Source organism: Canis lupus, chromosome 10 (assembly GCF_048164855.1).
Source record: "Canis lupus baileyi chromosome 10, mCanLup2.hap1, whole genome shotgun sequence".
Taxonomy (NCBI): Eukaryota; Metazoa; Chordata; class Mammalia; order Carnivora; family Canidae; genus Canis; species Canis lupus.
In genome coordinates, this window is record NC_132847.1 from 54,540,070 (window position 1) to 54,684,248 (window position 144,179).

At 39.9% G+C, this 144,179-nt stretch overlaps 1 protein-coding gene across 10 annotated transcripts; it reads right to left on the reverse strand.

Annotated features, from left to right (window-relative positions):
- Positions 1-19,053: 19,053 nt before the first annotated feature.
- RNF38 (ring finger protein 38) lies at positions 19,054-85,539 on the reverse strand. Of its 10 annotated transcripts, none has more exons than XM_072841941.1 (12): positions 85,345-85,539; positions 63,568-63,717; positions 53,073-53,266; positions 46,633-46,846; positions 37,632-37,799; positions 36,275-36,445; positions 33,853-34,014; positions 32,988-33,094; positions 31,179-31,263; positions 26,988-27,109; positions 24,555-24,654; positions 19,054-22,502 (listed from the first exon to the last, which is right to left on the reverse strand). In XM_072841941.1, the coding sequence occupies exons 1-12, from the start codon at positions 85,345-85,347 to the stop codon at positions 22,440-22,442; spliced, it is 1,539 nt and encodes a 512-aa protein (XP_072698042.1). In that variant the 5' UTR covers positions 85,348-85,539; the 3' UTR covers positions 19,054-22,439. The 10 variants fall into 10 exon arrangements, with proteins under 10 accessions (XP_072698042.1, XP_072698046.1, XP_072698048.1 ...); XM_072841945.1 differs by having other exon boundaries at positions 85,454-85,535; XM_072841947.1 differs by lacking the exon at positions 85,345-85,539 and adding an exon at positions 73,088-73,200.
- Between the last annotated feature and the right edge of the window lie 58,640 nt (positions 85,540-144,179).

Genomic DNA, 144,179 nt, shown 5'->3' on the forward strand with positions numbered 1-144,179 from the left:
GCTGTGTCTGACTGTCAGATGTTGTTACACCACGAGGCACCACACGCTGCTCCAACTAGTACAGACTCCCACCTCCGTCTGATTCTCCAAGGCTCCTCCTTCCCTAGGAGTGACTGGGTTCGTTCAATCCTCTCCTTCGTCTTCCACCTCTTCGTCTACTCCTTTCTCTACGGGCCTTCCTCTCTGTGTACCAACACATTTCTCTAGGGCAAAGCCAAACACAATCGACCCACGCCAGTTCTCGCTACTGTACACCGTTTGCATGTTGGGACTGTCTCTTCCCCTCGTGACACAATATTGTGAGAATAGGTTACACAGGCCTTCCAGTTGCCAGCCACCCACTCATCCTTAACTTGTCCAGTCTGTCTTCAGGCCCCACTACTCTCCTGAAACGGCCACTCAAAGTCGGCCCCGGGACTTCTCACTTCCCTCATCCACCCCAGCAGTCGATAGTGTTGACCTTCCCTCGGCTCTGGCACCAGGTGGCCTTGTGCGCTCCTTTTCAAGGCTTTTACTGACTCACCCCCCCCCATTCCCCCCCAGGATGAGGGCAGCCAGAGGCTGTTTCCTGGCCTTCTCTCCTCTCTCCCTCCCTTGGCCTCTCTCAGAGCAACTGCTCTGCACCATCTTTTGCTCTTCAACACAGGTCACCTCTATTCTTTGTGAGACAGGAGACCTGCAGCCTGTTCCATCTCATGCCCCTTCAGAGCCCAGAACTAAAAATAGGAGCATTGAAAGCCACATGACAAGGCCTCTGAAAGGTCATTAGGAAAAACCCAGGGTTTCAGAGAGGAAGCATGATCCCGGGGAGTCAGGTGGTTCAGAAGAACAAGGAGGCTCATAAGGAGTGAAACATCGCAGCCCAGCTGCTTGCTTTCTATTGACAGGAAGCAAACCCGTCAGCTGCTTGGGCCACTGTGCAGACAGGGGCACCTGGTTGCAGATCAGGCGTCAATCAAAGCTTGTTGTGACAGACTTACGCCCCCCCCCCCCCCCCCCCGGGGAGGCCTGGGGGTCAGGCGAGAGTGAAGGAAGATTGTTTACCATAAAGACGTCTGGGCAGAATTTAGGGAGAAGGGAGGGCTCCTGAGGCACCATGGCCGGGTCGGGCCCCCTCAGTAATGGCAGGAAAATGAAGGCCTGACAAGGGCTCCAGAGACAGGCAGTGGGTGGTGGGTGACCCGGCCCCTGCTATTTCGGGCTCCCCCAGCACACATGGGGCTCCCGGCCTGGCGCTCTCCGCCCGGGGCCCTTCCAGGTGCTGCTTTTCATCCAGCAGCGGCGCAAACCTCTCCGAACCATCCGGAGGTTCCCTGCCAGAGGAAGCTGGCGCCCCGGGAGGGTGCCGCGGGCTCCTCCTGGGGCCACCCTCACGTATCGTTGGTACGTGAGGCCCAGATCCCCCAAACGACTTGGGCAGACCTGCCAGCCTGCGATGAGGGAGCAGAAGCGCGGCCACCCAGTCTCCCCGGTTACAGCAGGAGCTCCCAGAGGCGGAGCAGACGTGCCAGCGCCAGGCCCAAGGAGGCAGGAACCCCCTGGCCCCGATGTATTATCAACAGATACGTGTTTCGAGGCTGCAGAACCTGGAGCACAGCGGCCTGGGTCGTGCGTGCACGTGTGCTATGCGCGTGTGTGTTGTGTGTGTTTGATGCGGGAATAAAATGCGCGAACGCGGAGAGGAGGGGCAGGAGATTCAGAGGAAGGGCTGAGAACAGAGAAGGGCTGCGACGCGCTCACCGGCTGAGCCAGCAGATCTGCGCGGAGGACCTCCCCGCCGCTCCCGCACTGTCCAAGGGACCGTGTCCAAGCAGAGCCGCACCTGTCGGGCGGAGGCTAGAGAGGGCGCTGCCCAGGGAGGCGGACGCCGACCCCAGAGCCCGGCCGGCTCCCGAGGGGGCTGAGAACACCCGGCCCGTCCAGGCCTCCCTCGGCCTTCTCCTCTCTCTGTTGTTCGAGGGTGGGCCAAAGTCAAAACGAACAATTTAGGGCAGCCCGCCTGGCTCCAAGTCTTACCGCCGCCTTCGGCCTCGGGCGTGATCCTGGAGTCCCAGGATCGGGGACCGAGTCCCACGTCGGGCTCCCTGCATGGAGCCTGCTTCTCCCTCTGCCTGGGTCTCCGCCTCTCTCTGTGTGTCTCTCATGAATGAATAAATAAAATCTTTTTTTCTTAAATAAAAATTTAAACTTTTTTCCCACCAGTTTTTTTTTTTTTCTCTCTTAACAAAAACCTTTTTTTTTTTTTTTTTTTTTTAATGAAATACAGAGGCAAGAGCAGAGACCAGTGTAACTACCGGCTCTTAAATTTTAGCCTGATGCCATTTTGCAATAAAGCTGGTGGTGAGATTAATATCACAGATACAGCGGAGGGTCTACCCTTCCTGTTTCCCAGAGGTGACCCCATTGCCTTCAGCTCCCCGTCGGCGGCACTGCCTCCCACAGTATGCATCGGAAGGCAGGCACTGCAGCCTGTGCTCAATTCACTCTTGCTCAGGAGGGGAGGCGGAGAGCAGAAGGCCAATGCGTGGGAAGGTCGCCTGTTAACTGAGGTCTAAACCAGCAGGCTACCCAGAGGAGCCCTCGGGTCCCACCCATGCAACTGAGAGCGCAGCATTAGCACCAGTTTTAGGGATTCATGACTTTGAGCGTGCTGGTATCCTCACTCAGCCGTCTGTTGCATGTCACACCCTTACTTATGGTGTGTCCTTTTAACCCCTTGGGGTTCATGAACCACTGCTATAATTTTCCACTTACCTGACTTGATCTGCAGATGGGTGTTACCGAACTTATTCAAATATTTCCTGCTTATTCACCTGCAAAATTAGGACAATGATACCTATTTCAGAGATTTCCTGAGGATTAAGTGAGATAATAATACGTAAATCACCTAGCATGGTAATTGGCAATATACGCAGTAAATGTTTTTCCCTTTCTTTTCTAATTTCTCATAAAGCATCTGTTTAAAACTCCATTTAGAATTCTCAAAGTGGGGGTGCCTGGGTGGCTCACAGTTAGGCATCTGCCTTTGGCTCAGGTGTGATCTCCAGGTTCTGAGATCGAGCCCCACGTCAGCAGGGAGTCTGCTTTTCCCTCTCCTTCTGCCCCTCCCCCTGCTCATGTGTGCACTCTCTCTCTCTCTCATATTTTCTCTCTCAACAAAATAAATAAAATCTTTGGAAAAAAAAAAACTCTCAAAGTGTTGCCAACAAGCTCCACAGTTAGAATTGTTGGGAGCGGGTATCCCTGGGTGGCTCAGAGGTTTAGCACCTGCCTTGGGCCCAGGGCGTGATGCTGGAGCCCCAGGATCGAGCCCCAGGATCGAGTCCCATATCGGGCTTCCTGCATGGAGCCTGCTTCTCCCTCTGCCTGTGTCTCTGCCTCTCTCTCTCTCTGTGTGTGTCTCTCATGAACAAATAAATAAAATCTTAAAAAAAAAATAGGAAAATGTAGGATATGAAGAAGATAGAGTAAAAAAAAGAGAATTGTTGGGAGCTACTACTGGTTGATAAATGGAAATTGTGGCATTTCTTTCTTCTGATTAACCTAGATGCTGGAGAACCTGTAGGAATTAACAGTGTTAAAGTGTGATTTTTCAAAAAATATGACTTTCAGGCAAATATAAAATGAACACGGGTCAAAATTTTAATCAAGCCCATTAATTCATAAGGTCACCAGTAAAATGTTAAGACTGTTTCAAAGGAGAATGTGAGGAACAGAGAGGCAACAAGGGAAGATAAAATGGTTTTGCTAATACACGTAAAACTAATTAATATCCTAATGCACAAGAATGTAATTTTGGGGCCATCTTTTCTACAGAGGAGAAATCACTCGTATCTTTACCAGACAAAAATCATTTTTGTATTGCTATTGGTAAGAACCACTTGCATGACTAACAATTTTCTTTACTTCAATTCCTACAGCTTTGGAAAAATAGCCTAATCAATAAGAAATCAGTCAAATTGCACTAATCTATAGAATCAGACAATGACAGAGATTCTAAGAAACAGTGATAAACATTGCACCAAAAGAAAACCTTGTATGGAACCACTTTTGCCCATTTCCATATCTTGGACAGTTTTTCCTGATGAAACCTGTACCTTTAGGACGTGGCCTGGGAGGGAGGCTTTGGAATTCCTCACTCTGAGTTGTGAGGCCAACACAGCCCAGGACAGTCCAGATCCAGACAGCCAGGGCCTTATCAGAGTCCGCTCCTCACTCCCAGTCTCTGAGGCAGGGATTCTGTTCTTCCTGGGGCCTGATGGGGGACTAGGGACAGGGTGCTTGGGCAGCCAGTTCCAAAACAGACCATCTTGTTCTACACCTGGTAGTGGCGGGGCTAGCTGGACGTGTAGCACCATTACTTAAGGCCTCCATCCACACGCTGCCCCAACAGGCTTCGCAGAGCCCTCCCCTACCTTGCCCTTGCAAACTCTCAACCCAAGCCAAAGAGAGAATTAATATACCCTGAAATTTGCAAAACCGTGCGGTTCATCAAACGATTCCTCATGGGTTAACTTGGAACACCTCTTGTAGCAAATCCTCTAACTTGTCTACAGTTTTGAAAAGTATTATTTCTTGTGTCTTCAATTCAGTTGTATTTCTTTGGTAGCTGACACTATTCCCCTCTCCCATCACCTGAAGCGGGTGTTAAAGAAATACTTAAACAGGCATTTAATTCGATGTTAGGTAAATATTGGTTGAAAGGATGGATAGGAAGTGTGAGAATAGATCCCTTCCCTGCCCAGAAAGGTCCCCAGTGCCTTCGGAATAATGTGCAAACAACTGGCAGGGAAGGGAGCTCACGCCCCACGCCCCCCGTGTTGTCCACCTACGCCTTCCACGCCAGGTGCTTACCCCAGTACAACATCTGTTCTTTTTATCTCTGCATCTACTCTCCTAACCCAGAATGCTCTTTTCCTTCACCCTTAGGGATTAACTCAAATGCCAGCTCTTCTGTGAAGCCTTCCCTATCCTTCTGGTTAGAAGTTACCTGATTATTTGCCTTGTCCTCTGCAGAGAAGTGAGACGCTGGAAGACGCAGGCCCCAGAGCCAGACTGCCCAAACCCACTCACTAGTTTTGCGGTCTGTGGCGAGTTACAAAATCATTCTGTGCCTGAGTTTTCTAATACAAACCCTGGACGAGTACTGCTACTCCCCCCCATTGAGTTTTTGTAAAGAGTTAAAATAAATTCCTACCTGTAGAGCCCTTAGAAGATGCCCACCACGCAGCACCGGCTACTGAGAATTAGTTCTTAATCCTTATGTATGGTCTCATAATTCTTTCCCGGTGCTTCTTTCAGTGAAGTCATTGTCTTACACAGATTTTACTTACTTTTTACATTTCTGTCCCCATCACTAAAGTCAGTTCCATCAGGGAGACTTAGGGGACATTTGCTAAATGAATAAACAAAGAAATGATGAGTTATGTGGGGCCCCGGCTCTCCATAAGTGAACCATATTCAGGGACCAGACTTTTTGCTCATGGTATGTGGGAGGTTTTTGTTGTTGTTGTTGTTCTTAAAACCACCAAAACTCTTGAGCTTCTACTTTGCAGTTTCAGGCATCTGTGGGATCTGAGGTGTAGCGTTTAGGAAGCCCTGACACCCCCTGCACCACGAGGATCTTCACCACATAACTCTTCTTGGACATGTTTGTTTTCTGGGCATAAACTGGAGTAGTAAGTTCATGGTTAATTTTGTCTTGCCTTCTAAAAGTCACACATATAATTAGTTTTTTCCTAATGAAAGCCCTGGGTTGGAAGGAAGGAATATTATCTACGAACAAGTTATATGATCTTGAGCAACTCATTTTTACAACCCGGATTTCTATTTTCTAATTTTTTTAAAGATTTTTATTTATCCATTCACAGAGACAGAGAGAGAGAGAGAGGGGCAGAGGCACAGGCAGAGGGAGAAGCAGGCTCCATGCAGGGAGCCTGACATGGGACTCGATCCAGGGTCCCCAGGATCAAACCCCAGGCTGCAGGCGGCGCCAAACCGCTGCGCCACCGGGGCTGCCCTATTTTCTAATTTTTAAAAAAGAGTTTATTTATGTATTTATTCATGAGAGACACAGAGAGAGGTAGAGACACAGGCAGAGGGAGAAGCAGGCTCCATGCAGGGAGCCCGATGTGGGACTCGATCCCGGGTCTCCAGGATCACGCCCTGGGCCGAAGGCAGGTGTTCAACTGCTGAGCCACCCTGGCGTCCCTGAAAATGTTTCTAGAAGAAATAGCAACATAAGAACACAGCTTTACATCCATTTTAAAAGGAATCTAATCCAATGAACATGAGCTTAGTGAGACTGACTTCATCTACATGAAGATACTAGATACTGAACAAATGATGGGTAGTGAATGGGTAAATGAATGAATGAAATACACAAAGCCGTCTTGATTCCATCAAGGGAATGAAGCCAGGCGACAGAGCGTGAGTGGGGGGCACAGCTGAGCCATTCAGAAAGAGGTCTGGCTGGTAGACAGCTTTTATAATCCTATGCAAAGTAAGTGGAAGCAGACACCTGCTTTTTGTGGGTCAACCTTTGTTCGGCCTCGGAGCAATGTGTACAGGACATTGTGTGACCTTTATTTCCCCTGTATCCGGCCAAAGATGCTTTTTGATTAATGTCTGTAGGACACCGAGACCATAAACACAGACAAGTGTCTGGCTGTGGCAAGGAGGCAGGAAGAGGCTTTCTGTTGGACCCTTTCCCCAGTTTGAATAGGGCCTGTGATGGGGGAAGGTATTATAAAACCTTTACCAGGGGCCCCTGGGTGGCTCTGTGGGTTGAGCATTTACCTTTGGCTTCAGTCATGATCCCGGGGTCCTGGGATTGAGTCCCGCATCAGGTTCCCCGTGGGGAGCCTGCTTCTCCCTCTGCCTGCGTCTCTGCCTCTGTGTGTCTCTCATGAATAAATTTTTTTAAAAATCTTTTAAAAAATCTTTACTGGGACACCTGGGTGGCTCAGGGGTTAGGCGTCTGGCTTGGGTTCAGGCCATGGTTCTGGAGTCCTGGGATCGAGTCCTGCATTGAGCTCCCTGCGGGGAGCCTGCTTCTCCCTCTGCCTATGTCTCTGCCTCTCTCTGTGTGTCTCTCATGAATAAATAAATAAAATCTTTAAAAAAAAAACTTTACCACACAACATTTTGGAACCCCTTCATGCTGGGGTGCAGCAGGCTAGTACCCTGGAAGAGCAGGCGGGCAAAGCCAGATGAGCCCTACTGCAGGTCCCTTTTGTTTTGATGAACTGCCCCCGAGTTAGGGGAGGGCAGAGGCAACCCTTGCTCTTCGGGGGGAAGTACTCCTGGGTGACGGGGACCTAGCGGGAAGAACATTATTTTGGGCACCAACAGACCTCGTTCTGGAGGTTGACATTACCAGTCTACCAGCAGGTGTACTCGGGGAGCTCCGTACAACCCCGGCCTCTTGCCCAGCAGATCTCAATTTGAGAATGTTAGCCCCTAGCCCCGAGGAAAGGGTGCCAAGGAGAGGCTCAAGGAGGGGGGCCAGGGATGGGAATGAAGGTGGGAGTCCGGCTGCAAGACCCAATCTGGAACTAGCGGGCAAAGAGCCTGTTGCCGGCCAAAGCCTTGACTTAGGGGCGCTCAGTCAGAGGCCCACAGATAGAACTGAGAGGGTCTGTAAAATAAGGAAGCAAAAGAGTACACCCTGATTTTCTAACTATAATGTAAATTTTCCTTCAGTTAAAGAAGGTGGGTAACAAACCACAGTGACTTCGTCACTGCTAGAATCACATGTTTTCATATCACAGGTCGATTGTCGTGGAGACCTTGAAATATCACTTACATTCATCCCCTCTCCAAAGGCATGGTCATCATTAGACCTACCGCTACACTGTGTCCTTGAATGTGTGAGTAAAGCAGCGGCTATTTTCCCTACGCAGACTTGTTTATACGTTGGTAGCTGTATTTCGATCTGATCAGTTCCCTTTGCACTTATTTTAGGCGTTAGAACAGCATTCCGAGAAGCAGTCCACAGGCTGGGCCGCCCGTCCAGGGGGTGAGCTCACGGCACACAGAACAGCAGCCAGCACAGGGGAGGTTCTGAAAACACAGGCATGGTCACTTCCGTCTCAACATCCTTGTCAGCAGACACAAAGTCCTTTGTTGCTCATGTCTGTTGCCCTAGAAAGTTGATCAAGGGCCAACAGAGAACAGGATGGAGACGTGGGAGAAAATGGGTGGAGGGTCCCTGGAGACAGAAGGGAAAAGAAAGTCACTGCTGACGCTCCCCACCCACCGTCCCCCAACACACTGTACAGGAGAGTCTAAGTTAGAGCTGAACCGAGCAGAGGCTCGGGGACCCCGGCTCCTTAGGGTCTCTCACTCTGCAGCATCAGCTGGCTCCTTACAGACTCAGCAGCTGTCTGCTGAAAACTCCCAGCCGGCTCCTAACACCTGCCGGCCAGCTGCCCGGCCCATTGGAGACCCAACCCCAGGACCTCAAACATCTTTCCAGAAGGTCGAATGAGAACTTTATGGTCTTTGTTTGAGGACTCTACTGTTATCTGATCGCTGAGTGTATGAGTCAAAGGTCAGTGCTAAACACCCACCTGAACTTTGCAGTTTCCCTGTTTCATTCAGGAGGCTATTGTGGAGTCTGGCCCTGCGTCAAGGACACATTAATTCTGGGGACAGCCTGTTTCTCCGGGTCAGTCCCGGAGGGATGGAAGGGTGTGGCCAGGAGCCAATAGGAAGGGGCTGCGAAGAGAGGAGAGAGGCTCTGCAGGAACTGCCACGGAGCTTAAGAGCCCACCTCTGGGGATAGCATTTTTCTAGGCTGTAGAGCTCTATCATCCGATTTCCTGCTCCAGAAATAATATTTCCCCAGTAACCCGCAGCTAGTGTAGGTAAGGAGAGGTGGCGAGTGTGGGAAGATACTTGCACTAATGATTGTTACAGAGCCTCCAGGTTTCTTAGCCAGTCAAGCTGAGGTTTCTATAGGGTCACAGTAAAGTGTGCTCTCTTCATTTTTCCTAGGGATCCAGGGCTGTAGAAAACAAACAAAAAAAACCCTCCAAAGGCAAACTATAAACCTCGCCCATCTCATTTACTTGCCAAAGTGCAAACAGGTGAGTTGCCAAGTTGCTGGTTGGAGGAGGGTGGAGGAGGAAAAGTCCCCTTGTTGGCCACCACCCACAGGAACACCGCTCACGGAAAGGACATGATGCTAGCTAGTTACTAGGACACCTGGGTCCCGGGCCTGCCCTGCCTCTCTCTCTAACCCCCTGCTTGACTTACTTCTCCCAGTGGGCCGCCTCCGTTTCCCCACTGGAAAGCTAACCACCTCTGCTCCGGTCTGCAGTTCTGGCTGGATGCCTGCGCCCCCAGTGTGGGCAGTCCGAGAAAAGGAGAGTTCTACCGGCAGCACCCCCCCCCCCCCCCCCCCCCGCACCTTGACCCTCCCTCCCTCCACGGGGGAGCTGCAGTCCCACCCAGCAAGTATTTTCCCAGCACTGCCTCCTAGAGGAAATGATTTACTGTTGTTTCTTGTATGTACTTTTAAAAATTCCTTTATCTTCCTTTTCTTTCTGTCTTTCCTTCTTCCTTCCTTCCTTTTTTTTTTTTGTGAACATGTTTTATTTGAGCAATATAGAAATACTTTGATTAAAAATCAGAGAGTTCCTCTCTACTCCTTTCAACCCCCAATTCCACTCCCTTCTCCAGACAGTCACCGTGAATATTCTGGTTTTGACCCTCCTAGGGACGCCGGGATGGCTCAGCAGTGAGCGTCTGCCTTTGGCTCAGGCCGTGATCCCGGGGTCCTGGGATGGAGTCCTGCATCGGGCTCCCTGTAGGATGCCTGCTTCTCCCTCTGCCTCTGCCTCTCTCTCATGAATTTAAAAAAAAAAAAAAAGAGTTGGTTTTGACCCTCCTAGACATTTGAGGGCAGGTGGCTCCCTATCTGAATGCTTGCCATCCAGCACTGGCCCCGTGGGGTCCCTGGGGCCCCTGCAGCGCTGCTCAGCCTCTGCCTCTCCACTTCCCAGGTAGGTGGCAGACACCGTGCCTTCTGTCCCCCAAAGTCCAGGGCCCAGCTAAGTCCTCCAGTCCTGTCCTGAGTGGCTCTCTCACACAGCTCCTCCCCACGGCGGGTGATGGAGGGTGGAGGGGAGGCTTTGGTGCCCCAAGAACTCCTCCGCCTGCTGTCCTTTTATAGGCTGGGTGGGGGCGAGCAGTGATGCCCGCAAATCTGGTTTCAGGACATCTCAGCATGTCCCACCGGTGTGGTCCAGCCCTTCCCTCGGGATGTAGGGGAACCAAGCACGCGCAGGCGTTTAAATTAAATTGGCTGCTGATTCTTATAAACACTTGTCATTTTGGCCTCCCCAGACCATCTGACCCCTGCCCTGCCTCTCCAGCTGGGAGAAGCTTACCACTGGACATGCCCAATGTACTCCATGGGGGCTTTGACAGCATCATATTTGCTGAAAAGTTTTAGTGCAAAAAGGATGTAGCATAATTAGTACTTAATACAAGAGATAAGTCAGGAGATGTCAAGAACATTTCTCCTTCGAGATGAGCTGTTCAGGACTCTGGTGCCAGACCTCCAGGAGATGCACAGATGTTCTCCTCTGCCCCTAAGGGCATCTTTCAATGCACTGCTCTGGTAGCCAGCCTCCACGGTGACCCCAGCGATCTGGGCCTCCCAGCATCCACACACCCTGCAGTAGCCCCTTCCCATGTGGTGCCAGGGTTGGTCTGCACGACCAAGAGAACATGGCAAAAGGGATGGCATGTTACTTCCAACATTAAGTTATAAGGCTATCAGGTTTTAGAAGACTTGGACTCTCTTTTTTTCTTGGACATTGTTTTGGGGGAAGCAAGCTGCTTTGTTAAACAGCCCGAAGGAGAGGTCCGTAGAGGAACTAAGGGCTGTCAACAACACATGAGTGAGCTTGGAAACAAATGCTTCAGCCCCGGTCAAGTCTGCAGCAGCTGCAGCCCTAGCTAACAGCTTGATCATATCCTCATTAGAGATCCTGAGTCAGAACTGCCCAGTTAAACCTCTCCTGGATTCCTGACCCTCAAAAATTGTGACATAATACATATTTATTATTTTCATCTGCTAAGTTCAGTTTGGTTTGAAACAGCATTAAGTATATGCTATATGCTGGGTCTTGGTGATTCAAAGATGAATAGCATCCTTGACCTTCAGGAACCAGCTTATAATCAGTAATGGATAAAACATATAATGAGATAGAAGCATTATTACATAGAAAGTGTCATGTTGGAGATTCAAGTGGAGAGTCCTCTGGGAGAAATGACCCCTGGACTGAGTCTCAGTGGATAAGGAGAAGTCTTCCAGACAAGAAGTGGGAAGGATAGTCCAGGGAGAAGGGAATATGTGAGAGGAAAAAAAAAAAAAAAAACCCGCAACAAAAAACCATCAGAATATGAATCAGATGTATTGTGTGTAGAGGAATCACAAATAGTTTCCATTTCTAGAGTGTAAAATGCAGAGCTGAGAGTAGCAAGAACCAAGGCTAGAAAGGCTAGGAGGCCCAGGAAGGTCCTTGGGAACCAAGTTAAGGATCTCGGACCACATCTAGGTGATGGGGAGCCATGTATGGGACTCAAGAAAAGGAACGACGCATCAAGATTCGGCATATGGAAAGTGGATTTGAAGGGAAAAACAGACTATCAAGGATTTTCACAGCCCAGAATGGAACAATCTAAATGTTCAATAATAGAAGAATAATTAAATACATTTTGAAGCCCATACAATGGACTATTATTACACCACTATCAAAAAATCACTCCTGCAAAGACTATTTCATGATGGGTAGGGATGTGCATGTTATATACTGTTTTGTCCCGTCCCTTTCCACTTAGTGTGCTGGGTGGGTATGCTGCAAGATCCCAAATTTCTCTTAAAAAAAAAAAATCCATCAGAAAAAGCAGTAAGTATGATTCAACAGATTAGTAATTGGGAGCGAAAGGAAGACAGCCTAAAATGAGGGTGATGAAAAATGAAGAGACCAAGGTGCAGAACAGAGAGGCCAAAGTACAACTTAGTCCCCCATAGTGGGGAGCTGGGGGCATTGGGGACAGTTGGGCTTGTTGGACTTGGAAGGCAGATCTGAAAGCACCAGAGCCTGAGAGGTTTGGGCAGGAAGATGAGTACAGGTCTAGACATGTTGACTTCTGAGGTGCCAGACAGTTTCAGAAGAGAGACAAATCTGGTAAATATTGGAGAATAGCCAAATCTAGATGATTGACAGAGTCATCTTGGGTTAGGTCCTTCATCCAGAGTCATGTGGAACCTGGAAGAAGGTAGAGTTAGTTCCCCAGCCAGCCCTGAGAAGACTTCCTTCTGAGGCCTCCTAAAGTCAGCCTTGTCTTAGCCGACACGATTAAATGTTTGTTAAGATTTTTATTTATTTGTTTGTTTATTTATTCATTTATGAGAAAGACAGAGAGAGGCAGAGACACAGGCAGAGGGAGAAGCAGGCTCCCTGCAGGGAGCCTGATGCAGGCCTCAATCCCAGGACCCCAGGATCACGACCTGAGCCAAAGGCAGACGCTCACTGCTGAGCCACCCGGCATCCCCGATTAAACATTTCTAACATGCAGCTGCCCAAGCTTCTCTCTGGACCTCTGGACCTCGATATGGGATATCTGCCTGTGTGTTCACCTGACAGGGTGTCTAAAAGCCAGGTCCTCATCTTTGACACACACTCTCCTCTCCCATCCTCATTTTTGTCAAAATCTGCTCCTCCCTCAGGATGCATTCTTTGGGTGACTGTTCCTGCCAGCTGCCTAACCATTCAAGCTGAGTCATTCCCCATTCCTCCACTCAAGAAACCTTTCTGGAGTCACTACCCAGTGCCAGACTCTGTGTTAGGCCCTAAAGATAAAGACATGCACTAGTGCAGGCTCAAGATGCTCACAGGTCAGCAGGGAACCCACCAGAACAAGTGTTGATCACACATTGGGTTGTTCCAGAAGAAAGGTGGAGCGTCATAGGGATCAAGGAAGATTTCCTGGAAGAGGTGATACCTGCATTGAGTCATGAGAAAAGAGAGGAGGGGAGGAAGTGGCCTTCCAGGCAGAGGAGCCTGCAGGAAAAAATATATAAAGAAAGAGCACAGTGTGCCTGGGGAACCAATAGTAGATTGGCGCTGCCAGAGGATGAAATACAGTGGGAAAGGGGCCTTGAGCATTAAGACTGGAACCATGACTAGGAACAGACTTAGGAGGACTTTTTGTTGGAGAGTAAGATTGGACTTTGTTCTGTAGGCAACAGAGACATTTCAGGGTCTAGGACTTAAGGTAGGGGTGGGTGGTGAGGGAGCCAGATTTCAAATGACTCACTTGGGAAGCTGCGGAGAGATCAGAGTAAGAGGGTGGGTGGGAGGGATGCAAGCCTGGAAGCAAGATCTTGAAAAGGCAGGGGATGGAAACTGAGCCATGGTTGTGGAGGAAGGGGAGACAAAGGGGCAACTGATTAATTTGCCGTAAATGGGAGATGAATGGGTCAAGATGACTTCCTTGGTTCTGGCTGGAGTATTTGGGTGGCTGGTGGGGCCAGCAATGGAAATAGAGGAAGGAGGAGAAACAAGCTTGGGGGAAATGTGAGTTTATGTGGATACACAGATTGAATGCCAATGGGATGTTGGGGAGGAGATGTTTGGGAGGAAGTGGGAACACAGGCAGTAGCTCTGGGGAAGGAGCTGGGACTGGAGGCAGGACTGTGTGAGTCATGAGAACGGAGAACCGGTGAATCAGTAGGAGATTGCAGTCCCTCCAGTGAGAGAGTATGCAGAATAGGAAAACCAGAGGGAAAAGACACATCTTAGGGAGCCCTGGGAGGAAAGGGACAGGCCAAAGAGAAGAAACTCAGAGAGGAAAAAAAAAAAAAAGAAAAGAAAAGAAACTCAGAGAGGTGGAAGAGAGGAAACGCAGAGAAAATGAGGAGTGAGGACAGCATCTCGAAAGCCAAAGACTCTAAGAAACAAGTGGTGTCACCCCCTGGAGAGAAGTCTGGCAAGACTCAGACTGAGAAGTCTTCATTCAACTTGACAGTGAAGAAGCCACGGGTAAACGTGGGACTGGTGGGGGGCAGGTCTCGGCAGAGACAGTAGCTCCTGTCTGAGCTGCGTGAATGGTGAGAGCACCGGGGTCGAGTTCCTGTGTTCCACTGGATCTTGATCAATATAAAGGGAGCCCGATTTTAAACAAAATTGCACATTAGAATATAACCCAAACCAACCAACCAGTTGTAAGTGAAACATTAAAAAAACATTTAAACTGTTAGACACCCTACTTGGTAGGGAACAAACACAATGTTACTTAGAAAGGAATGAATCTCTGAGCTGTCCTGGTCCTGTGCTATTCTGAGAAAACCGACTTCCTATGTATACTTTCTGTAAACAAAAGCAACAGTAAGGCACATTTTGGGCATTTATAACCACATCAATCTTGACCTGTACAACTTGGTTGTGTACAATAGTGCCCTCTGCTGTGGATGTTATGCATAAAAACCTATCTTTTATTAGCATGAAGGTGATATTCTCTAATTATTTCTGCTCTCACATATGGTGGGGGGAGCGGTTGTCTGATTTAGGTTTTATGGGATGCAACAAGCAACATCAGTGTATGTACCCAGGGTGGCTTCTTTAGGACGGTTAAAATTTTCATTTGCCCATTTTTTTTGTGTGTAGTTGTACTTCTATCAAAAGGGTTAGAGTGGGACCTACCATTTATTAAATTATAATGAGTTGAACAAATCATAAAGCACAATGAATTTCTCAAACTGAAGTACCTGTGTAATCAAGCACATAGATCAACAAACATTACTGACAGCCTCGATGTACCCTGCCCTTCCCAACACGCCCTCTAAACCTTTTAGTCACTATAACTTCTAAATGCCAAAGGGAACTACTCATATACTTTTTCATAGCATAGACCCACTTTGCTTTTGAACTTTCTATGTCACTCCCAGCCTCTCATCCCCTCAGCCATAGTCAACCAGTAATCTGTTGCTATAGATTTGCTTTTGACATTTCACATAAATGAATCACGTAATATGTGGCCTCTGTCTGGCTTCTTTTATTTTAAAGATTTTACTTACTTATTAATGACAGGCACACAGAGAGAGAGGCAGAGACACAGGCAGAGGGAGAAGCAGGCTCCATGCAGGGAGCCCGATATGGGACTCGATTCCGGGTCTCCAGGATCAGGACCTGGGCTGAAGGTGGCACTAAACCGCTGAGCCACCCGGGCTGCCCTGGCTTCTTTTACTTACCACGTTTTGAAGACTCATTGGATTTTGATTCAGCAAAGAAACCATCATGGATGAAACTACACATGGGACGGGACATAGGCTTCAGGCTTGTTCTGATTTATTCATTCCTCTTTAAAAATATTGCTAATTGCTCACTCGATGATATATTTATAGTTAACTTTCATAGTTCATGTATTTTCATGGATGTACTAGGAAGCCTCATTACTCTGAATCAATTTGCAAGAGCAACTGGTTTATCTTTGACTGTCAAGGATAAAGTAACAAACCCCTCTAACATTTTCTGGCTCAAAATTATTTTGGTCATGTTTTACGATAAATTCTGGAGTTTTGAGTTCATCTGTTGGAACAGATTCGAGTAATTTCCTGAGATGGGCAAATCTGGCTTTTTCTAAGGTACCATATAGCTGACCTCTATGTAGAGGCATGGGGCCTTCCATTCAGTTGAAAACACAGAGAAACACAAGGGAGATGTGAAGACCCATGTCCAGAGAGACAGAGATTGTGGAGTTACCTATCTACAAGCCAAAGAACTCCAAGGAGAGAGACACAGATTGCTCCTTGGAGCCTCCAGAGAAAACCAACCCTGCCAACACCTTGATTTTAGACTTCTGGCCTCCAGAAGAGTGAGAAAATTTATTCTAAGCCACCAAATTTGTGGTCATTTGTTGCAGCAGCCCTAGAAAACCTAACACACTAGATACCTGAACTCCCGATTCTGAAGCTGCCTGGCATAAACTGGTGCTCCATGGAAGCTTGTGGAGCATAGCCTTGCAGGCTGTGAACACACCTTAGGGAAGACCTGAATCTCTCATTTTGTAAGGAAAAGAAATTGAACTATTTTCCTTTAAGTAAGCTCTATGCTCAACACAGGGCTTGAACTTACGACCATACTCTACCTACTGAGCCAGACAGGTACTTTATCACTTTTTCCTTTCTGACTAGTTTCTAAAGTCAAGTGGCTTGTATTAGAAAGATGGCCCAAACTTCTTTTAGAAATTCTAGAATTAAAGAGTAAATGCAATCTATTTTCCTCCTGATAGCAAAACCAGGGCAGTCTGAGCTGAATCGCCAGGAAGCATTAAATTTCTTCTTGGGAAGGCTGGCCTTATTTTGGTACAAGGGTCAAGGTTATATTTTCCTCTGATTCAGCTTAAATCCAGTATTAACATGTCCAAAAACAAAAGGGGAGAAAAAGAACGAACTAGAACCTATGGATACCATATGCCTATATAGTCAACAGAAATGTCAATCTTTACTAGGATTAAGTTTACCTAGTCAGAAGAGATCTTAACATGTTTTGTGAACCCTTCTTTATTAGAAGTGATAACTACCAATAAGATTGGATAATACAAAAATTATTCTTATCCAAACATGAAAGGACCAAAGTAATGCGGAGAGGCCATCATATTCCAAATCTCTAAGGTTACTATTAAGGAGGGGCTGTGGGGGAGTCTAACACCTGAGAGGGAGGTTAAGAAAGCAGCTTGTGAACATGTTTACTGGACACACTGAGGAGTACTGGCAGATGCTGGGTGTTGGCTAGAAGTCCTTTTATTTATTAGCCACTATATTTTGTTTCCATGTATAGACTAAGAATCAGAGGTGTAAAGGGAAAGTGCAGTCCCTTTTTACTCAACAATTCATTTCATTTCCTCTATAGTGGGAAAATATCCATGCTGATTCTACAGCATTTTTGGACTTCAGACTGCAAAGTGACCTTTAATATCCCTGGCTGTCACTGTTTCTTTTTTCTTTCATTCTTTTTCTTTCTCTTTTTCTCTCTTGATTTTATTCATGAGAGACACAGAGAGAGGCAGAGACACAGGCAGAGGGAGAAGCAGGCTCCCTGCAGGGAGCCGGATGTCGGACTTGATCCCAGAACTCCGGGATCAGGCCCTGAGCTGAAGGTAGACATTCAACCGCTGAGCCACCCAGGCGGCCCTGTTTTTCTTTAGTTTTTCTTATTCCTACATTTCTTGCTGACAATTTTGGGAGGCAGAGAGAGTCACATGAAAGATGTTAAGAGCATATGCACTGTAGAGCATCTACCCCATCATCTCAATGTGAATTGGGTTTCCTACTCCCAATCCTTCAGAATGACCAATTCTCTGGCAAATGATCTTTCAAATTGCCACGAGTACTGAAAGTGCTTGGCAAATGTCTTTTTTTGGGGGGGGGGGGGCGCAAATGTCTGATTAGGGAATGAACGGACATCCCAATCCAGACTTGTCCTGTCCAACATTATGACCATCATCCATAACTACTTGAGCATTTGAGATGTAGACAGTCCCAATGGAGACATACTGTAGATATGTACATTGGATTTCAAAGACTTGGGATGAGAAAACAAACATCTCATTGATCTTTATACTAATCACATACTGAAATATTTTGAGTAAGTTAGATAGACCATATTAAAAATACTTCAACTGTTTCCTTTTACTTTTTAACGTGGCTACTAAAAAAAATCTTTAATTACAACGATGGCTCATTACACTTCTGACAGCAGTCTATTCAGCAATCTGAAACATACGAGAGATCTGAAACACTTGTGGCAGTGTCATCAAAATATTCCCAAGAAGAAAAAAAAATATTCACAAGATTTTTTTTTTCCTTTGGTATAGATCAGGTCTTGTGATCTATTAAGAAATAACGGTAGCCGGTGAGCTTTAATTGGCACATTTGATACACCTGAGGCTTAGTATTATCAAAGCATAGTTAAGAGTTTAAGATGCAACTGCTGATACCAGAGGCTTTCTATAACAGCTCTTTTCCAGGTTGTGACTCAGTACCCACCATAGGGCTGCCATCACCATGGCAGAGGAAAAGAGAGAGCTGGCTTTTACGTGCTCCTACACAGCCTGTGCTTATAGGCTTTTGAATTAATGCAAAAATTACTGATATATTTTATTTTCTCATATCAGGTCTTTGAAACTCAGTGTACAAATTTCCAGTACATCTCAGTTTGGACTGTCCACAGTTCAAATGCTAAATAGCTGCATGAGAGTCCCTGCCTTACTGTTGAGAGTCATGTGATAGTGCACAGGTATGTACGGAGTAATAAAAGCCTCTCCTGTAGGACAGCACAAGTTTTGGGGCATTCAAAATCCAACACAAACATTCTTTCCAATATACTGGAGACGTGAAACAATCAAAACATGGTCACTTTATGGAATTCTTCCATCAGTTAAGTACTGGAGCCAGTCAGAGGGCATCACCTTCCCTCAGGCCAAACAATGACTGCTTCCTGAGCGAAGAGAAGTGCAATCTATTCTTCATCCTCAACTTTTTGTATTTTGTTTCTACTTTCCTTCTCCAATAACATATTTTATTTCTTTTTGGTCATAGGAATTACACAACTTGTTATATAAAATGACAAACAGGCTTCTCTTTTCCTATTATGTGGACAAATTTGCCCATTTATCTCCTGTAATCTTATTTCCGGCATCTTATGGTTAACATATATAGAAAGAAACTAGTTACCTACGATATAGCCCTACTGTTCAATAAGCTATGCCACATGTGTGGCTACATTCAGCTATCTTCTTGGCTTTCTAAATGATAGAATTCTGTTCCATTTGTTATAATGGTTGTTTTCATGTTTCTAAGATACTTACACAAATGAAGAAAAAATTCTGAATTATACTCTAAAAACTTAAATCCAGCCACAGGTAGCTCAACAGCTCCATCTTCCTGCTGGAATCCCCCCCCTTCAACCCTCCTTCCAAGTACATACAACCCTACCCCTTCCCTAACATAGTAACATGAAACACAACAAAATGTTTTAAGTGTACATCATACATTTATTACCAACAACCCTCTCAACTCCAAAATTGGGCACAGGGATTAAAAATAAAAATTCATTGCACTACTTAGTAAAGCATTACTAGTAACTTTCATAAAAAATGTACAAACTTTGTTAAAAATTTATCAAGCCTTCAAATGATTTGGTTACAGATATTTATAATACGTACATTTAAAACTATATGTTAACTGATACAATGGAATATGATTTGAGGAAATGACTCAGCAAATGATTCCAAAAAACACCCCTGTAAGCTTTCATAATCTGAAACAAACAGCAAAAATGAGGTAACCAAATGTACCAACAGGGGGGAAAATAGCTTTCTAATGAAGGCCTAAAGATATCTGTGAAAAATATTCTCTTTGAGTTGGTAGATCTCATTCAAAATACTATAAGAGGCCCAAATTTAAGAATCTTAATAAATCACATTTCAGAGAGTGTATAAAATCTAAATATGCTTTCACATTTTCCAGATTTTGCTCAAAAAAATTCAGGAGAGAAAATCCTAATGAGATCTTGATACCTGGAGGCCTTATTGTTTGTTTTGTTCTATTGGGGGAAGGGGAGTGCGGCTAAAAAAAAATTCAAAGATGAAAATTCATGCAAAACAACACAAAATGAAACCCCACAGCAGAGTTAAGATGGTAAAGCCAATATTGTTTTAGGAGAAAAGAGGAAGAAGGCAACAAACCAACATCTGCCTGCTATCTGATGCATCGCTCAAGGTGACAACAGCTGGGCACAAATCAACTGTTCTCTTTTGCTAGCCATGAAGTTGTTCACCGTGGCTAGTCTGAGTTGGTTCAGAACACATGCATGTATGCTCCTAATACGCGCTAACCATTTAAAAAGCAAGTCTGTACACATCTCTAAGGGCCCCATGCAAAGAAAGACATTCCCAAAGAGAGATCAGTCACAAGAGTGCAACAATTACTTCAGGATTTTACCAAAATAGACCCTGCTGCCTCCTAATTTGCCAACTGCCTCTCAAAAATTTGCTGGAAAAGGGATATTATGACAAGAATTCATCGTCAGAGGGAAGATAGAGCTACTTTTCCTAGTCATTAGTACAATGTGCCTTGTTAATTAGGTATCTATATAAATTAGAAAAGTGCTTTACTTGCATGCTTCAATAAAATGAATACTGAGTGTAGTAGTGTTATGTTAGATCTGTACAGATATAAATTTTTTGCAGCTATATAAAAGAGTCTATGTATAACATGGGCTTTTTGCCATTTTAAACATGATTTTTTATAATTAAAAAAAATAAAGATCAAACTATACGTGATTCGTAATGTAGCTGATTATTATGCCAATAATTTTGGTCTTCAACGCGCTTTTTATTCATCAGGAACAGGTGGGGAAGGTCCTAATGATTGAAAAGTAACATGTGCACTTTAGCACTGTTGAGATGTATTTCTGATGCACTGACAAATACAGGGGCAAACAGAAAGTGTGCAAAATCCTATTTGTATGACTAGATAGAGGCAACAGTGTCTGGAAAAGGGCAAAATTGTGCTTCTGTGAGAATTGACTTTACTGAACTCTAAGCTGGGATGAGCTTATAGAGACTTCAAGGGAAGGCAAGTAGCATGGCAGTAACAAGTAGTTAACACTGTCTGAGTAGAAAACTGACACAGAGCCAACTGAAAGCTGAGTGAGGCTGGCAGCAAGTCATCACAGTCCTGACTGGGATTATGCAGTTTGTGCTACTGCAAACAAAGCAATGACCTCAACTGCAGGAAGAGGCAGACGATGCTGAAGACAATAAAAGAACGAGGGACGAATCAAAACACTGCTGGAAAAATGACTTTAAACAATCTAAATGATCCTCAATGGACCTATTAAAAAAACAAACCCACATAGCTATGTATTATTTCAGATCAACTAAATGAAGGTCAATTCCTGTTTTACAGCATTATTTTTTATACAAAAATCAAATCTTCATTTATACTGCAAGTATTCTGGACCTGTTATATTAAATTTTTCTCAAACAAAAACATTTTAAAAAAGCAATAGAACATCAAAGCACATCAGGTCTAAGAATTTGAGCTGTCACAGCACTTGATCCATCCTGGAAATGAGGGTTTCCATGAGAAGCACATTTACTGAGGGAAGAACTAGACAACTTTCAGAATTGGAGGTTGGCAGGTGAATCGATACAAACAAAAAATACAGTTCCTTAAAACAATTTAGTTGCCTATGAGAGCTTAACAAAGAACATAACAGAAGTCAAGCTGAATTAGTTAACAGATTTTGTTCTGGTGGAAGTAGAGAAGTGAGACTTCATGGGACCAGCAGTATACTGAGAAATATATTACTCAAATATCTTCAGAATAGACTACAAATCTAAACATCAAAAAAAAAAAAAATCACAGGTACTTCCTGTAAGAAGCTTACTGGAAATGTAAAGGAAAAAACAAGAGAGTATCAACATTCAAATCACTGATTGAAATGCTAATATTGCTAACTGATGATGTATGATATTGCACCTTCTTTTTGGAAACAGCAAGTTGGAGATTAAAAAATTTTTCACAACAGAATCAAAAAATCAGGTTCATGGAGTGAGAAATCTGTTACACTTTTTTTTCTTAAGTGACCCACCTGGGACCACCAACGAAGAGAAGGTGACAGCTGCCTGAAGCAAAGGAAGAAGGCTTTTCTCATTCCATTCATTGGGAAGAAAGGGTATGGAGTATTCAATGCTTATCATTGATGCACCCTTAGCAATCAGTGTGCAACAGCAAACACAAGGGAAAAAACCAGTGTACAGTACTAGTGCTGTTTAAATAACACACCAGATTATACATTGCAGCATAATTAAAACTACACACACATTCTTGGTACATGCTGGTATATAGGATCTCATACACACATTTAGCTACCATGCCCTCACACAAGTAGTTGCGCGCACACTCTCACACACAGATACATTTATCACCAACAGTCATACGCTGCATTCATTTCCACTCACAGTTTCTGAAGGCTCTATATAAGGTAGATTGCTATATCATCTGGAGCTACCACTTTTTATAAAAGCACATGCTAAAAGATCACGTCCACTGTAATCTTGCAGCAACACTCGGAATGATCACACAAAAACCAGGGAATGTTAGTGCACACACAAAATTAAGCTAAAGAAAAAGTCTTTGGAGTTCCAATCACACGGTTAGTATAACAATCCCATAATTGTGAAGACTAATTGTAAGCTTTTATAGTTGATTAAGTCACACAGTGCAAAGAAAGGTCCATTGACCCTTTTGGTAAAGGGAGGGCTGGAAGCCACACAGATTAAGTTCAATGAAGAGTCCGTATATACATGTGATGAGGAACACCCAAACTAAATTTGTGCTCTTAGGTTGGTCATTCTGAATCCCGATGCACTTCGGAAGCATCAGCTCGGCAGATTGGGCAAGTACGATTTGCCTAAAAGACAAGAGAGAAAATTTGTCTGCATTGTGACTAATACAATGTAACATGTTAAAAGCAATGAGATATTTTTATTTCCCAAATAGATAGTATTTACATTCTTTATTCCTTTATAAAAAGTACAAAGTAATCATTTTATCTCTTATTTATTTTTTGAAAGATCGATCCTTCCTTCCTTCCTTCCTTCCTTCCTTCCTTCCTTCCTTCCTTCCTTCCTTCCTTCCTTCCTTCCTTCCTTCCTTCCTTCCTTCATGAGAGACATGGAGAAAGAGGCAGATACACAAGCAAGCTCCCCACAGGAGCCTGATGTGGGTCGCAATCCCAGATCTCCGGGATCACGCCCTGAGCCAAAGGCAGATGCCCAACTGCTGAGCCACCCAGGCATCCCTAATCTCTTTTAAAAAATACACCACAGGGCGCCTGGATGGCTCAGCAGTTGAGCGTCTGCCTTTGGCTCAGGTTGTGATCCTGGGGTCCTGGGATTGAGTCCCACACCAGGCTCCCCACATGAAGCCTGCGTCTCCCTCTGCCTATGTCTCTGCCTCTCTCTGTCTCTCATGAATAAATTAAAAAAAAAAATCTTAAAAAAAATAAAAAATATACCACAGGGTATCTGGGTGGCTCAGTTGGTTAAGCATCTGCCTTCAGCTCAGTTCATGATCCCAGGGTCCTGGGACAGAGCCTTGCATCAGGCTCCCTGCTCAGTAGGGGAGTCTGCTTCTCCCTCTGCCTCTGCTTGTGCTCTCTCTCAAATAAATAAAATCTTAAAAAAAAAAAAAATTGACCACAAACTCAAAGACTTAGCAGCCAAAGATTGATTTAATATGTCTGTTTCAACATATAAACAAGATTAGCTATCACCAGATCAGACAGATTGAATAATCAGCTTAAAACCCCCTCTCAACAAATGGCACCACCATTTTCTGAGTTGCCAAAGCCACAAAGCATCTAAGCATCAAGTAGCTGCCTTGACTCACCTGCACCTTTACTTTCTAAGACCCATTATTCGTCAAAAACTCCCATTTGTACATTATGGTAGCTCTCCAATCAGTCCTCTTCTTCTTATCCAACTGCCAGTATTTGTTCTCTGTTTAGCCCAGATCATCATCATTCCATCTCAAAGTCTCTTAGAAATATCTTTCCTTTTCCATTCTCCAAACAGAGATCAGTCATCTTCCTGAACACAATCTCAGCCATAGCCTTCCACATCGCTTCGGGAATCAAGTCCACAATCCCTCATATTCATCACGACCTCACAAAAGCTGGTCACTGGCCATATCTTTAAACGTCTCTTCTCCTGCCACCCTCTCCATCAGCCACATGGAATCTGCTCTTTACTGATCTCTGCTCCCACATGGCAGGGCCGTGCATGTATAATACATTCTACTTCTAAAAAATTAGGATTCTTTGCCTTCAGGATTCAGTTTGAGCTAAACAGGGCCCCCTTACTCTGTGCTCACACAGAGGACTGATTCTATTTGAACTCATCTGTCTTCTTCACCAAACTGTGACCTTATATAATCGAGTGGGGGTATTATTTTCTAATCAGAATACTCTTAAAATAATAAAGTTGACTATTTTCAATTATTTTGCTGCATCCTATTTTTATTCAACAACTATAAAATACAAAATTTATATCCTTGTTTTTTTTGTATTTACAAAAGAAAAAAACCAGAATTAAATAAAAGCACTACTGGTTCATTTCCCATGTAAATTTCTAACAAAAGAGCTCCAGTGAAGTCCCCTCCAAAACTCTTAAGGGAAACTGGCTCTGCAAGTTTCGGCCTTGTCCCTACACACCACTAGAAAGAATATACTGTGATCAAGGACAGATAACTGATTTTCAATCACTCCAACTTTCTACAATCACTCCCATTTTGATAACTCTAGTTAATTTTTACTGGCCTTTTTCTCTTCATTTGCAGAAATCAGTGGAAGTTTTGTCTCCTTACCCACCCTCCACCAAACAATGGACTTATTCTACATTAAACTATGGGCAATAAAAAAGAAAATTCAACGTTATTCTCTTCATAGACACCATCACTTTACCTTAAGCCATTTGTCGACACACTTGGCATGGAACTCGTGGTTACAGGGTAAAACTCTAAGTAGCTGCCTTGACTCAAAATCACACATGCATACTACACACCTAAAAAAAACCAAAAAGATCGTTTAACCATAAATCCATGTGGTTTTCTATTTTGTTATGACTACCGAAGCCTAGAAAACCATTTACCATTTCAGTTTTCAAACGGTCATTTAAATTTTAAGAAAAACAATCAATACCCTGAAAAAAATCAGGATATTAAAACATTTAGAATGTTCTGCTTTACTAAGAGATCACCAAGAAAACTTCTGGTTAAACATCCAAGCTTCAGCATACTGAAGACACTATAATATTTGACCGATGGTGTTGGAACAATTGGACATCCATATACAAAAGAATGAAGTTGGACCCCTAACCTTACACGATATAGAAAAATTAACAGAAAAATTGGGGGGGGGGGGGCAAAAGCCTAAATTAAGAGCTAAAAACTACTAAACTCTTAAAAGAGGTAAATCTTCATGACCTTGAAATAAGCAGTGTTTTAACACAGGTGACACCAAAAGCACAAAAAACAACAGAAAGTAGTTAAATTGAACATTAAAACAAAAAACTTGTGCTTCAAAAGACATCATTAAGAAAGTGAAAGACAACTTACAAAATGGGAGACACTTTTGAAAATTGTAACTTGTAAGGGAATGACATGTATGTATAAATAACTTCTACAATTCAATAACAGACAACCCAATTTTTAAAAATAGCAAAGGATAGAGAAATTTCTCCAAAGAAGATATATAGGTGGCAAATAAGTACAGTAAAAGAACTCAACATCATTAGCCACCTGGGAAATGGAGATAAAACCTTAGTAAGAGGGATGCCTGGTTGGCTCAGCAGTTGAGCGTCTCCCTTTGGTTCAGGGTATGATCAAGCCCCAGACTGGGCTCCCTATGAGGAGCCTGCCTCTCCCTCTGCCTATGTCTCTGACCCTCTCTGTGTATCTCTCATGAATAAATAAATAAAATCTTTAAACAAAACAAACAAAACCTTAGTAAGATACCACCACTTCACTCCCACGAGGACAGCTAGAACCAAAAGACAGATAATAATAAGCACTGGAGAGGATGTGGAGAAACTTTACATATATTTGCTGGTGGGAATGTAAAATGGTATATCCACTGTGGAAAAAACTGGAAGCTCTCAAAAGGTTAAACAAAGTTAGAAAAAAAAAGTTGGGGTGCTTGGCTGGCTTAGTCAGAAGAACATGTGACTCGATCTCAGGGTTCTAAGTTTGAACCCCATGAATAAATTCATAAATGAATAAGAAACTTTTTAAAAAGGTTAGGGGCAGCCTGGGTGGCTCAGTGGTTTAGCACTACCTTCAGCCCAGGGCGTGATCCTGGAGACCCGGGATTGAGACCCATGTCAGGCTCTTGGCATGGAGCCTGCTTCTCCCTCTGCCTATGTCTCTGCCTCTCTCTCTCTGTGTCACTCATGAATAAATAAATAAAATCTTAAAAAAAAAGAGAGATTAAACAAAGTCATATGATCCATCAGATATTTCAGAGAAATGAAAATATACATCCACAGGAAAATTCCGTACACAAACGTTCACAGTAGTATTATTACTAGTCAAAACACAGTAATAACCCAAATGTCTATCAATTGAGGAAGGGATAAACAGTATTTGGTGAAATATTATTTGGCCACAAAAGGGACAGAAGTAGTACTGATACAAGCAACATGATGGACCTTGAAAACTTTAAGTGAAAGAAGCCATACATAAAAGAGCACATATTGTATGATCTCATTTATGTGAAATGTCCAGGACAGGCAAATCAATAGAGATTTTTAAAAAGTAAATTTCTTGGGAGCTATGCTAGACAGGGTTGGGGGAAAATGCAAAGTGGCTGCTAATAGGTGAGAGGTTTCTTTATGGGGTGAAGAAACAGTGTATATTCAAATCTGAAGATGGCTGCAAAACTCTATGAATATAGGAAAAAAACAAATTGTACACTTTACATGTGAATTTTATCTCTGTAAAGTGATTATTAAAGATACTATAATAAGCACAATGTTTAGGTAAAAACATCAACCTTTACATGTAGGAGACCCTTCAATCTTATAAAGTTTGAAGTAGAAAACACAAAATTTGTAGGCAACCTGAAAATCCAGAACAGGACTGTCGAAAAGAACTTTCTGAGACAGAAATATTCTACGTCTTCTAACACGGCATCATTAGTTAGTGCAATAAAGAAACTTAACTTCTTATTTAATCTAAACAGCCCTACATGACTGTGGCTACCTTATCAGATAGCACAACAGGCCTGGAGTATGCAACAGAGACTACTTATTTTTATCAAGTTATCTCTGACTCTCAAGCTTTCTTTTATAAAGGCAGAAAAGGAAATTTCAGAGTGATGTTGGAAAATTGTACTTACAAAGTCTGTTCTGACTGGTGGTTGTTAGGATTGAACCGATAAGAAGGAAGCTGTTCAATATCTGCTTTAGTCAGTCCTCGGGGTTTAGCCTCTCCCAGTCGCTCTGCCAGGTTTAACAGGGCCTAGAGAAGGAAAAAGGAGACATAACTTTTATCTCTAAGTTTTCTATTTCAAAAATCAAAAAACCCAAGAAACAAACAAAAGAAAAATCAACCCTATCTTTATTATAGAAAATTTTAAATATGTACAATACTAGAAAAAAGTATATGAATTTTCACATGCCTATTACCCAGCCTCAACAATAATTTCATGAAGCACTGTCCACTCTAAACTCCAGATTATTTTGAAACAAAACTAAAACATTTATTTCACTGGTAAAATAGTTCTGTGTATATCTTTAAAACAATCTGCCCACCTCAGCGCTTCTGACATTTTGGGCCAGACAAAATTTTATTGAGGGGAGCCGTCCTTGTACATTGTAGAATGTTTAGCAGCATCACTTGCCTCTAAGCTGCTGGATGCCAATAACGCCATACCCCTAGTTGTAACAACCAACAATGTCTCCAGATGTTGTTAAATACCTACCATTTGGGAAGTAAAACTGTCCCTAAGTTGAGAACCACCCTACTAAAAAATAAAAGATGTTTTAAAAGAACAGAACCACAGTATCATCACACTTAAAAAATTAACAATTCCTTTAAATGCCAATTGCCTGTTTCAATTATTTTCTTTTTTTTTGGGGGGGGTTGTTTCAATTATTTTCAAAAACACTAAATACAGTTTGTTCGAATCAGGATCCAAAAAAATCTATACATTACTGCTGCTTGGTATGTGTCTAATATCTTTTTTATTCTTCTTTTATCTGTTGAACAAACAAGGTCAATGGCTTGTACAAATCCCCACACTCTGAATTTTGCTCACTGAACCTACTTGTATTTTCTTTCCCCTGTACTTGCTATAAATTGGTAGCTTTGACTATTTCCATCATAAGACTCAACATGCCTACCTGCTATGTTAGCAACCACTGATGTAACACTGCCTAGGTCCACAAATCCATTAAAGATGGCAAAATGGTAACATTCTATCACTTTCTTAATTTATTAGGTGTGATATTATTATAATAAGGCACTGTTCTATATCAAACTGTACTCAACATAATTTAAATAGAAAAGGTAAAATAAGGGGCAGCCCAGGTGCCTCAGCGGTTTAACACTGCCTTCAGCCCAGGGTATGATCCTGGAGACCCAGGATCGAGTCCCACATTGGGCTCCCTGCACAGAGCCTGCTTCTCCCTCTACCTGTGTCTCTGCCTCTCTCATGAATGAATAAATAAAAATCGTTAAGATAAAGAAAAGGTAAAAAAAGAGCAGTGAGTTTTTTATTTTTTGAAGTTATCACTAAGAAATCATGATTTTAAGACAGTTATGCTTCAGTACATGGCTGCTGTTATGCTTATTTATTTTACACCAGTGCCTCCTTTCTCCCAGTTTTCAATGTCTCTAATTAATCATTTGCTTTATCCTACAATCTGGCAGCCTTTTGTAGGCTGCTTTCCCCTCTTTTTTAGGCTGCCAAAGGGTTAAAAGAATGGCTAAAAATGAAATGACGATGGACAATGAAAGAAACAGAATTTCCCAAAATCTCAATAATTAATGCTATGATACTTATGCCTTAATATGGGACAGCTTATTTGGAGAATTGGGTCGTCTAAATAAAGTGGTCTCCCTTCACCATGCATGCCCCTAAGTCCTTCTAAAATGCTAGACAGTAAATTTGTAAATTTAATTGATGCCAATTACAATTAGCAGATAAAACTTAGGATACAGCTGATATAAATCTTTTATACCTCTAATGTTTATACTATAGGACACTTAGGTCAATTAAAACAACTTATAACAATTATATTCAATAAAGTGTGTTCATTAAAAACCCTTACTAAATGAGGCTATGATAAGCAAGCCTTCAATGAATTTATATGATCTAGCAAGCAAGAGAACCGAAGCTAAGACATGATTAGTATGGATGTTTTTATAAGAACTTTAAGAACAAAAAGGAGGGAGGGACTCATTTAGATCTGGGAATGTAGGGCAGCCCGGGTGGCTCAGCGTTTAGCGCCACCTTCAGCCCAGGGCCTGATCCTGGAGACCCGGGATCGAGTCCCATGTTGGGCTCCCTGCATGGAGCCTGCTTCTCCCTCTGCCTATGTCTCTGCCTCTCTGTCTCGAACAAATAAATAAAATCTTAAAAAAAAAAAAAAAAAAGATCTGGGAATGGACTAGAAATGCCTTTCACAGAGGCAGTACTTTTAGCTAGGTCTTAAAAAAGTTATGTTTCAAAATGTGGAGGAGAGGGAAGTTCTTAGGCAGAAGGATAGGGGAATAAAGGCACTTAGGCAAGAACGTAGCAGGTAGATTCAAAACCAGAAAAGCAAGAGTCTGGACCAAGTATGACTACAGAAGATCAAACATATTTAACCCAAAGTATAGTTTAGAAAGGTACTCCAATGCCAAATAAAAAGTATTTTTCTTATGTTGGGATGGTATCACTGCTTTTTTCCATTGATGGGTACACATGATCTATTTAACAAAGAGCTGTCCTTTTCAGCAGCATGACTTAGGACTTCATTTTAGTACAGAATGCCTAAATGATAACCAACTCCTTTGTACAAAACTAACATCATCAGTGTAGAAATAAACCAGGAAAATTATTACAGCCCCTTTCTCTCTCTAAAAATCTGGAACTGGAATCCAAAGGACAGTGCAGTGTGATTACATATGTAGAAGGAAAATGACACAATACATTTTGAAAACTATAAAGGAGGGGATGCCCGGGTGGCTCAGTGGTTGAGCAACTGCCTTCAGCCCAGGCCATGATCCCAGAGTCTTGGGATCGAGTCCCACGTCGGGCTCCCTGCATGGAGCTTGCTTCTCCCTCTGCCTGTGTCTCTGCCTCTCTGTGTGTGTGTGTCTCTCATGAATAAATAAAATCTTAAAAAAAAACAAAAACACTAGTTTTTTGGTAGAAGAATATATAGTATTTGGCCTGATCTCTTCCACATGTTAAAAAAATAAACAAACAAAAACAAAGGTGCTTTAAGATTATGTGTGTATGGTTTTGTCCCTTCTCCATCCCTAGGTTCTAGTCACATTGTATAAATAGAGACTGAGTGAGGCTGGGGTGAGAAAGAGAAGTACCAGTATAAAAAAGTCACATTGTCACATTCAACAATACAAAGTTCCCTTCCAACCCCTAAACTGCATGCCTATTCCTAATCTCAAATAATATAATAACGTCCACATCATCTACTTGACCTGTCATCTTTCATTCTGCATTCTTCAACTACTGCAATCCTTTTTGCAGAGCATCTTCTTTTGCAAGCCCCCTACACACACCCGACACTACCACAAATCATTCAGTGATCAATTCCTGTTGAGTCTCTCAAATTAAATTATATTTAAGAATTTTAAGAATAAAAAAGAAAAAAGTCTTTTAAGATAAGACTCTTATACATTTGGAGTTCCCATGGTTAATTGCATAGTTTTATAATTTGCCCAATCTATTAGGTTACTCTTCCTTCCACTGATGTCTGACCATTCCCATCTATTCCTTCATGCTACCAGCAGAGTTTGGACTCATAAAGGTAGACGTTTGATGCCATAAGCACCAAAGATACTTAGCAGCTCCTTCCTCTCACAACAGTCAAAATTTTGTCTCTAAGCAGGGCATACATATATTCAAGAACAGCCAGTTGAACTTTTCAAACAAATCTCCATTTTCTCCCTTTCATTTTAGCCACCAATCATATGCCGTGCCATAAGAATATCCAGCACTTCTCTACCTCAATCTCATGCATGAAGCAGCCTTTCCATCCTTTAGGAACCAGCTCCAACACCTGTCCTTCCACAAAATCTTTTCAGAACATTCAATCATAATTCACTGTTTCCTCATTTACAGTCTCTTAAAGGAATTTTATGTAATTCTAATGCATCACCAAAGCCTATTTCATTATCATAGCTGTGTGGTACATGTAGAAATATCCTAAGGATGCTGACCACTTTTTTTTTTTATACATTCGCATTGTGAAATGTATAGGGGAATTATCAAATGCGTGTTTAATTACATGAATGAGTGAATGAGTAGAACAATACTTCTTATGCATACAACACTCCCCAAATAAATTTACCGACTAACCTCATAATTTTCTACTTCTCCATCTTCCACATCCAATTCAAAGCTGAAAGTCGGGCCCACTGCAGGTGGCACTGGAAGCATTGATCTGCAGTGAAAACATTAGCATTCATACATTGGTACATTACATAAATGAACAGGATAGGAAGAACAAGGTTAATGCTACAGGGAAAAAGAATGGTCAGTGTTAATCAGTGGCAACCCTTTTAAAGAAAGGGACTTGACTGGCAATATATAAAAACTGACATTAATGGGCAGCCTGGGTGGCTCAGTGGTTTAACGCCGCCTTCAGCCCAGGGCCTGATCCTGGGGTCCTGGGATTGGGTCCCGCATCCGGCTCCCTGCTTGGAGCCTGCTTCTCTCCCTCTGCCTGTATCTCTGCCTCTCTCTGTGTTTGTGTCTCTCATCAATAAATAAAATATTTTTTAAATGAAATATTAGGGATTAATTTAACCAAACATGTACAAGACCTACATAATTAAAAACTAAAAATACTGCAGGAAATTTTGTTTAAATTAACAAATAGAGAAATATACTGTTAAGCAGACAAGAAGATATCAATTCTCCTCCAAAACTGATCTATAAATTTCATGCAGCCCCTACAAAAAACCCAGCAAGCTGTATTTTGGTAGAAACTGATTTGATTTTAAACTTTATATGGATCATGTAAGACTTTAAAATAATTTTAAGAACCAAGTTGTGACACTATCTGATTTTAAGACTTATAATAAAGCTACAATTATCAAACTAGTGTAGTACAAGCACATGGCTCTCTGTATAAAAAATTTCCTAGTCTTCTTAGAAGGTAATTATAGACATCAGACTGAATTCTAGCCAGCCGGATGTAGGTAGAAGTAACACATGCAACTAAGTATCCTTGAGAGGAGGCAAGTAAGCAGAGAGATCCGTTTTCATTTTTGATAGCTGGAATGTGGATAAAATGGCTAGAACTTGGGAGCCATCTTCAATCATGTAGAGGAAGTCATAAAATTTTAAGTTTGGTAGAACCATTTCTTATTTATGAGGCTAACAAGTGGTCCCTGAATTGACTACTTCTGAACTTCATTACAAGAGAGAAATATGGGACGCCTGGGTGTCTCAGTGGTTGAGCGTCTGCCTTCGGCTCAGGGCGTAATCCTGGAGACCCGGGACTGAGTCCCACGTTGGGCTCCCTGTATGGAGCCTGCTTCTCCCTCTGCCTGTATCTATCTCGCAATCTGTGTCTCTCATGAGTAAATAAATAAATAAATAATCTTAAAACAAAAAAAAAGGGGGGGGAGAAACAAAGAAATATGACCCATAACCCTTGGGCGCTTGTTACACACTTAATTCTAACAGTATTTCTAAGGCATTGACATAACTTCTCTGTTCCCTCTTTCCTTGAGAAAAGCAGCAATATCAAAAGCTGTATATTCAGGGTACCTGGGTGACTCAGCAGGCTAAGTGTCTGCCTTCAGCTCAGATCATGATCGGGGGCGGGGGTCCCCTGCTCAGCAGAAAGTCTGCTTGTCTCTTTCCCTCTGTCCCTTTCCCCTAACTCATGCTCTCTCTCTCTCTCTCTCTCAAATAAATAAAAATCTTAAAAAAAACCTACTTTCTGGCTCACAAATTCCTTCCTCTCCCACTTCTCTCTTGTTCTTGGCTCTTCTCTTTATTTCACCCTTACATTTGTTCCCCACCCCAAACCCCTTAATTTCTAAACAAATCTCTCATACACCCTAAATCATGTATCAGAGAAGGTATTCATAAAAGAGAGAGTTGTCAAGGGTATAAAAATTCAGAATTCACTAAAATGAGAAAAACAGAACTTACAACACATATGGTAGTAAGCTGGGATGATAAGGGAGAGGTGGTATTGGCTGCTGGGATCGATATCTACTACGTCCTGTGAGCCTCCGAGGCATAAATGGAGGATAAGGCTGTAGGGGAAAATGTTAAAAACAATTTAAGATCATTCTACCACCTTTATTCTGTCGAATAGTCTTTCTTCTTAAAAAAAAAACAAAAAACAAAAAACAAAAAACCTTACAAAATTCCTTACTATTTAAATAACATTTGGTATTTATTAAAGTGTTAACATAGATACAACTAGTTTAAAACATACACTTAAGGCGTTTTTTTAATGGTTGGGGTGCCTAGGTGGCTCATTCGGTTGAGAGTCTGACTCTTCATCTTAGCTCAGGTCATGATTTCAGGTATTGGGATCGTGTCCCGCCTTGGGCTTCGTACTTAGCATGGAGTCTGCTTGTCCCTCTCCCTCTGCACCTCCCCCCTGCTTTCTTTTTCTCTTTAAAAATAAGTATTTTTAAAAAGAAAATACAGAGTGCTTGGATGGTAAGCCAGTGTCTGCCTTCAGCTCAGGTCATAATCCCAGGGTCCTGGGATTGAGTCCCACATCGGGCTACCTGCTCAGCAGAGAGTATGCTTCTTCCTTTGATCCTCCCCCCCCTGCTTGTCCTCGCAGCTATCTCTCAAATAAATATTTTTCTTAAAAAAATAAATAAAAAGAAAAAAAGAAAAAAAACTTAGGTATATATTTAAATACAATTTTCCAACCAAACCCTTTCAAGAATACATTTAAAATTCTAAACATGTAGAGTTGTATACAAACAGAACTCAAAACAAATAAGTTATCAGAGCAAGTAATAGATTAAAAAAACAATGAATGAAAACTTACTACTCCAAAGGACACCTCCTGATGCAAAGGATCATGGGTTAGGAACTGCAAAGGAGCTGACGGAGGTAATGTTGGGGGATGAGCCGACGGAGGGTACGTAAAACCTCCTACTGGAAGATGTTCTCCTAAGAGTTCTACTTCATTTTCTATCCTTTGCAGAGGCTGAAGGAGGAAAAATGCAAACTAATATATTAATATACTTCCAGTGTTTAGACAGATGTTTTATAATAATAAAAATTAACTCTCCCCAAAACACCTTTAAGGTCATGTATTTCTTGCTGTTTGGACCAATCAAGTTTATACACGTGGACATAGAGATTACAGTAAAATCTTCCTATCTTTAATTGGATTTCAATAAGAAAATCTCTGAAACATGTCATTTAAACATTTCTACTATCCATTCAAAGATACATTTCTTTTTACTATTTGAAACTTCTCTTAAAAAAGGAGAAAGTGATAAGTCAATTATGTGAAAGTTAAAATTCTTTTTTAGTCATGATACACTGACCTAATCACAAAATTGTCAGACACTTAATCTCCAACATGAAACTGAGCATGAACCAGGGCTAAACGGGCTAACTTCAATATTATCTATAGAACTGACAGATTCATAGCCTACTTCAAAAGCATGCTAAGAACACTGAAACAACGTACAAAAGCAAAGCACACAGCATGTGTTGTCTTCACAACAGCTTTACTGAAATAATTCACATACTATAAAAATCACCTTGCTAAGGGGTACAATTCAATAGATTTTAGTAGATTCACAGGAGTTGTGCAACCATCACCCCTGTCTAATTCCAGAGCATGTTCAACCCTTCACCCCACAAACCTGCCATTAGCAGTTCACTACCTACTTTTTCCAGTCCCTCCCAAATCCTGCACAATTGTCAATCTACCTTCCGTTTCTACAAATTTGCCTATTCTGGACATTTCATATATATGTGTCATTTGCATCTGACTTCTGTCACTATTATTTTCAAGGCTCATCCATCTTGTACTTTGTGTTATCAGTACTTCATTCCTTTTTATAATTGAAAAAATAATTCACTGCATCATTTGAACTCTTTCCATTTTTTGGCTCTTAGGAATAACGCTGCCATGAACATTTATATACGTATTTTTGTGTATCTGATTCTCTTAGGAACATGTATTCTTAAAGATTAGTCTGACTTCCTTCTGCAGTTAGACAACACATTATTCACTATTCAAACACAGTTTGGGAGCTATATATGCTTGAAAGAAATCCCAACTGCTGACACTATGACAACATAAGTGAACCTAAGTTCTGATTTGGCTATGTGACTAGATCTTTTAAAGGATTCCAAACTCAAATATAAGTAATGGCTAAATTTTGTTTTAACCTTGAATTCTCAGTATTGGAAGCTAAGGAAAATCCTGGCATCAATCTTGCCCTGATTCTAATAAAGGATTTTCTTATAGGAGTAGTTGTAACTTTTTGGATTAGCTGAACTTCTGTCCCAATTGGCTTCTATAGTTTTCAGGAGAGCAGCCAGGTTAAGTTCACCTCTACCTGAGACCCAGTATGGTACATAAATCCTTGGTAAAGGATGGTTAGATTCTGCTAGAATACATGGTCAGGTTCCTTTCACAGGACTGAAATCTTCTCCCCTAACCATTTCATATGGTTCATAACCAGTTCTCTTTCCTATTCTCCCTCAATACCTGGTGGTTCAGATGTTTAAATTGGCCTGTCCAAAAAACATCTGGGCCTCCTTCCTGTGCTCCCTTTTCTACTTCTACAGTGCTTATATCTCTTCCAACAACTCCACCCCCCAAATAATATATCTCAGTTATATTCCGGTCCCAAGAGAGAATCAATTATGTTAATAGATGTCTCATTTTTTTCATCAGAATATAGTAGAAAAACAGGACTTTAAAAAAAACAACAAAAAAAACATTTGAGGCTTAGAAATTTACTTGACTAAACAAATGTGATTATTGTAGCAATTATAAACAATTTTATAATACTTTCATTTTCCATTTCAGAAATACATAAAAGGATAAAACAGAACTGAATTTTCCTTCAGATTTACCTTCCTGGATTGCAGATATGAGGGAACAAATTTAAATTATATATGAGACATATAAAATAACTAGAAAAATTTAAGAAAAATAAAGAAAAAAGAAAGAAAGAAAGAAAGAAAGAAAGAAAGAAAGAAAGAAAGAAGAAAGAAAGAAAGAAAGAAAGAAAAAGAAAGAAAGATAGATTTAAGAAACCAAGATAATTTTAGGTAAAGATGTCTATATTAATTTGTATGTCTGTGAATTCCCTAATTCTTTTAAGAACGAGAAGAATGGCTAAATTATAGTTTTTAAATGGTAACAAATTATATCTATTAATCTGCCTCTTAGGTCTACACATTCTCTGAAAATTAAAGACATAAGAGTAGATACCTACCGATCGTGATTGCTGTGTTTGGAAAGGGACAAACTGGCCTGGTGGTGGCAAATGAGGAGGATGATGGGGAGAAAGGTGAGGAGGATGTAAAAGAAATGGGTCACTAGAAATAAGGGGTGGGAACGCAGCATATGGTACTGGTAAGTGCTGAACTGAACATGCTTGAAGCATCTGTAAAAGAAATTGTTATTTGTTGTTTAATGTATCAGAATATATAACTAGTAATAATAATTTTTTAAAATCTATACACTGAGATGGAAATGTCATTGCCATATCCCTCAATCATACCAAAATGTTTTAATAACCTCTATTAACAATTAAATAGAAGTATATTTTTGCAGCTATCAGTAAAATATTGGTAACTAGTAATTGTTCTGTATTTTATATAGTTCTGACACATCAGTCAAAAGCATCTAACTTCCTCAGTTTTTTGACACCTATGAAATGGGGTGAAAAGTGTTGCAGAGAAGAGGAAGGTTGTTCTACTTAACTCAAGACGTAGTGGATATTATTGCTTTCCTTTCTAAGAAACTCCCTTTTCAATATTATAAAAAATAATTAATTTCTAAAATTTATTAAGAGCCCAACTCACAGCTAAATATCTTTGTTCCTCAATATTTTAGTCTGCTAATTTAGCACACTGATTCCATAATCCATCACTGAGAAACCAAGCTTGGGATAAATTAACCAATTAAACTAGTGTTGCTATTTGTGTGTTCCTTTTAATCTCAAATTTAAATGAGGATATTAGGATTATATTTAGTTTTAGCAAAGTAGATTACTTTGAAGACCTTAGACAAGTCATTTAAGTTCTCTGGATTTCAGCAACCTCATTTGTGAAATTCACAGAGGTGTGAATCTCTGCTCTTTCATACTGTCTTTATGACATTAAGCAAGTTATTTTCAATTTCATCATCTAGGAAATGAGGATATCACTTTCACCATGGGCTTCCTATAGTGAGACAGAAGACCAAGCACTCAAAGTGCCTGTTAAAATCCAGTAGGTGCTGAGACTATTACTGTTGGTCACTAAAGCCTCTGAAGCTAACTTATTAACTAGTTCAATGTCCTATGTTAGTACTCTAAAACCAACCTTTATCAAGGTTGAATTATAAAGTGTTGATACATAAGCTTTGTCTTCAGGATATTCAAATATGTGTAATGTCATTTGAAAATATACCAAATTTTAAGCTAATTTTATTAAACTGTTATTATAATTATGCTTTGAGATTTCTGTTGTAATACAATTGCCTATTTTACTTGAGAGATAAAAGCTTTTCACAAAGGGCAGTCTCTTCAATTGTTTGCTTATGTGACCCACTCACAGCTGTTGTAGAGAGAGGGGCTGCGGACTTACTGGAGGAGGCACACTGCAGACGGGGAGGTGCTGCCCACTGAAAACCACAGAGCATCCTGGGACCTGCTGTGTACTGCAAGCAGGGATGTGCTGGCCTGTGCAGAGTGGGATCCCATGTGGTGCCACTGTTGTTACCGTGTAAGAAACAGGGACAGTGCCCTGATGCAGCTATTAGGAAAGAAAAACAGAACCTTAGAGCTTTGGCTGTTTGGATAAAAAAAAAAAATCAACTATTAAAATTTGAAAACTGGGTCTTTACTGATTCCTCCCTCAGATGCAAAGATTTTCACAATGTACTTCTCTAATAGTTTCAACCAGAATATTCTTGGTCATTGTACAGGACAGCTGACTGATTCAAGAATAGTATATGAAACCCACAGACCTGAGATGCAACATGACCCTCAAAAAGACTTGAAAAGTCCAGGACAATAATGAACTGCTGTTATAAATTCTTCTAGTCTCCTTTATAGAGAAAACTTTTCTCAAGAGGAAACTTACAAACATGAAAGCTGTATCTTGTTAATACCTAGCCACATCCAAAAGGAAAAACTTTTAAAATTAAATCCAACTAGTAAAAACAATGTAAAGTAGAATAAAAAAGTTAAATAATTTCCTTTTCTAGCAACCCTGTCGGGACCCCTCTCACTTCTTTTTTTTTTTTTTTTTTAAAGATTTTATTTATTTATTCATGAAAAACAAAGAGAGAGAGGCAGAGACACAGGCAGAGGGAGAAGCAGGCTCCATGAAGGGAGCCCGATGTGGGACTTGATCCCGGGACTCCAGGATCACAACCTGGGCTGAAGGCAGGCGCTCAACCTCTGAGCCACCTAGGTGTCCCAAGGGACGGGATCCTCTTACTTCTGAGAGCTTTCTCTGTATCCTCACTTCTATCCCTTTACTCACTCCCCCTTCAAATTCTTTTTCTCTTGGCCAGTCTTACCACTATCCTACCTGAGGCAAACAGTGTTAGTAACATATAATCTTTCAACATCTTTCTCCATAAGCATATATATATGTATAGATGATTACTCACAAACTGTTGTCATATTTTTGGCTTTTTTTTCTTTTTTTTCTTTTTTTTAAATTTTTTTTTTTTTTAAATTTATTTATGATAGGCACACAGTGAGAGAGAGAGAGGCAGAGACACAGGCAGAGGGAGAAGCAGGCTCCATGCACCGGGAGCCCGACGTGGGATTCGATCCCGGGTCTCCAGGATCGCGCCCTGGGCCAAAGGCAGGCGCCAAACCGCTGCGCCACCCAGGGATCCCTTGGCTTTTTTTTCCTTAACAAAAAATGAGCTATTACCCTGCAACTTGCTTTTTTTCAATTAGTATTGTAGACCTCTCTTCAAGAGTTAAAGTCAATTCATTCTTTGTAGAGTATATCAGCTCTCAAAATTTCAGGTATCTGAAATATCAGCCAGATATTTCAGGTACACTCCAATTAACACAGTTCTATCACTAATACACTAATGGGATATGCAAGTTGCTTTCACTCTTTTGCCAATGCAAATAGAACTGTAAAAAAACAAGTCATCACTGAACATATCCTCACATATGAGTAGTTTCATTTATTTCAGAGGGATTTCTGGAATATAGGGTGAATTTTATATTTTCCCAAAAGGCTGAGTAAGCCACAATCCTAAGAGTAAGAGGGCCTGTTTCCTAGCACCTCCACTCAAAGTAGATGTACCTGTATCACAGAGGTGTGCTTACCTACCTGAAGACTAGGGGTGGGGGACTGGGGGTGGTGTTAACAAGCTTGCTTTAAATTTGCATTTCTCTAATTAGAGCAACTATCTTGTAATAGGTTTATTAATCACTTAGATTTAGGGTTTCTAAAAAAAAAAAAAAAAAAAAAAAAAAGATTTAGGGTTTCTTTTCTGTAAACTATCCTTTGCTCGCTGCTCATTTTTATCAGGTTTTCTGTCATAGTCATTTATAGCTTATTTTTAATTAAGGATACAAATCTATTGCTTGTCATGTCTAACAAAACTATTTTTCCAGTCTATGTTTTATCTTTTGATTAATCATTTAATGGTAAATTTCATCTTTCATGAATTTCTATTTCTCGAATATAAATTTGTAACTCCCTTTATTGATGAGGTTATACATGTATGTTCCTAAACTTTCTAATACTTTTTGTGTCAAATTCATGCTGCTTTAGCTATAGTATCTTACTAGAAATTAGTATCTAGGAAGACATATTCTTCTAATTGCTATACTTTAATTTTATTTCTTGGCCATTTTCACGTATTTATTCTTCTGTAATTATTTTTTAAAGATTTTTTTCCTTAAAATTCATGAGAGACGGGGGGGGGGGGAGGGGGGCAGTGATGTAGGCAGAGGGGGAAGCAGGCTCCTTGTGGAGAGCCTGTTGTGGAACTCGATCCCAGGACCCCAGGATCACGACCTGAGCCAAAGGCAGATGCTCAAACACTGAGCCACCGAGGTGGCCCAATAAACTCAAATTTTATCCACTTTCAAAATCCATTGGTGTTTTGATTTTTATTAATCTAACTGTAGGTGTGCCTGAGTAGCTCAGTTGGTTGAGCGTCTGCCTTTGGCTCAGGTAGTGATCCTGGGGTCCTGGGATTGAGCTCCAAGTCTGGCTCCCTGCTCAGCGGAGAGTCTGCTTCTCCCTCTCCGCCTCTCCCCATGCTTGTGCTCTCTCTCAATAAATAAATAAAATCTTTAATAAAAAAAAATCTAATTGTATTAAAGGTTGTTATTTTTACAAAGGACACATAATTTTATATTAAGGCTTTTCATTAAATTATGCCACATGTTCCATTATTATAGTACTGTTTTTCTAGAAATGACTTTCTTTCATAAAGATATATTCTTCTTTTTTTTAACTTTTAATTTTAATTACAGTACAGTTAACATACAGTGTTATAGTAGTTTCTGGTTTACAATATAGTGGATCAACAGTTCTATACATTACTCTGTGCTCATCATGATAAGTACTCTTTTATTTACCCTCAATTCAGTACAGTTTTTTTCCAATAAAGATATATTCTTTATAAAACATATATTATAAAATTTATTTCTTGAAGTTCTTTTGTTAGTTTCTAGATTTTGCTATCAATAGGTTATTTTTCTCTATTTCCATTATCAAACTGGTTAGCACTAGGAGGAAAGTTAGATTTTTATCTGTCTTAAATCTAACAATCTTATCCAACTTAATTCTAGATTTTTAAAAACTCTTTTCTTATGTGCATATACAACTCTAAGATATAACACAATTATTTACTTTTCTTATCTTCTTGCTTTAGTGATAAAGAACCTTCGAAACTGATGTGCACAGGCACTTATATCTGATTTTGATGGAAATGTTTACTGAATTTCTTTTTATGTTCCCAGTCTTTACCCTGAAAGAATACTGCTAATATTTTCTTGCAGACAGTGGCTTGCTTTTTCGCTTTTAAAACACTGTCTCTGAATGAGCGGAAATTTTTTATCTTAATGAAATTTACTATATGCTGGTGTTTTATTAAATGGTTAAGAAATCTTTGCCAACCTTATGAAGACAATCTCTTTTACCTATTTACTTTTTACATTTAGATCTAGAACCCAACTTTATTTTGTGTATGATATCAAATAGGAGCCAAGGTTCCAGTTTATCTGCATGGATATCCAGTTGTCATCGTACTATTACTTAAAAGACCGTCGTTTCCCTCCTTGAATTCCTTTAAGCACCTCTGCCAAAAATTAAGTGACAATTATATATTTACATCTATTTCTGACAATGAACACAAGTTTAATTTATCGGCAATTCTATGTGTAGGTATAGTTAGTGCTCTTCCAATGTTTTACTTAAGAAAGCCTTCCCTACTTTAAAGTCATGAAGAGGAACACCTGGGTGGCTCAGCAGTTGAGTATCTGCCTTTGGCTCAGGGTGTGATCCCGGAGTCCCGGGATTGAGTCCCACATCGGGCTCCCTGTAAGGAGCTTGCTTCTCCCTCTGCCTATGTCTCTGCCTCTTTCTTTCTGTGGCTTTTGTGAATAAATAAATAAAATCTTTAAAAATAAATAAAGTCATGAAGCTATTGCTACTTACTTTCTTTAAAGCTTGTAATTTTGCCATTAACATACCTGGAACAGATTTTTGTGAATGGTATGAGATAAAGGATCCAGTTTCATGTTTTCATTTGGATATCCAACTGGCCCAGAATCATTAATTAAAAATTCTGTCTTGGGATCCCTGGGTGGCGCAGCGGTTTGGCGCCTGCCTTTGGCCCAGGGCGCGATCCTGGAGACCCGGGATCGAATCCCACGTCAGGCTCCCGGTGCATGGAGCCTGCTTCTCCCTCTGCCTGTGTCTCTGCCTCATTCTCTCTCTCTCTCTCTCTGTGACTATCACAAATAAATAAAAAAAAAAAATTCTGTCTTCTTTCAACTCCTCTGAAGCCATATATTATTAAAGTATTCATAAGTGTATGGGTTTATTTCTGGGCTGTATAATTCTATTTCATTAGCCTATTTAATTATTCTAGCATTAGAATCACCAGCATTATAACAGGTTGCTGGGTCTCACACCCAGAGTTTCTGATTCAGTAAGTCTAGTATATAGTCGGAGAATCTGCATTTCTAACAACTACGTAGGTGATGCTACTGCTGCTGGCCAGGTGATCGAGGATATACTTTGAGAACCACTTGGTCTCAATGACTAGACCAGAGCACCAGTTAGCCAACTATTTCTTTTTCTAAAAATTTTATTTATTTATGAAAGACGGAGAGAGGCAGAGACACAGGCAGAGGGAGAAGCAGGCTCCATGCAGGGAGCCTGACATGGGACTCCATCCTGGGTCTCCAGGATCAGGCCCTGGGCTGAAGGTGGTGCTAAACCGCTGAGCTACCCTGGTTGCCCCAGCCAACTATTTCTTAAAGAGCCAGAAAGTATTTTAGGCTTTGGGTACTTTTTTTTTTTTTTTTTTTTTAAATGAATTCTTCAGAATTCTTTTTTTTTGTTTGTTTTTTTTTTTTTTTTGTTTTTTGTTTTTTTTTTTATGATAGTCACAGAGAGAGAGAGAGGCAGAGACACAGGCAGAGGGAGAAGCAGGCTCCATGCACCGGGAGCCTGATGTGGGATTCGATCCTGGGTCTCCAGGATCGCGCCCTGGGCCAAAGGCAGGCGCTAAACCGCTGTGCCACCCAGGGATCCCGCTTTGGGTACTTTGATCTCTGTACAAAGCATCCATAGGTGATAAACAAGCATAGCTGTATTCCAATAAAACTCTATAGAAAGAGCCAGCAGCAGCCTGCTTTCCCTCACTCTTAAGATAATTCTAAGTCCTTTAAAAAAAATGCCATAGAAATTATAGAATCAGCTTTTCAAGTTACACCAAAAACTTACTGGAAATCTACTTGAGTTAATGTTATTTCTATATATTCCATAGGTCAGTTTTGACAACGGGCAGTTTAAACAAAAAGGTTTATAAGCCAAACCTTCAGTATTTATATAGGTTTCCTTTAAACTGCCTCAACAAAGTCTTATAATCTACATAGAAGAAATCTTGACCATCATCTTAAAAGATTGCTTCATAACTTATTATTTTGATTTTTCAATGATACTTTATTTGAATATAGTATCAAACACAAATAGTAGTATAATGACCCCCCATATGTATCACTTAGCCTCCGAAACCATTAAAACCATAGCCAATCCATTTCCATCAACTTCTCCCTTTCCTGTATTTTATTGAAGCAAATCCCAGGAACCCATCCTTTAATAAATATTTTAATATGTATTTCTTATAGACACACTTAACCACAATAGCATTATCAACCTCCCTTAAGAAAAAGATCCTTAAAAATATTCTGTTCAAAATTCCAATTGCATTATCAAATTTTCAATCAGAATCTAAAAATGCTTTACGTATTGCGATTAATTAGAAGCTCTCTAAGTTTATAACTGCCACTTGCATCTCTCCTCCTCCCCTTTATCACCACCACAGCTCATACACTGAAAAACTCTCGGTTGTTTAGTGGTAATCTATCTTTTAAAAAAGAAATTTATTATCTTTGATTCTGGCATAGAAAAATACAACTGATTGTTGATAGGTGTTTTTGTAACTGATCCACCTGTTGATCCACTGTTAGAATTCCTAATTCTAATAGTTTAAGATGCTTTGGGCTTTTTCATGCATATGATCATTTCATCTGTAAATACTGGTGTTATTTGTTCTTTTCTTATTCTTACACTCTTTTTCTTGTCTTCTGTCCTGGCTTATACTCCATAACAATATTCATTTCCATTTCTATGGATTTACCTATTCTAGACAGTTCATATAAATGTGGCCTTTGTGACTGTCTTCTTTAGCAGGAATTCTTATTTTTTTTAAAGACTGTATTTTATTTATTCATGAGAGAGAGTGAGAAGCAGAGTCCCTCCCACAAACAGAGGGAGAAGCAGGCTCCATGCAGGGAGCCCGATGCGCCACTCTGGCCACTCTCGATCCCCAGGATTCCAGGATCACACCCTGGGTGGAAGGCAAACTGTTGAGACACCCAGCCCCACTACTTTAGTAGGAATTAGTACTTCACTACACTCTTGAATGTGTATTTCATTGTACAGATATACCATATTGTATTCATTCGTCAAATGATGTGAGTTACCAATGTCAATACATTTAATCTGTATTTGAGCACTGTATCAAATTCTTTTAAACTAGAATTTGTGTTTTCTTCTACAATTATATAATGAGGAGGAGAAAAATACAATTATTCTGTTCAATGTTTTATACCCACAACTACATTATCTTACTCCATTTGGTAGAACTTCTAATATAACATTAAATAACATCTCTAGTTACTGATTAACCCCCAGCCAATTAGAATACTTGCTGTAAATTTTACTTATTATATTTAAGTATTAGAGTTTTTATTAAATTTTAACTGACTTTAACATTTTGATAAAATCATTATTTTCTATTATTTGTTGATGTAATATGAATATTTTCATATTAAGCTATCTTCTCAACTGGAATAAATCTTATTTATTCATAGGTTATTCTTTTTGATACACTGCTACACTATTTCTAAACATTTAGAAACTAATCTTGCTTTGTATTTGAGAGGTTTTTTTCTATTGTTCTTTGGGGATTCTTATATTTACTTTTGATATTAAAATCACACGGGCTTCAAAAAATATTTAGAAAATTGGTCTTAAGAAAAGCCTGGAATCGTTTGTATATTATTACATGAGTGCTCCTTACAGACTGGAAAAATCATCTGTGAAGCCATCTGTTGATCACTGTGCCTCTTTAATAGTACATCTCTAAGTAGCTCTTGCACTTATGTAATTCAAATTTTTCTATTATTGTTGGGTCAATTTTGGGAACTTCACATTTTCTTTCTGTACCCCCCAGAGTTAGATGTAGAATTGCATTATAATAGCTAATAACAAAATAATAATTGAGTGCTTACCACTTGTACTATTTTAAGTGCTCAAAATGAATTATTAATGCTCCCACATCCCTTACAAAACAGGTGCTTGCATTTTACAATTGAAGAAAATTCTCTGAATGTTTCCTATGTGTGTGGATATAGGTCTTTTTCATCATTCCTATTTTCTTTTCACCTTAACCAAGCTCACAAGGTGATTATTCCTATCAATTTTTCAAAGCACCATGATTGGGTTTTGTGCTACTACTTTTTTAAAAAAAGATTTCCATATTATTAATTTTAATTGTATTTCCTGGTAATTTATTCTTCTCAATTCCTTTTGGTTTACTCTATTTTTTTCAGTTTGAGTAATTACTCAAGCAATTTTCAATTTTTTTTTTTTTAAATTTTATTTATTTATGATAGAGAGAGAGAGAGGCAGAGACACAGGCAGAGGGAGAAGCAGGCTCCATGCACCGGGAGCCCGATGTGGGATTCGATCCTGGGTCTCCAGGATCGCGCCCTAGGCCAAAGGCAGGCGCCAAACCGCTGCGCCACCCAGGGATCCCCGCAATTTTCAATTTTTAAAATAAATAAGGAAGGTTTATAAAATTTTCTCTGAAAACAGTTTTAGGCATTACTCACTGACTTGAATGGTATTTTCCTGAATTATAATCTTGCTTCAAATATTTCAGTGTCAAAAAAAATATTTGTGTCATTTTTTAAATCATTTTTAAACTTATGATTTATAGTTTTATCAGATTACAATCACAAAGAATGTGGCCTAGAAAAATTTTTCTTTTTGAACTTCTTATTCCATGATCAATTTTTTGAAGTGTTTCATTAACATACGGTAGAAGATGTCTGACAGAAGATGGTGCCTGGGAGAGTTATTTTCTACCAGTTATTTTCTATCAATTGTACAGTCTGTTCATTGTTTCCCATTATTTAATGAGGTGAAAAAAAACGGATACTGGTCTCAGTCTCTTTCCTTTGTTAATTTCTCCTGTCTATAAACTTGAAAGATTTTCAGCAACTTTATTAGGTGTATCTAGATTTGTGATGTTTTTGACTTCAGAAACTCTACAGAAATCCAAGCAATTCCGGTCTTTATTCTCAGGCTCTGAAGACTGACAAACCCTCTCCTTGACTAGTCCCCCTCAGTTCCTGGCAGGTACAAAGAGAAATGAAGTCTTCTACCTGTTGTTTCTTTGGAGACCCATGGAAACCTATCAGCAAGGATGCACCCCTATGGTCTTGCCTACTGAATTATTCTAGAAGAAATCGGAAGGGAGAGGGGAAATAGAAATGCATATTCAAAACACCAGCTGTTATCTCCAATTAATATTGTTATCAGAGATTTCCAACCAACTAATACATGAAGCCATTCTGAGCTTTCATAACCTTGCTCCTAATTTTCTAAAGTTCAACTTTCTTCTAAGCTGTATAGAATTTAAATTAAGAAGAATGAACTTATCTAAAACAGCTTCAGTTTAGGGAAAGTTATTTCCTTTTAGGTAAAATTGAAGAAATTTACAACAAAAAACAAATCACCTCAATAAACGGCCACCAATTTTTAGCATCTGTATTTCCTGAACATTCTTTTACTGTACCTGATCATGTATGTCAACCATTACTGCATTTTGCTGGGGTGGATGAGCAGCAGGGTGTAACAGACGGGGAGATACATTCGGAGGGTGGAAGGCTCGAGGTTCCTCTATTGCTTGCTGCTGTGCATAAGGGAGATGGTGATAGTTTTCATCTTGACTAATGGAATTATGTCGAGACAGACGATCCCTTCTTCCTCTCTGGCGCCTGACAGGAGGACTGTAATATAGCAAATGTCAAAAAAGTCACTGTAATATTTACTGTTGTGATCCATAAGGATTCTGTATTGTCTCTCTTTGCAATGCATCAATAGTTTATACTAAGGCAAAAGCTTGAGTATTAAATAATTGCTGTGGTACCCCATCAGCTCTAAAAACTTAAAATTTAAACAATGTTTTCTTTTAAAGAAAAGAGCAAAATGCTATTCAGCTCTGCAAATATGAGAAATCAACAGCTCACTACTGGTCACTTTTTGAGGGGTTTAAATGTATGAAACTGCCCTTTGTATAGAAAAAAGTAGTCAAACTACCAGCAATTTCACATGGTTTATCCCATTGTTTTGCTCCCTTTATCCTATAAACACATAAATTTTAATCTGCATGTTTCTTGCCAGTATTCCATATATGCCTAATGAGCACTTCATGTTTGTCTATCTGGCTAAGATATACAGAAAGACATAGTTCCTCGAACTGGTAGTTGCCAGAGGGGAGCGGGGTAGGGGGAGCAAAGTGAGTGAAGGGGGAGTGAGAGGTACAGGCTTTCAGTTATGGAATGAGTAAGTCATGAGTATGAAAGGTACAACATAAGGAATATAGTCAACGGTATTATACTGTATGGTGACAGATGTGATGTATGGCTACACTTGTGATGAGCATAGCATAATATACAAACTTGTCAAATCACGTTGTATACCTGAAAGTGTGTCAACTATACTTCAATAAAAAAAAAAAAAAATCAAGGTGAAAAAAAGTTCCTACATACTCAAAATGAGAATCTTTTAAAATGCAAGTAGAAAATATATAAAGTAACTAAAAAACATTAAATTTGTTGACAAATGCAAATATAACAGTAACTCAGTAAATGCTACAAATGGAAATGATTGGAGATAGTGTCAGCATAAATATTCCTATAATATTCAGAATTTTTAAAAACTGCTTATGAAAGAAACCACTTTTACTCCCCCTACAGCAATCACAGTCATCTATACAGTTTAATACAAATTTTGTCAAGTTGTTATTGTAAATAGATTTCCGTTTTCTACTTTTCTACAATTCCAAAATTCATCTCCACTGCTTTCTACAATGGCTCAGTACCAGTGCAATTCAAAAAAGCAGCCTCATTAAAATGTACTCTACAGGGGCACCTGGGTGGCTCAGTTAGTTAAGCACCTGCCTTTGGCTCAGGTCATGATCCCAGGGTCCTGGGATTAAGCCCCACATCGGGGTCCCTGCTCCACAGGTACCCTGCTTTTTCCTCTCCACTGCTTGTGCTCTCTCTTGCACTCTCTCAATAAAACAAAAACAAAAAACAAAAAAACCCACAAATCTTTAAAAATAAAACAAATAAATAAATGTACTCTACGTTGTGCAAAAGAGGCCAAAACAGCCCCTTTCCAGACACAGCTGCATATGGTCACCTTAGCAATCTTTACTGAGATCAGGTCACTTCTCTACCTCTTTTATTTCTTTCTTCTCACTCCCAACTGCCCAATCTTAAAGAGAACAGTGACACGTCTTTGCAACATGAACTCTTCAATAGTGCTCTTGATACCATTCTCCGGGTTCTTGTTCCATTAACTGCTTCCTCTAGCTTTATTTTTAGTTATGTCTCTTTTTGCAAAATCTACATATTTTTGTTTCAAAATCTACATACTGTATTTCATTGAATTTAAGATGCCATCTGCCCTAAAACTTATTTTTTAAATGTTTTGAAGTAATTTTAGTATGGTTTTTTGCATACCCTTTGCCCAGCTTTCCTTCATGCTAATATATTCCATAAGCATAGAACAATTACTAAAATTAATAAACCTTGGTATTGTACTACTAACAGAGCATATTTCAGATTTCACTAGTTTTTCCACCAATGTCTCCTCACTGTTGAGAATCCAATACAGGATATCCCATTATATAGTTGTCATATCTTTTAATTTTTTTTTTTTTGAGAAGGAGGCAGAGGGGAGGTGGGGAGGAGCAGAGGGAGGAAGAGAGAGTATCTTCAGCAGGGTCCACTGCCTGGCACAGAGCCCAGCACGAGGCTCAATCTTATCACCCTGAGTTCATGACCTGAGCCAAAACCAAGAGTCAGATGCTCAACCAATTGAACCACCCCAGGTGCCCGTTTCTGTAAAAATATTTTAAAGGACTGTTTTATTAAGGTACCTGGTTAGCTTAGTTGATGGAGCGTGCAACTCTTGATATCAGGGTCGTGAGTTTGGATTGGGTGTGGAGATTACTTAAAAATAAATCTTAAAAATATAAAGGACTGTTTTATGTATCACTAAAAGGAAAAGTTGTCAAACTATGATATTCCATCAATTCTAAGTCCTTACTAGATGTTAAGGTGTGAAAAATATGTATCTTAAATAAAATACATGTGCTCAGATCATTCATTTCCTGAAAATCTATTCGACCCATACATAAACTTTAAGGGCCCCCTGTATTGTTTTTATTATTATTATTTTTTTAAGATTTTATTTATTCATGAGACACAGAGAGAGAGGCACAGACATAGGCAGAGGGAGAAGCAGTCTCCCTACAGGGAGCCTGACGTGGGACTCAATCCCGGGACTCCAGGATCACACCCTGGGCTAAGGCAGCGCTAAACTGCTAAGCCACCCGGGCTGCCCTTATTTGTTTTATTATATTGCTGCCACTTATCCTCACTTTGCCACTCAAAAACCATTCCAACAGCAAACTAAAAAACAAATTAAGATCCAAGCCCCTGTGCTGGCATTCAAGTCTCTTTGTGATTTGTTTCCTTTGTCTTTACTATATGACCTCTCACTAAATGTTATTTTTGCCTTTGTGACAACCTTTAGGAAGCAGAATAATTGAAAAATCTAGAAATGAGAAATAATGATAAAATATGGATATATATTTTTCAGTTGACCTTGTCATATTTTGTCATATTACTTTATTATCTGTAAATACCACAAAGCTGTTCTGTCCTCTTACCTGCCTTTTATTGATTGAGTTTTCTATATACGTTATTATCTGTTTTTTTTTTGTGTGTGTAAAAGTTATACATTCTGTATTTCTATTCACCTAGGGATTTCCCTGAATTTTGAAATATATACTTCCACTTTTCTAAAAATATCTACATTTACTCAGCATTCCCAGCAGATAGAAATTAAACTTATTACACTCTTCTCTCCACCCTGTCCCCATCTTGTGTGCAGATCTTTTCTGCAGCTCTCTTTCTAAAACAAAAGACCTTTATTCAAACTTAATAGTATGTCTTTTTCATTTCCTTTGCTAACCAATGGTCTTGAATCATAGTTCTTGAATTCCTTCTTCTGCTTCCTGGAGAGAGTACAACTTTTAATTCTTTCAGAGAGGATTTCTTGCTGGTCAATTCTGTCTCTGAATATTTGAAATGTGTTTGTGTTTTCTCTTTATACTAGTGATACATCAGCTGGCAGAACTCAAAGTTTCTGTCTTGGAATATTTGTGAATTTTTATTATTCTTGGCATGTGTTCTGCAAGTTCACCAAAATCTTGTTCAACACGGTCTTTCTTAAATTCTGAGAAATGGTTTTGCATTATTTCCTTTAAAAGGTCCCTTGAATTGTGTCCATCTGAAAATATTTTAGACATACTTAAAACTGATGGCTCTGTCTCTATATTTAAACTTTTTTTTAATCCACACTTTTCCTTTTACCTTTTACACTACATCTGGGAAAATTTCTCCACTTGATCTTCCAGAAACTAGGACACCTTTTCTGCACATTTACTGAGTTCTAAATTTTTCCCAAGCAAGGTTTCTAGTTGACTTTTATGACTATAAAATCCTCTTGTCTCTCTCTGTTACACTTATTCAAAAATTCTGTCTATTCTATTTGACTGTTATTTGTTTTATTGAGTTGAATGCCCTTCTTCCACTTTGTGTGCTCATGTTTGTATCTGTAATTATGTTAGACTGCCGTTGAATACTGTATCTGCTTGCACAGCCTCCTTCTGGAAGAAAATCTGGCAGCTAAGCTCACAGCTAGCCTAAAGTACTAAATTGAGAATGGAGTAAGGAATAACACACAGTGCTGAGCAGAATAAGCCTGTAAATTAGTTTTCTGGAGCTCCTGTCTTCCTCCTGTGTTTCCATGAGCTTAGAGCATGACACTTCTCTTCAATTTAAACAACCTATAGCTTGTTATTACTACCATCTGGAAATAGACACTTTCGACATTCCCTTTCTGGTCCAGAGCCTTTCCTATGACCCAGCAGTTGTACTCCCAGGAAATGTGTACATAAAAGATTCCTAATAACTCTTTTTAACAGTAAGAAATTGAGCATCACCATTACCCAATAGTAGATGGATACATAAATAATGGTATATCAATATAAGATTATACCAAGTAAAAATAAATGAACTACTGGCATCCACATTAAAAATAGAATGTTTGATAAACAAAATCAAAGAATACATTTAAATGAAAGTAAAACTGGCAAAACCGAAAAATATATTGTTTTACAATACATTCCAGTGTTAAAAAGTATTAACAAGGGAAGGATGTCAAATCACAGAACAGGGTTAATCCTTTAGGAAGGATGAACAGGGGCTTTTGAAGTTATTAACAATGTTCTATTTTAATCTGGGTGTTGGTACACTTGTCTACTATCCTTTTAAGTGTATGCTTGTTTTACATGTTCTCCTGAAAGTATGATACATTTCACCAAAGAAGAAGAGATTACAGTAGGTGCTCAGGCTGTAACCTTGAAACAACCAGCCATATTGTCTCATGCTATTTATTTAACAGCTATAAAATATTTTACCTGGTTTGACATACATTATCTTAACTTAAACATTCCCATAAAATTGGGGGACAATGCACCAGGTAGTGTAAAAGTCTTAGTGTCCAAACAGAAAACTCAAAAGATTTTTGTCTCATTTGAAAACAAGGAATGGTAGTTTTATGATCCTTCAATATTAGTTTCCTAGGGCTGCCATAACAAAATGCCACCTACTAGGTGGCTTAAACAACAAAAATGAATTTTCTTATAGCTCTGGAGACTATAAGTCTAAGATCAAGGTGTCAGCATGATTGGTCTCTGTTGAGAGCACTCTTCCTGGTTTGCAGATGACCACCTTTTCACTGTGTCCTCACTTGCCAGAGACAGTAAGCTCTCTGTGGTGTTTCTTCTTTTTTTTTTTAAAGATAGATTTATTTACTTATTTATTTGTTCATTCATTCATTCATTCAGAGAGAGACAGAGAAAGAGAGAGAGAGAGAGGCAGAGACACAGGCAGAGGGAGAAGCAGGCTCCATGGAGGAAGCCTGACATAGGACTCGATCCTGGGTCTCCAGGATCACACCCCGCGCTGCAGGCGGCGCTAAACTGCTGTGCCACTGGGGCTGCCCTCTGGTGTCTCTTCTTATAAGGATACCAATCCTTTTTGGACTGACTCCCCACAGCCACCCTTATGACTTCATTCAATATTAATTATTTCCTTACAGACCTCATCTCCAAATATAGCCACACTCGGAATTAGGGCTTCAACATACGAATTTTGAAGATACACAACCATTTGTCTGTAACACCTTAAGATTTTCAAAATTTCTTAATTATTAACATCCGAGACATGCAAACAGTTGTCTTACTCCAAAGATACACAATTTCCCTGAAGAAAAAAATGTATGACATCAGGACATAAAGAGGAAGCAGCTCAGAAGAAAGATTCCTCTGGGAAGGAAAAGTAGGGGACATGTCCCATGACAGAGGACTGAGCGCTGACGTAAATCTCAGTCTGTCTTTCATACCACAGGCTCCACAGTTTTTTAAAGAAACCTAATTAAGTTCCCAATTGCCTTAAGGATACAGAAGAAACGGAAATGGAATGGAAAAGAGGTAGTTCATTTCAAGGGTCTCCATACTTCCTTACAGTTGTAAACTATAAAATGCATTTTTCTGTAATCAGGATTGCAGGCTAGCCCACAGAAAGCCTGAAACCATAAAGCAGCTGAATTCTTATATAATGGCATAGACTGATTATAGGTAAATCAGCCTAGCCTCTTTGAATTTCATCTGTTAACCACAAACTAAATTAACTTCCATGCTCTGTGGTGGGAGTCTCAACAATGTGTCATGTTGTTTTTCGAGTGTATGAGTACATATGTGTGTTGATCTGTTTATAAAAAGCCCATAGAAATGATGCTTTCTCATGTTAAAAAAAAAAAAAAACTCATAAATCCACCAAAGAAAGAAAATTTAAGACATTGTAATCAACTAACCTTCTTCTGTTGCGTGCAGGTGTGTTGCATCGTTCCCCTGAGAAGTGATGTTGGCTTGATCGAACTGAAGGGGGCTGCCTATTTGATGTCATCTCCCATGGTCGCATTGGTGGTGAGGGAGCTGGTGATGCTGATGTATAATCAAAGACTGAATGAGAGAGGCGCTGTCTCTTGGGACTTGGACTATCTTCACTCTGACAATGCAACAAAATCAATCAACTTAATAAGACCTTTCAAGGATTTTCCATTACTATATATGCATAGGTGTTTAAACATATTTACCTTATAAAGTAAAGGGGAGGTGGAATATGCTATCAAGCCAAATTAATTATCTTTAAAGAAAATAGATGCTGGACAGGGGAAGGGAGATGCAAAGTAAATATTAAATGAAAAATAAAATCTGTTTCTTAAAAATCATCATAAAACTCATTAACATATAAAGACACACAATAAGGTGATAAACAATTGTATGGAACTTAACCACCTTTTTCTTAAATATTTATTTATTTATTCTAGAGAGTAAGGCAGAGCATGCATGCTAGGGAGAGAAGAAAGAGAGAACCTCAAGAGAGAACCACCCACAAGTGTGGAACATGACAGAGGCTCAATCCATGACCTGAGCCAAAAATTAAGAGTCAGACACCGACTAAGACACCCAGGCATTCCTTGACCATTTCTTTAAAACTCCAACCCAACTGAGAAATTCCACTATGCTACTCCATCAGTTAAGTGACCTTTTTAGTGATCAATTCTCATCTAAGAGATCAACTGAGGAAGGGGTGTAATTTAGGTAGGCCCTTAACTTGATTCTTTTTTTTTTTTTTAAGATTTTATTTATTTATTCATAAAAGACACAGAAAGATAGGCAGAGACACAGGCAAAGGGAGAAGCTTATGAGAAAATTTAGATGTGTGCATTTTTTTTTTTAAGATTTTATTCATTTATTTATGAGAGACAGAGACAGAGAGAGAGGCAGAGACACAAGCAGAGGGAGAAGCAAGCTCCATGCAAGAAGCCCGACATGGGACTCGATCCTGGAACTCCAGGATCACACCCTGGGCCAAAGGCAGGTGCCAAACCGCTGAGACACCCAGGGATCCTCTAGATGTATACTTTTTAAAAATTGATTTTGAGTATATATATTTAAAAGAGTTTGAATATTACTGAATGGAGAAGAGTAATTGTTTTTTAAAGATTTTATTTATTTATGAGAGGATAGAGAGAGAGACAGAGAGAGAGACAGAGACAGGCAGAGGGAGAGGAAGAGGGAGAGGGAGAAGCAGGCTCCCCGCAAGGATCCCAATGTGGGACTCAATCCGGGGACCCTGGGATCACTACCTGAGCCAAAGGCAGATGTTCAACTACTGAGCCACCCAGGTGCCCCCCTTGACTTGATTCTAAATAACACTCTTTTGCTCCTTTATTCTTATGATTTAAGTCCATTACATTAGTTTTCTCTAATAAAGGTTATAGGGATAAGATAACATTTATCTAAAACAGATAAAGAAACAGTCAACTGATCTAGATCATCAGTTTTTTTTTTTTCTTCTAAGATTTTATTTGAGAGTGAGTGAGAATCTGAGGTCGACTGTGAACTGAGCACAGAGCCCAATGTGGAGCTCCATCTCATGACCACAAGACACACTACCTCAGCTGAAATCAAGAGTTGGATGCTTAATGGACTAAGCCATCCAGTTGTCTCCTCACCTAGACTGTCAGTTCGTAACTAGAACATTACAGCATTTTGAGGAAGACATGGGGTTAGTTTCAAGTAAATCATAGGAGTAGTGGAGAATTCAAAACCAGTACTTGTTACATGTTGAGTTTTCAAGGGTCACAGCATTGTTTACTAGCTATAAATTTGGTATGGCTTTCTTAGTTGAATTAGTAACTGTCGAGGATTCCCCACACAACTCAATTTTCCAATCCAATCTCACAAAAACTATCAAAATTACAAACTAACCAAATGTCTGGGTGAGGGCTATGTGTTTTCTAAGAGAGCCTTTATTATCTCAAATCTATTCCTTCAAGTTCTAATTACTTGAGCATTAGAGCACTTTTGGTTGCAAAGTAATTGGTGCCTGCGGCCAGTACCAAAAAAGTCAGATTATCTCCAGTATACAGGGCTACAATATAACATTAGATTTTAAGAGATAAACATATAAAACAGAACAGATTAAACTGGCAGGAATAAAGTAAACTGCTAAATAGTTACTTTTGAACATTCCAAGTTATTTAGCAGAGGTATTCCAAAAACATCATTTTCCTTCTATATTTAAAATAACTCAAATCTGTCATTTTAATTAAAATATAAAATAGTTTTCAGAACCACAAAGAAACACCTTATTTTCTCCCTAGATTTAATGCTATTAAAAATGCTTGTTTTTACCCTTTGATTTCAGTAAGAAAATCAATTATGCTCTATAATATTAAAACTCAATAAATAACCAATGAGGGGCATCTCTGGCTCAGGTCGTGATCCCGGCCAGGGTCCTGGGCTCGAGTACTGCCATCAGGCTTCCCGCAGAGAGCCCGCTTTTCCCTCTGCTGGTCTCTGCCTCTGTGTCTCTCATGAATAAGTAAAAATCTTTAAAAAAGAAAAAGACTTCTGATTTTGACAAAATCATGGGCCAAATACGAAAATCTGGATAGAAACATCTAAAAATAATGCATTAAAAAAAAAGTTTTTAATTGCAACAATGAACTCAGAAAAAAGGAAAATTACCAAGGACCAAAAACAAAGAGGAAAACTGAGAACCCAGCTGTTGGTTTTATTTTGAGGCGGGACACCAAATATATGGCCTTATCACTCACTGAGAGCCCTGCATAGAGTCAAAATTTCCAAAGTACTATACTTGCAAAAAAAAAGAAGGCTAGAGGGGCACCTGGCTCATCCAGGTGAACATGTGACTCTTGACCTCAAGGTCGTGAATTCAAGCCCACAGTAGGCATGGACCCTACTTAAAATTTTAATAAAGAAGGGCAGACTAGAAAATGTTCACTGGCATAGAGAATCAATAAGAAAACACATCTACTCTGTCTGGACTGGGAAGTGGAGAAGAGATTTCTCTTCTGAGAATTCAGGTTAGTTTCTCACACCAGATTTAGGGTTCAATTTTTTCATTACCCACAGAGGTTGCCTATGAACCTCTAAGTTCAGAAATACAGAAACTGGTTAAGAATTATGCTACCAAAAGGACTTGTGACAGGTATATGCACAGCAGAATCTGAAGGAAGGGGATCCCTCGGTGGCTCAGGGGTTTAGAGCTTGCCTTTGGCCCAGGGCATGATCCTGGAGTCCCGGGATCGAGCCCCACATCGGGTTCCCTGCATGGAATCTGCTTCTCTTTCTGCCTGTGACTCTGCCTCTGTGTCTCTTGTGACTAAATAAATAAAATCTTAAAAAAAAATAAAAAAAAAATAAAAAAAAAAAGCTGTAGGGATACTCCCATTAACTTGACCAGTGCTTCTTACACTTCTGCATGTGTCAGAAACATCAGTTTGTTGGGCCCATTCCCCAGTTTCTGATTGAAAAATTTTGGATTGGGTCCAAGAAATTTTTTTTTTAAGATTTTATTTATTTATTCATGAGAGACATGGGGGTGGGGGGGGGTAGCAGAGCACAGGCAGAGGGAGAAGCCAGCTCCCTGCAGGGAGCCCGATGTGGGACTCGATCCCCAGTCTCCAAGATCATGCCCTGGGCTGAAGTCGGTGCTAAACTGCTAGCCACCTGGGCTGCCTGAATTTTCATTTCTAAATTGATCTTGGGTGATGCTTGCTACTGCTGGTCTGGGACTATACTTTCAGAACCACCAAGCCAAGTTAAGGGACTCTCTTAGGAAAAGTCCCTAAAGATAAACTTGCCATAAAAGAGAAATCCATTTTTTCGGGGTGCCTGTGTGGCTTAGTCAGTTAAGCATCTGTCTGGGTGGCTCAGTCAGTTAAGTATGTTACTCTTTTTTTTTTTTTTTTTAAGATTTATTTGTTTATTCATGGAGAGAGAGAGAGAGAGAGAGAGAGAGAGAGAGGCAGGCGCAGAGACACAGGCAGAGGGAGAAACAGGCTCCATGATGGGAGCCCAACATGGGACTTGATCCCGGGTCTCCAGGATCATGCCCTGGACCGAAGGCGGCGCTAAACCGCTGAGCCACCCGAGCTGCCCCCCCACCTTTTTTTTTTCCTAAAGAGGGAGAGACAGAGGAAGGGGGTGGGCAGAGGGAGAGATAGAATTTTAAGCAAGCTCCACATCCAGCATGGAGCCGGACTCAGGATCTCACAACCTTGAGATCATGAACTGAGCCAAAACCATGAGCTAGACACTTTAACCAACTGAGCCATACAGGTGCCCCAATGTCTGACTCTTGATTTCAGCTCAGGTCATGATCTCAGAGTCGTGAGATCAAGCTCTCTGTTGGACTCTGTGCTGGACCTGGAGCCTGCTTAAGATTCTCTCCTTCTTCCTCCCCACTGCTCACTCTCTCTCTTAAACACCCCCCCCCCAAACAAACCCAATCACAACTTTTAAAAAGTTAAAAAAATAAACTCAGACCTTCTCTACCTGCCTTATCTTTGACAAATAATAAAATTTCTCATTTCACAATTAAACATATGTTAAGTTTAAATGACCCAGAGAGAGAAAACACTTACCAAAGTTCCATTCATTCTAAATACATGTGAAAGTACTTAAAAAACCAAAACATTCGATATAAAGCAAGTTGATAATAGAGAATAACCATTGAGACAGACCTTGATTTTTTTGTTGTTGTTTGTTTTGCAAAGGAAGAATATAAGCAGGAGAAAAGCATGACATCAACAATCTCATATTTGAATCACACAGTATGGTTTACGAAATGATCTCTATACATTCTCTCATTTAATTTCCCACAATCTGGTCTTTGTTTAAACTACATCCAGATTAATGTGTTCCTATTAGTCAAGATGAACCAAAGACGAATGATTATACTGTCCTTTTTTTTTTTTAAGATTTTATTTATTTATTCATGAGAGATACAGAGAGAGAGAGGCAGAGAGACACAGGCAGATAGAAGCAAGCTCCTTGGGAGCCCGACACAGGACTCGATCCCAGGACCAGGATCACGTCCTAAGCCAAAGGCAGACGCTCAACTGCTAAGCCACCCAGGCGTCCCTACACTGTCCTTAAACAACACAATGCATAGTCCTGTTCCACATAATTTACAATGGGCTTCAATTTTCTAATGTATAGATCTCATATTCCTCAGCTCAGAAGATTTCAGAGTAAAACTGAAACTCATAACCAGACTAGCAATACATTTTCCTGGGATATTATCTTATTTATATCTGTAGAGGGGAAGGAGACTTTAAATGTTATATATTCAAAAGTATGCATTAAAAAAAGACAAAAAACGAAGCTTTGTTTTTTGATATGATCCAAGTTTGTTTTTTCATGAAAGGCCAAAGAAAGAAATAGGTTTTATGTGCAGTGAGGACTTAGGGGATTCTAGTGGGATAGCAGTCCAGTTCCATCATAATGAACAGAATCCAATAGGAAGAAAATATGATGTTACCATCATTGGCCACAACTGGTAGTCCAACTTCTTCTGGGCCTCCCTGAGTTTTGGGAGGCCTACATGGCTAATATTTTTTTCTTTTTCTTTTTTTTTACATGGCTAATTTTTGAATAACCTATAGATGCCTTATTTTTGGTTTAAAAAATTTTTTTAAATAGACTCCATGTCCAGTGTGAAGCCCAATGCATGGCCTGAACTCATGACACTGAGATCAACAAGACCTGAGCTGAGATCAAGAGTTGGATGTTTAACTGACTGAGCCACTCAAGCATCCCTTTCTTAATTTTTAATCACAAATACATCACTGGTTCATAAAAACTGATTTACCTTGATGCTATAATTTGTTTTCTAATAGTATGTTAGTTCCATCAAAGCACTAGATTTTATCATGAATCTGTAACTATAATAATTTTAAGCTGTAAACACAAATCAATGGTTAAAATTAAAAAAAAACTGATGCATAAACATGAAACCAGTGAAAACAGAGAAGATATGAATAAAGAACAACTTGAAATTAAGAGATCCTTTTGAGATAGCCACAAGGAGTGGCTATCTCAAAGCTCAGAGACCAGAAATTTTAGTTTTGGGCATACAGATAAATGGTAGGTTAATGAAGCTATAGGTATGGACAAAATTTTCCCCAATTAATTTATACAAAGAAAAGGAAGCCCAATACTAAACTCTAAGAAATTTAAAAAAAAATTTTTTTTTTAATTTTTTTTTTTTTTAATGATAGTCACACAGAGAGAGAGAGAGGCAGAGACATAGGCAGAGGGAGAAGCAGGCTCCATGCACCGGGAGCCGGACGTGGGATTCGATCCTGGGTCTCCAGGATCGCGCCCTGGGCCAAAGGCAGGCGCTAAACCGCTGCGCCACCCAGGGATCCCTCTAAGAAATATTTTATGCCAAGTAGTTGATGAGAAGAAAGTGGAGTGTGTTGATAGAAGCCAGTGAAATGGAGTTTCAAGGACTCAACTGAGAGGTGACAAAGGATGGGGACTGAACAACAGCCACTGTGTTTAACAACAAAGAGCTCAGGGAGAGGGGGAGGGTAACTGGGTGACAGACACTAAGAAGGGTACACAATAAGATGAGCACTGGGGGTTATATGTTGGCAAATTAAATTTAAATCAAATATATTAAAAAAAAAGAAAAAACAACAACAAAGAGCTCACTGACACGGAGCTATTTCTTTGTAATATGACTTAGTATCATTTATGGAGTAACACCCCTTACAACAACTTTCAAAAAAGTTTTTCTCCCCTGTCTTTTCTTTGAAAATCTTTCTTATGAATTTAGGATAACTCTGTAAGGTTTCTAAAATCATGAAACTCTGACTTTGGCTGAAATTTTTATTAAGTCTGTAACTTTGCTGCAGATTTTTTTTAAACAATAATTAGTCCTCTCCTTCAGAAACCTAGACTATTTCTGCATATAAATCATGAAAATTTCAATCACCTAATTAATGTTCATAAATTTACAAAATGAAGTATCACACAACTATCATTAGAATACATACATACACGCACACACACACACAACCCTGAAATCGAGGGTTGTACTAGACCCAAAATCTAACTTCTCCACAATGTACCTGCTTTATGAAAGCATACTATCTTCAGTCACAATCAATAAATTGGTTGAGTGCACCTGGGTGGCTCCATGGTTGAGTGTCTGCCTTTGGCTCAGGGTGTGATCCTAGGGTCCCAGGATGGAGTCCTGCATCAGGCTCCCCTCAGGGAGCCTGCTTGTCTCTCTGCCTCGGTCTCTGCCTCTCTCTGTGTCTCTCATGAATAAATAAATAAAATTAAAAAATAAAATAAAATAAATTGGTTGATGGTACAGGAACTGCTAATTTTAAAACTCTAAGAGGTTAATAGCAGAGACAAGAGGGAATTTTTGGGGAAAGATGAAATTGTTCTACTATCTTGATTGTGGCAGTGGTTCCACATCTGCATGCATTGGTCAAGTCAGAGACCTGTACACAACAAGGGTGAATTTTACTGTATGTAAATTGTATCTTAACTTTAAATTTCTGAAATAATTATAAGAGGTACTTTGATTGTAAGTAAATATACTTATTTTTATAGATGCCAATATGCCAACACCTATTATCTCTTCTGTAAGAAAACCCAGAGTGATAAATACACAAAGCAATCACTTGTATAGAAATTAAAATATCAATTAAGTGTACACCAGGAAACGCATACAAAAATATTCATGGCAACACTGCTTGCAGTAATAGTAAAAAACTGGAAACTACTGGAAATGTCCATCAAAAAGAGGGAATAAACTGCAATTTATTCATACAACATGAAATACTAAAAGGAAAATGAATCAACTACATGTCCACATGCATCAATATGGATGAACCTCAAGAAGACAAAAATACATAGTATGAGATCATTTTTATTGAGTTCAGGAACTAAATAGTATAGTATTGAGGGATACTGCCATGTGGTAAAACCACAAAGAGAAGCAAGGGGGTATGAAACACTAAATTCAGAGTTTTTAACCAAGGCACAAGTATGGAGCAGCAGGTAGATAGAATATAGAAGGTCATATGAAGACTTCTAAGGTACTGGTAATGGTTGACTTAAGATGGATGGCATTTCTTAAATTATACATGTGTCTACTTTATAACTTTCATATATAAAATATTTCATAATTTTTTTAAAAACAGTATGCAAAATTTGAAAGATTTTGACTAAGTAATATAAAACAAGCAAGTAAATAAGGAGCAAAGTACAAGGTCTTTAATAAACAACAGTGACAAAATTGATAGAGGGGAAATGAATGACAAATATAGCTCAAAAACAGGAGATTCTTGTTCAAAGATGACCGGTAATTGGAAACAAGGATTCAGAAGAGTATCAAACACTTTCCTTCTCCTCTATGACCATCCCACTTATTAGACACATAATCAATTTCCATGCTGGGGGGGTGGGGGGGGCAACAATTTTTTTACTCCTACACAAGATTACAAGGAAAATGATATCCTCTGAAAAGAGACTAGTTTCAGTCAAGATAAGGGAATAAAGAGGATGCTTTAAGAAAAAAAATGCAAGAGGTAGTTGAGTCTGTTTAAAATGGAGTATTCCAAAGGGAAGGAAAAGTAAAGAAGGCTGAGAGGGAAGGAACTTGGGGGGAAAAACCCCAAAATGAAAACAACACATTAAAAGATTTCTCCCTTTCACGTGGCAACTAAGTTTTCTAAAGATGAGAAAAGCATAATCAGAACAAGAAATCACACCCAATTTTATTATCAGAATTAGCTGAAGGTATGTGACAGCATCTCAAAGGGGATGTAAGGATTTACTTTGCTTCATGTTGAACAATGGTAAGCCAGGAAGTGGGCGGAGAAAAATCTCCAGTCTTCCCTGGAAGCCAAGTACACTGAGGGCCTTGTTTTTAAAGTTAGAAAAAAGATTTAAGTTTAACTAGGGCTATAAATAAAAATTTAACAATACCACCTTCCACCTTTCTGCAACACTAAATGGAATTGGCTCTTTGTTTTCAAAACGTGTTTAAATTTGCCAGCAACTCTTTGAGTTTAAAGTTAATAATTGAGTTAATGCTTAAAGACTCAAAGTATGAAAAACAAAGAAAGCAACAAATAACTGTTTAGTGGTGGCAGCAGTGAAGATAGTCAATTTCTTCCTTAGCTATACTGGTTTACTAAATATTGAGCTATTATAGACCAATGCTGTATCAAAAACGGTAGTCAATACTCCATTTGATTCAATACAGTAACTATCTCTTAACATATACTACACTGTTTACAGAAATATCTGTTATCTAAAGATGATATGCTATAGTAGATAAGAAATCACAAAAGGTGCTCTGCCAATAACTACCTGTTTAACCGGACCTCTCAGAAAGCTTTCCTGAGCCTATTTCTTCATCTATAAAACCATCCGTGACTGGTTTATTATTAGAAAAGTACAAAAAAAAAAAAAAAAAAAGAAAAAGAAAAAGAAAGAAAGAAAGAGAGAGAGAGAATACATGCAAAAGGGGAAAACCTGGCACAAATTCCAACAAGAAGTATCATATTGAAGAGCCCTGCCTGGATCACCTACACAATTATTCTCAGAAATTTCATATATCCAATTTAATGTACCACAAGCATTTCTCTTTCAGAACTAGTCCCAAGCCCCAAACTACCACTCAGACACAAAGAGAAAATGAGTTGGCTTTGATTAGCAACTCTCACTTCCTTAGATTTATATACATATATATAAATACATGCCTTGGCCCACAACTCTAAAATCCAGAAGCCACTGTATAACTAGTTTCCTTTTGGTAATATTAATACTGACTTCCATTACTAAACCATGCTTCTCTAGGAGTAATGGACTGGAAACTGAGTTGCCAGTAATTCATGTGAGCACATCCTAGCAATTTTGTCAATAAACTAATGATAATACCTGCCTTAATTTATTTTCATTTCATATACAGCAAAAATTTTAATCACATTTTACCCACAGGTATCAAAAGTGATAGAAAGCAAGTCACCATGTTTTCTTTTTGAAATATACATCACTATCAAACTCTGGGCACTAAGCTAGTAAGTAGTGACAGCTTTAAAAATATCTTGCATGCTTCCATTTTTCCATTCCTACACAATTTCATCCATCTGTAATATCTTCTACTTTCCTATAGAACTTGGCCTATTAAGACAAGTGATTAAGACCACAAGATCAAAAAACAAGAATATTAATACTGGTCAAATAATAAATAGCAGCTCAAGAGAAGACAAACATTCTTCAGAAAAGCTGGCTAAAAAGTTAAGTTGAAGAAGTCCTCTAAGAAGAATACTTATTCCCACATTCAACAGAAAATAAGAAGATGATACTGAGAATATTGTTTTAAGCCTTCCTAGAAACCACCTAAAATGTATCTGTGACTTTCAGCCCTACATAGGGAAAGGGTAAATATATAAGAACCTGGAAGAAAGCTTTGAAGTGAGCATCCTCTTGAACGGTAGTATTCTGATCACTTGGGAGGAGAGGGAACAGGCTCTGAAGTCTCACCCTTTCACAAATCACCTTGTTAGGATGGCCAGGTAGAGGTGTTGAATTGGCCCCGGGAGATATCTGGGAAAAAGAGGGAGAAGAAAAGGATAGTTCATGGCTAGCCGCACCAATGTGGAGAATCATGTCTATGAAGGACAGTCTGGATTTTCTAGGTATTTGTGTTAGCAGAGACTGGAAAGAAATTAAAAATTAATCTTAAACATCAAAACAAATATAAGGATGGCAAAGGTTGCCTCTGGCAACAGATCTCTTTTACAAAAACTTTTTTAAAAGACCAAACAGCACTGCTCAAAAATGCTAAGTCTTTCCTATGTTTCCCATATAATATCTACTAATATCTTCTTCTGTTGGTATTAATTCTAAAATTCTAAAGGATAGGGAAGACTTCATGTTAAGAGAACCTGAGATAATACCATGCATCTTAAATACAGAAAGATTACTCTCTGTCTTGACTAAGATAATATTTTTCATCCTATTTTTTAATTAACCTTCTTTATGATCATGCAAAGACAACAAGAGATTTCAAAACATTGGTAGCAAAACTTCTATAGTGACCATAGGCATAAGAAAGAAGAGTTTGTGGACATCTCAGCTCTATTCAACACAAACTCAGTGACCTTAAGAATAAAGGAGGGACACCTGGGTGGCTCAGTGGTTGAGTGTCTGCCTTCAGCTCAGGTCGTGAACCCATGGTCCTGGGATCAAGTCCCATCAGACTCCCCACAGGGAGCCTATTTCTCCCTCTGCCTATGTATCTGCCCTCTCTGTGTGTCTCTCTCACAAATGAACAAATAAAATCATAAAAAAAAAAAAGGATAAAGATCATAAACCCCAAAGCAAATGACTGCATGTTTTAAATGCCTGACTTGATTGTAGGTTAATCCCCTTAAACTCATACATAATATCAACTTAAATCTGCAGGACTTTTAATCATGGACATCATGAGCATCACTTGTTCCACTGTGCTGTGGAGTAAACTCCCCTTGGGAGTTAAGTTTTGTGAACTTGCTTACCCCTACATTGAAGACCATGTGCTTTAAACCACATGTCTGGTTTTCAGTTTCACTGCCTCATTCATTCTCTTACATAGAAGTGTCTATTCTGTGCTGCTTAGGCAGCACATATACTAAGTGTCTACTCTGTGATAGACATTAAACCAAGAAGACCGGCATGGTTTCCAACCTTCAAGAAGAGTATGCTATGAAAAAGAAACAAAAGCAAATCAGTGTACAATGTACAGAATATCATCTTTCTTTTTTTTTTTTTTTTTTTTTTTTATGATAGTCACACAGAGAGAGAGAGAGAGAGAGGCAGAGACATAGGCAGAGGGAGAAGCAGGCTCCATGCACCGGGAGCCTGACGTGGGATTCGATCCCGGGTCTCCAGGATCGCGCCCTGGGCCAAAGGCAGGCGCTAAACCGCTGCGCCACCCAGGGATCCCGAATATCATCTTTCTATGATAATGCTAGGCACACGGTGCTATGAAGAGGTAACCGGCAAAAGACAGCAGTATAGTCAAGAAACTGCAAAATGTTCAGTTTGGCTAGGCAGTATAGAAGTAAGCAGAAAGGAAGGCAGATGATGAAGTAGCATGTTAATTATATTAATACTACTTGTATAATAGCCTTCCTTAACCCCTTTATAAATTGTTTCTGGTTTACTATGAGCCTGGTAAGCAGATAACCAAGCCTGATGGTAAGACTAAAATTATTTCTAAACACCTTCTTAGGAGCAAAAGCAAAAATCACTTGAGGGCAGTAACTTTAGAATTCACAAAATGTTTTCAACATGAGCTAAAACTTATCTTTACACTTACAAACATAAATGTGCTAATATTCTATGACGAAGTATGAAGTGCAGAATTAAGGATTATTTACTGATTGCCTCCTGCAAATCAAGAGTTTGTTACAAAAGATAAAACATGAATCCCATCACTCAAGGAGCTTATTCTAGTTTTCTTTTTTTTTTTTTTTAAAAAAAGGTACAAAGCAGCCAAACTATAAGGATGGTATTTTAAATGAATAAATAATAAAAATAAAATCTTTAAAAATAAAGCAGTTCTCTTAAAACAGTATCTTCCTTTATGTTAGTTTCATGTTATTTTTGTAATCTTCTTAAGCTTATAATTTACAAGGTATCTTTGAAGACTGTTTTATTTGGTTTTGTTTTTAAAGATTTTGTTTATTTATTAATGGGGGACACAGAGAGAGAGGCAGAGAGGGAGAAGCAGGCTCCTTGCACGGAGCCCGATATGGGACTCGATCCCGGGTCTCCAGGATCAGGACCTGGGCTGACAGCGGCACTAAACCACTGAGCCACTGGGGCTGCCCTGAAGACTTTTAAAAAGTTCACCTGTCTTCAACTATCATACCTGAAACAGTCTGCATGAGTACCATTCTTATAAACTACTTGTACAAGTAGCTAGCTTGGAGAACAAATATCAGAGGATCAGGTTTCCTCTCTTTTATACTTTGTTCCTTTGAAAACTTAAGATTTCAGTCATATATAAATAAAAATTAAAAAAAAAAAAGAACGAATCTGGTAAACTCTGGCCCTTGTGCTCATAAGTTAATAATTTTCAAGCATATTCCTCTCCTACCCACAACAATTTCCTTTGGTCAGAAGCTCCTTCTGTCTAGAAAAAAGGGAGGACAAACAATACAATGGAGAAAAGCTATATTTAAATACTGCAGAATACCTGGTTGGCTCAGTCAGTTAAGTGTCTGCCTTCAGCTCAGGTCATGATCCTAGAGTCCCACATCCCATTAGCTCCCTGGCTCCATGGAAATTTTGCTTCTCCCTCCCCCTCCTGCCTGCCACTCCCTGTGCTTATGCTCTCAATCTCTCTGTCAAATCAATCAATCAATCCATAAATCCTTTTTAAGATACTGTAGTTAATACAGATCAAGGACAAAATGAAAGATGGGGTTTTATACAGGTGCACCCACTGTATAAAATCACATATAATCATTCTGTGTGTCCCTGTGAGGCAGAATTCTAAGAAGGCCTCCAAGATTCCCACCTCTGGTACACATCTATATAATCCATCCCTCCATGGTGTGTAGGCAGGACTGTAAATACAGTGGATTTCATTCCCATGGTTAGGTTAAATTATATAACCTAATTATATGAACCCATTCACAGAAGTAAAGGGATTTTCAAGTGTAATTAAGATCCCAAGTCAGTTGATTTGAAGTTAATCAAGGTAAGCCTGACTTAAAGTTCCTAAAAGAGGAACTGACTCTTCCTGAAGAGATTCTCCTGTCAACCCTGTAGGCAACCACTATGTTGTTAGAAGACATATGAACAGGACGGGGTCATGCTGCAGAGACAAGAAGGCACCCTGTAGGAGCTGAGAAGGTCACCAGTTGACAGCTAGCAAGAAAACAAGGGACTTCAGTCCTACAATTACAAGAACCATATTGAACCAACCAGTGGCTTGACAGAGGACATCAAACCTCTCCTGACATGGCAGCATCAGACAGGTAAAACCACTAACAGCCCTGCAGCTAACCCATGTCAAGATTTCCTGTTCCATGTGTTTATCCGTGAGGTAACAGGTTCATGTTTTATGCTACTAAGTGTGTGGTAATTTGTTACACACAATAGAAAATTAACAGGACATATATGTATCGAATAGAACAGAAATTGCTCTTCCACACCTGAAGAAAGTTTCTTCTCCAGAATCTTAGCTGTATTAATTTGATGAAAGATCTAAATTAAGACACTTATATCTAAGCAACACAGCAGTTTTCAAAATCTGGTAATAGTGAACTTCATACTAGGAACTGAACTGGCTCTCTGATCTTTATACACTGCAAGTCAGGGTTAACTGACTTGCTTAAAGCCATGTTATCTCATAAATATCAAAACCATAATTTGAAGCTAAGTCTATCTGGCTCTAAAATTCATGCTGAATGAATGAATGAATGAATGAATGAATTTCATGCTTGACCCACTAAAACACCTTGTAGTTTAAGAATTTTAAAAGTGGGCAGCCCGGGTGGCTCAGCGGTTTGGCGCTGCCTTTGGCCCAGGGCATGATCCTGGAGACCCGGGATGGAGTCCCACATCAGGCTCCCTGCCATGGAGCCTGCTTCTCCCTCTGCCTGTGTCTCTGTCTCTCTGTCTCTGTGTCTCTCATGAATAATAAAATCTTAACAAAAAAATTTTTTTTAAGTAACATTTGGGGCACCTGGCTGGTTCAGATAGAAGAATATGTGGCTCTTGATCTCAGAGTTCTGAGTTTGAGCCCCATGCTGGGTGCAAAGATTACTTTAAATAAATAAAACTTCTTTTAAAAAGTAACCTTCCTTCTTGTAATTTAATTGGATTAATAAAAAACTATTTCACAAAGTCTATTTAAAGCTATTTTAAGTATTTCTACATAAATTATTTGACATAACTCTCCACTACTTCCCTCAATCTTCCTCATTTAAAATACTGTATACTGTAACTGGAAACTGATACAATTCTCTTTTTCTCTAACCTGGGAACTGTTGAACATTACAAAGATACAGTAACTTAAGTCTTTGCGCAGCATGCAACCTATGTTTTAAAAATCCAATAAAGGAAACATCCCTGAGACCTGATTAATCTGCAACTCCCCACACTTCTCATTTTTAATGCTTATTTACGTATAACTATATGTCAAATTTACCCAGCATAACTGAGAAAACCACCTGTTTCATAAGACTAAAGTTACAGAATAGTTTAACCTTTTAAGCACCAATATGATACTATTTTAGGCCATCTTTTGTTTAATGTGGCCTTACCCTGTGTGGTAAACCATAATATAACCAACAATTAAACTTTTGTCTTGAAGAGTGTAATTATTATGTTACGGTGCTAAAAATAACACAGGGCTTAGGTCCAGATATTGTCTCGGAACTTGCACTCTACAAAGCTGCTCCTGGTAGCAGCTTCCTTTTTCATTCATTTACATTTTTCTTATAAAGATGAGGTAGAGGATAGGCAGGTGCATGATCTCTAGGCCACACATTAAAATAACCTACTTTCTTCAACATAAATTGCTAAAAGGCCAATAGTCTTCTCCAAACAACCACATTATTCTTCAGGGAAAAAAATTGTTCATTGTTACTAGCAGCATTATCAACTAGTCAAAAGCACTCAAATCACAGCCTTTCAGAAGGAAAACAAACCGAAACAAAACAAAAAATGAAGAGTGAGGTAGTTAGTGTTGACCCCACCAGGTCTTTTACTCCTTCCTCTAGGTGAAGTCTGGGTACCTAAAAAATGAAAAGGTCAAATCCAAATTATCTCAAAATCCACATATTCTCACTGCTTTCATGATGGCAAATGTTAATCTCCTGGAAAGTAATCAAATAGATTTTATCAACTACTTGAACAGTTTGAGTCAGCAATCTTTCATCTGAAAAATTCTCGTTTTACTCTAATATGGGAATACCCCCAAAATACAGGAAAAGCCACATGCACAAATGTTTATCACAGTACCATAACAGCAACAATTTAAAATAACTAGAAGTGATCTAAATGTTTAACAAATTAGTACTTGCTAAGTAAAATAATGGTATATACATGATTGGTGGACTATCACACAGCCTTAAGCCATTCAAGGACTGGTACTACCTCCTGAAGGAAGATCACTGCTGTTCAGCACTAGAATGATCATTTTTTATATTTATTTTTTTTATTTTTTATTTTTTTAGAATGATCATTTTTTAAAACAAACTATTATTCCCATTCTTGAGTTAAGGCAAACAAACTGGGTTCATGTCTTTCTGGGAGCACAACAGAACCAGATTTGGTGAAAATGACTGAAAGGCTTCACCATCCTTTCCCTAACGCTATAGTCCCATATATTACTTGGGGGTGGGTGGGGTGGGGACACACACATTACATGCAATTAAGGAGGTCTGTAACCATAACATCTACTGATCTACTGAGAAGGTGGACATAAAGGTTAGAAAAAATAAGTTACAAATTATTTAAATAAAAAGGTTTTTTTTTTCTTTCCCCTCCACATCCAGATTTGCCTGCACATTATTCTCCCAGCAAGGAAGTGTCTGAAATAACTTTATTTAGGGTGGTAACCCTTAGCACAATGCTCTAAAGTATCTCAAGATTTATCTCTAAAAATTACAAGGATTTGGAAAGTACACAGACCATGACCAATCCAACCAAAATGAAAAATTTATACACAAATATATGTATGTATGAAAAGATAAAGTGTGACTAGGCTCTTTATAATTCTTATTAAACGAAAAAAAAAAAAAAAAAGATTCTTATTAAACGGCAGCCCTGGTGGCTCAGCAGTTTAGCACTGCCTTCGGCTTAGGGTGTGATCCTGGAGTCCAGGGATCGAGTCCCATGTCAGGCTCCCTGCATGGGGCCTGCTTCTCCCTCTACCTGTGTCTCTGCCTCTCTCTCTCTCTCTCTGTCATGAATAAATAAACAAAATCTTTTTTTAAAAAAAATTCTTATTAAATAGGGCAGCCCGGGTGGCTCAGCAGTTTAGCACCACCTTCAGCCCAGGGCCTGATCCTGGTGACCCAGGATCGAGTCCCACCCACATCAGGCTCCTTTCATGGAGCCTGCTTCTCCCTCTGCCTGTGTCTCTGCCCCTCTGTGTCTCTCATGAATAAATAAAATCTTAAAAAAAAAAAAAAAAAGATTATTAGATAAAATTCCTAATCAACTCATATTGACTGCACGTCTACCATGTGCTAGATGCTATGACTACTTGGGAAAAAGAAATTATTCTTGCTCTTAGACTCTGGTGAGGGGCAATTCAATAGGAACTAAACGAAGAAATAGGGCCCTCTAACAGAAATGAGAAGATAAGTGCTGAAATTCTTAAAAAAGGAACATGAAAAGATGTAAGAGTTGGGGGGAAAAATGAGACTGTCTAGATGGCCCCTCTTCCTCTATCTGCTAAAATTTCTCACTTGTTAATTTACTATACAGAATTCAGGCATTTGCTTCATCTCCAGAAAGGCCGTCACTCCAGGAATTTAACATTTGCTGAATGAACTAGACCAAACTACATTCAAATGTGTTTACAATCTGTATACTCTCTCCAGAGATAAATAAAGCAGATTATGTAGTTAAAGTAGAAAACAATTGAAAACACATGCCTGATATATATGGCCAACAGGAAAATAATCAGAAAACAAGACCCAGACACTACACAAAAACCAGCAAAGTGAATTACAAAATGAAGGTGGCCTAAACAAGACTGAAGCAGGAGAGAGAGAGAGAGAGAGAGAGAGAGAGAGAGAGAGAGAGAGAGATGGAATAGCTGGAAAAAGACAAAGATAATCTTGACTAGTAATCTTTCCATACAGATCAATCATTTGAGATTTCTGAGTATTTCTCCATCATAGTTCCCACCCACAGCCTTGAAAAAAAGTAAATATAAGCACAAATAAAGAGTCTGGTAATATAACTAAAAGGTTCATCCAAAGCTATTGGCAGAGAGACAATAGATCTACACTCCACATTGTGATGCTAACAGATTCAGTTATGTCTATGCCATCCTATGTCCACTCTGCCTCAAAAGTAGGATGCTCTAGTAAAGAAAATTTTCAGCATTTACTCAGATTAATACTTGCAAACTTAGTTCCCTATAAAAACAGGATGGGTATATCAACCTCAGCAAGTACAGAAACAAACTACCTTCCAGAGTCACAGAAGACATCAGAGGTGGAGGGACCACAGACATCATTTAAATCCAACTTTCCTATTTTACAAATGAAGCTCTGTGGTCCACATGGCCAGTTTGTGGCAAAATTTAAACTATATCCTTTAAAGTCTACTAAATCTCTCAGCGATAAGTCTTATATATTTTAGAAATCAACTTAAAATTGAACTCCTGTAATGAATAGACAAGGTTTAATAGGTTTTTGAAAAATGAAACATTATGCCAGTAAGTTTACAAACTAGCAATAACTGGAGAAAGGAGTATGTGAGGAGATACAATTCTCATTAAAAAATCCAGTTAGTCATTTTCCCCTTTTGACTGCAAGTATGTCCCAAATCACTGCATCGGATCTAACACCTGTATTCGGTCTTGTTACTTCTGTAGAAGTCCTATTTCTTCCTTTCCAGTATGTTGTCTGAAAACAGGAAAATTTTTACTTTGATCCCAAATGTCCTTAGATTTTTAAGTTTTGATTTCACAAAAATTGAGAGAATAGCTGTTGTTTTTTTAATTTGATCCTAGTTAAAAGAACTGAAGTAAATATTTTAACAATAGCACCTGTAAATCAGGGCCAAACACGATCCCAAGAGGCTTGTAATTCTAAAGTAACAAATCGGCTGTGCAGGAGTTGCACACACTTTAAACTTTCAAAGTTACGTGCGCCACAACGTTAAGAGAAGGAAATATCACATGATGCCAGCAATGACATGTATTCATTTCTATTTAAGGTGGAACCATTAGCATACTCAACTTTTATAGCACAAAGAAAAAAGGCTACGTCTCTTACAGAGCCTACGTACCGAAACAAAAACTTTACTTTCTTTCACTCTCAACAATTTGAAAAATTCCTGGTTCAAAACCAACCTCTCTCATTCTTCGGCCCTGAAAGGAAGAACTTCCATCCCCTGAGAACAAAACGCAGCCCGAACAGACGGCTGCGGCGGCAGAAGGACGCGCGAAAGGGCCCCGGCGACCGGGTTCCGCGTTCTCCTGGTGACATCATTTCACCTGCGCCTCGGCAGGCGGGAGGGAGCGCGCGGCCGGGGCCCTCTGCCAGGCGGGCGGCCGCCCCCGCGGGCTGCACCCGCACCTCCAAGCCGCCACCTCGGGAACAAAGAGCGCCGGGCGGCCGGGCCGCGCCCCAACCCGCGGGCTACCACACCTCCTCCGGGTTCCCGGAGCGGCCCCGCAGGCTCCCAGCGGCCTGCGGCCCGGCCCGGCCCGCCCTCGCGCGGGAACCAACGGCCGCGGCGGCCAGTACCTGCGAGGGGAGGCCCCGCCCTGCGGGGCTGCTCCCGCGGCTCCTCGCTGGGCCGCCGCCTCCTATTGTGACTGCTCGCCCAGCCCGCGGCCAGCTCGCCAGCTCCGCCGTCCCCGGGCCTCCTCACCCCCGGAACCCGGGCTCCGACCGAGGCGCTGTCACGGCGCTTCCTTCCTCCCGGCACCATCACACGGGCCGCGCCAGGAAGCCGCTGCGCGCTCAGGGCTGACAGAGTCCGCTAACGCCTCGGGGGCGCCATCCTCTCCGCCCCCGGCCCTAACTGCCGGGGCCGCGGCACCGTCCCGCCCCGCCGCACCCCGCCTCGCGGCTCGCGAACACGCCGTGCCGCGCCGGCGCACTGCCCTCCGCTGCGCGCGCAGGCGACACCCCCGGCCAGGCCGCAAGATGCGCGAGCACGCGGCGCTCCCACTTCGCGGCTCGAGGTCGCCGCCCGCCTCCCTACTCGTCCCCCCAAATGAACAAACCTAGCAAGTCCAGAGCGCGAGACCGCCAGACGCTCCTCCCCTCTCCCCCTAGGCTCGGCTCCGCGCGCCGAGCCCCCTTTGTTTCCACCCCGCGGGGAAGGGGGCGGGGCGGCGCTGCGCGCGTCCGGGCGCGCGACGGGGACTAGTTCCGGCAACAGAGCCCGTCGCACAGCGCCCCTGCGCAGCCCCGCCCCGGCCCGCCCCTCACCCCGGGCGCTCGGCGAGGCCAGGCTACCCTGGGGCCCGAGCGGCTCCTAATTCGTACTCATCTCCGATCTCCCGCTCCTCCCTCCAAAACTCCGCCATCAAACAGTAACTAACCTCACTCAATTCACGGTAGAATATGTATTCATGTGGCCCTAGAAGAGGAATTCTTATTGATGTAGAAGGAGGTGATTATTTTGAGGTGTCTCTCAAAGAAGCAACCAGGTTGGAACCCAACGTATCCAACTAAAGGCCTAATTAAACCTATTATTCAGACCATGCTAAGAGTAGGAAATAAGATCGGTACAAAGACCGCAGGCGGCATAGTGCCTGTCCTGATCACGTTCAAGATCTAAAAGGGAAGACAGATATACCATAAAAGCACAATAAATGCAAGGAAAAGACAGCTAAGTGGTATCAGAGGAAAGGTGGGCCATCAAGGGGGCATTATGAAAGAAGTGGACTTTAAGCAGATAGGAAGTGGTTGATACCATCAAGGATGGTGATCATAGTTTAGGGTAGTCCAATCAGCAAAAACCTAGATTCTTACTTAAACCAGTCTCCTTCCTGCTCTTGGCCTCAGCTGCCTGCAGTAGAAAATTAAGGAATCAGACTAATGTTCAAAGATCTTTTGAATAGGTATGAGTAACACATTATTTGTGTACATTTGTCTCCCATTATCAGACTGAGCGCTGGCTCTCTGCTTTGGCTCTGAAACCCCAAGGTCTAAACCAACAGCCTGAAGCACAACAGCAGGTGCTTAGCAACTACGAATCAAAGTTCCAGCAATAAATCACAAGCTTTTACAATTCCTGGACAAAGAGAGTTAGAATGATATAACAGGCACCGAAAAACACAACCCCTCTCTCCTAACCCCAAACCCCTATTAATGTAGTCATTTTATCTAGCTGACTCTTCCTCCCAACGTGCTGTCTTCCAAAGCTGTCAGTTTGTAGATGATTATATCCAAATTGTAAAGGGTTTTTTTTTTTCATTTCATGATACTATCATAAATCCCAACCACACTTTTAGATGCATCCAATGCAATCCGTTTCTAACTTGTGAGTCCCTCAATAATTCCCCATCTACTGCTGTAGCTTCACCTAGCTCCTGGCAGAACCTCAGCTGCACAAGCTTCCTCACATAATCCAAACCACTCTGAAACCACTCCTCTTGTATACTTGGATATTAGCTATGTGATGAGAGGAGGAAAGGAGAAAAAAAAAAAAAAACTGGGAAAGAGAAGGGAAATTAACATTTGAGAGCTCTCTATCTAATCAAAAGAGCCAGATCCCTCAAGTGCTGAATCTCAGCAGCAAAAATCTATTACAGTACTCCAGGATTTCCATCCCTTAAGCTTAATGTGAATCCTCTAGGGCCTCAGCCAATCCTTTGTGAGGCAAACTCCAGGAGAAACCTTCTCAAATGGTTAAGACCTTAGCTACCTGGGCTCTTGGGGTTTAACCCAAGAAGTCTGTGTAGATGTAAACAATAACCCCACAACTCAAAGTTGGGATAGTTTGAAATTTGTACTGCAATTTCTTCTCAAATTCATTTTCTTCACCAGAAAATCTAGTATCTTGCTAATAAACACCCAATCAAGAGGATAGGCTTTAAACTAGGCCAGTTTTGACCACCTGATGTAGCAGGTGGTAAATTACAAGAGAACAGTTGTTCAACCCCAGTCCACCTAAAATTTTATTTGGTGTCTGTTCAAAAAGGTGCAAAACCTTATTGGAGTGGTGTCCAATAAACTTTCTGGATAGAAATGGTCAATACCTGCATCATCCAAAAGGAAGCCACATGTGGCTACTAAGCACTCAAAATGAGGCTAGTGCATCTAATGAGTTGACTAGGATCAATTTAAGCAGCCACAGGTGGCTAGGGAGAGCACAGCACTTGTAGGCGAAGGAACTGATTGTTGCAAGAGCTTTTTGAGACTTCTGACTCCAAGTAATTTAAGTCCCCTCACTTCTAAAATGAAAATACACCAAATCACTGCTTACCAAAAAGAAACATATTAAAATTCCTTCAAATGTGTCTGGTCACTGGGCTTCCCTACAGTAGTGACCTACTATTCTAATACATGGGAGAAAAACAGCTGAGATTTTGATTGGGCTGGGCTGGAACAAGCAATGAATCTTTACAATACTGATCTTCAATCTATGAACAAGATACATCCTACTATTTACCTAAGTCATCAACTTTTTTTCAGTATTTCTTTACATTTTCTATACAAGTCTTACATATTTTTTGTTCTTTGGTTTATTCCAGGTTTTATATATAATTCCTAATTCCAGAAATATATATAAATATATGTAATGCATAATTATATATATAATTATTCTAATAGTTTATCTCAATCTTTTTGAGTTTTCTGTACATACAATCCTTTTGGCAGAAAATAATGACCATCCAATTTCTTTCTTTCCAATACATTTTTCCTTTTCTTTGTCTTGTCTTACTGCATTAACTCAGACCTCTAATGCGGTGCTAAATAGAAACAGTGAGAACATACATTTTTGTCTTATTCCCAAACTGGAAAACTTCCAACATTTCACCATTAAGTATGATGTTTGCAGTAAGTTTTTTGCAGATCCCTTCCGCAATTAGGAGAGTTCTCTTTGGGGATCCCTGTGTGGCTCAACCGTTTAGCGCCTCGCTTCCGCTCAGGGTGTGATCCTGGAGACCTGGGATCGAGTCCCATGTCGGGCTCCCTGCATGGAGCCTGCTTCTCCCTCTGCCTGTGTCTTTCATGAATAAATAAAATCTTTAAAAAAAAAAAAAAAAGAGAGAGAGAGAGTTCTCTTTTATTTCTAAATTTTTTAAAGTTTATCACAAAGGGATGTTTAATTTTAGCAAACTTCCCTGCAGCTATGAGATAATCATACACTTTTTCTGTTAATATGTGAATTACATTGACCGGTTTTGGATGTTAAACCAATTTTGCATTCCTAATAAAATCCTGTCTTATTACCCCTTATTATATATATGTTGTCGGATTTAGTTGAACATGTTCCCATGTTCGTTAGGATTTTTATATCGTGTCCTTGAGTGAGAATAGCTGTTGTTTCCATTTTTGTAATGTCTTTGTCAAGATTTGTTAACAAAGATTATGCTAACCTTAGAAATGAATCAGGGAGTTTTTTCTATTCTCTAGAATAGTTTCTGTAAGATTGGTGGTGTGCCTTCTATAAACATTTGGCAGTATTTGCTGGTTAGCCAACTGAACTTAGAATTAAATTTGTCAGAGTTTCTATCTTTTCCTTAAAGATTTTATTTTAGGGGCACCTGGGTGGCTCAGCGGTTGAGCGTCGGCCTTTGGCTCAGGTCATGATCCTGGGGTCCCACGTTCGAGTCCCACATGGGGCTTCCTGCATGGAGCCTGCTTCTCCCTCTGCCTACTACTCTGCCTCTATGTGTCTCTCATGAATAAATACAATCAATCTTTAAAAAAAATAAAGATTTATTTTAAAGTAATCTCTATACCCAATGAGGGGCTCAAACTCACAACCCCAAGATTAAGAGTCTCATGCTCCACCAACTGAGCCAGCCAGGTGCCCCTGTCCTTTCCTTATTTTTAACAAAGAGGAGTATTAGGATAGGCTTAATAGGGCAGCCCAGTGGCTCAGCGGTTTAGTGCTGCCTTCGGCCCGGGGCCTGATCCTGGGGACCCGGGATCAAGTCCCACATCGGGCTCCCTGCATGGGGCCTGCTTCTCCCTCTGCCTGTGTCTCTGCCTCTCTCTCTCTGTGTCTCTCTCATGAATAAAATCTTTAAAAAAATAAATAAATAAAAGGATAGGCTTAAGATCTCATACTGAAACTCACAATCTGCTTCTAGAAAACTAACTTCCAAAATTGTGAATTTGAAGAGTTCTCTTGCTAGAAATACATTAAAAAAAAAAAAAAAAAGATTTATTTATTCATGAGAGACACAGAGAGAGGCAGAGACATAAGCAGAGGGAGAAAGAGGCTCCCTGCGAAGAGACTGATGCAGGACTCATCCGGACCCCAGGATCACAACCTAAGCCAAAGGTAGATGCTCAACCACCAAGCCACTCAGGTAGGTGCCCTAGAAATAATTTTTGAGCACACTAAATAACCAATAACCACAAATAAATTTTACATAAGTGATAGTTAAACAGTCTGCCAAACAGTAAATATAAAATTTGGTTTGGTGCTCAATTTTGCATTTCTAAGACATCACAGACTATCTAAACATGATTACCCAAAGGGCCTTTATACAAGAGAAGGGACTCTGAAGCTATACAGGCTTTGTTCTTTTACACATTTCTATCACAATACCTTACAGTATTAATGTCTGTTTCCTCCATTAAACTGTAAGCCCCTCAAGAGCAGGTCCTATTTCTCTTTTGTTTTTTATCACTGATATCCATATTGGAAAAATGTTGGTTGGTAGAGAATATACAAAAAAGAAAGGAGGGGTAGCTCTTAAGACGTTGAAACACACAATGGAAGAGCTGCAGATAAAGAATCACTTGTCCAGATGCTGAAGAACCATGTATGTAGAAGAAAAAATGCTATATACCCACTTTTGGGTCCTGCCAAAGAAGGTATTGCGTAAAGAATGACCCTCCTGTTGGGAGTCTGTGACCGTTATAATGAAGGAGGCAATTTCCCACTGGTAACACTGTCAGAAATAGGGTTGTGCTGTCATCATATCCATTGCCAAGTCTCCTGACTGTAATTTCACTCTAATTCCACCACTACTGTTGAGTTAGTGGGCTCTATTTTCTATTCTAATATAGCATTAATCACTCTGCCATGTAAATATGCACTTACTTGAGTCGTTTGCCCATTAAGACAGTGAACTCCTTGAAGCCAAGGACTAAATCTCACTGCTTCTGGCAAAGGTTCTAGTACATGGCAAGCACTCAATAGTTCAATTAAGGATACGTGATATTTCATAGCAGTGGTAATTCCAATGTTTTCCTCAACAGGCAAATACCCAGGAAGAAATGAGACACAAAAGTAGAATAGGTAGTAAAAGAGAGGAACAAGTGGACAAAAAAGAAATTCTGAAATTTCCTAAAGCTAACTCTGCTCACCTTCCTCCCTAAAAGTTTCCCTCTTTCCACCAAAACCAGCTAAAAGGACCAATCAGATGAAGCTACATAGCAGAAAGGTGTATTTGCCTAGCACTATTCAGGCTACATATTATCTATAACCATGACAAGACATGATCTAAGGCAAAACATCAGCATAAGCACTTTCACCCATAAATGTTACCACCTGTCAGATTGGAAAGGTTATCAGCAACTGCCAGCTATAGTTGCTAAAGACCAGAAAGGGGCAGCAAAGGCTCACCCAAACCCAAGTCCACTGAAAACTTCCCAAATATAGCCAGCTTTGGGATGGAGAAGTGAGCATACTGTTGTTTCCACAGTACAGGTGAGAGATGCCAGGGACAGAACCATGACTGTGAAAGTGAGAAGGCGGGGGGGGGGGGGGGGGCAGAGGCTAAAAAGCAGAACCAGGTGAAAGGCCATTTGCCAGGAAAGAGCTCAAGACAGAAGAGTAAATAAATAAACCTGAGTGCCTAAGATAAGCTGAGTCAGAAACAGGAAAAACAGAGACTAAGATCAAGCCAGAAATGGAGAGACAAGAGTGCAAATAAAGCATGCACTGCACATCATGACCTATTCAATCTCTGGAGCAGGATAAATGAGAAAGAGTGGACTCTGCCGCATGACCTGCCTTAATGCATACCCTTTGAAGCAGAGATCTTAAAGGCACCTTGCTCATTCTGTTCTGGCAAATAGGGCACACCTTGGAAGCTATTCTACCTGCTATTACTCTCATTCTAAATTGATCTAGCAGCTCAATCTCAGGGCAAATCATATGCTAATATCATAGTTTTAAAAAACCCATCGGACAGCCCCAGGCAATAAAAAGATTCAACCTGGATACAGATCTAATAAAAGCCTGTTATTTCCTTATTAGGGATGAACCATCTCTTATTTTTAGCATTAAATATTACATTTAGGTTTTTTTTTCAGTATTTTTATATTATAAAGATACAATGAATACTCTCATGCATACATAGTTCAGCCTGCATTTGAAAATATATCCATAAAAGTGGGATCCCTGGGTGGCGCAGCGGTTTGGCGCCTGCCTTTGGCCCAGGGCGCGATCCTGGAGACCCAGGATCGAATCCCACGTCGGGCTCCCGGTGCATGGAGCCTGCTTCTCCCTCTGCCTGTGTCTCTGCCTCTCTCTCTCTCTCTCTCTGTGTGACTATCATAAATAAATAAAAAATTAAAAAATACATATATATCCATAAAAGTGATTTTGTAACAGTTTTCAAAGGGCCTTTGTTTTTTAATTTTGAGAAATTTTGCTAAATTGCCTTCTAAAAAGTTGTGCCAATTTTTACTACACCAACAGTAAATGAAAGTAGTTGGGAGTCAACTCAGAAGAGGAAACAGCAGTGTTTAAGGGCATTCCCTGAGGAAAGATAGGCTAACCCTATTTTTGCAGTAGGCCAAGGCTAGGGAGAGAAGCCATGAAAACAAAACTTGGGCCAGGCTACTCTTGAGAACAGTCATTATTTCATACCCAGCTTTAAATTCTTTGTTTTAATTACCTGTTAAATCCCTGAGCCTTTACTATGGTCTTATTAGATGCAATAGTCTAGGAAGTGAGCCCAAACTGGAGCCAAAGTGATTCTAACGAGAGCAGCAGCACTTAGAAAAGCTGATAAGCAAGCAACAGGCCCTCAATCAAAGGGCTAGCTCGCTAGGAGGGCAAACAACAACCAGAAAAGATACCTAGGGCATCCCAGAAATACTTGCAGAGAAAGGCTAACTAAAAGTGATCACTGCAACAAAAAGGAACAAGGCCTTAAATCATTAGGAATTAGACACTAAAGTAAAATATGACCCTAAAAGCCAGTGAACATGGGCTATACTTATGTAAGGGCTTTAAGAAAATAAATAATAGTGTTAATAAGATAATTTAAAAAAATCATAGTGTTAGCACTAGTTAAGAAACAGAAAAAGCACACACAGACAATACCATCTTCACTTGAAGAAGATAATTAAAAAGCAGTTGCTGAAAAGGGACATGGGAATGAAGAGAGAGGGTCTTAAATGGCTGAGATGCAAAAAACACGAGAATGTTCTCTAAGCAGAACACAGGAATATCTTGAAACTTTCACCATGTTTGATGGAAAACAGAATTTCCTGTAGGGAATGCTGGTGGAGCTCATGTGACTGCATAGTTGAAACCTTGCTCTGGATGATGCCCCTGGCTATAGAATTCTAACACCCTGCATTCATGAGATGTGGCCAGCTCACTGAAAATGCCAGTGTCCTTGTTGCTTTTTGCACAGACATTGATACATGGCACATCTCTACAAACCCTGAACCCTCCAGCCCAAGCCACATTCAAGAGGTCTTTGCCAAACTTTAAGTTAAAGAAGAAAGGGTGTTATATTATCTGAGCACATTCACACAAAACAGAAATGATCACCTTAAACAAAACCTTTAAAGCAGAGCAACTTTTTATAAAGCAAATATAAAATTTAAGCTCCCACAGAAGTTTATTATCTCGCCTCTGCTTGCTTGTTCATTACAACCGTGTCATATAAATAAAAAAAAATTAAATTTAGCAGGCAATGACATTTCAAAAGCCAAGACAGGAATGCCACATAACAATAATCTCAAAATACCTATCATTTCAATGTATTTCCAATCACCTCAGATATTACACAGTAAGGCAAAGAGAGAATCTATTTAAAAACACAATGTGTCACATAATACCATATAGCTCAGAAAGCATAATATAAAATTTAAAAACTTTAGGAATATGTAAGGAAATAACTGGAAACAGATTTCCTAAAAGTAAAAGCAATAAAATACATTTTCAAAGGACTATACCAACAGACTTGCTCTCAAAATAATTTTAAATTTCTGAATGGGAAAAAACTTTATTAAGAATTAAAAGCTACGGGGGGATCCCTGGGTGGCTCACGGTTTACCGCCTGCCTTTGGCCCAGGGCATGATCCTGGAGTCCTGGGATCGAGTCCCACATTGGGACTCCTGCATGGAGCCTGCTTCTCCCTCTGCCTCTCTCTCTCTCTCTCTCTCTCTCTGTGTCTCTCATGAATAAATAAATAAAATCTCTAAAAAAAAAAAAAAAAATTAAAAGCTAGGAAATTTTTTGCAAATAGGACAGATGATTAATGTTCCTATACACAGTGATAGGAAATCCCAAAAGAAGAGAAAATTATGCAAAAGACAAATTTTTAAAAATCAGTAACTAAGGAACAAATGAAGCTATGAAGAGTTATATAATTTCAGTAGTAATCACAGAAATACTCATTGAAACAATTAGAAACCATTTCTCATCAATCATTCACAAAGTAACTTGATATTATGGATGCTATTCAATGTGAAAAGGAAGTGAGACAAGCATTCTCATATGGAAGCATAAATTGATGCATATGTGTGAAAAAATATACAAAAAAAGACAAAGGAAAGGCTGAAAAAATATTCTTTTTTAAAATTCTATTCTAGTAATCTAGGCTCAAGAAATATATCATTCAAAACTTATTACATAGCTACAGTCATCAAAACACTGTGGTACCAGCATCAAGACAGATACACAGACCAACTGAACAAACAAAAGCCCAGAAATAAACCCTTACATATATAGTGAAATGACCCTCAAAGCTCAAAAGCATTCCAAGACAAATTTCAATGGGGAAAAAAAACACTCAAAAAAAACAAAAACAAAACAAAACAAAAAAAAAAACACTCTTTTCCACAATGGTGTTGGGAAAACCAGATATCCATATGCAAAATCAATGAAGACAGACCCTTGCCTTACCCTATTATACAAAAATTAACTCAGATGAGTGAAAGATCTGAACTTAAGAACTAAAACTATAGAATTTTTAGGGAAAAAACATAGGGGAAAACCTTCATAAGATCGGGTTTGACAGTAATTTCTTGGATCTGACACTAAAGGGTAGACAAGAGAAAAAATTAATTGAAATTCCCTCAAAATAAGAACTTTAAAAAAAAAAGATTTATTTCAGAGACAGGGAGTAAGCATGAGTGCATGCTTAAGGGGGGAAAGTGTAGAGAGAGAATCCCCAAGTTGACTCCCTGCTGAGCACAGAGCCTGAAGTGGGGCTCAATCTCATGATCCATGAGATCATTACCTGAGCTGAAACTAAAAGATGCCTAAGCGACTGAACCACCAACGCACCCCCAAAATAAGAACTTCTGTGCGAAGGACACAACCAACAGAGTAAAAAGGCAACCTCCGTTAATGGGAGTAAAGTATTTGCAAATCATCTGTCTGATAAAGGGTTATACCCAGAATAAAGAACTCCTATAATCAAACAAAAACCAAACCTAATTTAAAAATGGGCAAAGGTTGGGGCGCCTGGGTGGTTCAGTCAGTTGAGCATAGGACTCCATTTCAGTTCAGGTCATGATCTTAGGATCATGAGATCGAGCCCTACTTAAGATTTTCTCTTTCCCTCTGATGCGCCCCAACTTGTGCATGTGCACTCTATTAAAAAAGGAGGGGAGGGCAAAGGTCTTGAATAGACATTTCCCCAAAGAAGATAAATGACCAAGAAGCACATGAAAAGATGTTCAATATCACTAATCAGTAGGGCAATGAAAATCAAAACCACAATGAGATACTTCCTCACATCTAAATAGGATAGCTACTGTTAAAAAACATAACAGAAAATAACAAATGTTGTCAAGAATGTGAAATGTAAAATGGTGCAGCCACTTTGGAAAACAATACAGCAGTTCCTCAAAACTCTAAAAATATAAATGATACAGCAATCTCATATCTGGGTCTATACCCAAAGAAATAAAGTAGAGTCTCTAAGAGATATCTGTACACCTATGTTCCTAGCAGCATTATTCACAAGAGCCAAAACATGGAAGCAACCCAAGTGTTCATCCATGATAAATGAATAAACAAAATGCATTATATATACCTACAATGGAATATTATTCAGCCTTTATAAGGAAAGAAATTCAATATTCATGCTACAACAAGAATGAACCTTAACAAGGTTACACTAAGGTGAAATAAACTAGTCACAAAAAGAAAATATGGGGCACATAGATGGCTCAGTTGGTTGAGTATGGGCCACTTGGTTTTGGCTCAGGTCATGATGTCAGGAATGTGAGATCAGGGGCAGCCCTGGTGGCTCAGCAGTTTAGCGCCGCCTGCAGCCCAGGGTGTGATCCTGGAGACCCGGGATAGAGTCCCACGTCGGGCTCCCGGTGGATGGAGCCTGCTTCTCCCTCTGCCTGTGTCTCTGCCTCTCTGTGTGTCTCTCATGAATAAATAAATAAAATCTTAAAAAAAAAAAAAGAAAAAAGGATTGTGAGATCAAGCCCAGCCTTGGGCTCCACACTCAACAGGGAGTCTGCTTGAGACTCCCTCCTTCTGCCCCTCCCCCTGTGCATGCTCCTGTGCATACTCATGCTTTCTCTCTCTCATATGAATAAATAAATTTTAAAAAATATATCTTATGATTCCATTTATATGAGGTGCATAAAACACTCAAATTCATAGGGACATGGGACATTTGGGTGGCTCAGTGGTTGAGCATCTGCCTTTGGCTTGAACATGATCCCAGGGTCCTGGGATTGAGTCCCACATTGGGCTTCCCGCAGGGAGCCTGCTTCTCCCTCTGCCTGTGTCTCTGCCTTGTCTTTGTCTCTCATGAATAAATAAATAAAACCTTAAAAAAAAAAATTCAGGGGCAGGCTGGGTGGTTCAGTAGTTTAGCCGTGCCTTCAGCCCAGGGCGTGATCCTGAAGATCTGGGATGAGTCCCAGGTCAGGCTCCCTGCATGGAGCCTGCTCCTCCCTCTGCCTGTGTCTCTGCCTCTCTCTCTCTCTCTCTCTCTCTCTCTCTCTCGGTGTCTCTCATGAATAAATAAAATCTTAGAAAAAAAAATTCAGAGACAGAAAGTAGAATGGTACTTGCGGGGGGTGGGGGTGGGCAGAGAGTGTAGAGAAGAACAGGGAGCTACTACTTAATGGATATAGTGTCCATTTTCCAAGATAAAAGAGCTCTGGAGATTGGTTGCACAACAACATGACTGTACTTAACACTACTTAACTGTACATCCAAAAACTATTAAGACAGTAAATTCTTATGTTAGGTGTATGTTACCAAAATTAGAAGAAAATCTCATCACAGCAGTAAAAGGGATGTTTAAAAATATAAGCCAGACCATGTCATTCCTTTGCTTAAAACCTTCCAAAGGCTTCCCATAACAAGCAGAACTGAAATTTACACTTTCCCTGGCTTACCAAGTTCTACATAAGCTGCCCTGTGCCCATCTCTTCAACTTCATCCCATACGACTTCTACCCTCAGCCACCCTACCCTGCTTGTGCACATTAGCATTCCCTCTGTTTGGACCATCTTTCTAGCCTCAGGGCCTTTGCATTACACCTTCCCTCTCCCTATGATGTTCCCCTCATGGCCTAGATTTTCACACCTTGTTCCTTATCATTCAGATTTTAGCTTAAGTGTCACCTTCTTAAACCTTCCTTGGTGGCGCAGCGGTTTGGCGTCTGCCTTTGGTCCGGGGCGCGATCCTGGAGACCCGGGATCGAATCCCACATCGGGCTCCCTGCATGGAGCCTGCTCCTCCCTCTGCCTGTGTCTCTGCCTCTCTGTCTCTCTCTGTGTGACTATCATGAACAAATAAATAAAATCTTAAAAAAAAAAAACAAAAACACCTTCCCTAATACCTAATCTAGCCAACTGCCCAATTACTTGTACAGCACTTATGAGTATCTGGTTATTTACTGGTATTTACAAATACAGCTCATTTTCTGCCCTTTTCACAAAAAATAAGCACCAGAAGAACAAGGATCTTCCTTGTTAGTCTTTTCACCACTCTTTCCTGGTGACTAAACAGTGCCTGGCACATAGTAGGCACTTAATAAATATCTGTTGAATGAATAAACGCATAATAGCTTTTAAAAATTACCTAAAGCTCTACAATTAAAGACCGGTTAAGCAAATTACCATGTATCCTTATAGTAGAACATTATGCAGCCATTTTAACTGATGTTCAAGTATATGTAGTGTGCAGATTATATTTCCCAAGATGACCATACATAGTAAGTTCTCCCACCCTTCATTCTCTTCTTCTTATGTTGACATTACTCCCCAGTGAGGAGACTGAGGTTCCTCCTTTTGAATTTGGGCAGGCCTGTGACTATGCTGGAAGTGATGCTTTGTGACTTCAGAAGTTAGGTCATAAAAGGCCTTACAGCATCTGTCTGGTCCTCTTGGAGCAGTCACTCTTGCAATCAAGCTGCCATGCTGTGAGAAAACCCACAATACATTTAGGTGTTCTGGCCACGGGTCCCAGTTGAAGACCCAGCTGACAGTCAGCATCAACCATCAAATATGTGATTGAGGACTTCAAGATGACTCCAGCTTCAGCCACCATTTGACTGCACCTGTATGAGAAAACTCCAAGCAAGAGACTCCTAAATGAGCACAGGAAACCCCAGAAACATGAAAGATAAAAGTGCTATGCACCAAATGAATTTTAGGGTCATTAATTACACATAGATAAATCAGAGCAATTTAGTTTTATTTTAACCATGAAGAGAATGCAGAAAGAGTGAGTTTTCTTATGACACAGTCTGTTTCTGTGTATTTCCCCAAATTACCATAATGGACACATATAACTATGTAATTGGATGTATGGGGAGACTTTTTTTTTTTTTTTTTTTTTTTTAAGCACAGGGGCAAGAACAAGAAAAAAGGTCCTAAATGACTTTTTTTTTAACTGACTATAGAAGATTTGGGATGGCCAATAGCATATAAAAAAAATGCTCAGCATACTTAGTCATTAGAGAAATGCAAACTAAACAACTGAGATATCTCACTATAACCGCTATAATTTAAAAAAACAACTGAAGAGTGCTGGATGTGAACATGTGGATGTGAAGAATGTGAGACCTTCACGCATTTGCTGGAATGTAAAATGGTACAGCCACTTTGCAAAACAGTTTGGTAGATTTTCAAAATGTTTAAAATAGGAGTGCCTGGGTGGCTCAGTCAGTTGAGCGTCTGCCTTGGGCTTGGGTCATGATCCCTGACTTCTGGGATCTAGCCTGCGTGGGGCTCCCTGCTAAGCAGGGAGCCAGGTTCTCCCTCTCCCTCTGCCTCTGCCACTCCCCCTGCTTCTGCTCACTTGATCTCTCTTTCGACAAATCTTTTTTTTTTTTTTAATTTTTTTTTTTAATTTTTTATTTATTTATGATAGGCACACAGTGAGAGAGAGAGAGGCAGAGACACAGGCAGAGGGAGAAGCAGGCTCCATGCACCGGGAGCCTGACGTGGGATTCGATCCCAGGTCTCCAGGATCGCGCCCTGGGCCAAAGGCAGGCGCCAAACCGCTGCGCCACCCAGGGATCCCTCGACAAATCTTTTTAAAACAATGTTAGAAATAAGAATGCCTGGGTGGCTCAGTGGTTGAGCATCTGCCTTCAGCTCAGGGCGTGATCCTGGAATCCCAGGATCGAGTCTCGCATCAGACTCCCTGCTTCTCCCTCTGCCTGTGTCTCTGCCTCTCTCTCTCTGTCTCATGAATAAATAAAATCTTTTAAAAAGATGTTAAAATATACCATGTGACCAACTAAACAAAAACACACTTACATAAAAATGTTCCTAGTAATGTTATTCATAAAAACCACAATGTGGACACCTATTAACCGGTGAAATGGATAAACAAAATAGATTAGATGCACACAGTGGAATACTATTCACACATAAAAAGGAATGGAATATCGATTCATGCTACAACATAGACAATCCTTGAGATTATCATGCTAAGTGAGAGAAGCCAGACACAAAGGCCACAAAGTATGTGATTCCATTTATAAATGTGCAGAATAGGCAAATCCATTAAGACGTAAAGATAAGTGGTTGCTAGGTAGGTGGGAGAAGGAATAATGGAGAATGGAATAATGGAGGGTGACTGCTAATGGGTATGGGTATTTGAGTGAGGAATGTTAAAATTGTTCTAAAATTAGATGGTAGAGATAGCTGTACAACTCTGAATATATACTAATAACCAGGGCTTGCAAAGATGAAAAATATTTTATACAAATCTAACATTAATTAATCTTGTTAATATTATATTCCAAATGTTACTTCTGAGTAGAGGGGTTAAAACTATTATTACGTATCTTTTTATACTCAACATACAACTTTTTAAAAAACTATAAAATGTAAAACATCAAAATTAAAAGAATGTATACATAGAATCATGAAAGAAAAATCAGTTAACACATTTCCAACCTTCCCGGAAAGCAGTGTGCATGGCATTACCTGTACACAAACTGGACTGATGCCTTCTGTGACAAATGGACCCAAGGCTAGCACAAGGAAGTTTTGTCCAGAAAGACTTCTGCTCTGAGTAGCCATTTACATACATGCCAGTTCAGAAAGAATTCTCCCATTTCCCTCACTCAAATGACCAGCCTTCCTGGAAGTGTTCCAGGCCACTCTGGGAAAGTGTACCATTGAGGCTACAAATTAATTAATCTCACCCCTGGTTCCATCCCCAGTCACACATGGAGTTAAAATTGAGGCAACTTTTAAGAAAAATCACCTTTTATTCCCAAATCTGAGAAATGGATCATGCCTGAAAGTGAGGATACTGAGCAAGGCATCCACATGTTTTGACAGTTTTCACAATCAGAATAGCTAAGCCATTATTTTTGCATGACTTGTATAGGGGACAGAAGATCTGGTCTAGATCCAGCTCTACAGGGTGACTCCTGAACAAGTCATTTCTTCCAACGGAGTCACAGCTTCCAAGTTTATTTTAAAAAGAGGGTTGGATTAGCTGTGCCCCATAATCCCTTCAATTCTCAAAGTGAGAGAAGTATGTGTGAGTGTATAATATGTACATACACACACCCAAGTGTAAGTATCAGGGAGCAGTTTGTTGTTACAGAAGAAAGTCAGAATCTGTTGCAAACATAAGGATCTGAATTCTAAACATGCTATCTACTGCTTTCCTCCCCAGAACAATGACTGATAATCCTATTCAAAGCCACAATCTGTACTATCCAACTCTTGGTGGTTCTCATCCCACTTAATTCTGCTCTACATTTTCTTTACTCCACTGCACTTATTGTAACATACTATATTAATTATTTTTATTGTCTGTCTCCCCTGATAGACTGTACACTCATGAAGAAACAGCAATCTTTGTTTTGTATTCTGATAGATTTCCTAAGTGCCTAGACACATTGCTGCCAATCAATAATACACCTGACTGAATCAGTTGAATAAATTATAAATACACAGTCAAGAGACTAATCCATTCTCTCCATTCCCCCCCCCCCCCCCCCCCGGGAAACAACATCTGCAAACAGAAGAGAGGGAAGAGCAGTTTCTCACATTCTTTGAAAATTGGGCTGATCAAGTGACAAAAGCCTTAAGTTCTCTTCTCTATCCCCACTTATGTCATGAAAAAATGCCATCTCCTAAAAGCACAAAATTGGTCATACAAAGATTCAGAAATTAGGAGGAAAAAACATTTTAAAGTAGTCAGCAAGTTTCTTGCAGAAGTGGAGAGAAGTCTCATCTCCAGACTTTTAAACCTGGAGACAGAACAGAGCACAGTTTGGCATCACCACCATAAATGAACAAATGGAGAAAGGGATATTATACTTAGCAAGGGAAAGAAAACCCAAAAACATCTTCACAATTACAAAGCACAAATGTATGCAATATTACTGGCCTGAAGAGATCTTGTCTTTCCCTCTATCATCACTCGGGTTTTTTTCAAATGCTCATTTCTACAATCTGTGGTATATTGAATTTTACAGAGCCAACTATACAGTCTAGCAGTCTCTTTCAGCAGCTTGCTTCTAAAATAAGTTAGAAGTTAAATCCATGCCCCTGGATTACTGTAATAAAAAGAGACTCTGGAATGCTAAAAGCATACCACTCTCTCTGTAAACAGACTGAAATCTGCCTGAGCAAAGCCCACAAAGACAGAGAGATCAGCACACAGAACAAAGAAAACCATTTGGAAAATCCCAATGACCAACCAACTTCTTGATCTAGCTCCAACAGGATGAGGGAGGAGGATCTTGATTAAAACAGCAGAGAAAAAGATCACTTGGATTGGTCTGCCTTGGAAAACTACCAAGGGAGTGATACATTCCTGCATGTAAGACACAGGAAATGGGAGGGAAGCCACTGGAAACTGATGATGGAAAAGACTAAATTTAAGCCCATCCAACATCAGCAACCAGATGTTCCAAACAGCAAGCCCACATTAGTATTTATTGCAAGGGTTGAGCCATCAAGGGCACTGAGGAGTACTGGGAAGCCCCCAAAACCAGATTCCTTTAGAGAAGAAGCAAAATACCAGAATGAAACAAAACTACCAACAGTTTGGACCTGATTTCAAAAACAAAAACAAAAACAAAAAAGGCCCAAAGCAGGTTTCTTTGGTGTGAAACAGGTTTCATTCTCAATCCCCACCATTTAAATTGGGCTTTGGAAATGGGGAGGGGGGGAAAACGTCAGTATGAGAAGAAACCATAATCTAACACAATCAACTACAAAAACAAACCAAACTGAAATGCCTAAGATATTTCAAACTAGAAACAGACACAAATTGCTGAGGTAATTAGCAGCTGTGGGAGTACCTATTCATATATTAAGATAATTCACTCAGTCTGCGCAAAAGAGGAAGCAAAGTGACAGGAACAGGGATGAGGGAAAAAAAAAATGAAGTTTATCAGGAGTCCAGCCCACTTCCTGAAAATAATCCTCAAGTGTTCTGGAGCAGTCTACTAATCTGACACATAAATCAGGAAGGCCTTCAGCATCTCAACGGTGTGCATAGCAAGGCACACCCTCCTGGCCCTATGTCCACAGTTATGCAAATGCATCCAACAATATTAGGGCAGCATGCATTTTTACCATGAGTGACATCAACACAGACCTCACCTTGTCACTGTCATCATGACAAATGTGGTCGTGATGGATGGACTGGCACTGAAAAGAAGCACCAACACTACCTACAAGAGAAAGAGAGGAAAAGTTAAGATGCAATAAGTCCTTACATTTAAGCTGTTTTTCCAATTAAAAGTGTTTTTATATCTATTATCCCATCTAATCCTCAACAACACTCAGAAGTAGGCTGGATAGGGATTACTATTCATGCAGTCTAAGCAAAACAGTGAGGCTAACTTGCACAAAGTAGGAGTCAGTGAAGCAGCGGGTCTGAAACTAAAAGCTTGTTCAAACCCCTTATTCACCACTTTCTACTATACTGAGCAGGTTAGCTTTCAAAGGCCACCTGAATAAGCATAACAGCTTTCAGTAAGGCAAACCTATTCAGGAAAAAATATATCCCCTTCTTCAGACTACACATACTTTCTTTGAAAAAAAAAAAGCTGACCCTATAAATTCTTACCATATAGGTAACAGGGTCTAATACACAATCATGGAGAGCCTGGCTGGCTCAGTTGGTGGAGCATGCTAGTCTTCATCCTGAGGTTTTAAATCTGAGCCCCATGTTGGGTATAGAGATGACTTAAAAATAAAATCTTAAAAAAACATTTAGTATATAATCAGATTATAAATAATTTATTACTTGAAAAGTATATATTTTAATATACCTATTTGTTAATTTGAAGAACTATTTCCTTTTTTTTTTTTTTTTTATTTATGATAGTCACAGAGAGAGAGAGAGAGGCAGAGACACAGGCAGAGGGAGAAGCAGGCTCCATGCACCGGGAGCCCGACGTGGGATTCGATCCCGGGTCTCCAGGATCGCGCCCTGGGCCAAAGACAGGCGCTAAACCGCTGCGCCACCCAGGGATCCCTGAAGAACTATTTCCTAATAATAACTGCTCTTAATAGCAACATTTCTAACTAACAGGAAAACAAATGATTATTCAATAAAGGATTCAAACAACTCATTAGTCATTTTGAGAAAGTTTGGTTCTTACCACACACCATACAGAAAATGATGGCTCAAAGACATATGTAAATGTAAAAAAAAAAAAAAAATGAAGTCCGTTTTAAAAGAAAACGCAGAATAAAAAAGGAATCATCTTGGAGTAAGAAAAACCTTTTAAAAATAACTAAAATAAAAACTATTTCGAAGGTCAGCAGGTAAGACTAGCTACCAAAGGTGAGCAAAACCCTTTCTCCTCTTACATGTAAGAGTTTGACCTAGGGATAATCCCTGTTACCCGATTAAAATAACATGCCACCTATATGTTACTTTGCAAGTTTCTCTGAATCTGGTGACATGCAACTAGGCATGTCCCTTGCAGAGGATCCTGGAAACTATGTCTATGGAGTACTCTGCAGCACGCAATGTGGATAACATCTCTTTGACCTTGAGCTGTCAGAAGAGCACTTCAGAAAGTAAGAACTGCTACACAGACTACAAGGACTCCAACTATCTTTTATTTGTTTTTTTTAAGATTTTATTTTTAAGTAATCTCTATACCCAATGTGGGGCTTGAACTCACAACTCTGAGACCAAGAGTCACATGTTCTACCAACTGAGCCAACGAGGTGCCCCAAGACTCTATCTTATGGACAAGTTATAGTTTCTGTCCTAAATACTCCTGAATCAAGTGGTGCCAAGTGAGACCTATAATGATAGTTTTACCAGTCTGAATACATAAATGTTTAATTGAACCTAAGACATGGGCAGACTGGCTGGCTCAGTGGTTTAGTGCCACCTTCAGCCCAAGGCCTGATCCTGGAGACCTGGGATCGTGTCCCATGTCAGGCTCCCTGCATGGAGCCTGCTTCTCCCTCTGCCTATGTCTCTGTCTCTGTCTCTCTCTCTGTGTGTGTCTCTGTTTCTCATGAATAAATAAAATCCTTAAAAAAAAGTTTATGAACCGAAGACATCCCACTGCCACCACCCATATTCTGCAAAACTTACCATGCCAGCAATTCAGATGTCCAATTATTTCATATGCAACTGAGAATGCTGCCAACTAAAGTTTGACACACTCAATACTAAACATTTTTATTTCAAACTTACTGAAATAATTTTTTATACTTCTTTAAAAGTAGATTTTATCATATTTTTCTTATATATTGATAGAAAATAATGTCAGAATGGCTATGATCAAAAACTCAAAAAATAACAAGTGTTGGTGAAGATGTGGGAAAAAAAGGAACTCTCATACACTGTTGGTAGGAATGCAAGTTGGAACAGCCAGTATGGAAAGCAAAAATTAAAATTAAAAATAGGGGATCCTTGGGTGGCGCAACGGTTTAGCGCCTGCCTTTGGCCCAGGGCGCGATCCTGGAGACCCGGGATCGAATCCCACATCGGGCTCCCGGTGCATGGAGCCTGCTTCTCCCTCTGCCTGTGTCTCTGCCCGCCCCCCCCCCTCTCTCTCTGTGACTATCATAAACAAATAAAAATTTTTAAAAAATAGTTGAGAAAACCTTTAAAAAATTAAATTAAATTAAATTAAATTAAAAATAGGGGCACCTAGGTGGCTCGGACTGCCTTCAGTTCAGGCCATGATCCTGGAGTCCTGGGATCAAGCCCTGCATTAGTCTCCCTATCCAGTGGGGAGTCTGCTTCTCCCTAACCCTCCTCTGTCTCTCCCTCTGCTTGTCCTCTCTTGCTCTGTCAAATAATTAAAATTTTTAAAAATTAAAAATAGAATTACCATATAACCTAGTAATTCTACTACTGGGTATTTACCCAAAGAAAACACTAATTCAAAAACATATATGTATTCCTATGTTTACTGTAGTGTTATTTATAACAGCCAAGATACAGAAGCAACAAAGTATCCACCGACAGAGGAATGAATAAAGATGTGGCATGCACTTGGGTGTGCCTTTATGTCATTTGCAACAACATGCATGGACTCTGAACATACAATATGAATTGAAACCAGTCACAGGAAGTCAAATATCATAGGATTTCACTCATATGTAGAATTTAAGAAACAAAACAAAATGAGACCAAAAGAATGCAGGCTACTTTTTTAAAGATTTGTTTTAAAAATATATTTTTTTTATTCATCCATTTTATTTATCAATTTGAGAGACAGAGAGAAGATGAGCAGGCAGAGGGTCAGAGGGAGAAAGAGAAGCAGTCTCCCGGCTGAGCAGAGAGCCTGATGCAAGGCTCAATCTCAGGACCCAGGATCATGACCAGGGCTGAAGGCAGACACTTAACCAAGTGAGCCATCAGGTGCCCCACCTGGACTCTTAAATACAGAGAACTGGTGGTTTCCAGAAGGGGAGTAGAGGGGGTGAGGGGTGAAATAAAGGGGATTAAGAATGCATTTATCATGATGAGCATTAAGAAACTGTACAGAATTGTCAATCATACTGTATACCTGAAACTAATATAACACTGTATGCTAATTATACTTGAAAGAAGAAAGAAAATAATTAAATTGGCAATAGCAGAGAACATTATTTAAAAACTACAGAGGACGGGCAGCCCAGGTGGCTCAGTGGTTTAGCTCCACCTTCAGTCCAGGGCTTGATCCTGGAGACCTGGGATTGAGCCCCAGGTCAGGCTCCCTGCATGGAGCTTGCTTCTCCCTCTGCCTGTGTCTCTGCCTCTCTCTCTCTCTGCCTCTCTCTCTGTGTCTCTCATGAATAAATAAATAAAATCTTTGAAATAAATAAATAAAATAAAAACTACAGAGGATTAAAAAAAACTCCTTACTAGACAGATTTACAGTTAATTTCTTCCAATGTACAGATTCAATAAACCCAGTGACAGTGACTATTCCTAACCTATGGTAGTACAAGTTGTCTCTCGACTCCTTTTATATGACATTGATTATAAAATATAAAAAAGATTAAACTAAAAAACCAAATTAATCTCACTCAAACACTGGAATAAAAATACTAGGGCCACCTGGGTGGCTCAGTTGGTAAAGCATCTGCCTTTGGGTCAGGTTGTGATCCCAGAGTCCTGGGATCTCTGCTCAGCAGGGAGCTTGCTTCTCCCTCTACTACCCCTCCTCCCTGCTCTGCTATCTCTGTCTCTCTCTCTCTCTCAAGTAACTAAATAAAATCTTTAAAGAAAATACTAAATATAAGTGTAGCATACACAGTTTATACAGTATAGTGTAACATAGTATATGTAATACTACATGTATGAATAGTAATTATATGTAATATAGTATGTCATCATAACCTACTCATGTTTACCTAAGAAAAACCTGATTCCTTACATGAAGTCAATAAAAAGAAAATTTATCAAGAAAGCATTAAGACAGGCGGCCCCGGTGGCCCAGAAGTTTCGCACTGCCTTCAGCCCAGGGTCTGATCCTGGAGACCCAGGATCGAGTCCCACGTCAGGCTCCCTGCATGGAGCCTGCTTCTCTCTCTGCCTGTGTCTCTGCCTCTCTCTCTCTCTCTCTCTCTCTCTCTCTCTCTGTGTCTCTCATTAATAAACAAAATCTAAAAAAAAAAAACAAAAAAAAAAAGGCAAGCAAGCAAGTAAACATTAAGACAAAAAACAATCTAAAAAAGTTTGATTTGGGGTGCCTGGCCAATTCATTCAGTAGACCATGCAGTTCTTTTTTTTTTTTTTTTTTTTTTATTTATTTATGATAGTCACAGAGAGAGAGAGAGAGAGAGAGAGAGAGAGAGAGAGAGGCAGAGACACAGGCAGAGGGAGAAGCAGGCTCCATGCACCGGGAGCCCGACGTGGGATTCGATCCCGGGTCTCCAGGATCGCGCCCTGGGCCAAAGGCAGGCGCCAAACCACTGTGCCACCCAGGGATTCCCCCCCCCCTTTTTTTATTTATTTATGATAGTCACAGAGAGAGAGAGAGAGAGAGAGAGAGAGAGAGAGAGGCAGAGACACAGGCAGAGGGAGAAGCAGGCTCCATGCACCGGGAGCCCAATGTGGGATTCGATCCCGGGTCTCCAGGATCGCGAGACCATGCAGTTCTTGATCTCAGGGTCATGAGTTCAATCCCCACACTGGGTATAGAGCTTACTTAAAAAAAAAATAAACGAAAGATAAAAATAAAATTTAATAATAAAAAATACCATGTGATATTATCAATACCCATTTCTCAGAAATACACTTAAAGACGGATGCCTGGGCGGCTCAGCAGTTGAGCATCTATCTGCCTTTGTATCAGAGCGTGATCCTGGAGTCAGGATCAAGTCACACTTCGGGCCCCTTGCTTGGAGCCTGCTTCTCCCTCTGTCTGTGTCTCTGCCTCTCTCTCTATCATGAATAAATAAATCTTAAAAAAAGAAAAAAAGAAATACACTTAAGAATATGCTTAACAAGTTTCTGATTGGAGGACAATTCTGGGGAGGATGAAGTGGGAAAGGTACAGTTGCCAAAAAAGTACAGCTATGGATAAAATAATATAAACCATACAGTTCCCCTCTAGTACTGTTACCAGTTCATTTAACATATTCCAAAACCATGTTTTGGAAGAAAGAATATACAATAATGTCCCAAATATTAAAATCTCCTGAGATAGAATGACAAATCAAATCATGACATCAACTATAGCACCAAAAATATGGTAGATGTGTTTTCAAGAGGCATTAGTAAAACTTAAACTTTCAGTTCCTATTAATTGAGTGTCATGAAACACTAGAATCAGACTGGTGAAAAAATCCGTAAGAAATTATGGTTATAGGTGTACATTAGATACCTTCAAAGAGGTACCAAAACATGTTATTTATTTCTTACACAAAATCCCTGTATTTATTTTTTATAAGAGCTTTTTTTTTTTTTTGAAGATTTTATTTATGCATGAGAGACACAGAAAGAGAGGCAGAGACATAGGCAGAGGGAGAAGCAAGCTCCTCAGAGGGAGCCCGATGTGGAACTCGATCCCAGGACCCCAGAATCATGCTCTGAGCTGAAGGCAGACGCTCAACCACTGAGCTACCCAGGCATCCCAAAACCCCTGTATTTATATACCATGTCATGTGCATTTCTATTGAACAGAGTTTAAGAAAGATGAAACTGTGCTGGAAACAATTCACATAATACCTCTAATGACTGGGGGATACCACCACTTGGGACCATCACCAAGAACTTGGGACCCCATGAGAGCTGGAAAGATGAAGACTGAGACACATTATTTAGCAAATTAAAAGTCTCTTCTGAAAGAAAGGATTAAAAATAAATGAACAAGGATGTCTGGGTGGTTCAGTCAGTTAGTTAAGCATCTGCCTTTGGCTCAGGTCATTTGACCTCAGGGTCCTGGACTCAAGCCCTGTGCAGCAGTGAATCTGCTCCTCCCTCTCCCTCTGCCCCTTCCCTTGGCTCTGCTTCTCTTTTTCTGTCTGTCTGTCTCTCTCTCTCTCTCTCAAATAAATAAATCTTTTAAAATAAACAAAAAGACATCCACAAATAAAAACAAAAAAACACCTAGGCACTGACTTTACACCTTTCATAAAAATTACTCAAAATGGAACACAGACCTAAAATGTAAAACACAAAACTATAAAACTTACAGAAGATTACAAAGGAGAAAATCTAAGAGACCTTGGGTTTGACTGAACTTTTAGGTACAACATCAAAAGCATAATCCATGAAAGAAAATAATTGATCAGATGGACTTTGTTAAATTAAAACTTCTGTTCTGTGAAAGACATTTAGAGAATTTTTTTTTTTTAAGCCACAAACTGGTAGAAAATATCTGCAAAATGTGTATCTGATAAAGTACTGGTATCCAAAAGTATTCTAAGAGCTCAAAACTCAACAGTAAGGAAACATACAACCCAATTTTAAAATGGGCAGGGTTTCTCTTTGACCTTTGGCCCTGAATATCAGAACTCACTCCTTTGCCACTAAGGAAAGGGCCCTCGGCTGGAAAACCATGCAGAAACATCCAAGAGGTGAAAGAATACACAAAACCGCCAGCTTCCCTCTCCAGCTGTCCCTAGACAAAGGATGTAGACAGACTACTCAAACTGAATTCTGAAAGAATAAAATACAGATCTAAGGTAGCTTTGGATAAGCTAATCAGAAAAAGAAGTACAGGGTCGCCTGAGTGGCTCAGCGGTTGAGCATCTGCCTTTGGCTCAGGGAGTGATCCTGAGGTCGGGATCGAGTCCCACATCGGGCTCCTCGCTGGGAGCCTGCTTCTCCCTGTGTGTGTCTATAATGAATATATAAATAAAATTTTAAAAAATAATAAGAAAAAGAAGTACACAGCAGCAAAAGAAGAAACAAGGGAGCCAATTTTTGAAACTTGAAAGAATCTGGTAGAGAATAAGCCAAATATAGTACATTAGATGATGATGTTTACCGTGAGTGTTCTGATTTTTTTCAAATACATTTTAGAAAATTATTATTCCTGTTCAAGAACCTACCCTGGCACCCATAAGCATAGAAGGTGTAGGAGGCCTAAGTAACAGTATGCTTCCTTCCATGCAGACAAGGCTTGTTCTTTCCCCTGGTGGCCCATTCAATGGGCTACTCACCAAGATTTACATGGGAATAAAATTTTTATTATCATTAACTTGAAAATTAAATGTAAAAATTCATTCTCTTACAAATACAGCAACAAACTACATTAGTATCAACAGTATTTGTGACTGTGACACTAATAAAAACCACATTTAGTTTCATTTATTAGTAGTTAAGGGTATATTGAAACGTCACATATATCACTACTTTGGAGGTTTTGTTTTTTTCCCACACATATCACTATTTTAAATTTATGATAGCTATTAAGAACACTGTTAAGTATGTTATTTAATGCATTAAGAGATGCAAACGTACTTTTATTACAAATTAGTTTTTGATGTTTTGATAACTACATTCCCGCATAATTGATTTCCTCTGTAATCTCATGTATTTCACTTTATGCAATTAAAAACTCTCCTGGAAAGGGGCCTAATAAACTTCATCTAATTACCCAAGGAGTCCAAGACACACACCAAAAATAGGTACAAACCCTACTTTAGCTAGCAAAAGATGCTGGGCCCAGAGGAACAAATCAAAGCAAAAGCCTTGTGGGATCCCTGGGTGGCGCAGCGGTTTGGCGCTTGCCCTGGGCCCAGGGCGCGACCCTGGAGACCCGGGATCGAATCCCACATCAGGCTCCCAGTGCATGGAGCCCGCTTCTCCCTCTGCCTGTGTCTCTGCCTCTCTCTCTCTGTGTGACTATCATAAATAAATAATTAAAAAAAAAAACAAAAACAAAGCAAAAGCCTTGTAAAGATAGATAGATAGATAGATAGATAGATAGATAGATAAATAAATAAATAAATAAATAAATAAATAAATAAATAAATAAATAAATAAATAAATAAAAGCCTTGTAAAGGAAAAGAGACAAGTAACATCATGAGAAGAGCCGGAAAAATGTGTGAAACTGAGGGAAGATAACAGAAATGAAGATTAGGGGCACCTGGGTGGCTCGGGTCAGGATCTCAGGGTTGTGGGATCAAGCCCCTCACCCGGCTCCCTGCTTAGCTAGTCTGCTTAAGTTTCTCTCCCTCTGCCCCTCTCTCTCTGTTCACTCATGTGTACACTCCTCGTTCGAACTCCCTCTAAAATAAGTAAATCTTTAGGGGGCGGGAGCAGTGAAGATTAAAGTCAGGGTGTGAAGCCCAAAGTTTAAAACTAGGTAACACAGGGACACCTGGGTGGCTCAGTGGTTGAGCATCTGTCTTTGGCTCAGAGTGTGATCCCCGAGTCCCAGGATCAAGTCCCACAACGGGCTCCCTGCATGAAGCCTGCTTCTCTCTCTGCCTACGTCTCTGCCTCTCTCTCTCGGTCTCTCATGAGGAAATGAAATCTTTCAAAAAATAAAACTAGGTAACACAAAGAGGTCAAGGGTGAAACAGGGACACAGCAAAGTGGAAAAGTTTCATTGCAACTGCCAAGAATATCAGCTAGTGTTTTAATCCACAGAAGCAAGGTAGTGAGGTAAAACAGAGACAACGTTTTCCATGTTCCCAGAGACCACTACACTGCAAAATCCAATAGTCAAGGGGCACCTGTGTGGCTCAGTTGGTTAAGTGGCTGACTCTGGATCTCGGGTCAGGTCTTTTTTTTTTTTTTTTTTTTTTTTTTTTTAAGGGTTTTATTCATTTATTCATGAGAGACACAGAGAGAGAGGCAGAGACACAGGCAGAGGGAGAAGCAGGCTCCATGCAGGAAGCCTGATGTGGGACTCGATCCTGGGACTCCATGATCACACCCTGAGCCAAAGCAGACGCTCAACTGCTGAGCCACTAAGGCATCCCTCAGGTCAGGTCTTGATCTCAGGGTTGTGAGTTCAAGGCCTGCCCTGAGCAGCATCACACTGGGTGTGATTTAAAAAAAAAAAAAAATCCAATAGTCAATTCTGAATCCTCATCTTTCTTGATCTATTCACAGCAACTGACTCACTTGATTCCACTCTCCTTCTGAAAACCCTCTTTTTCACTTGGCCTCAGGAAAATGTTCCACATTACTGACTTCAACTTCTTAGACCCATCTGCTACATTCTCTTCATCTCCTCAATTTCTCAAAGTTGGAATGTTCCAAAGATCAATCCTCTGACTTCTTTCCTATCTATATTTACTCCTTTAGTGATCCCAACTAGTTCCATGGCTCTATCTCCACACCCTCCCTCACCTCCCATGGGAAGGAAAACCAGATTTCTATATCCTTCTACCTACTCAATATCACTGAGATGTCTAACTAGCATCTCACATATACACGTCCAAAATTGAGCTCTTGATCTTCCCCTCCAAAACTCTTCCAATTTCAGTAAATGATAAAGCTATTCAACACCTGCTCTGGCCAAAGCCCTTGGCATCATCCTCAACTCCTCTCTTTCATTTATATCCCACGTTTGATCAATTAGCAAATCCTCTTGGCTCCAATTTCAAAATATGCCTGAAATATAATTACTTCATAAATTCTCCACTGCTACTACCTAAGTAAAAAAGCCTGGACTAATTCAATAGCTTAACCGGTCTCTGTAGTTCAACTCTTTTCCCTGTGAACTTTCCTTACCTCCCCTCACCCAGTCTCTTCTCCAGAGTAGCATGAATGACCCTTTACATGTTCAGATAGATCACATCACTCTACTTCTCTGAAAACCTTGGTTCCATGGGACACCTGGGTGGCTCAGCGGTTGGGCTTCTGCCTTTGGCCCAGGGCATGATCCTGAGTCCTGGGATAGAGTCCCAAATTGGGCTCCCTGTATGGAGCCTGCTTCTCTCTCTGCTTATGTCTCTGCCTCTGTGTGTGTCTCTCTCATGAATAAATAAAATCTTTAAAAAAAAAAAAAGTAAACAAGAGAACCTAGAACCTCCTCACATGTAAAATAAAATCCAAAGTCCTTACACCTCGATCTTACAAGGTCTCACGTGACCTATCTTGTATCTTTCTGATCTTATCTCCTGACACTTCTCCTTTCCTAAAAGGAAGTTAAACAGTAAATACATGTAACAAATTTTCATGCAAGAATGTAATACACCTAAGACACTGCCAAAGATCACTGTTCTTTGAACGCAGTAAAATGGCTTCTTAGTCCCAGGCCCATCCAGAATTCACTTTCCCCTTTGTAGACATGCAGTGTGATTTTCCAAATGACAAGTTCTAACAAAGATAGTTATAATGTAACTGAGACTCTTCTGCACATTACTTTAAAAAAAATTAAAAAAAGGTTGTACTGAGTTTGTGAAATACAAATATACAATCCTTTTATATAAAGGTCAGCAGAAAAACATTGTTGAGACATACTCCTTGAAATCTACATATAAAAAACAAGAGGCATTAAACCAGGAAACCAAACTACAGGGACTTGGGCAAAGGGTGTATATCTTTAAAGGTGGTTAGCTCTTTCAGTTGTAACAGAAGTGTGGCATATTTTTTAAAAATTTTATTTATTTATGATAGTCACAGAGAGAAAGAGAGGCAGAGACACAGGCAGAGGGAGAAGCAGGCTCCACGCACCGGGAGCCCGATGTGGGATTCGATCCCGGGTCTCCAGGATCGCGCCCTGGGCCAAAGGCAGAAGCCAGGGATCCCAGAAGTGTGAGGATTAGTCCTCAATACACACATCTGAGATGGGGGTTTGCATTATTTAATCTAGAAATATGAAGTGGGTCCCTCTTAAGCACTGCCTAGACTCAACAGCCTCAGGAACAAAAAAATGAGGGTTTTTAAATGAAGGTTTCAAAGTCACAGGGGTGAGAGATACAGCACAAAGAATACAGTTAGTGGTACTGTAATAGCATTCTATGGTGACAGATGATAGCTACACTTGTGAGCTTAGCATACAGATCTGTCAAATCACTATGTCATACATCTGAAACTAACAACATTGTACGTCAACTGTGCTTCAATAAAAATACTAGTAAAATATGCATTTGTTTAGATTTTTATTCATAAAGTATTTTCCAGATGTAACATTTTATACTGAAAGAAATATTTTTTTAGAACTATACTCTTTGGGCACTTAGGTGGCTCAGTCAATTAAGTGTCCCACTCTTGACTTTCACTCAGGTAATGATCTCAGGGTCGTGAAACCAAGGCCCACATCAGGTTACATGCTCCCCCTCAAAATAAATAAATAAATGCAAACTACACTCTCGAATTAATGTATTCATTTGACAACAAGAAACTAACCTACAGTCAAACCCTAACAGTTTAAAATAAAAAACAAAGTATTTCTCTTTTAATAAATAAGTAAAATCTACTTTCAAAGTGGAACAAAAAAAGAGGGTCCTAGGTAGCTCAGTTGTTGAGCAATCGACTCTTGGTTTCAGCTCAGGTCATTAACTCCAGGTCATGGGATTCAGGCCTGTGTTGGCTCCTCACTCAGCAGGGAATCTGCTGGAGAGTCTCTTACTCTCCTTCTGCTCCTCTCCCTACTTGCTCACGCGCTTTCTCTCAAATAAATTTTTTAAAAATTGAACAAAAAAACAAAATAAAAATGAAGTTCTGAACTACAAAACTGGACAGTGGGATGAGCAACAGCATCCATATAAGCACCACATGCTTTCTGTGATCTATTCTACAAGATCAAAAGCAGTAGCTCCTATCGGCCAAAGTTTTACCAATTTAAGCATTAAAAACAACAAAAGTCTGTAGCTGACCCAAAACACATTGTATCAATGAAAACCTCTGAGTCTCTAATTGTACTCAACAAAAGAGAGAAAAGTAAAACTCTCTAGCACTTTTTTTTTTTTTTAAGATTTATTTATTCATGAGAGACACAGAGAGAGGGGCAGAGACACAGGCAGAGGGAGAAGCAGGCTCTTCAAAAGGGAGCCTAATGCGGAACTCGATCCTGGATCTTGGGATAACGACCCGACCCGAGCTGCAGGAAGGCACCCAACTGCTAAGTCCCCCAGGCAACCCACTATCAATTCTTCTGATAACTACTACAACAGCTTCTGACTTCAAAAACTGGTAATTAAAACAAAAAATCATGTAGTTATCCCACCTTTTAAGAGTAACCAAACAGCCCTAGTTCTTTCTAGTTCTACAATATAAGAACAGCAGCAAAATATGTGTTGAAAGTCTTTCAGAATTAGGAAACATCATTTTGCAAACCCCGTAAAACTGGTGATTCAGGCAAGAGTCATCAATTAGGTTAAAATCATTAAGTGATAGGCTGACAGAAACTTCTAAGTGCTAAAATAACACTAGACAGATTACTTGGTGATTGCAGAGAGAACTACACAATAAAGAGGTCAACTCCCATCATGTTAATTGAGGAGTCAATCAGCATCATTAAGTGGGCCAACCAGACAATGAACTCTGAGTTGATACAATATGAGATTCAGACATGACCTCTGTTTGGCATTAAAGCAAAAAATACTTCACAATGTCCACCAAACTACTGGATATGATTTCCAACTCACAGAAAATACAGAAGACAGATGAACAAATCATATCACAAAAAAGCAATCAGCTCGCCCAAAGTTGTTTTGCAGAACAAATGGCTCAGGTTCTCAGTAAGTCAGTGTTAATATTATTTTAAAAGGAAAGATACAAGACAGGAAGTGGTTAGATTAAAAAAGACTTAAGGAAAATAATTAGATACAATATGCATACCAAATTATACTTTAAACAAACCAATTGAAAAAATATTTGGGATAGAACTGGAGAAATGTGATATGTTGAAATTAGAGGAGATGATGAAAATACTGAAATGAAATGTTAACTTTAAAAGCAGGGTATATAAGAATGTAAACAGCATAATTTCATGATGGTTACATATACATGTACATAGATATGCATACGAAAAGTTCAGAAGAATATACACTAAAATACAGTAAGTGATGGGAGGAAATTTTATTATTGCTCATCTATATTTTCTGATTCTCCATGATGCCCATGAAAAAAGGGGCTACCTCCAAGACTAGCTTCCAATATTCCTAGAATACTGGACCAGATGGGACAATCAGCCTCAAGAATAAAAAAAAAACAAACTAGAGAACTCCAAGAGCATTCTCATGACCATAAGCAGCGTTCTTGATGTGAACTATCCATTTTCTTCTTTCCCCTTTGAGACATTGTCTACAAAAATATCTTGGTGGCAACTGTTAAGACACTTTGCTCTGCTAAGATTCAACTGTTAGCTTAAGTGTAGGAACAAATATTTTGACTCTGTTCCTTTTGTTATTAAGCTCCAGTCCAAATCCATAATAGCTTCTGAGAAAAGTACCTTGGAGGAGGCAGTTGAGACCAACCTTTAAACAGTTGTACATTGCTTTTAGATTCTTCTGGACAATGGAAGAGGCCCCTGCACATATTAGATATTTCAAGTATTTAATTGATTGATCTGAAATCTGGTCCATTAACAACCCTTCCAAATCAGTCTTTTGAAAACTTAATTAGCCTACCAGCTACCACAATCCAAATATAATTGATATAGATGCTAAAAGCATCTGAACTCAATCAGTAATATAAAAAAGAACTAAGCATATAAAACTAAGCATATATTTTTGTTCATCCTACACTAAGTGACAGGTAGACTTTTCCAAAAACAACAACAACAACCACCACCCAGCCCCAAGAATCCTGCTCGTACTTTTATTTATTGTTTAGAAATTTCTATACTCAACATGGGGCTCAAACTCACAACGCCAAGACTTGCATGCCAAGTACTTCTGAAGTAACTGTCACTACAATTATTGTCTAAAAGACACTCACCACTTAAGTCTAATTTTTTGGTTCTGTTTCCATTGACTGTTCTTTCAGGGCTCTTTTCCTTTTCACTCTAGCAGAATTTTTTTCTAAGTGCTTGATTTTTATAGCAGGACATGAAAACATACTGAGTCTTACCCAATACTTGCCCAAAGGTTGCTAAATTCTGGAATATAATGTCTCGAGGTTTTAATCACATCACTACCAGGATACCAGAGTCATGGCACAGATGCAAAGAAATGTGCTAAGAGAGTTCTGAGTCTCACAACCAACTAACATTGTCTGTATTTCTGCTCCAAATATTTAAGTATCATCCAACTGGTTAAACCCAACTTTCTCTACTTACCAATTTTCAATGTTGTAAGCCTTCTCCAAGTGAAGTTAGAACAAAACAGAACGTACTGTTTTTAGAAATCTTACTTAAAATTTACAAGACAGATTACTTGCTGAATCAGATAACATACTTTAAAAGACTTATTAAGGGGATCCCTGGGTGGCTCAGCGGTATAGCACCTGCCTTTGACCCAGGGCACAATCCTGGAGTCCAGGGATCGAGTCCCACATCGGGCTCCCCGGCATGGAGCCTGCTTCTCCCTCCTCCGGTGTCTCTGCCCCTCTCTCTCTCTCTCTCTCATAAATAAATAAATAAATAAATAAATAAATAAATAAATAAATAAATAAATAAATAAATAAATAAATCTTTAAAAAAATAAAAGACTTATTAAGAAGGATGCCTGGGTGGCTCAGCAGTTGAGCGTCTACCTTTGGCTCAGGGCATGATCCTAGGGTCCTGGGATCAAGTCCTGCATAGGTCTCCCCCACAGGGAGCCTGCTTCTCCCTCTGCCTGTCTCTGCGTCTCTCAAGAATAAATAAAAGCTTTAAATTAAAAAAAAGACGACTTCTTAATGTTGGGTAAAAAACAAGTGAGGAAAAAATCTTACTCTGTGAGGACTGGCTGTCAATTTACTATTACAGTAAGATCTTATTGTTACTTCTAGCTAAGTAGAGCAGAAAATTAAATTTCAGTCTTGGATTGTTTTAAATAGTTTTATTAAGATACAATTCATATACCATAAAATTCATCCATTTAAAGTATAAAATTAATTTTTTTAGTATATTCACAACACTGTGCAACCATCATCACAATCAATTTTAGAACATTTTCTCACTCTAAAAAGAAACCCAAGGCCATTATCTCATTTTCTCCCTCTAAAAGCCCCTGACAAGCACTAATCTAATTTGTGTATCTGCCCATTCTGGACATTTTTTATAAATGGAATCATAAAATACATGGTCTTTGTAACTGACTTTCACCTAAGCATAATGTTTGCAAGCTTCATCCATGTTACAGAATGTATCAATTCATTCCTTTTTACTACTAAATAATATTCCTGTATACAGATAACCACATTTTGCTTATCCATATGTCAAGTGATGGACATATGAGTTGCTTCCATTTCAGCAATACTATAAATAATGCTATTATGACATTCATATGTAAGCTGCTGCATGGATGTTTTTATTTCTCTTGAGTAGAACTGCTGGATCAATTCAACTCTTAAGGAACTGCCAAAGTGTTTTCTAAAGTGGCTGCCATCACTTTACAATTCTACTAGCAGTATATAAGCATTCCTCTGGTTGTTTCTTAAATAGAATGAACCTTGAAGCCAAACCTAGACACTGTTCAGTCATTTACTGGAATATGTGATCTTAAGTTATTTAACAAATCACATGCCTTCTATCTATAAAGTGGGAATAATAATGGTCTACTTATCTACTTTAGAGTTGTTCTGAGGGTTATTAAGATTATATGTATGAAAATGCTCACAGCACAGTGCCTGGCACATAGCAATTCAAGAAATGGGCTTATAATTAACACTTCTGTTCACACAAGGCTGCTGATTTGCCTGTGAGACACTGCCTAACTACTTAACTTTCTGCTAGAGCTCTCTCATTGTACTTAACATATTGTAATTTTTTTCATTACATATCTGTCTCTCCAACCAGACCATAAGCTCCTTAATTTATCTTTCATATTCTAGCATGAAGTACATTTCCCAGCTCATGACAGGCACTAAACAAAGACAGAAATAAGGAAGGCTAAAAGAAACTACAAGAAGAAAAGAGAAAAAAGGAGAAGGAGAAAGAAAGGGGGAAAAAAGCCTTCATCATCTCCCTCCCTTCTCTGGCCTACACTTCAATCAGTCCTTCCCTCTCAGCCTCAGTGAGACTTAATTATGCCTTCCTCCCTTTTCCCACACAAGCTGCTTACACCTCATAATATGTCTTGTATGTAATAGTGAAATACAAAAAAATTCAATTTCCTCTGCTGTATTACATTTTCCTTAGAATCAGAGACTTAGGTTTATTCACCTTTACTACCTGTGTAGAGCCCAATGCCAAGTTTTGTTTGCAGTAGACCCTACTAAAAAAGTTTACTAAATAAAGACTGTGCAATCAAGTGAGTCTGATTTTATGCCTAACAAAAAGGGACCAACCAAGGGAAGCAAGGAGTATACTACAAGTAGATAGATACAACAAGACCTCACTAAGGGAATTACACTTTCTTCTTATACTCGGGCTGTAATTCTTTAACGGTCCATTCTAAAAAGAGCCCTGAACATTTTTGAGTACCTATTGTACCAGACACTTGTACAAGACACTGCAAAAAGCAAAGATTCCTTGCTTTGGAGTTTACAGCTCAGTAGAGAGCACTTGCCTTCTATCCTGAAGGTTCTAATCACATTCCTATTTCAGAAATTTCATCTCACAATGGCTTCATTCATTATTTATCAAACCCCCCATGTGTCAGATCTACCCCAGGCACTATGGACATGGGACTAAATAAATAAGACAAAGTCTCTGTTATTTCATTTATTTCTATTTTAACCCTTTCTATAAAGATGCATTTCCCAGTCAATAGTTTTGTGAATACTAATGTAATAATACATAGACGTAAGTTTGAAAAGTAAAAAAGAATGAAATGGCTTATGATGAAAAAAGAACTCCACTATCTTAGTCCCTAGCCCCCCTTCCCAGGGGCAAGTATCCTTGAACTTTCTAGGCATTTCCTCTAGAACTGATCTCAATTTTTCTAAAGAATATGCTTATATGACTATTTCTTGGTTATCAATTTTATGAATTATTTACCAAATTTCTGCCATGCTACTATTAGAAGACCACATTCTTCCATCCCTATTCTACTTCCTCTCTCATCCAGTCTTCCAACATAATTCTATTACATACTGAATGTGTATCAAAATGATAGTCATTGAAATTTCAGAAATAGGGGCGATCTCTCTTTTTTTTTTTTTAAAGACCTTATTTATTTCTTTTACACAAAGACTGAGCACAAGCAGGGTGAGCAGAGGCAGAAGCACGATCCCCACTGTTTAGAGGCAGAGGCAGAAGCACAATCCCCACTGTTTAGAGAGCCTGACCTGAAGCTCCATCCCAGACCCTGGGAGGAGAAGCAGAGGCAGAAGCACGATCCCCACTGTTTAGAGAGCCTGACCTGAAGCTCCATCCCAGACCCTGGGATCATGACCTGAACCAAAGGCAGATGTTTAACCAGCTGAGCCACCCTGGGACCCACAGAAATAGGTGAGTGGGTCTTCTTAAGAAGTTGTAACCAAAAAAAAAAAAAAAAAAAAAAAAAGAAGTTGTAACCAGAGAAAAGCAGATGGCTAACAGGTAAAAAATTTTTGAATAATGAAATATACAGGAAGGGGTGAGGAGTAGTTAATAAAGGAGACAAAGGAAGAGAAGGAGACAAAAGAAAATAAAAACAAGGTAATAGAGTTGGGGGCTATGGGAGGAGGAAGAAATGACTGATATGATCAGTTTTAAGTTTTAGTAAGAAGCCAAGTAGTAAAGGGAATGGCTCCACTTTTTACTTTTCTTTATGTGAGTGGAAATATGAGGACTTCAGATAGGACAGGGAAATATTCCATTTCCAGAGCAGCTCCTTATTCTTTGTGAGGGGACATAAAGAGAATGCAGAAATTGTGAATCCAAACAAAAATATATCCTGAATGCAATCCATTTCTGGCACTGTAATATAAGTTATCTAAATAGTGATTCTAGGCATTTTCTCACTCAGCTTTAAATTAATCAAAGTCTTGAAGTGCCTGGCTGGCTCTGTTTGGTGGAACATTTGACTCTTGATCTCAGAGCTGCGAGTCTGAGCCTTACACTGGGTGTAGAGATTACTTAAAAAAAAAAAATCTTAAAATTAATTCATTACTCCAACTCCTGACTTACCTACCTATCCATTACCCTCTTATTTTACAAGGGATAAAGGTGAACTTCAACAAATACTATTTCAGCCACTGAGCAGAAAATGTCAGGTACACATATGCTAAGCATGGGTGATCATCTACTATTCACAATAACCAAACATAGTAACGTAATATTTTACACTTCAGTTCTTATAAATTCAAATCTTTGGACTAAAATACTTGAAATCTCTAACATCTTCCCCAAATGAAAAGTGAGAACTTAAATTACTGCTATGATTTCTAGTACAGACACAACCCTGATAATCACATGTAACACTATATTTGCCATATGAAAAGGATAAGAAAAAATTATCACTTTTCCACAGTCATAACGTAATAAATAAATAATGGGTTAAAGAACAGGGCCTAGGGGATCCCTGGGTGGCTCAGTGCTTTAGTGCCTGCCTTCGGCCCAGGGCGTGATCCTGGAGTCCCAGGATCGAGTCCTGCATCGGGCTCCCTGCATGGAGCCTGCTTCTCCCTGTGTCTATGTCTCTGTCTCTCTGTGTCTCTCATGAATAAATAAAATCTTAAAAAAAAAAAAAAAAGAGGGCAGCCCCGTGGCTCAGCGGTTTAGCACCGCCTTCTGCCCAGGGCCTGATCCTGGAGACCCGGGATCGAGTCCCACGTCAGGCTCCCTGCATGAAGCCTGCTTCTCTCTCTGCCTGTGCCTTTGCCTCTCTCTCATGAATAAATAAATAAAATACTTTAAAAAAAACGGCCTTATTTTATTCCCACTCACATAAATAGTAAGCTTTTCTCAAAAGAAACATGCAAATGAATATTACACTGACATACCTTTCTTACTCCTCAGATTGAAAAGATCAAATATTTTGATAACACACCATCTTGGAAAGGTATGAAAAACCAGGCATTGAAACATTGTTAGTAGGACATATATAAACCACTACATCTTCTAAAAAGAGCAATTTGGCAATCAAAACAAAACAAAACACATATGCTTTAAACCAAATATTCCAATTCTAAGAGTTCACTTTACAAATATGCTGGCACTCAGGTAAATTGATATATACACAAATTACACTTCATATAATTTATTATAGGTCTCCCATGATTGTAACTGGCTTGGGACGCCTGGGTGGCTCAGTGGTTGAGCATCTACCTTCGGCTCAGGATGTGATCTGGGGTCCTGGGATGAAGTCTTGCATCAGGCTCCCTGTAGGGAGCCTGCTTCTCCCTCTGCCTATGTCTCTGCCTCTCTCTGTGTCTCTCATGAATAAATAAATTATTTTTTTTTAAAATTGAAACTGGCTCCTTGGGGGCATTAATTCCCTCTGCTCTATACTTTGTTATCCTAAGTACAAAGGACAGTGCCTAGCACATGCTCAATAAATATTTGGTCAAATGAATGAGTAAAAGCCAAGATTTTAAGAATTTATTTTATTTTATTTTATTTTTTTTTTTTTTTTAAAGATTTTATTTATTTATTCATGATAGTCACAGAGAGAGAGAGAGGCAGAGACACAGGCAGAGGGAGAAGCAGGCTCCATGCACCGGGAGCCCGATGTGGGATTCGATCCCGGGTCTCCAGGATCGCGCCCTGGGCCAAAGGCAGGCGCCAAACCGCTGCGCCACCCAGGGATCCCGATTTTAAGAATTTAAATGTCCATCAATAAAAGAACACTCTGTGACAATAAGGGGAGTTGGGGGAAGGATGTTTTTTAGGTACTGATAAAGAATGAGCTCCTATATACTGTTAAAGGAGAAAACAATGTGTGGAATAGCAATAGTGGGCCACCACTGTGTAAAATAAAAGGGGTGTGTGTGTACAGATGTATAGAAATTGATTACACCAACTGTCTCACATTTTTGGAATTTTGAACCATGTGAATCTATTACCTGTTCAAAAAAATAAATTTTCGGGGCACCTGGGTGGTTCAGTGGTTGAATGTCTGCCTTAATTAATTATTTAATAAATTAATTTTAGAGGCGCCTGCATGGCATGGTCAGTTAAGCATCCAACTCTTGGTTTTAGCTCAGGTCATGATCTCAGGGTCGTGAGATCTAGCCCCAAATTGGGCTCCATGCTGGGTATAGAGTCTATTTCAGATTCTCTTCTCTCCCCCTGCCTCTCCCACTCATTCTCTCTCTCTCTCTCTCTCTCTAATAAATCCATTTTAGAAAAGAGATCAGTCCTACTCTAAATTACAGTGGTTGTAAAATGAAGCAGATTCTTAAATACACTTGAGGTTAACAAGTTGAAAATTTGAGGCAAACACAGGAGTCATAATTTTCAAGAGATGTGACTTAATATCTAAGAATTATTTACCTTCCAAAACAAAAGTAGAAAGTACATAAAATGAAATTACTCTAATAATTTATATTATCCTATTAAGCATAAAGTTGGATAATAGAACATCATTTAAAATGAGAAGCTGAATGTGAAAAATAAACAATAGTTAATGTTCTTTAAAAAAAAAAAAAAAGACTTTATTTATTCTTGAGAGAAACAGAGAGAGAGGCAGAGACACAGGCAGACGGAGAAGCAGGCTCCATGCAGGAAACCCGACGTGGGACTCGATCCCGGGTCTCCAGGATCACACCCTGGGCTGAAGGCAGCACTAAACCACTGAGCTACCTGGGCTGCCCTAATGTTCAGTTCTGATTCTTAAACGTTCAGAGACAACTGTTGATGCCTTGGCTTTACTAAGTGAAGTTTTCTAGGCAGGAAATATAATCTAGTGCTTTGCAATTCTGTGTTTTCTTTTATACCTAAACTTGGAGCTTCTCATTTCCTAAAAAATATCACCGTTTTCAAAATGACAAAACAGTTCATTTACATGTTAAGCTTCCCATAAGATGCTGTCAGTTCTTAATGCTAAGGACGGTGTCTGCATGTATATGCATAATTCTGTAATAAAGTTTTGTGGATGAGTCTGTCACTGAAATTAGGCTCTTACCACTTCTAAGTGATAGCAGAGTGTTTTGTTTTTATAAAGGGGTGCCAAAAATATGAAGAGTTGGTAGAAAAGTAAAATATTGGGAAACTACATTAAAAGTATCGGGGGAAGCCAAATCTCAATGGAAAAATTGACATTAACTGATAGTCCAAACAAAGAAGATCTCAATTAATTCTGGAAAGACCTAAATTACTCTTGCTCCTTATCTGAAAGATGTCTCCCCATTATTAAAATAGTAGTGATAGACCTATTTGGCATATTCTAAGGGCAACTGGCTGGCTCAGTCAGAGGAGCACATGACTCTTAAGAGTTGTGAGTTCAAACTCCACGTTGAGTATAGAGATTAAATAAATAAAACTTAAAAAAAAAACACATAGCATATTCTAAATTATATTACATTCACTTACATCCATTCTTTCCTTCTATTACATGTGGAAAATATTTTAATTTACAGAAGCATAATCAACAGCAGGAAAGAGTCACAGTAAGATTAGCATTTTTTTTTAATTTTTTAAATTTTTATTTATTTATGATAGTCACACACAGAAAGAGAGAGAGAGGCAGAGACACAGGCAGAGGGAGAAGCAGGCTCCATGCACCGGGAGCCCGACGTGGGATTCGATCCCGGGTCTCCAGGATCGCGCCCTGGGCCAAAGGCAGGCGCCAAACCGCTGCGCCACCCAGGGATCCCAAGATTAGCATTAAAGAATAGGAACATTAAAAATTAGGAAAATAAGAATAAATAATATAAAATGGATAATCATGCATCTTCTTTACCTGCCATGGCAACCTGGGCCAATAATCTTTGAAGTTTGTATTCTAAATTGCTAGTCCTGAGAGAAAGTAGTTTTCAGCCACCAAAGTAGCAGGTGTCAGGCCTTTTCTTTTTCCCCTCTTTGCTGTCCCTATGCGGATAAATATTTAGGAAGTAGGACATGAGTGACCACTTGACAAGGTTACACAGGCTGCAGTGGCAGGTAACCAGCCCTTCACTCCCTCTCCTGGTATTTGAGCTGAGTGCGGCAGGTATAGTGAGAGAATTTGTGTGTCAATCTTTTTTTCTTTTTTTTAAGATTTTATTTATTTATTCATAAGAGACACACAGAGAGAGAGGCAGAGACATAGGCAGAGAGAGAAGCAGGCTTCATGCAGGGAGCCCAATGTGGGACTCGATCCCAGGACTCTTAGGATCATTCCCTGGGCCGAAGGGAGGCACTCAACCACTGAGCCACTCAGGTGTCCCCCGTGTGTCAATCTTAATACCAAAGTGAGAATTCTCACCAATCATGAGTCATATATATACTATATGGTTATTTTCCTCAACAAATCATGTAATTATAATATGTTCTTTTTTAAAGATTTTTTTAAAAAATAATCTCTACAACCAACAGGGGGCTCAAACTTACAACCTCAAAATCAAGAGTCACATGCTCTAACGTGCTCTACCAACTGAGCCAGTCAAGCACCCCTAAAGTATATTCTTTATATCAACTTTTGGTTATCTGTAGTGATGCAAGTGAGCCCAAATATAAATACAAGTAAATAAAATCACAGGAAAATCTACCCAAACTTTCAGTTGTATGGTTACTGGTATCTCCCCTTATTCACACATCCTTGGGTTATAAAATGTTTATCCTCCATCTGGAGAACTAATCCTTTCCATCTGAGATCATAGCTTTCTGAGGGCAACATTCTTAAAAAAAAAAAAAAATGTTCACTTATCACCTGATGAGTGATAAGCCAATCAATGCCACTAGCTGACAGCCTGAGCTTGGTGCTGGGAGAAGGAAAAAGGCAGCAGAAACATGGTTCCATCTTCAGGCAGCTTTCAACCTCAGATGGGAGACAAAGCCTAAATTATCAGAAAACCCCAAAATAACTTGTCAAGATGGTTTACTTCAGACTCTAAGTGCAAAGGCAATCCAAGTGAGTGGTTTTTAACAGATCCTCACAGAGGTCCAGGACTCTTAGAGTTAGAATTCACTACTCTAAAACAAAGTATTTAAAATAAATAAATAAATAAATAAATAAATAAATAAATAAATCAAACAAAGTGTTCCAGATTTCTCCCTCCATACTTCATTCCCATACACACAAACAGGAAGAGTTACATTCTAGAGTAGAGCTTTCACAGAGCTGAGCAAAAGGCCTAAAGGTAGGAAAGTGCACTCATTCTCCAAAACAATTACTTCTACAAAACCAAAGAGGTATTGCAGTGTGGGAAGTGTCAACGCTATTCATAACCTGGAAAAAAAAATCTCCCTCTTACCCAGGTGGTTAGGTAAGAGGACTGGCATCTTGGTCTGCTTGGATAGAGACGCCCTTTTCCCACTCTCACCACCTTAAAAGGCCACTGGCCTGGGGGAGGGCAAAGCAATACACAGGTAAAGTTTTACAACAGACACTAGAAGCAGAAGAATTACTGTTAGAAAGTTCTCTCAACCTATTCTGAATATGGCTACACAGACATTTATATCAAATACCATCTAACAGAAACTAGAAGAATCGGAGGCAATATGAGCCACAGGGGCCATGTCATATTGCCGTATTTCAAATCTAAGCAGAATAGAGCTATGTATGAAAAGCAAGGGGGAGGGACTACAGAACTACAAATAAAGGAGTGAGTTTTTATAAGTAAAAGTTTTATAATAAAAACCAAAGCCACTCAGGTGCCTCAGTCAGTTAAGCATCTGACTCCTGATTACGACTCAAGTCATGATCTCAGGGTCATGAAATGGAGCACCGTGTGGGGTTTAAGATTCTCTGCCTCTTCCCCCAACCGCTCTAAATAATAATGAGTAAATACCTACATACATACATACATACCTCAAAATTATATTCAAGCTAATTCTAATATCACTGCCAGAAAAAACATTTTACTTGATAATAATATAGTTAGATCTAGAAATGAGATGTGATAAAGAATAAGATTTTGTGATGAGACCAGCTTTGATTTTAACCCTTGGTCTATTCTTGAGCTGTGAGACCTTGGGCAAGTAAGCCTCAATTTTTTTCCTCACCTGGAAAAGAGTGTAACATCTGACACAGGCTGTTGCAAAGTTTATACGATATAAAAAATTTAGTAATGTGTCTGGCACAAGAAGGGTTATAAGGGCACCTGGGTGGCTCAGTGGTTAAGCATCTGCCTTTGGCTCAGGTGGACATCAGGGGGTCCTGGGATGGAGTCTCTGAGTCCCTCCAGTCTGCAGAGAGCCAGCTTCTCCCTCTGCCTCTCTCATGAATAAATAAAATCTTTAAAAAAAGAGGGAGGTGGGGTTAATAAGTGGTTATACTTACAACAGATCAATAGAAAAAGTTAAGAGCACCAACTCCTTTCTCTAGACCTCCAAAAATTGTCTGGCATAGTCTGTAACTCGGAAAATCCATCAATAGGAAAGTGGAATGAATGAATGAATGAATTAATTAATTAAGAAACGAAAAATAGGAAAATGGTTAAATTATTATTTCTTTGATCTACTCAATATACAGATCTCCTAAAAGTTACTCAACATGGAAAGTCCACCAAGATATATTAAGTGAAAAAAGTAAGCTGTAGATCAATAAATATAATAAGGTCAAGTTTGTCTGGAAATATACACAAAATGTTAAGGGGCAGCCCAGGTGGCTCAGGGGTTTAGCGCCACCTTCAGCCCAGGGCATGATCCTGGAGACCCAGGATCAAGTCCCATGGGGCTCCCTGCATGGAGCCTCCTTCTCCCTCTGTGTCTCTGCCCCTCCCTCTCTCCCTCTCTCTCTCATAAATAAATAAATAAATAAATAAATAAATAAATAAATAAATAAATAAAATCTTTTTTTAAAATGTTAAGATAATTATCCTTGAAAAGAATAATGGGACTGGGGGAAATGTTTATTTTTTATTGTTTGCATCTCCTACAATTACAAGCACTGCTTGTAGAATTAAAAACTAGTAACAATATATATATATACATATATTACTTGTGTAGTTAAAGTGGCAACTACTGGGCAGCCCAGGTGGCTCAGCGGGTTAGCACCACCTTCAGCCCAGGGCCTGATCCTGGAGACCCAGATCAAGTCCGGTGTTGGGCTCCCTGCATGGAGCCTGCTTCTTCCTCTGCCTATGTCTCTGCCTCTCTCTCTCTCTCTCTTTCTCTCTGTCTCTCTCTTGAATAAATAAATAAAATCTTCAAAAAAACTGAAGTGCCAACTACTCATATGGGCACTTATATAACATCAGATACTGATTTAACCTTTTTATCCAAACCTTTTTTCCTGATGTAGCTCATAGCCTGACAGGTGTAAACCACACAGGCCGACTTAGTTTTGGTCCCATCCGACAGCCAATCTAACATAGCCAAGGCAAAGCTGGGTGTGGCTCCTTTACCCATGATGGTGGTAACGGGGTGGGGAAATGGCATGCGGTGTGTATAAGGGAGAACATGGTACAAGATATGATTAAAAAGGAAAGGCTCAAGGGAAAAAGAGCACCCTTCTCTATTTTGTGCTGGAGTGCCACTGTTACAACATGTACTTTGTCCATGCTGGTAAGGCCCCTCCTATTGGGACTGGGACATCTGTGTGTAACATAGTCAACCTGTCCATGAATGTTGGCTGATAAGCACAGATATAATTTATGTAATTTCATTTTTCAGCCTTTTTACCTCTTTATAGTTACTAAATTACTCTGCCAAATCTTTCTTTTTATTATTACTTTTAAATTTATTTATGAGAGACACACAGAGAGAGAGAGAGAGGCAGAGACACAGGCAGAGGGAGAAGCAGGCTCCATGCAGGGAGCCTGACATGGGACTCGATCCCAGGTCTCCAGGATCAGGCCCTGGGCTGAAGGCGGCGCTAAACTGTTGAGCCACCCAGGGCTGCCCAGCCAACTCTTTCTTAATATTTAATTACATTGCAGAGTCCCTGGCTGGGCTCAGTTGGTAGAACATGCAACTCCTGAACTTAGGGTTGTAAGTTCGAGCCCCACATTGGGTGTGGAGCCTAGTTAAAAATATATATTTATATATATTGAATTACATCACATAAATAGATTCCAAAGCTATTTCTCTTATCTCAATTTATCAGACACCAGTCTAACATACATTCACAAACACACTTATAGAAAAAACTTCCTCTGGGAAGTAAATACTCAAGGATAACTTTGAGTCCATCTAAATTAGTCTACAAATCTGCCTTCTATTCAAGAAAAAAAAAATCATAGTTATTTAAGGAATTACCACCTTCAAAAAAGATTATTTTCAGGACACCTGGGTGGCTCAGTGGTTGAGCATCTGCCTTTGGCTCAGGGCGTGATCCCAGAGTCCCAGGATCAAGTGCTACATGGGGCTTCCTGCATGGAGCCTGCTTCTCCCTCTGCCTATGTCTCTGCCTCTCTCTCTCTCTCTCTGTCTCGCTTATGAATAAATAAATAAAATCTTTTTTTTTTAATTTTTTTATTTATTTATGATAGTCACACACAGAGAGAGAGAGAGAGAGAGAGAGAGGCAGAGACACAGGCAGAGGGAGAAGCAGGCTCCATGCACCGGGAGCCCGATGTGGGATTCGATCCTGGGTCTCCAGGATCGCGCCCTGGGCCAAAGGCAGGCGCCAAACCACTGCGCCACCCAGGGATCCCCCTAAATAAATAAAATCTTAAAAAAAAAAGACTTTCTAATATATTAAGTCATTTGTACTTCCAAACTGATTTAAAGTGAACATTAGATTGTAGCCTATTAGCTGTAGCCTATTAGCTGTTACCACTGGTTATTGGCCTGTTCTTTGAACACTAATGAGAACATATTCTTGTACAGGTTATATTAAAACACCAATTCATAAAACTTCTTTCTAATACATTCCTTTAGCATTATCATTTCCCTACAAGGAACTGTCAAATTGCTTTCTGCTACTTTTAAGATTAAAAATGCCAGGGATCCCTGGGTGGCGCAGCGGTTTGGTGCCTGCCTTTGGCCTAGGGCGCGATCCTGGAGACCCAGGATCGAATCCCACATCGGGCTCCCGGTGCATGGAGCCTGCTTCTCCCTCTGCCTGTGTCTCTGCCTCTCTCTCTCTCTCTCTCTCTCTCTGTGACTATCATAAATAAATAAAAATTAAAAAAAAAAAAGATTAAAAACGCCAAATTAGTCAATCAGCATTCAATGTTCTATCAGTCTGCTCTGGCCAATCTTCCCAGTCTCATCACTACCAACAACGTACCAAAGGCTTTGCTCAAGCCAACTAACAACTTATTCTCAGAGCTCACCTGTATCTGCCTGAATCTTCTCAATATACCTTTAAAACCTTAGCTGAAAAAAAACAAAAAAAATAAATAAATAAATAAATAAAAATAAAATAAAACCTTAGCTGAATTCTACATTTCACAATGCCCAACTCAAACCTCAAGAAAGCCAGAAAAGACCACCCACCCCCCATGAACTTTTTAGCAATATTACTACTGGACTTTAAGGGATCATTAAATAAAATACCTTTAACCTACTTCTGGGATAATTGAGAAGACAAAAATGTCAAAAAAAAAAAAAAATGAAGATCAAACTGTCAGCTTTGTTACAGATTAAGCTCCTATTTTTAAAATTTAACTTAAAGACATTGCAACAGAGGCTTCCTAAGACTGCACCCCAGAAATGAGCCATTTCATCCACCCAATTACAGGCACGGTTGGAAAGTCACAGGTTTCCCCCAAAGTTATCTAGAAAACAGATACAGGTGGGTTGCCTCCGCAGGTAAGGGAAAGCGGAAAGGGACAGGGAGTGAGACCAAATTCCTTACCCAAATTCTCCAACAATATCAATCACTCCTCCCCTGGGACAAAGAGAGGCCAAGGGAATTACAATGGGGTGATATTCCTCCATGTGGAAACATCAATCTAGGCTAAAAGAAGGCCCCACTCTTCAAATAATTGCTTGTATAATGTGATTAACAACGTATCAAACATAGGCCTATGCCACTTTCTCTACAAATGCCTTAAAATGTTATTTTTAAGTCTTTTACTGTTTTTACTCATTGTTATCTCCAAGTAGATTTTAAGCTCCTAGAGGGTGGTACGTTAAATGGACTAACCAGCATCTGACCCAGATGATCAAATCTCTCATGAATTAAGGGAAGCAGGGTGACAGAAACGTCTGTGCCAGAGTTTTAGTAGATGAAGACAAAGAGGATATAAGGACAGTCTGGTATAAACCGCAAAGACAGCTTTTTACATAAAGGTGTTAAAGCAAAAGTATGAAAGATACAAGAACACTCCTATATATATAAAAAAGTAAAAAAGCAATTCAATCTTTGTATTATTTATACGCACAATACAACACAATGGGACACAGAAGAGTCAAATGAAAATTAGGAATCACTAGAAACAGATAATAAGCCTTAATTAACATACATTGCTGGAAACTTATTTCAAGCTATCAAACCTTATAGACCATAAAGCAACAAAAAGAATGTGATTAAGACGCAAAGAAGAAATGAACTCAAATTTTAAAAGGCAAGCATAACCACTGAACTGAAAAAAAAAAAAAAATTTAAGATGGCAAACAGACTCCTCCATCTGGTTCCTGTGACTGATGAGGGCAGAGGTGCTCAGGAGAGAGAGCAAGCATATGGAGAGAAAAGAAGAGATCCCAGTAAGAACCTGGTGAATGGAACATGGGAAACAGCGGCTGCAAGCTCAAATGTACAAAGACTAGGTGATTACCAAACAAGTAAAGTGCTCTGGATAGTGCCAAGCCAACTGGAGCAAGTGCCTTTCCCAGAGAAGCAGCTCTGAAGATCACTGCCACAGGGAAATGGCCACCCAGTGCAGCCAGCTCCTTTCCCCACCCCAAAAAAAGCCCTACATTCAGTTTCTTAAAATAAAATGTTATATTTTCATTATTGGTGACTACTGTATTTTCAAAACACTCTAAGGACCAAATAAAATATGTCAGCAAACCAGATTTGACACACAAGTTTGCCAGATTGCCATTGCTGATTCGAGACACGAGCAAAGCAAAACCACCATAGCCCTTGAAAGGGAATACTGAAAGGGACAGTGAACCATCAGTGCAGAACAGTTCACTGCAACCAAGGGAAAAGGATTTCAAGAACACTGATAAACAGGAAGTTCAAAAAGAAATCAAGACTGAAAAGTACCCAAAGAATCCGATTCATTAGAAATTCATTGATGGAATAAAAGGCCTATAGGGACAATAGCAGGCAGCTACTTTGTAGCAAAATACTTCCCTTAACTGCCATTTTTGACAACTCGAGGGACCCATAGTCCAGAAAATCTTGCGAAACTAACAAAATGATCTGTATGTCACTGGTTAACATCAAACAGATTCTGGCCTTACAAATACTACAACTACAGTTTAGCTTTTCAGAAGAAAAATAAGTTAAAAGAGTAAAATCTGAATAAAGAAATATTCCAAATGCTATGAGTGCTCTTTATTAACCTGAAAATTTAGCATAATTTCATACTGCAGCTTTAAGAACCATTCTCCTTCCTCCTCACAGCCATCTCTGGAGATCATTTATGATACACTCTGGTTAATCCCTTATCCCCACTACACCCCCAGCAAATTCTGCATAGATCACAAAGGCTCAAATCTCCTAGGCTATACTAGCCAACCCAGAACACACAGTGTCCCACAGGGTTCAGCAATCACAAGAATATATCACCTTACTCTTTTTTTTTTTTTTTTATCATGGGAGAGCATATGATAACATGATACTTCTACCCTAGATGTCTGACAGACATGGTACACACAAATGATGTGACTTAGGAAGATTTAAAGACAACTAATCAACAAGAATCATTAAGTATTCGAAGCAAAGAACAGAATAAATCCAGGTGAAAAGAAGTTAATCATGAAATACTATCTGAGAAAATTAGAACAAGGGAGAGAAGTTGAACACTGGTTAGAGAAACAAACATAGGAAGTAGGGACGCCTGGGTGGCTCAGTGGTTGGGTTTCCGCTTTTAGCTCAGGGCATGATATTGGGGTCCTGGGATCAAGTCCCACATCGGGCTCTCTATGGGAAGCCTGCTTCTCCCTCTGCCTGTTGTCTCTGCCTCTCTCTCTCTCAATCTGTCTCTCATGAATAAATAAAATCTTTAAAAACAGGGCAGCCCAGGTGGCTCAGGGGTTTAGAGCCGCCGCCTTCAGCCCAGGGCCTGATCCTAGAGACCCAGGATCGAGTCCCACATCGGGCTCCCTGCATGGAGCCTGCTTTTCCCTCTGCCTGTGTCTCTGCCTCTCTCTCTCTCTCTTTCTCTCATGAATGAATAAAATCTTTTTTAAAAAAGATCTTTAGGGCAGCCCTGGTGGCGCAGCGGTTTGGCGCTGCCTGCAGCCTGGGGTGTAATCCTGGGGACCCGGGATCGAGTCCCACATTGGGCTCCCTGCATGAAGCCTGCTTCTCCCTCTGCCCGTGTCTCTGCCTCTCTCTCTCTCTCTCTGTGTCTATGAATAAATAAATAAATAAATAAAAATCTTTTAAAAAAATAAAAATAAAAATATCTTTAAAAACAAAAACAAAACACATAGGAAGTAGATCGTATGGCCATGTATCCCAAATTTTGAGACAATATGATTTCATGTAATTTTTTCCTTTTTAATAATGGTTATCTGTTAATTGCATAATTAAATAAACTCAATTATCATTTTCTCCACTCTTCCTTTGTCATACCTCGTACACAACTTGAAATTGGATAATTGGTTGCCGTATAGATCAAAGCAACAGAACCTACAATGCTGGTACAAAGATGCTTGTGAATAAATTAAGGAGTTGGGGTGAAAGGCACTGTAAGCAGACAGCCCATGCTAAGACAGAAGAGGCAAACCACAGACCAGAAAGACCTGGGGAGGGTGAAGGAGACAATGAACCAGCTGGTGAAAGATTCTTCTTAAGCAAGGAGGCACGTGTCTCTCTGATAGCAAGCCTACAGCTCCTTAATCCAGGTTTTCAATTTAGTACTTCAGACTGTCAGCTGATCTCAAAGAGTGTCACAAAACAGCAATATACCAGCAGTGAACACTTTCCTTTACAAAAGTAATTCACAGCTTCAACATGTCACCTGAAGTGACAGCCTACGAAAAGATACATTGAAACTCTTCTCCCTTTCAACTCTCATCCAGGCTTGAACATTTCACCTTGAGGCAGAAAATGAGAGCGAGCCAGTCCCACTTACTGCAACATGTAGTAATTGAATTGTCTAAATTCTCCCACACTCATTCTGCTCTGTCTTTGTCTTCCTTCTTCCCCTTCCCTTCAATGTTTTCACTCTTGCACGGGAAAGCCTACCAAGCTTTGTGATGAGCTAAAAACTCTCCTGCTACTCTGTGAGGTCCACATGAAAAACTGGACCTTCTCATGTTAGAGACTTCCTCTGTAGATTAGCCCTGCCAAAGTACTAACTATGCTAAAAGACTCTGACAATGTTACGCTGATTTTTAATCACAGGGAGGGTTATTTCCTGTTCCTGGAATTTGAGGGCAAAGACTTAATATATAGGGCTCAAATACATATAAACAGTGAGGATTTTCCCGACAATCTTTAAGAGCTTACAATAGTATGAATTCAGTACAACAGATTACATGAAATGCTTTTTATCCTCCCCTGTGCTTTAAAAACAAAATTCAAATAAGGAAATGGCTTGGAAACAATTTTTTCTTTGTATTAAAATAAAAATGTGGGACTCCTGGGTAGCTCAGTGGTTGAGCATCTGTCTTTGGCTCAGGTCGTAATCCCAGAGTCCTGGGATCGAGTCCCACATCGGGCTGCCCACAGGGAGCCTGCTTCTACCTCTGCCTATGTCTCTGCCTCCCTCTCTGTGTCTCTCATAAATAAATAAAATCTTTTTAAAAATAAACAAATGAAATAAAAATATAATCTAAAAACTGTTCATTAACTTAACACATCAAGTTAGCCTGATTAGGCTCCTGTGATTAAATATGGCTAGAAATTTTGAGTTCAGGGTCTCATCACTGTGACTGAATAGCATGACTCAGGCACTCCTCTGTGCTGCCATAGAACTTTGCATAACAGGTCACGAAACATCCCAAAGCTTCGCTTCTCCTTCTAGACCTTCTGCTTGACAGCAGAAGCCACACCTTACAACATGTTTTGATATACTGAACCCAGCACGCATCACTGGGCACATAGTGGGTATTAAATAAATACTTCCAAATGGAAAGACATATTTGTTACGAATTCAGGAGACAAATTTCTGACTAAAAGTTTGCTATCTCTGAAGGATTCAAATCTGCAGTAAATAGCTACCTGTCTCAAGCCCTAGATGTGTGGGCATTTGGTAACATGATGCTAGTAAATGTTTAGTAACAAATGACCTATTAAAGTAGATAACCAGGGAGAGGAATAAATCCCCAAAGAAGCAAAGAAAATACAAGTTTTTAACAGACTCTGAATTCTTGAGCCCTCTTAGCATACTTAGTATTCATAATAACTATTGAACAAGTAACAGAAATGTAAACACAGAAAGGAAATGGTCTTGCCAACTACCATTTCCTTTCTATCTTCTTTTCAAATCCAATGACCTTAGGATCCAGGCCAAGAGGAAGTTTGAGATTTCAACATTCAAATTTATTAACTGCATTAAGAGACGACCTAAAGAAAAATTCACTCATGTGAACTCTGTAATTGGGTTTGTTTTCACTTATGTGCACAACTACTGTCATGGGCAACCAAGAGCAGCAGCTTCTACCCTGTGAATTCTTTTTAACTAAACGCATGGAAGAGGGTGATTCTTCACTGCAATACTGAAACCTATACAGCTCAAAAGCTCTGAATGGCTGAAAAGAGCCATCAAATCTACCTCTACTAGTTTACACTAAGCATAAAACTAAGGTCCACTGAGGGTAAGTGACTTGCCCCCGGTTTACAAAAAATTAATGACAGAGCAAGGGCTTAAGATCTTATGGCTGAGGCCAGGGATCTGCTACCCCGAACCAGGTCCCTGCAGCTACTAAATTTGTGTTCACTGTAATAAACTATACCGAAGTATTATGCAAGTACAAATGCAAATTGAAATGATCAAATATAGCAAAACCTTCCTAAGCAGACTTCTCAGAAGAACTGCATATTCTAGTTGACTTAATTTTCTGGTTACCAAAGGTTGATTTTGATAATTGAACCTCACAATTACCGAAAAAAGGACACGAAAAAAAGGAAAAATCAGAATACTAGTCCTATCTCTAGACATACAAAGAGAGCTATTTTCTTTTTGATACACTTTTGCTATTAAGTAGTGTTGATATAGAACAAAGCCCTACTGCTGACTGACTAGCTGTATGGCACTGTGCAAGCCAACCTCTCTGGAACTCAGTTTTCACATCTTTAAAAAGAACAGGTTGAAATAAATAATGCAAGATCCCTTCCAGCTCTGAAACCCAGAACATCTAGAACACTAAGCACGCTTTGTTATAACTTACTATGTTCTCCAGAAAGTGCCTACATTTCCCCCCTACAAAAAAAAGTTCTGAGCATGTGATTACCTGAGGTTGAAACAGACCTGAACAATAAACCAGTTAAAACACCCAACTGAGGGGTACCTGGGTGGCTCAGTCAATTAAGCCTCTAACTCTGGATCTCAGCTCAGGTCTTGATATCAGGGCCCTTGGGGTCCAGCCTCACAGTGGGCTCCAACCTGGGTGGGCTCCAAGCTAGGTGTTGAATCTACTTAAAAACAAAAACAAGAGACACCAGGGTGGCTCAGCGGTTGAGCATTTGCCTTTGACTTGGGGAGTGGGATCTAGCCCCACATCGGGCTTCCTGCATGGAGCCTGCTTCTCCCTCTGCCTATGTCTCTGCCTCTTTCTGTGTCTCTCATGAATAAATAAATAAAATCTTTAAAACAAAACAAAGCCACCCAACTGATACCTAGATCTCTTCTACAAATACTTGTAACTCTAATGAATACAGGCTTTCTGGCTTACAAGGAATGGCTCAGGGATTTTCCATAGCTTAATACACTTAGGAGCTCTCAAATGGTATAGGAATGGGGGAGCTTGCTCAACTAGATGGAAGTAGCTTTCCAAGATCTCTCGTTATATCTGAGGAGTTCCAATTTAACATTTTATCATGGTTGTCCTGCTTAAAATAATTTTGGAAGCTCACTGATTTAAAGGCTGGTCTATGGGACACCTGGGTGGCTCAGCAGTTGAGGGTCTGCCTTCAGCTCAGGGCATGATCCCCAAGTGCCAGGATTGAGTCCCAAATCAGGCTCCCTGACTGGAGCCTGTTTCTCCCTCTGCCTGTGTCTCTGTGTGTCTCACATGAATAAATAAATAATCTTTTTTAAAAATTTAAAAATTAAAAATAAAGGCTGGTCTTTCCCAAAAAGGCAACAATGTAACAAACACATTGGTCCTTTTTACAAGAATAGCACTACAGAATTTCCACATATATTTATATGCTAACAAATACTGTCATGAGGTTGTCCTATTTTTCATTGTGGCAAAACATACAACATAAAATTTATCATCCTAACCATTTTTAGGTGTATAATTCAGTGGTATTAATTATATTCACAATGTTGCACAACTACTGTCACTGTCGATTTCCAAAATTTTCTTATTGCCCCAAACAGAAACTTTGTAACTATTAAGCAATAGCTAGCTCCTCATCCTCTGTGCTTTATTTTCTATAATTATATTCCCAAAAGATTTAGTAACTTTCAAATTATGGTATACTGCCACCAGGTGGCTAGAGAGTGTCATGGCTGCCCAAGATTGGAATCTGTTTCAAAATAATTCAAGGTAGATATAGATATGGGGGATATGGAAGTATAAATGAAACTGTCATAATCCAATAACTGTTGAGCCTGCATGATAGGTACACAAGCTGATTGTACTAGTACAATCATATGTACATTTAAAATCTTCTTTCACAAATATTAAGTGTGCCTACTATATTACAAATATATAGATTTCACACATTTTTAAAACCTAGAAAACAAACTATACCTGCTACATCGCATACATCAATACTACACAAATACTGTATTTCTTCAGGTTTTTAAATTTTCATTGAATTTATTTTTTCAGTAAGCTCCATGCCCAGCGAACTCATGATCTGATCGAGACCTGAGCTGAGATCGAGACACTTGCTTAATCAACTGAGCCACCCAGGCAACCCATCTTCGAGTATTTTTTTAAAACCAAAACCATAAAAATTTTATGCTTAATAAAAGTATCAATTATACATTAATTTTAGTTTTTTTTAATTTTTAATGTATTTTCTACACCAAACATGGGGCTCAAACTCACAACTCTGAGATCAAGAGTCACATACTGGGCAGCCCAGGTGGCTCAGCAGTTTAGCGCCGCCTCCAGCCCAGGGTGTGATCCTGGAGACCCGGGACTGAGTCCCATGTCAGGCTCCCTGCCTGGAGCTTGCTTTCCCTCTGCCTGTGTCTCTCATGAATAAATAAATAAAATCTTAAAAAAAAAGAAAAGTGTCACATACTCTACCGACTGAGCCAGCCAGGTGCCCCTATACACTAGTTTTGTTTGTTTTTAAAAGATTTTATTTATTTATTCATGAGAGACACAGAGAGAGAGAGAGAGAGAGGCAGAGACACAGGCAGAGGTAGAAGCAGGCTCCATGCAGGGAGCCTGATGAGGGACTCGATCCCAAGTCTTCAGAATCACGCCCTGGGCTGGAGGCGGTGAGCCACCTGGGCTGCCCTATACATGTTTTAAAACCTGTTAATAACTAAATTTTCAAGGTTACATATTTATGCTAGTTAAGATAGACTTTGTGCTGTATCCAACTAAAACTCATTAGCTACAAATGTGAAAAATCAAATTTATCAGCATTCAACTCCCAGCATGTATGCAGAAATAAGTTCAGAGGAACTGCAAAGGAATTACACTTTATCTCATTTAGGGTTTTGTTTAATAGGAAGTACAAACTATACAAAGAAGCCAATAGTCAAGTATCTGTAGTAGAGGGAAGCTAAGAAACAAGTTTAAAACTGAAGTCATTTTCTTTCTGTTTCATAAATTGCCATTTGACAAGATCACAGAAGTCAGCCCAGTAATTTTCAATTTTTTTGGCATCAGTAGGGAGTAGAAGTTTCACCTGGATGAACTTTCCTTTTTTTTTTTTTTTTAAAAAAGATTTATTTATTTATTTATGATAGACATAGAGAGAGAGAGGCAGAGACACAGGAGGAGGGAGAAGCAGGCTCCATGCCGGGAGCTCGACGTGGGACTCGATCCTGGGACTCCAGGATCACGCCCTGGGCCAAAGGCAGGCGCTAAACCGCTGAGCCACCCAGGGATCGATCCCCTGGATGAACTTTCTTGATAACTCATCCAACAATTTTTATTTCAACCATCTTTCCTGATATTATTCCAATATATAATATCTATCCCTCTGCTTTTTTTTATTTTTTAAATTTAAGAGAGAGCAGAGCAAGAACACAAGTGGGAGGGAAGGGCAGAAGGAGAAGCAGGCTTGTACCTCTTTATCCCCCTTCACCTATTTTGCTCATCCCCCCACTCTTCCCCTCTAACCACCACCAATTTGTCCTCTATATTTAAAGCTATGTGGGGGCAGCCTGGGTGGTTTAGCGCCGATCCAGGAGACCTGGGATCATGTCGGGCTCCCTACATGGAGCCTGCTTCTCTCCCTCTGCCTGTGTCTCTGCCTGCCTCTCTCTCTTTCTCTCTCTCCCTCTGTGTCTCTCATGAATAAATAAATAAAATCTTAAAAAAGGGGGAAAAAACTATGTGGGATGCCTGGGGTGGCTCAGCGTTTGAGCATCTGCCTTTGGCTCATGGCCTGATCCCGGAATCTGGGATCAAGTCCCGCGTTGGGCTCCTTATGGGGGAGCCTGTTTCTCCCTATGTCTCTGCCTTGCTCTCTCTCATGAATAAATAAATAAAATCTTTAAAACAATTTTTTTTTAAAGACTCTGTTTTGCGGCACACCTGAGTGGCTCAATTGGTTGAGCATCTGACTATTGATTTTGGTGGAGTCTTGGTGTCATGAGATGGAACCTCAAGTGGGGCTCTGCACTCTGCCAGGAATCTGCTTGTGATTCTTTCCCTCTGCCCCGCACTCGGCTCACTTGTGCACACATGCGTTCACACACACTCTCAAATAAATGACTAAATTTTTTTAAGTTCACTTGGTTTTGTTTTTTAGATTCCACATGTAAGTGGAATCATATGGTATTTGTCTTGCTCTGTCAAGCTTAGTTCGTTTAGCATAATACCCTCTAGGTTATCCATGTTGTCACAAATGGCAAGATAAAATCTTTTACAGCTTAGTATATTCCATTGTATGTATACCACATCTTAATCCATTCAGCTATGGATGAACACTTGGGTTATTTCCATATTTTGGCTATTGTAAATAATGCTACAATAAACACAGGGGTACATGGGATGCCTGGGTGGCTCAGCGGTTGAGCATCTGTCTTCAGCTCAGGGCATGATCCTGGAGACCCGGGATCAAGTCCCACACAGGGCTCCCTGCACGGAGCCTGCTTCTTCCCCTGCCTGTGTCTCTGCCTCTCCCTGTGTCTCGCTTGTGAATAAATAAAATCTTTTTTAAAATAAATAAATAACATAGGGGTACGTATATCTTTTCAAATTAGTATTTTCATATTTTTGGGGTAATACCCAGTAGTGGAATTACAGGACCATATGGTAATTCTATTTTTGATTTTTTGAGAATCATTCATACTGTCTTCCACAGCAGATGCATCAATTTACATTCCCATCAACAGTACATAAATGTTCCCTTTACTCCACATCCTTACCAACACTTGTTACGTCTTTTTTTTTTTTTTTTTTAAGGATTTTATTTATCTTTTCATGAGAGACACAGAGAGGAGGTAGAGACATAGGCGGAGGGAGAAGCAGGCTCCTCGGAGGGAGCCCGATGTGGGACTCGATCTCAAGACCCAAGGATCATGCCCTGGGCCAAAGGCAGACGCTCAACCACTGAGCCACCCTGGCATCCTGCTTTTTTTTAATTTTTAAAGATTTCATTTATTTATTTGAGAGAGAGAGAAAGCACAGGGTTGGGGGTGCGGCAGAGGGAGAAGCACGCTCCCCAATGAGCAGGGAGCCCAAATCAGGGATTGATCCCAGGACCCTGGGATCATGACCTAAGCTGAAGGCAGACACTACAATGACTGAGCCACCCAGATACCTCAACACTTGTTACTTCTTGTCTTTTTTGATACTAGCCACTCTGTTCTGACAGGTATTCTGAAATTACTCTTAGGTTAAATTTACTAATCTATGTTAAAGTATTAACTCCTTTTATTTGTCCAAAAAAAAATCTGTCAAAATCAGGAATAGAGAATTGCCCTTTTTTTGTTGAGTATTTAGTATTTTGAGAATAAATCCATTATCATGGTTTTATAAGCTTTGATTACAAATCCCCTTAGTGTTTTCTAAGACTGCAAAATTCCTTTATATTTAACACTGTGGATCCACGAGAGCAAGAGACAGAACTTACTCCATAACCTATCACATACAGACCACATAAGATATTAACTCTCAACACTGTATGCTGCTTACAGAGAAATACATCATTCCTTTCACCACTAAATACTATTAGTTGTTCACTTTAGAGTTTTGTGTATTTAAAAATTTTATATTCACATTTTCTACCACTATGTACAAGCTAAGGATGAGTTTTTAACTAATTGCAGTGTTCTTCCAAAAGAAAATGAAGGATTACTTAGGAAATTTTTGAACACAAGATTCTCCACAGTAATTGGTAACATCATCATAAATGCTGTTTTATACCTATGTATTTTAAGGGCATTGCTATCTAAAACTTCAGGGGAAATTTTTTTTAACTTAAGAGGCAGAGAATTAAATCCTTTTACCAAAACCATGTCTCTTAATATTTGAAAACTATATTCCAGGACAAAACCACTGCTTCCAACTAGAGACCACAAATGTAATTTTAAAACTTTTTTCATATGGTTTCTTAAGATGATCAACTGCTAAAGATTAAAAACAGTAATGACCAATAATATACTAGAAATTCCAATTCTTCCATCTATAGGCATAGCATAATTGTTTGATATAATCACACAGTTATCCACATACCTTCCTCAGAACTCCATATGGATGTCTAGCAAAGAAGGTAGCAGAGAGTATTATAAAAATAGATTGTTCTCAGTTTGCAAAACTCATGGTTTACTTCTCTAGCATAAGTGACCATAATAAAAAATAAACTAGGGATCCCTGGGTGGCGCAGCGGTTTAGCGCCTGCCTTTGGCCCAGGGCATGATCCTGGAGACCTGGGATCGAATCCCACGTCGGGCTCCCGGTACATGGAGCCTGCTTCTCCCTCTGCCTATGTCTCTGCCCCTCTCTCTCTCTCTCTCTGTGACTATCATAAATAAATAAAAATAAAAAAAATAAAATAAAAATAAAATAAAATAAAATAAAAAATAAACTATAATTCAAAATTCAAGCAAGCAAACAAAATTCAGAGGCAAGAACAAAAAGAACTTTCATCTACATTGGTTTAAACTATTATATACACATACATTTTGGAATAAATGCGGTAACAGCAAAGGGTATCTATATCCAAGTGTGCCTGCCCCATACCACCCCTCCACCACAAGAACAGGGTTAATTAGGAAAGTGAAGCAGGGATCCCTGGGTGGCGCAGGGGATCCCTGGGTGGCGCAGCGGTTTGGCGCCTGCCTTTGGCCCGGGGCGCGATCCTGGAGACCCGGGATCGAATCCCACATCGGGCTCCCAGCATGGAGCCTGCTTCTCCCTCTGCCTGTGTCTCTGCCTCTCTGTCTCTCTGTGTGTGACTATCATGAATAAATAAATAAAATCTTTAAAAAAAAAAAAAAAGGAAAGTGAAGCAAATGAAAACACAGTGGTAAGTAACTTGCTTTTCCTAGACCCAGGAACACTTAACGGACCAAGAGACACAACCAGCTTAATCAGTGACACATGCACACACACAGAAACAAAGGGCCACCTGAAGGTGGCAATCAGCAACAAGAAACAGGTTCTGAGACTCTGGTCTAGCTCTACCCAGAGAAGAGACATTTGCAGGGAGCAGCGGGGAGCACACAAATGTTCTGGATACCAGTGGTATCTACTGCTGAGAGGAAGGGATTTTTCATCAATTCCTCACTCCTATCACTTAGATGAAATTCTCAAAAGATGAGCTACCTGCTTTTGCTCCACTTCCATTCTGTGCATGTGTACTGAGCAGCTACTAAGTGCCAGGCACTATATAAGTAGTAGGTACATAATGCAGGTGAACACTGGTGATAGATTTATCTCATGCTGCTTGCAATCTAGTATGGAAGAAAAGTTAAAGCGGGGAGGCGAGAGCAGGACAGGGGAACCCCAGTCCCACCTTCATTCCTTTGATTTTTTTCCAGTGCCAAATTCCTGGACACAAGGAAGTACATTAGAATGATACATCAAAGTTTATTAGAAGAGATGACAACATGAGAAGTCCAGTCTGCCCTATAAATGTTTGCTTTTGAAGAATATGATGACTCAAAATCATCTTATTGGATAGAGCAAGGATCAAGTCAACTTGGACTTCAATATAAGCTGTCAAAGACTTTCCCTGTCTTGGGCAAAAGAAGGTTATCAGAATAGAAAGGGAAGGGATAAAGAAAAACAAGGAAGAAGGGACATCAAAAGAGAATGGGCTTCTGGGAACTGACCCAAGACAAAGAACAAAATTACTTGCAGTCTTTTCTGAATTTACTTTCTTTGGAATCGGTTACAATTAAGACCAAGGTCTTCTGCTAAAGGACAGACTCATCTATTTTCCCAGACCTAGAGGGACAAGTGTATGGGCCACATATGTAAGCCCATGAATAAGTAATTATAAGTTGTGGCAAGTGCTTCAAAGGAAAAAAAAAAAAAAAACAGGATAAAATGAGAGAACAGAGAGGCTGAACCTCTTTTTGACAAGGTAGTCACAGAAAACCTCAGAGGAAAGCTGAGAGCAACAGATGAGTAAGAGCTGAGCGAAGGGCAAAGTGAATAGTCTATACAGAGAAAACAGCTTGTAAGAGAAAGGAAATACTGGGTAAGTTCAAGTGCAGCAGAGGGCCAATGAATGGTTTTAAGTAGCTATATGACCCATTGTTTTAAAAGCTCTCTGGTTACCGTAGTGCAGAGAAAATGGGAGGGAAACCAGAGAAGTGTGAGGACCAACTAAAATGCTCTAAGTGGTAGTTCTGGGAGAGAGACAAGATGGTTTTGATGGAACAAAATGAAAGGATACAAGATACATTTTGTAGATAAGTTGAAAAGGACTTGGTGAAGGAAGTGGGAGAAGGGGCATGAGAGTAAAACAAAGGGCCAAAAATAACTCCTGGCATTGCCAATTTAAGCAACTGATTGTACCATTATTGATGGAAAAAACTGTGGGGGCGAAAACTGCTAGAACTCATACAGGAATTCAGCAAAGTAGCAAGATAGAAAATCAATGCACAGAAATCAGTCGCATTTCTATACACTAACAATGAGACAGAAGAGAAATTAAGGAGTCAATCCCATTTATAAATGCACCCAAAACCATAAGATACCTAGGAATAAACATAACCAAAGAGGCAAAGGATCTATACTCAGAAAACTATACAACAGTCATGAATGACATTGAGGAAGACACAAAGAAATGGAAAAGTATTCCATGCTAATGGAATTGAAAAACAAATGTTGTTAAAATGTCTATGCTACCTAGAGCAATCTATACATTCAATGCAATTCCTATCAAAATACCATCAACTTTTTTCAGAGCTGGAACAAATAATCCTAAAATTTGTATGGAACCAAGAAAGACCCCAAATAGTCAGAAGAATGTTGAAAAAGAGAACCAAAGCTGGTGGCATCTCAATTCCAGACTTTAAGCTCTCTTACAAAGCTGTAATCATCAAGACAGTATGGTACTGGCACAAAGACAGACACAAAGATGAATGGAACAGAATAGAGATCCCAGAAATGGACTCTCAACTCTATAGTCAACTCATCTTCGACAAAGCAGGAAAGAATATCCAATGGAAAAGTCTCTTCAACAAATGGTGTTGGGAAAATTAGACAACCACATGCAAAAGAATGAAATTGAACCATTTTCTTATACCATACACAAAAACAGTCTCAAGATGGCTGAAAGACCTAAACGTGAGACAGGAATCCACCAAAATTCTAGAGGAGAACACAGGCAGCCACCTCTTCAACCTCAGCCACCGCAAATTCTTGCTAGACACGTCTCCAAAGGCAAAGGAAACAAAGGCAAAAATGAACTACTGGGACTTCATCAAGATGAAAACCTTTTACACAGCAAAGGAAACCGTCTACAAAACCAAAAGACAACCAAGAGAATGGAAGAAAATATCTGCAAATGTCTAATATTTGCAAATGTCTTATCAGATAAGGGACTAGTATCCAAAATCCTTAAGAACTTACCAACTCAACCAACACCCAAAGAACAAATAATCCAATCAAGAAATGGGCAGAAGACAGATATTTTTCCAAATAAGACATACAAATGGCCATAGACATGAAAAAATGCTCCACATCAATCAGCATCAGGGAAACACAAACCAAATCACAATGAGATACCACCTCACACCGGTCAGAATGGCTAAAATTAACAAGTCAGGAAATGACAGATGTTGGCAAGGATGTGGAGAAAGGAGAACCCTCTTACACTGTTGGTGGGAATGCAAGCTGGCACAGCCACTTTGGAAAATAGTATGGAAGTTGCTCAAGAAGTTGAAAATAGTGTCACCCTTGACCTAGCAATTGCACTATTAGGTATTTACCCCAGAGATACAAATGTAGTGATCTGAAGGAGCACCTGCACTACAATGAATCTAGCACAATAACCAAACGATGGAAAGCCCAGCTGTCTATTGAAGATGAATGGAGGGATCCCTGGGTGGCGCAGTGGTTTGGCGCCTGCCTTTGGCCCAGGGCGCGATCCTGGAGACCCGGGATCGAATCCCACGTCGGGCTCCCAGTGCATGGAGCCTGCTTCTCCCTCTGCCTGTGTCTCTGCCTCTCTCTCTCTCTCTGTGTGACTATCATAAATAAATAAAAAATTTAAAAAAAAAAGAGTGAAGATGAATGGATAAGGAAGATGTGCTACAGGGGCACCTGGGTGGTTCAGTCAGTTGGGAGACTGCTTTTGGCTCAGGTTGTGATGTCAGGGTACTTATATCCAGCCCCGAGTTGGGCTCCCGGCTCAGGAAGGAGTCTGCTCCTCCCCTCCCCCTTGTCTGCTCTTGCTCACTTGTGTGCTCTCTCTCTCACTTCTGCTCTAAAATAAATAAAAAATTTTAAAAGGTGTGGTATATACACACACACTCACACACAATGGAATACTACTGAGCCATCAAAAATGAAATCTTGCCATCTGCAACAATGTGGATGAACTAGAGTAGTAAGCTAAGCAAAATAAGTCAATTAAAGAAAGACAATTATATCATCCCACTCATATGTGGAATTTAAGAAACAAAGAGAGGATCATTAAGGGGAGGAAGGAAAAAAAACAAAACAAGATGAAATCAGAAAAGGAGACAAACCATAAGAGATACTTAAATACAGGAAACAAGGGGTACCTGTGTGGCTCCGTTGGTTATGTGTCTGCCTTTGGCTCTGGTCACAATCCCAGGGTCCTGGGACTCAGCCCTGAATCAGTCTCCCTGCTCGGCGGGGAGTCTGTTTTTCCCTCTCCCTCTGCCCATCTCTGCTCTCTCTCAAATAAATAAAATCTTTATTTTCTTTTTAAGATTTTATTTATTTATTCATGAGAGACACAGAGAGAGAGAAAGGCAGAGACACAGACAGAGGGAGAAGCAGGCTCCATGCAGGGAGCCTGACATGGGACTCAATCCTAGGTCTCCAGGATCACGCCTGGGCTGAAGGCGGCGCTAAACCGCTGAGCCACCTGGGCTGCCCTAAATAAAACCTTTAAAAAGAAAAAAGCATAGGAAACAAACTGAGGCTTGATGGAGGGGAAGGGTGTCAGGGGATGGGGCAACTGGGTGATGAACATTAAGGAGGGCACGTGATGTAATGAGCACTGGATATTATATAAAATCGATGAATCAGAGATGCCTGGGTGGCTCAGTGCTTGAGCATCTGCCTTTGGCTCAAGGCATGATCCCAGGGTCCTGGGATCCAGTCCCACATTGCATTGGGGTCCCCACAGGGAGCCTGCCTCTCCCTCTGCCTATGTCTGTTTCTCTGTGTCTCTCATAAATAAATAAAATTCTTTAAAAAAAAAAAGACTAATGAATCAGTGAATTCTACCTCTGAAACTAGTAATTCACTATATGTTAATTAACTGAATTTAAATTTTAAAAAGGTAGGGATCCCTGGGTGGCCCAGCGGTTTGGCGCCTGCCTTTGGCCCAGGGCATGATCCTGGAGACCTGGGATCCAATCCCACATCGGGCTCCCGGTGCACGGAGTCTGCTTCTCCCTCTGCCTGTGTCTCTGCCTCTCTCTCTCTCTTTTTCTCTCTCTCTCTGTGTGACTATCATAAATAAATTAAATTTTAAAAAAATATAAAAAAATTTTAAAAAGGTAGCACAGGGAGGAAAAAAGAAAAAAACTGAGGTACAAAGGCAGGTCCCCCCGGTTTGGGCTGGGTAATAATTTTAGTTATTGACATGTAAAATATGAGCTCCCTACAAAATGTAAATCTGAGAATTCTCAGCATATAAATGATACTTAATCCTTGGGAACAAATAATATCAAGAAAGAAAACACAGAAGAAGAAAAAAAAAAACAACAAAGGTACAAGGCCAAGCTGTGAGCAGCTCAACCCTGTAGTTACTGGGGGGAAGGAGCAAACAACAACAACAAATACACATAAAGATGAGAGGAAAAATCAGCACTGCAAAGTTACAGAAGCCAAGATACAGGGATTCAAGAGTCAATTCTATGTGGGCGCCTAGGTGGCTTAGTCAGGTGAGCGTCTGTCCTAGGCTTAAATCATGATCCCATGATCCTGGGGTTTGAACCCTGCGTCTAGCTCCTGTTCAATCGGGAGTTTGCTTCTCCCTCTGCCCACCCGTTTTCCCTCTTGCTCTCTCTCTCAAATTAAAAAAAAAAAAAAAAAAAATTTTGTTAAAGAGTCAATTCCATGGAGGAGTCTATTGAGACATGCAGTGAGATGTGGCCACAGTATCCGTCGGTTTGCAACTCACCATCATTGATGATTTTGGCAAGAGCAGTTTCAGAAAGTAGAAAAAAGGTCAAGTTGATGAGGGCTGATGAGTGGGGTAAGCTATACACCAAGCAGTCTGTTTCTGACTTAGTCCATATACCCCAGCTATAAACAAGCAGCAGATTAATCACTTCATCTCCTGCTCTACCGAAACAGCCTCCTAACCACTTTTCCTACTCCAAACCTTCTCCTCCTCTATAGCCCATTCTCAGCACTGCAGCCACAGTGATGGTGCTAAAAAGGCAGTTATATCATATCATCACTCCTCTGCTCAGTAATCTCATCTCAGAACAAAAGTTGGAAAGTCTTTATAAGGGTGAAGGTCACCATCCTACTTCCTGCCACTCAGAATTCCCTCCTGCTCTCTAAATACAGCAAGCAAGCTTCTACCTCAGGGCTTTTGAATTTGCATAGTTGACTCCACTTCCTTTAGGTCTCAGTTTGTATCACCATACCAAAGAGGTCTTCTTTGGCCAACAGATTTAAATAGCACCCACTTGGGGCACCTGGGTGGCTCAGTGGTTGAGCATCTATCTGCCTTTAGCTCAGGGAGTGATTCTGGGATCCTGGGATAGAATCCCTTATCATGGGCAACCCGGGTGGCTCAGCGGGTTTAGTGATGCCTTCGGCCCAGAGCATGATCCTGGAGACCCGGGATGGAGTCCCGCGTCAGGCTCCATGCATGGAGCCTGCTTCTCCCTCTGCCTATGTCTCTGCCTCTCTCACAGTGTCTCCCATGAATAAATAAAATAAGTAAATTTAATAAAAATTACATTTATATAAATAAATAACACCCACTCCTTTCATACTTTGCTTATCTTTCCTTAACCTACTCTATTTATCTTCTTAGTACTTATCATCTTCATGACCTGTTATAGATTTATTATAGTCTCACATCACCAGAATGTAAGAGCAGAGGTTTTACCTGATTTTGCTCACTACTGCATACCCAGTAGTAAGTAGGCCTGTACAAAGTAGACACTCATATTTGTTGTATTTAAGTCATTAGAAAGGCTATTTCACATATTTTTAAAGACTTAATTATTCATTCATGAGACACACAAAAAGAGAGGCAAAGACTCAGGCAGAGGGAGGAGAAGCAGGCTCCATGTAAGGAGCCCAATGCAGGTCCCGATCCCAAAAATCCAGGATCATGCCCTGAGCCAAAGGCAAATGCTCAACCACTGAGCCACCCATGCATCCCAGGCCATTTCACATTATAAACTAGTACTCTTAGTTTGGATACAAGTCTTCTGTTATAGAGACAGGGTGAGTCTGATCACTTGTAGACATGCAGGGAAAGTCCCGTTTCTGGGGCCATGAAACTGAATACTATCCTCTAGGCCTTGGAAAATTCACATTAATATCATCCTGTGGCCCATATCCTATAGACTCCTCAAGACGTATTTCCATTCAGATTTCAATATGAACTGTTTACCTTTTGGGTAAAGCAAAGCATACTGTATAAAAATTGTTTTTAATAACTCAAAGGGGTCATAGAGAAAATAGTGGTACTGATAAATCACAAATATGAAGATATATACATATTATATTTGATCAAATTCAGCAGGCATGATGCTCCAGAATTAGGTGACCCTCCAAATAATAGAACTATGCATTCTACTCTGTCCATCTAGTTTCCCGAGTCATCTCTCTGATCACCAAGAAACAGACTACATCATTTTTCTCTACAAACTCTCAACCTCAGGCTGTTCTTCCTGGAAGAGTAACTAACTGAAACTCCTGATGAGTTAAGAGCAAACAAAGCTCTGGATTCTGTCAATGAAATGCAAACCTTAATCATATCTTTGAAATGTCTCAATCAGGTTTATCAATCATACAGATCATCTCATGTACTATAGAAAATACATGGAAACACGTATCCGGGAACCCTGGGTGGCGCAGCGGTTTGGCGCCTGCCTTTGGCCCAGGGCGCGATCCTGGAGACCCGGGATCGAATCCCACATCGGGCTCCCGGTGCAAGGAGCCTGCTTCTCCCTCTGCCTATGTCTCTGCCTCTCTCTCTCTCTCTGTGGGACTATCATAAATTAAAAAAAAAAAAAAAAAGAAAAGAAACACGTATCCTGGAAACTGTAGAACTCATGCGACAAATGAACTGATTTGGGACACCTGGATGGCTCAGCGGTTAAGTGTCTGCCTTTGACTCGGGGCATGATCCCAGAGTCCCGGGATCCAGTCCCACCATCCAGCTTCCTGTGAGAAGCCAGCTTCTCCCTCTGTCTGTGTCTCTCAAATAAATAAAATCTTAAAAAAAAAAAAAAAGAACTGATTTATATTTATTGTATAGCTAAGAATGGAAGGCAACAGCAAAAAAAAAAAAAAAGGAAGGCAACAGCAAACAAGTTAAAATATAGATAAATCTAAATAATTGTAAACCTCACTATGTAATTGCATGAAAACACTTAAAAAAATCATTCTCAAAATAGGTAATACATAAAAATAACAAACACTAGATTATATCCACAAAAAAAAGTACAGTGTTGAGAAGCATAGATGTACTGAAATTTTAGATGCTTGTCTAAAAATTATAAAGACACAAAAGATACTATTTAGCTTTTCTTTTGGCAATTAGGGAAAATTTAAAAACCTTTAAAAAATCTACATGGACCCAGTAACACCCGAAAAAATGCTCAGTATCATTAACCATCATGGAAATGCAAAGCAAAACCACAATGAACTACCAATGCACCCCCAGTAGAATGGGTACAATCAAAAAGATAGAAAGTAACACATGTTGATGAGAATGCGAAGAATTTAGGACTCTCATACATTGCTGATGGAAATGAAATATGAACTGGTACGACCAACTTGGAAATTCCTCAAAAGGTTAAACAGAGTTACAACTGGACCCAGTAATTCTACTCTTGAGGGTGTGTGTGTGTGTGTGTGTGTATCTAAGACAAATGTAAACATATGTCCACACAAAATCTAGTATACAAATGTTCATATCAACATTATTCATAGTAGTCCAAAAGTGGTACAATCTAAGTGCCCATTAATTAATGGATAAATAAAATGTAGTATACTCATATAATGATTATTTGGCCATAAAAAGGAAACCGTGATATACATTACAACATGGATGACCCTGGAAACATTATGCTATGAGAAAGAAGCCAGTCATTAAAGACCATATGTTGTATGAGTCCACTTACATAAAAGGTCCAAAATGGAAAAATCTATAGAGACAGAAAATATATTAGTTGTTACCTACCACTGGCATAGGAGGAAATGGAGTGACTACCAATGAGTACAGAGTTTCTTTCTAGAGTGATGAAAAGATGTTAGAATTAGTGATGATAGTTTCAGAATTGTGAATATACCAAAATACCAAAGGCACAGAATTTTATACTTCACGTGGGTGAACTGTATGATACATGAGTTATATCTCAATAATTGTTAAATTTTTAAAAAGAATGAGGGATCCCTGGGTGGCCCAGCGGTTTAGCGCCTGCCTTTGGCCCAGGGCATGATTCTGGAGTCCCGGGATTGAGTCCCACGTCAGGCTCCCAGCATGGAGCCTGCTTCTCCCTCCTATTGTGTCTCTGCCTCTCTCTCTGTGTGTGTCTATCATAAATAAATGAATGAATAAATCTTTAAAAAAAAAAAAAAAGAATGAGATAGGGCAGCCCAGGCGGCTCAGCGGTTTAGCGCCCCCTTCAGCCCACGGCATGATCCAGGGCGAGACCCGGGATCCAGTCCCACAGGATCGAGTCCCACGTCAGACTCCCTGCATGGAGCCTGCTTCTCCCTCTGCCTGTGTCTCTGCCTCTCTCTCTCTCTCTCTCATTCCGTGTCTCTCTTGAATAAATAAATAAAATATTAAAAAAAAATAAAAAAAGAATGAGATAGGCACAAGGGAAGCTTCTGGGGTATCTGTTTATTTCTTGACCTAACTATTGGTTACACAATGTGTTCACCTTATGATGATTCACTGAACTGCAAACTCAGAAGATGTGAATGTTGCTAAATGTCTACTGTTTGTCAAATACAGGTTTTAAAAGAGAAAAACTAGATCCATAAATTCTAACTTGGAAAGAGATCCAAGATATAAAGTTGACAAAAAGCAAGTCACAAAATAATATATATATACTATGGTCCTACTTTTTATAACATTAGACATACATATATATGTATATGCATAATAAAAACAGAAACACACAAGTATATATACATGTTCTCCCTAATCTCTCAAGAATTTGAATACTTTTATTTTCTCTGATACATATTTCTGTAATGTTTGAATTTTTGCCATGTTTCTTTTTTTTGTTTTTTGCTTTTTTGTTTTTTTATTTTTATTTATTTTATTTATTTATGATTTGATTTATTTATGATAGTCACACACACACTAAACCGCTGAGCCACCCAGGGATCCCGCCATGTGCTTTCTTATAATCAGAAGACGATAAATGTGGGCAGCCCAGGTGGCTCAGCGGTTTAGCGCCGCCTTAAGCCCAGGGTGTGATCCTGGAGACCTGGGATCGAGTCCCACATCGGGCTCCCTGCATGGGGCCTGCCCCTCTCTCTCTGTGTCCCTAATGAATAAATGAATAAAATCTTTAAAAAAAAAAAAAAAAAAAGGGATCCCTGGGTGGCGCAGCGGTTTGGCGCCTGCCTTTGGCCCGGGGCGCGATCCTGGAGACCCGGGATCGAATCCCACATCGGGCTCCCGGTGCATGGAGCCTGCTTCTCCCTCCTCCTGTGTCTCTGCCTCTCTCTCTATATATATATGTCTGAAATAAATAAATAGATAGATAGATAGATAGATAGATAGATAGATAGATAGATAGATAGATAGATAAATTCCTCCAGGAGGCACCTGGGTGGCTCGTGGTTGAGCGGCTGCTTTTGGCTCAGGTCATGATCCCGGAATCCAGTCCCACATTGGGCTCCCCGTGGGGAACCTGCTTCTCCCTCTGCCTATTTCTCTGCCTCTGTGTGTCTCTCATGAATAAACAAAATCTTAAAAACAAAAATAAAAATAAAAGAAATTCCTAAATCAGTATACCAAAATAATCGAAACAATAAAATACAAAAGTAATAAAATATAATCATTTTTTGTAACAACTATTGGGGCACCTGGGTGGCTCAGGTGGTTGTGTCCCACTCTTGATTTTGGCTCAGGTGATGATTACAGGGTCCTGAGATCTAGCCCTGAGTCCCGCTCTGTGCTTCTGTTTCTGTTTCTCCCTCTCCCCCTCCCTAAAAATAAATAAAAATTTAAAAAAGAAATATAATGACCATCATTTGATTGCTTACTATGTGGTAAGGCACATATATTAATTAGCCTATTTTCATATATTAATTAGCCCTTTTACAGATGAGTAAATAGGCAAAGACAGATTTTAATCTAATCAAAAAGCAAAATACAGATTAAGAAAACTGACAAAATCATAATTACAGAGGAAAATTTTAAAAGTAGAGAACATAATGAACTCACTCATGCTTTTTTTTTTACACTGGAAAAGGAATTTAATCTTCTACAAAAAATATCTAATTCACCAAAATTGAGTTATTTGCCCCCACCTTGCCCCATACACATTAAAAATAAGAAAACTAAATGGAACAAACTAAAAAACAAAATAGAAATGGTTACTGCTATGGGACACCTGGGTGGCTTGGCTGTTGAGTGTCTGCCTTCACCTCAGGGCATGATCCTGGGGTCCCTGAGTCCCACATCAGGGTCCCTTCATGGAGCCTGCTTCTCCCTCTGCCTATGTCTCTGCCTATCTCTTTCTGTGTCTCTCATGAATAAATAAAATCTTTAAAAAATTTTTTAATATAATTCAGCACATAAATAGGTTGGAAGAAACAATCTCCAAGGGTAGCTGAGTTGAAAAGCATCTGACAAATTTATCCTTTCTGAGAAAAACACTTAATAAATAAAAATACTCCTTTAACTTCTTCGGTCTCAGACCCACAGTCAGCCCAACAATGAACAGTGAAACACACCTGAGGTAGCCACATTAAAGTCAAGTAGAAGACATTTTTCTCGGTTATAGCCTAGGCAATTAAATAAGAAAAAAGAAAAAAAGAGGTAAATACTGAAAAGTAGTCTAAATTAGCAATCTTTACCCATAATTAAGTTGTCCAATTGGAATACCCAAAGAAAACCTGTGAAAAATTACTAAAACAACAAAACAGGTTAGGAAATAAATAGGAAATTTATAGGAATAAATATACAAAAATCAACATCTTTTTCTAACATCAGCAAAACTCAAGAAGTATGATGAAAACGCCCCACTGTCAAAAGCAAAAAGAATGTGAAATACATTGACGGTGGGAATTAAACTACAAAACTTCACAAATGTGTTTCCAATCAGGGTATCAATGGGATGAGGGAATTCTGACACACTTTTAAAAACTGTATCTGGAAAAACATATGTGTAAAAAAGTTATTTGATGAAAGCCAAAAAAAGTCTTCTCCAAAATAAAAACAACGATGAGTATTTGCCCTACTAAGAATTTAGCTGTATAAAACTATAATAAGTAAAATGCGGGGATCCCTGGGTGGCTCAGCGGTTTGGCGCCTGCCTTTGGCCCAGGGCGCGATCCTAGAGTCCCGGGACTGAGTCCTGCGTCAGGCTCCCCACATGGAGCCTGCCTCTCTCTCCTCCTGTGTCTCTGCCTCTCCGTCTCTTGTGTGTGTCTATCATAAATAAATCTTTTTTAAAAATTAAATAAACTATAATAAGTAAAATGTATAATATTGGCACCACTAAGGAACTGTTATATTGAAAAAAAAAAAAGATTTTATTTATTTGAAAGAGAATACATGAGCAGGGGGAGAGGTGGAGAGGGGGAGACATGCAGACTCCCCATCAAGACCTGGGCCCAAAGGCAGACGCTTAGCAGACAGAGCCACACAGGTGTCCCCTAGCCACATTTTAAATACTTGGTTGTCAAAGGCCATTTCTATCACTGCAGAAAGTTCTATCAGACAGTGCTCTCAGTGAGATCTGACAGGAGGAGGAATTCAGTACTTCACAAACCAGAACAGAACAGCAGCTCAGCTGAAAGGTCTCACATTTATTACTGAACCAACCTACTGGTATAGAGGCATAGTAAGAGAGAATCATTTCCTTGATAAGACTTATCTATTGGCCAGGTAGGAAGGATGCTTCCATATTGATAGGATAGGAACATGTGATCTCCATGCAGCTTAAATATGTGTGCCAATTACGTTTGTTATTTCATGATGTGATGCTTCCTCATAGACCCAGCTTGGTCCATCTCCAGTGCCTCCTCTTGGAGTTGTACCTGATTTTATTACCAGTTTTCATCCGAATCCACTGGGGAATGCGACAATTCTGCTTTTGTTTCTTGGCCAGGAATCGCCTGATTCTGAAAGTCTTGTGAGAAGACATGGCATGGAACAGTCAACCACACACAACTAGGATGGCTGTGAAAAGGAGAGAGGACTAAGGAACTGTTTAAATTGTGCTGTGTGCATATCAAATATAACAGAATAGTGTATAGCTATCAAGAATGAGGTAGACTGGGGCACCTGGGTGGCTCAGAGGTTGAGCATCTACCTTTGGCTGAGGTCATGATCCTGGGGTCCTGGGATCAAGTCCCACATTCGGCTCCCCATGAGGAGCCCGCTTCTCCCTCTGCCTATATGTCTGCCTCTCTCATGAACTAATAAATAAAATCTAAAAAAAAAAAAAAAGAGGTAGATTACACTGATGTAGAAAGATAGTCACAATATGGGGCACCTGGGTGCCTCAATCAGTTAGATTTAGGCTCAAGTCATAATCTCAGGGTTATCTCCGTTCCAAGCTCAGTTTGAGATTTCCTCCCTCTCCCTCTGCCCCTTCCCCCAGCACTCTCTTTAAAATAAATCTTTAAAAAAACAAAACAAAAAGATAGTCACAATGTAGTATGATGTAAAAAATATATATAGATGTATGATAGGAAGTACAATATGATTCCTTGTATGTTAAAAATGTATATTTTATTTTTTTAAAGATTTATTTATTTATTATTTATGATAGAGATAGAGAGAGAGGCAGAGACATAGACAGAGGGAGAAGCAGGCTCCATGCACCGGGAGCCTGACGTGGGATTCGATCCCGGGACTCCAGGATCGCGCCCTGGGCCAAAGGCAGGCGCTAAACCGCTGAGCCATCCAGGGATCCCCAAAAATGTATATTTATTTTAAAGCCACACTATAGGTCAGCCCCGGTGGTTCAGCGGTTTAGCGCCGCCTTCGGCCCAGGGTGTAATCCTGGAGACCCCGGATGAGTCCCAAGTGGAGCTCCCAGCATGGAGCCTGCTTCTCCCTCTGCCT

What these genes read in the sequence shown, in the direction of transcription:
- RNF38 (XM_072841940.1), bottom strand. An exon ending in GAGAAGTAGAAAATTATGAG is followed by an intron (nt 27,110 to 31,178) that starts GTTAGTCGGTAA and finishes TTCCTTCTCTAG; the next exon opens with GCCCTGTTAAACCTGGCAGA. An exon ending in CACCAGTCAGAACAGACTTT is followed by an intron (nt 24,655 to 26,987) that starts GTAAGTACAATT and finishes GGTTTTTTTTAG; the next exon opens with GTGTGTAGTATGCATGTGTG.